Genomic DNA, 122,817 nt, shown 5'->3' on the forward strand with positions numbered 1-122,817 from the left:
TAATGTTTTACACTTCTTTTCTTCTACTTACTTTATATTAGTTTAATTTTCTCTTTTTCTTTTCATCCAGCTGTGAAGTTAGGTTGTTGGTTTGAGATCCTCCTTCTTTTATAATGTAGGCATTCATAGCTATAATTTTTTCTCTGAGCACTGCCTTCACAGCATCCCTTAAGTTTTGGTATGTTGTGTTTTCATTTTCATTCATCTCAAATTATTTCATAACTTCCCTTGTGATTTCTTCTTGGACTCATTGTTTGTTTAAGACTATGTTGTTTAATTTCCATATATTTGTGAACGTTCCAGTTTTCTTTCTGTTATTGATTTCTAGCTCCATTCCACTGTGGTTGGAGAAATATTTTGTATTATTTCAATCTTTTTAAATTTATTGAGACTTGTTTTAGACATAAGATGCCATCTATCTTGGAGAATAATCCATAAGCATTTGAGAAGGACATGTACTTTGCTCCTATTGGATGTACTGTTCTGTATATGCCTAGGGGGTCTACTTCATTTATGCCATTGTTTCATCCTTTGTTCCCTTATTGATCTTCTCTCTATATGTCTATCCATTAATTAAAATGGTTATTGAAGTCTCCAACTATTATTATAGAAATATCAGCTTTGTTAATGTTTGTCCCATATATTTTGTGGCTCTGTGATTAGATACATATATGTTTATAATTATAATGTCTTCTTGGTTTATTGGACTTTTTATTAATATGGTATCCTTCTTTGTCCCTTGTAACAATTTTTTAAAATAAAGTTTATTTTGTCCAATATTAGTATAGCCACTCCAGCTCTCTTTTGGTTACTATTTGCATGGAATATTTTATTCTATCCTTTCACTATTAACCTATTTATATCTTCGGGTCTAAGGAGAGTCTTTTGTAAACAACATATATGTGGATCATGTTTTTTATATCCATTCTGACATCTGTATCTTTTGATACGAGTTTAATCCTTTTACATTCTGAATAATTAATTGTGGCAGCCATTTTGTCTTATGCTTCTTGTAGTCTTATACTTTTTTTGTCCTTGTTTTATTCACCACAGCCTTCAATATGTATAATTGATCTTTTATAATGAAACAGATTGATCCCTTTCTCATTTCTGTATAAACTTTAAATACTTTCTTCATGGTTAGTATGGGATTTTAATTACAATTTAACTCTATCAAATTTTATTTTCTGATGTTTATTCCAAGTTGTGACAGCCTGAAAATATTATGTACCCCAGAAAAGCCATGTTTTAATCCTAATCCAATCTTGAAGAAGGCAGCTGTTTCTTTTAATCCTGATTCAATACTGCAATCTTTGATTAGATTATCACCATGGAGATGTGACACACTCAATTGTGGTGTGACCTTTTGACTAGATGGAGATGTGACTCTGCTCATTCCAGGTGAGTCTTGATTAGTTTAGTAGAGTCATTTTGGAGAAATGACAGAGCCAACAGAAACTTCAGAGCAGAGCTGATACAGATGCTGACACCTGAAGGACAGAGACCTGGATGCTTGGAGATGCTTGGAGCCCAGCAAACATCACCATGAGATGTTAAGTTAGCCAGAACCTGGAGAGAGCCAAAGGAAGCCAACAGATAAAAGCCAGCCCTGGAGAAGCTAAGTGAGGAACACCCACAAGAACAGAAGCTGAAAACAACAGAACCCTGGGGCAAGGGACAAGCAGATACCAGCCACGTGACTTCCCAGCTGACAGAGGTGTTCCTGACCCATTGACCTTCCTTGAATTAAGTTATATTTCCATGGATGCCTTACTTTGGACATTTTTATAGGCTTAGAACTTTTAACTTATTAAATTCCCCATCGTTAAAAGCTGTTCCAGTTCTGGTACATCACATTCCAACATCTTACAAACTAATACTCAGGTATATAGAAATACAACTGACTTTAGTTTATTGATCTTGTATCCAGCAAACTTGCTCAACTCATTTATTGGTTCTATTAGTGTTTTTGCTGAATTATTTTACAATAAACTAGTCAAAATAACAGGTTATGTATCATGAAGACAGACTTTGCTTGGTTTCCAAAGGTTAACAGTGAGGAGCACCTTAGTGCAAAAGACCATGGTAGGTTGACTGAGGTACCCAGAGAAAAATATGTTCTTAATCTTAGTCCATTTCTGTGGGTGTGAGCCCAATTTGATAAACATTTTAAAGATGTTATTTTTAGTTAATGTGTGGCCCAACTGAATGAGGTTGGGCCTTCATCCTAATACTAGATGCTTTATGAAGACAAAGCCAGGTGGAGGAGCAAGATGCTGGAAGTCAGCAGATGCCAGAGGAGGTCATGCAGGTAATCTCCAGGGCACTGTTTAACTAAGGGTGGCTGCCAACATCAGAATCACCAAGGTGTTTATAATGCAGCCTTCCCTGCCCCTGCACCAATCTAGGAATCAGACCCTTAGCTGAAGCTTGGCAACATGTATTTTAAAATAGAGTTTATTTCTTAGATCTGTTTTAGATTCCCAGAAAAATTGAGAAGATAGAATGGAGAGTTCCTTTATCTTCTGCACCCAGTTATCATGTCTCCTTTGGTTCCTCCTGGCTGTGACAATTTTTGTAGAATGTCCCTCAATTGGAACTTTCCTGATGTTTATTCATGGCTAGAGCAGGTTCATAGGTTTGGGGGAGGAAATCAAAGAGTTAAAGTGCCATTCATGATCTCCTGTCAAAGGTACATATTATCAACATGGCTTATCACTGTTGATGTTGACCTTTAATATTTACCTGAGATGGTGTTTGGAAGATTTGGTCCATTGCTTGTAATTTGTTGGCCACTGCCCTAGATAAATCTACAATTCAGTAAGCAAAAAAGTAAATCAAGGTGAAAGGTGAAAGATAACTTAGCAAGGTGAAATACTTATATACTAAAAAAGATAAAACCATACTGAAAGAAATTAAAGATGGCTTAAATAAATGGAAAGACATCCTGTGTTCATGGACTGGAAGGCTTAATATTGTTAAAATGGCAATACTACCCAAATTTGTCTACAGATTCAATGCAGTCCCTATCAAAATTCCAGCAGTCTTTTTGCAGAAATGGAAAAGATGATTCTGTAATTCATATGGGATTGCAACAGTCCCTGAATAATCAGAACAATCTTAAAAAGAACAAAGTTGGAGGACTCACACTCCCTGATGTTAAAAGCTACTATAAAAAGCTACAATAATCAAAACAATGTGACACTGGCATAAGGGTACACACTTAGACCAGTGGAATAGAACTATAGGTCCAGAAATAGATTCATAAATCTATGGTCAACTGACTTGACAGGAGTGCCAAGTACATGCAAAGAGGAAAGAATAATCTTCTCAACAAATGGTGCAGGGAAAACTGGATAACCACATGTAAAAGAATGAAGTTGGACCCTCACCTCACATAATACACAAAAATTTACTCAAGTGGATCAAGGGCCTAAACTTAAGTGCTAAAACTATAAAATGCTTAAAAGATAAAATAGGGGTAATGGATTCTTAGATATGATACCAAAAGCATAAGCAACAGAAGAAAAAATACATAAAATCCATCAAAATAAAAATAAAATAAAAAAATAAAAATAAAAAAATTTTTATTTCATCAAAATAAAAAAATCCTGTGCATCAATTGATATTATTTAAAAAAATGAAATGACAACCTACATAATGGGAGAAAATATTTGGAAACCAAATACCTTATAAAAGTTGAATATCCAGAATATATAAAGAACTAGAACTCAACAAAAAAAGACAAAAATAACCCAATTTAAAAACAGGCAAAGAATTTGAATAGACATTTCTTCGAAGAAGATATACAAATGGTCAACAAGCACTTGAAAAGATATTGAACGTCCTTAGCCATTAGGGAAATATAAATCAAAATCACAATGAGATAACACCTCTCATCCACCAGAATGGCTGTTATTTAAAAGTAATGGTAATAACAAGTGCTGATGAGGATACAGAAAAAAGAGAACCCTCATACATTGTTGATGGGAATAGAAAATGGAAAAATAATTTGGCAGTTCCTCAGAAAATTAATTATAGAATTACCAAATGACTGAGTAATCTCATTTCTAGGGACACCTAAAACAATTGAAAGCAGGGACACAAATAGATATTTGTACACCAATGTTCATAGAAGCATTATTCACAATTGTCAAAAGGTGGAAACAACCCAAATGCCCATCAACAGATGAAAGGGGATAAACAAAATGCAGTGGGTACACACACTGGAATATTACCAAGCCTTAAAAAGGAATGAACTCTTGGTACATGCTAAGGAATGGAGAAACCACGAAGATACCATGTTGAGTTAAATAAGTCAGATACAAAAGGAGAGACATTGTGTAATTCCACCTGTATGAAATTGCTAGAATAGGAAAATTCATAGGGACAGAAAGAAGAGTGCAGGTTACCGGAGGGTGGTGAAGGGGAGAGGAATGGGGAGTTATTGTATAATGGGTAGGGTTTCTGTTTGAAGTGAAAGGAAAGTCCTGGTAATGGATGGTGGTGAGGGTAGCACAGCATTGTGAATGCCATTAATTCCACTGAATGGTATGCTTGGGCATGGTTGAAATGGGAGTTTCTTTATATATATATATGTCCCCACAAGAGCAACTAAGGAGACAATTACAATTAAATGCAATATATGATCCTGGGCTAGATCTGATAATGGAGACAAAAAAAAGTCCCCAATGAACATTATTGGGGCATATGAAATAATTGGGATATAGGTTCTAAGCTTTGTATCAATGTTAACGTTCTTGAACTTGATTACTATACTTAAGGTGGACACATAAGTGAATATCCTTGTTCTCAAGAAATGGGCATGGTAATGTTAAGTGTTCAAGGAGCACAATGTATACAACCTATTCAATGTTACAAGATAGATAGATAGATAGATAGATAGATAGATAGATAGATAGATAGATAGATAGATAGATAGATAGATAGATAGATAGATAAAGAAGGATAGGGCAAATACAGCAAAATGTTTAAAAGTTGGTGAATCTGGATCCCAGGTATGTTGGAGTTCTCTATTTGAGATTTGTATTCTTTTTCAACTGTCCTGTAAGTTTGAAATTATTTCACAATAAAAATTTTTTAAAAAGTCACACTGACCCAAATTACAGAAGATGCTAGGAAATCATACATAGCTGACCTTGGCAATCTGGTGGAAAAGGAAGGGGCATCCAGATGGGGGCCACTCTGCTTTGGCAGGGCCCCTGCTTCTACTCCAGGGTGGCTCGAGTTGTCATATCAGGGATTTAGGCCTCACTCTTAGAAATGACTCAGCATCAGTTCTGGGGGCACGGTGACTCGCTGGGGGTGTCCTGCCCCTGAGGAAACAGCACACCCCTGACCAGTGCCACGGGGATGCTCCTTCTGGGCTTAAAACTGCATTTCCTGGTCTGTGGCCATTTCCCAGTCCACTGACAGAGTCAACAAGAATGACACCCCAAAACCAGACCACAGCCCTCCTGGGGACTCCTTTAAGGGTTTACCTTAGACAGACCTGGGCTGAAATCCCAGACCCATTATTTATTCACCACGCAGTTTGCTTCACATCCCTTAACCCCAGGTTCCTCCATTTATAAAGTGGGCTTTCCTGGAGTGGTTTTGAAGATTAAATAAGACTGTTGGGTGTACTATTTTCCATTCTTATCATTTGTTCAGAAGCCCATTCAGGCCATCAAGATCTTTAAAATAGGGTCCATGCATTATACATGAGGCCTAGCAGATACAGGTGGCTGAAGGATGTACTCACTGAAAAGTAGATTGGCGAATGATGATGTACACATATTTTTGAACACTGCACTGCTACAAAAAGGAATGAAGTTGTGAGGCATGCAATGATGTGAATGAACACGTGGGACATTTGGTGAGGCAAAATAAGCCAGAAACAAAAGAGCAAATATTGTGTGATCTCATTTAGAAAATATTTATAAGAAAACTGGGGCCTAGATTGTAAGCTCTTATAACAGTCATATCTAGTCTAGAGTGGTAATTGTTATTTCTGGATTTTGAGGGGCTGTTTTATATACGTCTAGCCTAGTATTTAGAGATAAGAACAAAGCTGATCAGGTGAGGGTTAAGGTAATTCAGAATACAGGGGTAAGGAAGATATTGCTTATATTGTAGAACTTCATCTACTTTTTGAGACCAAAGGAAGGAAGGCTTATTTTGTCCAGAACCTAAATTTCTGTAGCACATAATCTAACTCAACCTGGCTGGATATATCATTTAAGCAATCCAAACACTGGGAGCCCAGAATAAGAATGAAGGCCTTTAATCCTGTACAGCTTAATGTAATGCCTGGATAAATCCCAGAGTATACGAAGCAGATAATCAAAAAGTATTGGCAAAGACCCTTGAGGGATGGGAGAAAAAATAAGAAACTATTTAACATTACCATCTGGAAACTCCAGATACTGTGCTAAACATTGGGGACACCCAAATCAATAGGCCAAGCCCTTGATCTTGAGGAAGCTCTTGTGAAGCTTATGTATGTAGCGGAGAGGCTTAGCCTACCTATAGGTATGCCTAAAGTCACCTCCAGGGGGCCTTTTTTGTTGCTCAGGTGTGGTCTCTCTCTCTCTCGAAACCCAACTCTACAAGTGAAATCATTGCCCTCCCCTATATGGGACATGACATGCAGGGATGAAAGTCTTCCTGGTGGCATGAGAGATGACTGCCAGTGATGTGTCTGGCCCTGGCACCATGGGAGCAGCGATGCCATCCTGACCAAAAGGATGAAAAGAAGTGTAACAAATAAGGTAACAGTGGCTGAGAGAGTTCAAATAGAGCCAAGAGGCTACTCTGGAGGTCACTCTTACACAGACTTCGATTAGACATCATAACTTTCCAAACCCTAACCAAAACCATTCTGGCCAATCCTAAAGAATATCTAGGGCATTCTATAAGTTTCTACAAAGGTTTCATGCACTAGGGTAATTTTCCAGAAACCTACAACCTCCCAGATGGGTCCCTGGACCAGATAAGCCCTGAAATGCAGAGGGCCCAGCCTCTCCAGACATAAACTAGTTCCATCCCCCTATTATCAACAGCCCTTTCCAACATGAGCAAGTTAGAGTGGGCCTAGCCCAAATATCCCTAAAGAGTGGGAGAAAGATCAAAGGTGATGGTGGAGTCATACAGAGAGGGACAGGTTTAACAAATGAACATGAGTGCTCAATCATTAAATTGATATTTCTTTTAGTCTCCAGTACCTTAGAGCAGCTAGAAATAAAAACCTAAAATTGTGAAATTGTTACCCATATCAAACTCTGAATCTGTTCTACAACTAATTGTTACAATATACTTTGAAATTTATTGCCTTTTTAAAAATATATCATTTTTCACAAAAAAGAGAAAGAAGAGTTTAATAGAGAAGATCAGATTAAACAAATGCATATGACTGCTGAATCAATATATTGATATTTCTTTTGGTCTTAGAGTCTTGGAGAAGCCAGAAGAGAAAAAGAAAAATTGTGGAACTGTAACCCATACCAAACTTTAAAAATCTGTTGTATAATTAATTGCTAAAATGTGTTTGGAATGTATTGCTTTTTTGTATATATGTTACTTTCTTCTAACATTTTGCCTTTTGTATTATATATATCATATCTGATTTTCCTTCTTTCTACACTCTTCTCCATACCTCTCTCTTCTGTCTTTTTGTATCTGACTCTAGTGCTCCCTTTAGTATTTCTTGCAGAGCTGGTCTCTTGGTCACAAATTCTCTCAGTGACTTTTTGTCTGAGAATGTTTTAATTTCTCCCTCATTTTTGAAGGACAATTTTGCTGGATATAGGAGTCTTGGTTGGCAGTTTTTCTCTTTTAGTAATTTAAATAGATCATCCCACTGTCTTCTAGCTTTCATGGTTTCTGCTGAGAAATCTACACATAGTCTTATTGCATTTCCCTTGTATGTGATGGATTGTTTTTCTCTTGCTGCTTTCAAGATCCTCTCTTTCTCTTTGACCTCTGACATTCTAACTAGTAAGTGTCTTGGAGAACGCCTATTTGGGTCTATTCTCTTTGGGGTGCACTGCACTTCTTGGATCTGTAATTTTAGGTCTTTCATAAGAGTTGGGAAATTTTCAGTGATAATTTCTTCCATTAGTTTTTCTCCTCCTTTTCCCTTCTCTTCTCCTTCTGGGACACCCACAACACGTATATTTGTGCAGTTCATATTGTCCTTGAGTTCCCTGATACCCTGTTCAAATTTTTCCATTCTTTTCCCGATAGTTTCTGTTTCTTTTTGGAATTCAGATGTTCCATCCTCCAAATCACTAATTCTATCTTCTGTCTCTTTAAATCTATCATTGTAGGTATCCATTGTTTTTTCCATCTTTTCTACTTTATCCTTCACTTCCATAAGTTCTGTGATTTGTTTTTTCAGTTTTTCTATTTCTTCTTTTTGTTCAGCCCATGTCTTCTTCATGTCCTCCCTCAATTTATCAATTTCATTTTTGAAGAGGTTTTCCATTTCTGTTCATATATTCAGCATTAGTTGTTTCAGCTCCTGTATCTCATTTGAACTATTGGTTTGTTCCTTTGACTGGGCCATATTCTCAATCTTCTGAGCATGGACCGTTATCTTCTGTTGGCGTCTGGGCATTTAGTCAGATTTCCCTGGGTGTCGGACCCAACAAGGTTGTAAGATTTTTCTGTGAAATCTCTGGGTTCTGTTTTTCTTATCCTGCCCAGTAGGTGGCACTCATGGCACACGTTTGTCTCACGGGTTTGGAAGGGGCCCCCCCCGTCACCGTTCTCCGCAGCCTGGGGATTTCCGATCCAATTCTCTCAGTTGGTCCGGGGGGCCGCGCGTGGTGGGGGCGTCAGCCGCTGTGGCTTGAGGGGACCCTGTGGCTCCTTTATTAATTCCCCTATTGGTGTTTGGTTGTACCCAGTCCCTGCCACTGTCGGAAATTCCCTCCTCTCCCTGGAGGGGTGTCGGTCGCCGGCCGCAGCGGCCCGGGGAATTCGCCACCGGACCAGGAAGCCGCCCGCGGGGGAGGGGCATTGGTCGCCGGCCGCAGCGGCCTGGGGAATTCGCCACTGGTCCAGGAAGCCGCCCGCAGGGAAGGGGCATCGGTCACCAGCTGCCGCGGCCTGGGGAATTCGCCGCCGGACCAGGAAGCTGCCCGTGGGGGAGGGCCACCGCGGCTTGGGTAGCCCTCTGATCCGAGACTCATAGCCGGTCCAGGAAGCTGCCCGCACAAGAGGGGTGCCGGCCGCCGTGGCCTGGGAAACTTGCCTCTCCGAGACTCTCAGCTGGCCCGGGAAGGAGGGAGGGAGGAGCTCCGACCGCCACAGCTGCCGCTGCTCGGGGAATCGCGCGCCACTCGGGGATCTCACCGCAGCAGAGTCTCGCAGTCAGACTAGCCAATCCAGACTGGGGTACGCTGTGTGTCCATTCTCCTCTGTGGCCCTGGGAGCTGTTCTGCACTGTTTCTGCTCACCTAGTAGTTGCTCTGGAGGAGGAACTAAGACGCACGTACCTTACTAAGCTGCCATCTTGGCTCTGTTCATATATGTTATGTTTAACAATAAAAAAAATAGGGACCATGTTACCTGTTCTAGTTTGCTAGCTGCCAGAATGCGATATACCAGAAACGGAATGGCTTTTAAAAAAGGGAATTTAATAAGTGCTAGTTTACAGTTCTAAGGCCAAGAAAATGTCCCAATTAAAACAAGTCTATAGAAATGTGCAATCAAAGGTATCCAGGAAAAGACAACTTGGTTCAAGAAGGTCGATGAAGTTCAGGGTCTCTCTCTCACCTGAGAAGGCACATGGGGAACACAGTCACGGTTTTTCTCTCATCTGGAAAGGTTCATGGCGAGCACAGCGACATCTGCAGGCTTTCTCTCCTAGCTGCCTGTTTCATGAAGCTCCCTGGAAGGCATTTTCCTTCCTCATCTCCAAAGTTCTGGCTGATGGACTCTCTGCTTCATGGTGCTGCAGCATTCTCTGCTCTCTCTGAATCTCTCATTCTCCAAAATGTTTCCTCTTTTATAGGACTCCAGTAAATCAACCAAGACCCACCCAAATGGGTGGAGACATGTCATCACCCAATCCAGTTTAACAACCACTCTTGGTTGGGTTACATCTCCAGGGAGATGATCTAATTACAGTTCAAACATACAGTATTGAATAGGGATTATTCTGCCTTTATGAAATGGGATTTTGATTAAAACATCGTTTTTCAAGGGGACATACATCCTTTCAAACTGGCACATTACCAATGAAAATAAAGATGACCCACCCTCCCCCAAACCAGCAACAGCTGTGTCTAGGATGCAGATCACAGGGGCGGGGAGCTCCAGGCCACTTTCAGTTAGGGTGACTCTTAGTTCCCAAGTCACACATTGGTCCCCATTTGCACTGGTGGTATCTGCATCTTCCTCCAAAAATAACAAAGTCCCCCCACATTTTCCATCATCAGTGGTCAGGAGGTGCTCAGATAATACCTATCCATTCCCCATTATATCATGGAGTGGGTATAGAAAACAAATGTTTTTAAAAAAAACAGAGGTACATATATAATAGGTGACAATCTACTTATCATGAGGACATGCTGCCTCATTAGTTGACAGCGATGTGGGAAACTTGACCAGAAGGATGGAAATGGAGATAATTAAAGGGTTGGAGACAAGGCCTTAATAAAGGTCAAAGGCACTTTAGGAAAAGGCTTAGGCTGACCAAAGTCTTGAATGACCTAGAAAATGCACACATGTTCCTTCCACATGCCTACTTAGCCTTAGGAGTTCAGGGGACACAGTCTTGGACTCCCACAATCACAGACTCCCTTTCAGACCCCTTCCACAGAACTTTCCTTCCAAGTGTACACTGTCTACACAGATAACCTTTCGTGCATCCTCAGTGGGCAAGGCCAGGCTCTGGCAGCTATGCATGCACACACCGATGTCCAAGGCCAGTGCTGTGGTGCACTCCCTGGCCTGCAGCTTTCCTGGCCACTGTTCTGCTTCCCCCAGCTTCCATCCAGCTCCTCCATATAAACTCCCTTCCACAAGTATTTACTGAGTGACCATATGGGCCAGCACATGGTGAACATCCAGAGAAAAAGAACTGAATAACATGCTGTTTGCTTTCAAGGAGCTCAGATTCTACAGGGGAATGGGTCTGGGGAAGGGGTCAGCATGTAAAAATCCACAGGCGGAGGTGAGACCACAGAAAATTGAGGGGAGCACAAGGAAATGCAGGGGCAAGGGAGAGAAGGAGGACAGCAGGGGACAGAGAAGAGGAAGAGGAAAGTGAGGGGCAGAGAAGAGAAGGAGCAAAGTGAGAGACAGGGGAGGGGAGGAAAGTAGGGTACAGCAGAGAAAAGAAGGAAAGTGGGGACAGGGGAGAGAAGGAGGAAAGGGGTCACAAGGGGGAGGAGAACAGCAGGGGTGAAGGAAGAGAAGGAAAATGGGAGCAGGAGAGACAAGATCACCTCTACTTGGAGAGATCAGGAAAGAAAGGTTTTAAATAAAGAGGGTCTTGTGATCATCCTAAAGAATGAAAAGGATTTTGCCAGACTGGCAAGGGAGAGAAGGTGAAGAAAGATGGGGAAGGTGAATCAACATGGCCCAGCAGGAGTGTGCAATGCCAGGGCACAAAGAAGGGACCCCGGGGGAGGTGTGGTTGAGGAAATGTAGTTGGAAAGGTGAGCAGGGTAGATGATGAGAATCCTTTTACACCATACAAAGTAATTTGAAATTTATTCAATATTCAATGGTAAGTAACTCAGATAAGATGCTTTTGGTGGCAGGCAACAAGGAAAAACTGACAGTTCCCACTTCACCAACAAGGGAAATGTATTGTGTCACCTACTGGAAGTCCAGAGTTCAGGTTCAAAGTTCAGTGGTCATTTTCATCTCTTCCCTATTCCATCCTCCATCAATTCACTAGGACTTCTGATGATCACAGAATGGCTGCAGTGGCCCCAGGCATCACAGCCACACCCAACATCATGAGACAGAAAATAATGACATCTCTTCTTTGTGTCTCCTTTTAATGACTGTGTTAGTAAAGATTCTCTAGAGAAACAGAATCAACAGGAGAGATCTGTAAATATGAGATTTATAAAATTGTCTCATGCACTGTGGGATTGGAAGAGTCCAAAATCTGTAGGACAGGCTGTGAAGCTGGAAGCTCCTATCAAGGTTTTGGGTAAACTTCAGAAGAGAGGCTTGCTGCACTGAAAGAATCTCTCTCCTTCCTTAAAAGACTTCAACTGATTAGATTACCTCGTTGGTGGGAGACACACCTTAGTTGATCACAGATATAATCAGACACAGATGCAATGAACTGACTGATGATTTAGTACACCAGCCTTCCAGTTATCAACACTCAGACCTGATGAGACAACTGGGCATAATCACTAGGCCAAGTTCATGCCAGAACCTAACCATCACAATGCACCCCTTGTCCACTTGGCAGCTAAACACATCACCTTGAAACATGCCTAATTTCTAAATACAGCAGAACAATATGTTTCACCTAACAATACTCATATGTCCCTTGTACAACCAGAAATGCAATATGTCTCTCCAAAATAGGGTGCAAGTCCTTAGGTAACATTCACTGTTTTTTTTTTATGTATATGTATAGTATAACATATATACTATTGTATAGTATAACATACTAAGCAAAGAAATAAAAAAGTAATAGTTTTCACAGCACTCTTCAGCAAGTAGTTACAGGACAGATCCCAGAGTTTGTCATGGGCTACCGTATAATCCTCTCATATTTTTCCTTTTAACTGCTCCAAAATATAGGAGGCTAGAAGGTTTAAATTTTTTATCATCACAACTGACTTTTTTCCCTTCTTTTCTGTGAAAAATAATATATATACAAAAAGCTATAAATTTCAAAGCACAGTACCACAATTAGTTGTAGAACATATTTCAGAGTTTGATGTGGGTTACAACTCCACAATTTTAGTTTTTACTTCTAGCTGCTCTAAGATACAGGACAGATATCAATTAAATGATTCAGCATTCATATTCATTTGTTAAATCCTATCTTCTCTGTATAACTCCATCATCACATTTGATCTATCCATCCCTCTTTTTAGGGGTGTTTGGGCTATGGCAGTTCTAAATTTTTCATATTAGAAGGGTCTGTCACTAATATGGGGTAGGGAGATGGAATTATCTGATGTTCTGGAGAGGCTGGGCTAAGTTTCAGGGCTTATCTGGTCCAGGGACACATCTGGAGGTTGCAGATTTCTAGAAAGTTACTCTAGTGCATGGAACCCTTGTGGAATCTTATATATTGCCCTAGGTTTTCTTTAGGATTGGCTGGAATGGTTCTAGTTGGAGGTTGCCAGGTTATGATAGGTAGCAAGGACTAAAGCTTGTGTAAGAGCAACCTCCAGAGTAGCCTCTCAACTGTATTTGAATTCTACCACTGGTACTTTATTAGTTACACTTCTTTCCCCTCTTTTGGTCAGGATGGAATTGTTGATCCCATGGTACTGGGTCTGGATTCATCCCTGGCAATCACCCCCCACATTGCTGGGGAGACTTTCACCCCTGAATGTCATGTCCCATGTAGGGAGGGAGGGCAATGATTTAACTTGCAGGGTTGGGCTTAGAGAGACTGAGGCCACTTCTGAGCAACAAAAGAGGTCCTCCAGAAGTAAATCTACCATGCCTATAGGTAGTCTAAGCTTCTCCACTACATACATAAGCTTCGGAAGAGTAATTCTCATGATCGAGGGCATGGCCTATTGATTTGGGTGTCCCTAAAGTTTGACACAGTATCAAGGGATTCCAGGATGGTAAGGTTTAATAGTACCATATTCTTTCTCCCATCCCTCAGGGGACTTTGACAATACTTTTTTATTATTTGCTTAATATACACTAGGATGTATCCAGACATTACAATAATCTATACAGGATTAAAGGACCTCTATCTTATTCTGTGCTTCCTGTATTTCAGTTATTCAAATGAGCTATACAGATAGGCTGAATTAGATTGTGCACTACAGAAAATTTCAGTTCCAGACCAAATAAACCTTTCTTCCATTGGTCTCAAAGAGTATGTGTGTTTCTAAAGTTTAGACACTGTCTTCCTAAACCCTATGTTCTGAATTACTATAACCTCAATCTGTTCAGCTTCATTCTTATCTCTAAATATCAGGTTGTATAAATAAAACAGCCTCTAAACATCCAGAAATAATAGTCACCACTTGGACTTAATGTGTCTGCTCTAAAAGCTTACAATCTAGGCCCATGTTTTCTTATAAGCATTTTCTAAAGGTCACCACACCATTGTTGTTCTTTTGTTTCTGGCTTATTTCGTCTCACCAAATGTCCCACATGTTTGTTCACATCATTACATGCTTCACGACTTTGTTCCTTTTTGTAGCAGCACAGCCTTCTTTAGTAGGTATACACCATCGTTTGCCAACCTACTTCTCCTCAGTGCATCCTTCAGCCATCTGCATTCATTGGACATCATGTAGAGGGCCTGAAGTCCACAGTCCATCAACATTCTCAATTTTAGACAATTTCATTGTTCCCAAGAGAAAGAAAACTAATAAACACACCGTCGTCAAATAGGAAATCTAAACCTACTCTTAACTCTTGTCCCTCCCCCTACCCCATTATTTACCTCTGCTGTTGCTGTGGTAGTGCTGATGGTTTCCTTTTGAACATAGCTCATAGCATGCCATAGCAGTTTTCCCCCTGTAATCCTGGACTTAAGCACTCTTTTTACAAGAATCATATCTTTGAAGTAATTCTTGCAAGAACTAATTCATATTTCTAGTGTAAATCGGTGGGACACATAGGTCTATACAACCCTTTCAATCTTGTTCATCTTCAATATGGTAATTTTACTTATAGACCCACTAGAGAATCACCTTCACTCCTATCTATTCCCTTACATTGGAGTTCAACCTCATTAGCTAGTTGTTCACCCATCTCTAGTGTCTTTGTATCTCTAAGTCCTCTATATCCTGTATTACAAACCTCTGATTATACCTTTACACTGATCATAAAAGTGGAATCATACAGTATCTATCCTTTTGTGTCTGACTAATTACACTCAGCATTATGTCCTAAAGCCTCATCCATCTTGTCATGTGCTTCAGGATGTCATTTTGTTTCACTATTGCATAATATTCCTTTGTGTGTATATACCACATTTTGTTGATCCACTCATCTGTTGATGGGCATTTAGTTTGTTTCCATCTTTTGGTGATTGCGAATAATGCTGCTATGAACATCAGTGTGGAAATGTCTGTTTGTGTCATTGCTTTAAGCTCTTCTGGGTATATACCAAGTAGTGCTATTGCTGGGTCATAGGGTAACTCAATATTTAGTTTCCTAAGGAATAGACAGACAGTCTTCATAGTGGCTGCACCATTATTCATTCTCACCAGCAGTGCTTAAGTGTCCCAATTTCTCCACATTCTCTCCAACATTTATAGTTTTCTGTTTGTTTAATAGCAGCCATTCTTATAGGTGTGAGCTTGTATCTCATTGTGGTCTTGATCTGCATTTCCCTTATCGCCAATGAAATTGAGCATGTCCTCATTTGTTTTTGAGCCATCTGTATTGCTCTTCAGAAAAATGCCTATTCATATCTTTAGCCCATTTTATAATTGGGTTGTTTATGCTTTTGTTGTTGAGGTATATGATTTCTTTGTACATACAGAAAATCATATCTTTGTCTGATATGTGATTTCCAAATATTTTTTCCCACTGAGTTGGCTGCCTATTCACCTTTTTGACAAAGTCTTTTGAGGTGCAGAAGCATTAGATTTTGAGGAGTTCCCATTTATCTATTTTTTCTTTTGTTGCTTGTGCTTTGGTTGTAAAGTTTAGGAAGCTACCTCCTATTAGTCTTGAAGCTACCTTCTGTTAGTCTTATGTTTTCTTCTAGAAGCTTTACGGTGCTAGTTCTTATATTTAGGTGTTTGATCCACTTTGAGTTAATTTTTGCATAGAGTGCAAGATAGGGATCCTCTTTCATTCTTTTGGCTATTGATATCCAGTTCTTCCACACCCAATTATTGAAAAGACTATTTTGTCCCAGTTCAGAGGATTCGGGGGTCTTTTCAAAAATCATTTGATCACAGATTTGGTGATCTATTTCTGCACTCTTGATTTAATTCCATTGGGCAATGCTTCTGTCTTTGTGCCAGTGCAATGCTTTGACCACATTGGCTTTATAATAGGTTTTAAAGTCAGGGAGTGTGAATCCTCCCACTTCGTTCTTTTTGAGGATGCTTTTAGCTATTCAGGGTCTCTTTTCCTTCCAGATGAATTTGGTAATTAGCTTTTCCAAATCTTTAAAATAGGTTGTTGGAATTTTCATTGGTACTGTGTTGAATCTATAGATCAGTTTGGGGAGAATTGACATCCTAACTATATTTAGCCTTCCTATCCATGAGCAGGGAATGTCTTTCCATGTATTTAGATCTCCTTTCACTTATTTATTTTTTTAGCAATGCTATGTAGTTTTCTGTGTACAAGATCTTTACATCCCTGGTTAAGTTCATTGCTAAGTTCTTGATTCTTTTGGCTGCTATTTTGAATGGAATTTCTCTTAACTGATTCCTCAGCTAGGTCATTAATTGTGTATAGAAATGTAACTAATTTTTGCAGATTAGTTTTACATTTCGCACACCTTGCTGAATTTGTTTATTAGCTTAAGTAACTTTCCTGGAGATTTCTCAGGATCTTCCAAGTATAGTATCATATCATCTGCCAATATTGAGCGTTTTACTCTTCCTTTCAAATTTGAATGCCTTTTATTTCTTTGTCCTGCCTGATTGCTCTAACTAGAACTTCTAGCACAGTGTTGAATAGGGTGACTGTGGGTATCCTTGTCTTGTTCCTGATCTTAGGGGGAAAGCTTTCAGTCTCTCTCCATTGACTACGATGCTGGCTATCAGTTTTTCATATATTTCCTTTATCATTTTGTGGTAGTTACCTTTGATTCTTATCTTTTGGAGTGTTTTTTATCAGAAAAGGATGCTGAATTTTGTCAAATGCTTTCTCAGCATCAATCAAGATGATCATGTGATTTTTCCCTTTCGATTTATTACTGTGCTGAATTATATTAATTGACTTGCTTCTGTTGAAGTCATGAGTATTAGTATAGCTACTCCTACTTTCTTTTGGTTACAACTTATGTGGAAGAGACTCATGGCCTTTCTGTTGAGCCATCCTTGCATTCCTGGTATAGACTCCACTTGGTCATGGTGTATAATTGTTTTAATGTGTTGCTGCATTTGCTTTGTTAATATTTTTTTGAGAATTTTTGCATCTATGTTCTATTGGGAGATTGGCCTGCAGTTTTCCTTTCTTATAGCATCTTTACCTGGTTTTGGTATTAAAATGATATTAGTTTCATAAAATGAGTTAGGTAGAGTTCCTTTTTCCTCAGTTTTTGGGAAAGATTTGAGCAGGATTGGTGCTAGTTATTTTTGGAAAGTGTGATAAAATTCCCCTGTGAAGCTATCTGGCCTTGGGCTTTTCTTTGTAGAAACATTTTTGATGATTGATTGAATTGCTTTACTTGTGATTGGTTTGTTGAGATCTTCTATTTCTTCCTGAGCCAGTGTAGCTTTTTTGTTTGCCTCCAGGAATTTGTCCATTTCATCTAAGTTGTCTAGTTTGTTGACAAATAGTTGTTCATAGTATCCTCTTATGTTTTCTTTTGTTTCTTCAGGGCCTGTGGTAATGCACCCCTTCTCATTTCTGATTTTGTTTATTTGCATCCTTTCTCTTCTTTCCTTTGTCAGTCTTGCTAGTAGCCATCAATTTTATTGATTTTCTCAAAGAGCTGACTTTAGGTTTTATTGATTCTTTCTATTGTTCTTTTGTTCTCCCATTCATTTATCTCTGCTTTAATCTTTGTTACTTCTCTTCTTTTATTTGTTTTGGGTTACTTTTCTATTCATTCTTATATCCCTCCAGGTGTGCTGTTAAGTCCTCAATTTTGCTCTTTCTTGTTTCTAACATAGGCATCTAGGTCAATAAATTTCCCTCTCAGCACAGCATTTGCTGCATCCCATAAGTTCTGTAAGTTGTGTTCTCATTTTTCATTCATCTCCAGATAGCTGCTGATTTCTCTAGCAATTTCTTCTGTGACCCACTGGTGTTTAAGAGTGTGTTATTTAATTTCCATATATTTTGAATGTTCTTGCTCTTTGGTGATTATTGAGAGCTAGCTTCATCCCATTGTGACCAGAAAAATGCTTTCAATAATTTCAATGTTTTAAATTTATAAAGACCTGTTTTGTGCCCCCAGCATATTATCGATCCTGGAGAATGTTCCATGAGCACTAGAGAAGAATGTATATCCTTGTGCTTTGGAGTGCAATGACCAATATATGTCTGTTAGGTATCATTCATTTATCACGTTATTTAACTTTTCTATTTCCTTGTTGAGCTTCAGTCTGGTTGTTCTATCTATAGAGGAGAGTATTGTATTGAAGTCTGATACTATTATTGTTGAAACATCTATTGCTCCCTCAGTTTTGTCAATGTTTGTCTCATGTTCTTTGGAGCTCCTTGATTGGGAGCATAAGCATTTATTTTTTTGTTATATCTTCTTGGTGAATTGAGCCTTTAATTAGAATATACTGTCCTACTTTGTCTTTTATGATCCCTTTACATTTAAAGACTATTTTGCTTGATATTAGTATAGCTACTCCTACTTTCTTTCGGTTACAACTTATGTGGAAACTCTTTTTCCATCCTTTCACTTTCAATCTATTTGTATCCTTTTGTCTAAGATGAGTCTCTTGAAAGCAGCATATAGCTGGATTATGTTTCTTAATCCATTATTCCAATCTGTATCTTTTAATTGGTAAGCTTAGTCCATTGCCATTCAAAGTTATTATTGAAAAGGCATTTCTTGATTCCACCATCTTATCTTTTTAATTTTATTAGTCAGATCTATACATTCTTTTCCCTCTTTCTCTTTGTATTCTTTAAATTGCCCTTAGTGATGCTCTTCAATTCTGTACCCTCCTCTAGACCTCCCTCTTCTGCCTTTTGTTTCAGCTGGCAGAACTCCTTTTAGTATTTCTTGTAGGGCCGATCTCTTGTCGACAAATTCTTTCAGGACTTCTTTGAAAACTTTAATCTCTCCCTCAGTTTTGAAGGACAATTTGACTGGGTATAGAATTCTTGGGTGGAAGTCTTTCCCCTTCCGGATCTTGAATATATCATACCACTGCCTTCTCGCCTCCAGGGTGTTAGATGAGTAGTCTGAACTCAGTCTTATTTAGTTTCCCTTGTATGTAGTACATGGTTTTTCTCTTGCCATCTTCAGGATTTTCTGCTTCTCTTCAACATTTGACAGACTGATTAGTATGTACCTTGGGGAAGGTCTATTTGGATTTATTTTGTTTGGAGTCCTTTGGGCTTCTTTGACTTGTATATTTATGTCCTTTAAGAGGGTTGGGAAGTTTTATCTCATTATATCCTCAACTACTCTTCCTAGCTCTTTACTCCTCTCTTTGCCTTCTGGGACACTAATGCTTCTTATATTTGTTCACCTTGTTTTGTTCATCATTTCCCTGAAATCCAATTCAATTTTTTCTATCTTTTTGCCATTTGTGGTTTTGAGTCTTTGAAGTCAGTTTTCCTGTCCTCTATATGGCTTATTCTTTCTTCTGTCTCTCAAAATCTGGCATTGTGTTCCTCTAATATGATTTTTATTTGGTCAGCAGAGTCTTTAATCTCTGTGACAGCTGCTATTTTTCTATTTATTCTTTCAAATTCCTCTTTATGCTCTTCTACTGTCTTCTTGATCTCCTTTATGTCGTTGGCTATCTCACTTATTTTATTAAATAGAGCTGTATGAACATCTATGATTAGTTGTTCCAATGTCTGTGTCTCCTCTAGTGTTTTAATTTGGTCATTAGGCAGGGCTATATCTGTCTGCATTGTGATATGCTTAGTGATCTTCTACTGTCTTTATGGTGTGTAAATATCTTGATTGATTTACTTTGGGAGTTGATTTCTTTCAGTAGTCTAAGGTGAGATGGTTGTACAGCAGGGAATAGGGTGTGGGGTGGGCCACTCAGTGTGGTGATTTGTTTCAGGGCAGGTATAAGTGCAGGTTGGGGATGTTATGCTGATGCTTATGAATGTTGGCACCCAGTGGCTAGGGAGGATGTAGCTGTGTGGGTGCACCAGTCTGGGGGCATAACTTTGGTGTGCTCTAGTCTGAGGCACTGGGCCCTTTATGCACATGCATAGAGCTGTGGCAGCAGGTCAGCATTATGCCTTCATGGATTAGTGCACTAACCTCTGTACCCAGGCTAAACCACCCCACCTGCTCATAGTGTCGCACAGCCTCACCCCATGGCCCCTGAGCACTGCACATCACTTTATGGTACTCCTAGACCCATACATGTGCCCGGGCCCCCAGTCACATCATTCAGGTCTGGGAACCTCAGTTTACAGCAGTCCTCGAACCACACATGCACATTGCCCTCAGCCATGCTTCCCAGCTCTGAGAAAGTGCTAACCTGCACAGCCAGGTCACATCTGCCCCCAATCCATGAAGGTATAACACCAACCTCCTGCCACAGCCGGCAACAGCCTGCAGGAAGAGGGAGGGGGAGGTAGTGCTCAGGAGGGGTGTCTGAGAGGCGGGTTTCCACCCCTTGATTCCTGGACCTATGAATCCTGGCTATGGGAGAAACAGCACCATACAGTGGACACTGATTCAGAGCATACACATCCTTCTAGAGAACATTGCTCCAGCCTGCAAAGTATTGCCACCTAGTTGGCACAGTAATTGGGTCTTCCAAAGACTATTCCAACAGTCTATCAACCAGCTGCCTCTAGATGATAGGGGACATGGTAAAACCAGAGAATTCCATGAGCATGTGCCCATTCCCGCACTTCATTTGCTGTGCGGAATACTATGACAGTGGATAGGGCATTCCGTAAATCCATGGATGGTAGTTTGTGCAGAAGCATTGCATGTAGGTAGTGCAAACCAATATCTGGAATTTATATCTATTCCAGTTAGAACAATTCAGTACCCCTTCCATAATGGAAATGACCATTGTAATGAACCTCCCACCAGGTAGCAAGCTGATCACTTCAGGGAATGGTGCCTTATGGGAGACTGAGTATGGGTCTCTGCTACTGGCAGATTGGGCACTTAGCAGTGGGTGTAGCCAGGTCAGCCTTGGTAGGTGGAAGTCCATGTTGTTGGACTATGCATAACCTCCATCCCTACCATGATGCTCACTTTGTTCATGAGCCCATTGGGCAATTGCAAGAGGGGCAGATGAAAGTGGATGAATTGTATACACAGGACAGGTCATCTTATCCACTTGATTATTAAAACCTTTCTCTCCTAAAGTCAGTGCTTTCAGGGATTCAAGTTCCATGGGTCCTCATTCTGGAAACTTCTGCCTGATGATCTTCCCTGGCTTGAGGTATAGGCTCTGCTTTCCCTATGCTTTGATTGTCGACCTTTTTCCACTTTACAAAAGACAAACAGCCACCACCAAACCTTTGGCACCTGCCGTGGCTCATTGGCCTTGGAGGTAAAAACCTCCAGGGCCAAGGAGCAAAGCTGTAGGTCAAGTGGCTCATTGTATCTAGAGAGGAACTCACATCAGGGCTCCATGCCATATCCATTTATCTTAGATACAGCCTTCAGCAGTGAGATGGTTGTCACAACAAGTGCATTAGCTAATTTATTTGAATTAAAAAATCAAGCCAGGCTTTTGATGAGTGAAGTAAGTTTGAAATGATTTGATTTTATGCTGAGAAGTTACCAACAGGCTTTGCAGTGAAGTTTAGGTGGCAGGCTTTCCTTCAAATTAATGAGAAAAAGATATTTAAATCATATTTATGATAACATCTTTACTCAAAGTATTTTATTAGCAAATGTTCAATAATAAATAATTTTACATCTTGATAAAAAACCTTATTATATTTTCCAGTAGCTGGGAAAGCAAATGACTTTAATGACAGGTAACAAATTCTATTCCAGGTCTGGTGGTTTCCAATTCTTCATTTTCATCAAAACTGAAAGAAGATATAATAGAACGTCAACTGATGGACCCTTACAAATACATTTAGTGAAGGATAACTATGTGATTTTCAACATAGAACTCAAAAGACTTTCAAAGACTTCAGTGATTTTGCTATAAGAAAACTCTTTGTCTTGCTGTCTACTTATTTATATAAACAAGGTCCATTAGCTCTTAAATCCATAAATATAAGAAATAAGAAATATATTGTTGCTGAATCTTGTCTCCATCTAAGAATAAGTAATGGTCATCAACATATATGTAATTTAATTAGCAAAGAATTACATTAATGATCATTTAACTTCATACGTAATGATTTATTATTTATCATTTAATAAACAATCATCATGCTCTTTGATTAATTGTGCACCATTATTAATTCTTATGACAATCTTATTTAGAAGAAAAAAATGAACACTTAGGGGATTATGATCTAAAAAAAATACTCAGTTTCAGGAAGATGGTGGACTAAGACAGGTAAAGTTGACCCCTGCTCCAAAGAACAGCTAGAGAAGGGACAGAAAAAAGACCAGGAGTGTGATTCCAGGGTGCAAGTGACCTGGGAGGGTTTTTACACCACATAGGAAGGCCCTGGCTGAAAAAGCAGAAGAATTGAGATGCAGAGGACCAAAGACCATCCAGTTAGTACAAACAGCCAAACATGCCTTTTTCCAAACCGAAGCCTGGAGCCCTCAGGAGTGCACAGACAGGGAGATGGGGACAAGGAAGTAAGCCAAGCCACTCTGTAAACACGCTACCCTCACGCCCACCACCCCTGCTCCATGACACCCCACACACTTGTGGACCCACTCCAAGGCCCCAGCCACCTGTCATCACCCACTGATGACACATGTCTAACAATATCTGTAACCTGTGCCCCACCCCTACACACTCATGCATCTGTATTACGCCCACCCCGGACCCCTCATTCTGCACAAGAGCACACCTGCACCCCAACCTCCCTGTGCCCTGACTTCTGTGTCCTGTATGCACTCCCTGACATCCACAACCCACACCCTTCACACACCCACATGCCTCCTCCCCATTTACCAGCCCCAGCACATCTGCTCATCGCTCCCATCTGTATCCTGCCACTCCCTACCTCTGTGTCCCCCATGCTGCACCCTGCTCCTGTGCTCCAAACTCTGCCGAGCTGCACCTTGCATGCACAGCCCCCGCACCACACATCCACAACCCTGTGACCCACACCCCATGCTCAAAGGCACCAGTGTAGAGTCCCTGACTCGTGCATCTACCTGCACCACAACCCTTCACCACACTGTTGTGCCACTCCATGTGCCCTGAATCTTGCTCCACAAATACAAAACTTTAGACAACTGAAGGAAATCAACATCCAAATAAACCTATCAAGATATTTATATGCCACAAAGACAACAGAAGATCACTAAACATATGAAGATGCAGACAGATACAGCCCAGTCTAATGACCAAATCAAGACTGCAGACACAGACTTTGGAACAGCTAATCGAAGATGTTCATATAACTACTAAATAAAATCAGTAGGATGGCTAATGATACAAAGGAGATTAGGAAAATGCAAGAAGAATATAAAGAGGAATTTGAAAGAATAAATAGAAAAATAGCAGATATCACAGAGATTAGAGATGCTGTAGTCCAAATTAAAAAATACTAGAGACACACAACAGCAGATTTGAAGAGGTAGAACAAAGAATAAGCCAAGTAGAGGACAGGACAACTGATTTTGAATACACAAAAGAGAAAATGACAAAAAATATGGAAAATCTGAACTGGATCTCAGGGAAATGATAAACAAAACAAAGTGCACAAATATAAGAATCATCAGTGTCCCAGAAGGAAAAGAGAAGAATAAAGGACTAGGAAAATTAGTGAAAATATAATGGGGGAAAACTTCCCAACCTTTATAAAAGACATAAATATGCGAAGCAAAGAAACCCAATGAACTCCAAATAGAATAAATCCAAATAGGCTGACCCTAAGACACATACTAATCAGTCTGCCAAATGTTGAAGAGAAGCAGAAAATCCTGAATGCGACCAGAGTAAAACAATCTGCTGTATACAAAGGAAACCCAATAAGACTGAGTCGGACTACTCTAACTGGCACTATGGAGGCAAGAAGGCAGTGGTATGATATATTTAAGATCCTGAAAGAGAAAGATTTCCAGCTAAGAATTCTGTACCCAGCCAAATTGTCCTTCAAAACTGAGGGAGAGATTAAAATTTTCACAATCAAACAAAGGCTGAGAGAAAATATTAACAAGAGACTGGCTCTACAAGAAATACTAAAGGGAATACTACTATTTAATCCCAGTGGGCAGGAAATAAGTTCAAGGAGAAAGGAAAAGATGCTAAGTCTTTAGCTGTTGAAGAAGAACCTTTTCATTTATTTTTTAAAAGAATGATGGTAGCTATAAAATCACCATTATATTCAGATTCCATTGGATGGAATGAATGATAAACTAGTTGACCTATGGCCCAGCAACACCACTACTCAGTATATACCCAGAAAAGCTGAAAGCAGTGACACAAGCAGACATTTGCACATTGATGTTCATAGCAGCATTATTAACAATTGCTAAAAGATGCAAACAATCAAGTGCCCATCAAAAGACAAGTGGATAAACAAAATGTGTTTATAATATATGATGGAAAATTATGCAGCAGTAAGTTGAAATGAGGTCCTGCAGCATATAACAACATGGATGAAACTTGAGGACATAATGTTGAATGACATAAGCCAGAAATAAAAAGACAGATACTATATGATTTCATTATTATGACCTTGGTAAAGGTAAACTCAGAGGCTTATAATAAAGAATATAGAGGACCTAGAGATACACAGAAGCTATAAATGGGTGTTCAGATAGCTAATGAGGTTGAACTTAAATGTAAGGAAATGGAGTAAAGTGAAGGCAGTTCGTTAATGGGTTTATAAGTAATATTACCATTTTGAAAGTGAGTATGATTGAAAGGGCTTCTATAGAGCCATGTATCCCATTGATTAGCACTACAAAAATAAATAAGTTCTTGCATGAACTATTTCAAAGGCATGAATCCTGTACAAGAATCAATAATAGAGGAGTATAGGGGGAAAACTACTTTTGCATGTTATGGTCTATATTTAACAGGAAGACACCAACAGTACCACAGTAATACCAGAAGTAAGTAACTGGGGGAGAAGTATAAGAGTTAAGGGGGAGGTTTGGACTTTCTATTTGGTGTAGTTGTGTTTATCGGTTATTTTTCTCTTTGAAGAAATGAAAACTGTCTAAAAATGAGAGCATTGATTATTGTAAAACTGTGAGGATAATGTGAAACATGGATTGTTGACTTTGGACATTATGCATGTTACCCAATGGATGGAGGTGGCTGAAGTATACATTGACTGAAAAGTAGAATGGTGAGCCTTGGTATATATATATATGATGGAATACTGTGTGGTTACAGAAAGGAATGAAGTCGTGAGGCATGCAATGAGATGAATGAACCTTGGTGACATTATGTGGTACAATCAGAAACAAAAGAACAAATATTGTATGGTCTCTTAGAAAATACCTACTAAAAAATTGTGGCCTAGATTGTAAGCTCTTACAGCAGACACATTTAGTCCAGAGATGTTAATGCTATTTCTAGAGATGTTGTACTGTAAGTGTATAACCTGATATTTCCCTAGAACTCTGGCTACCTGTGTGGTATCTGAGACTCAGAGTTGGATTTCTGCAGCTCTGAAAATCAGCATTGCTACATAATAACAACTGTTAAGGAAACGGAAAAAGAGATCAGTCTTCGATGATAGATAAGAATGAAGCCAGTCTGGTTGGAACTAAGGTAAATCAGAATACAGGGGCAAAGATGACATTGTCTGTATTTTAGAACTTCACATACTGTATGAGACTAAAGGAAGAGAGGTTTATTTTGCCCAAAGCCTAAATTTTCTGTAGCATATAATCTAATGTAACCTGTCTGGATTGCTCATTTAAACAACCCAAACATGTGGTGCTTAGATTGGGAATGAGGGCTTGTAATTCTGTATAGCTTAATGTAATACCCAGATACATCCCAGAATATGTTGCGCAGTTAATTAAAAGTACTGGCAAAGTCCTTTGAGGTACTGGAGAAAAAATATGGAACTATTAGGTGGTACTACCTGGGAAACCCCTGGTACTGTCTCAAACATTAGGGACTCCCATGTCCTTGATCTTAAGGTTGCTTTTGTGAAGCTTATTCCTGTAATGGAGAAGCTATATCTACTCACGGTTATGCCTAAGAGTTATTTCCAGAAAGCCTCTTTTGTTGTTCAGATGTGGCCTCTCTCTCTCTCTAAGCCCAACTCTGCAAGGAAAATTATTACCCTCTCCGCTACTTGGCACATGACATTAAGGGATGAAAGTCTGTCTTCCTATCAACGTGTGACATGACTCTCAGGGACAAACCTGGCCCTGGCACCATGGGATCAACAATGCCTTCCTGATCAAAAGGGGGAAAAGAAATGTAACAAAATAAGGGATTAGTGTCTGAGAGAGTTCATGTACAATTGAGAGACTATTCTGGAGCTATTTTTATGCAAGCTTTAGCTAGATATTGCTAATTATTGCAGTCTGCCAACCCCCAACCAAAACCATTCCTGTCAACCCTAAAGAATTCCTAGGGCTGTCTCTGAGATTCACATACTAAGACAACTTTCCAGAAACCTACAACCTCCAGATGGGTTCCTAGGCCAGATAAGTCCTGAAATTCAAAGGGACCAGTCTCTCCAAGAACATCAACTAGTTCCATCCCCTTATGTCATATTATCAACACCCCTTTCCAACATGAAAAAGTTAGAGTGGGTAGAGCCACAACACTCTTAAGGCTGGGAGAAGGATCAAAAGAGAAGGAGGAGTATAACAGAGAAGATAATAGGATTTAACAAATGAGTATGACTGCTGAATCATTATACTGATATTTCTTTTAATGTCTAATGTCTTGGAGTAGCTAGAAGGAAAAAACAAAAATTTTGGAACAGTAACCCATACCAAACTCTAAAATCTGTTCTATAACTACTTGTTATAAGTAACTTTGAAACTTATTGCTTTTTTGTACATACGCTATATTTCACAATAAAAATGTTTCTAAAAAGAGTGCTCTAGCAACTTTACATAAAAATGCTAATACCTACAATATGCCTAAAATTACTTGCAATTATTTAAGCTTAAAACAAAACTGTAAATATTAACTTAAAGTGTGTAAGGAGAATCACAGTTTTTCAAAATTCTTCTAGAGACTAATTCAATCTGCTTGACATTTATAAACACTACACCCAACACTTTCTCTTTTTCTTTTTTTTTTTACAAATGAGCCAGCACGTTTTCCAGATAGAACATATGCTGGCTATGAAACAAGTCTCAATAAATTTCAAAGGACTGAAATCATCCTTGGTATTTCTTGTCCATAAAATGTATCAGGAAAAGACATATGGAAAATTCCCAAACATTTGAAAGTTAAGCAACTTATTTAAAAATAACCCATGGGTCAAAGAAATTACAGGAGAAAATAGAAAATATTTAGAAATGAATGAAAATGAAAATGTAATGTTTTGAAATTTGTGGGATGCAATTAAAGTAGTGCTTGGAGGGGACTCCTTGAATGCTTATATTATAAAAGGACAAGGAAGAAATAAAGAGTGCTTAGATCAAAAGTCTAAGTTTACTTCTTAAGAAACTAAAAAAAATAAAACTAAACTAAAAGTAAGTAAAATAAAAGAAATAATAAAGATAAGAGTATAGATCAATAGAAAAAGACAAGTCACAGGGAAAAATCAATGAAAACAAACATCAATCTTTGAAAAGATTAATAAAGTTGATAAATATCTAAAAAGATTGATCATGAAAAAAAGGAGGAAACTCAAATTTCCAAAATTAGGAAGAGGGGACATCAATACATGTCACGCAAACATTAAAAGGTTAAAAATGGGATACTATGTACAGCTGTTTGTCAATAATCTTGACAGCTTAAATAAAATGGAAAAATTTCTTGAAAGACAACTTACCAAAACTGAAAAAAGCAGAAGTAGAAAATCTGGATAGCCCTATCTCTGTTGAAGAAAGTGAAACTGTAATTTTAAATTTTCTATAAAGAAAATTCCAGTCCCAGATGGCTTCACTGGAACATTTTGTCAAACATTTAAGGAAGAAGTAATAATCAATCTTACACAAACTCTCTGAGAAAATAGAGGAGGAAGGAATAGTATACCATTCATTTTATGAGGCCAACATTACCTTGTTACCAAAACCAGAGAAAAATTTCACAAGAAAAGAAAACTACAGACCAATAACTTTGAACACAGATGCAAAATTCCTTAAGAAAATATGAGTATTAGAGTTCAGCTAAATATAATAAAGATAATTCAGCATTACCTAGTAGGGCTTATCATAGGAATAAAAGATTGATTTAACGTTTGAAAGTCAATCAATGTAGTTCACCATATTAATAGAATAAAAGAAAATTCATATGGTCATCTCAATAGATGCAATAAAAGCATTTGAAAATTCAATAATGACAACAACCACAAAAAGCATCTCAACATACTAGAAATACAAAGAAATTCTCTCAGTCTGATAAAAGGCATGCACAAAAAGCCAACAGTTAATATCATACTTAATGATAAAAGACTGATGCTTTCCCCCTGAGGTAATGAACTCTCACTTATACTCAAGAAGATAAATAAATGGCATACAGACTAGAAGAAAGAAGGAAAACTGTTTATTCATGGATAATATGATTGTGTATGTAGAAAATCCTAAAGAATCTACAAAAAAATACTATAACTGATGAGAGGGTTTAGCTAGGTTATTGATGAAAAGTCAATATATAAAATAAATAATACCTTTATAATTAGCAGCAAACAATTGAAAATGAAGTTTTTAGGATTCCATTTTTTAAAAATCATGAAATATTTAAGGAGAAGTTTGACAAAAGATGTGCAAGACTTGCATACCAAACAATATAGAACATTGTTGAAAGAAATTAAAGAAGATCAAAATCAATGGAGAGATATCATGCTCATTGATTGGAAGACTTATTATTGTTAAAATGGCAATTCTCCCTAAATTAATCTTTCCCAAGTGTTTCTAAAATGTATATGGAAATGTAGAAGAATCTAGAATAGCGAAACAATATTGTAAAAGAAGAACAAGGTTGGAGGTCTTCCACTATCTGATTTTAAGACTTCTTATAAAGCCACAGAAATCAAGACAGTGTGGCATTGGCATAAGAAGAGACAAATAGATTAACGGAATAAAATAATCTCACCAATATATGGTCAAGTGATTTTAACAAAGGCATCAAAGCAACCCAATGAGGAAAGGAAAATTTTTTCATCAAATGGTCCCAGAACAACTGGATATCCATAAGGAAAAGAAATGAACATTCACCCCATTTATATCACACACAAAAATAAATTCAAGATGGACATTGAACTAAACATAAAACTTCTGTAACAAAACAGAAAAGAGCTGCACAACCTTGAAGTAAGCAAAGAATTCTTGGGCATAAAAATTACAAATCATTAACAAACAAATTAAACATACTTGATTAAAATGATCAAAAGACACAGCTAAGAAAACGAATAGGAAAACCACAACTGTCATTATGGTTGTAGTTACTATATTGGGCAAAGCATTGTACCAAGAACATAGAATATCTATACTCAAAAGACAAACAAACCAATAAAAAAATGGGCAAAAGGCTTGAACGGAAACTTCAGAAAATGCTATCTACATATGACCCACAAGACATTGAAAATGTGATTCAATCCCATTCATCATCAGGAAAATACAAACTAAAGTTACAAGGTAAAACCAACAACCCTAACTAGACTGGCTAAATTAAAAACACTAACAATGCCAGACGATGGTGAAGAAAGAGCAAGTGGTACACTCCTGTATTGCTGGCTGTTCACACTCTAACTTTTGAGTCATAAAAGGGGCATTTTAAACTTCATCCTCCACTTTGCTTTATTCTGTAATTCTTCCAGGACCACAGAGAGAGGGGATCATGAGCATGACGTACCTCTGCCCAGGTGTCTGTGGTTGAGGTGACTCAGTTCCTCTCCTGCCTGGGTGTGCCTCAAGCATGCCTAGACACAGCAGGAAGCCAGAGCACAGCCACACATCCACAGGTTCCTAGATGGCGAGGAACCTCTCACAGCCCACCCACACCTGCATCTCCTACAGGTCTCTTTTATATGCCCTTCCAGGGGCTTTGCTGATGCATTCCTTCCTCTAGACGGTCCATCCCCAAATCAGAAAGGAGCTCTGTGTCCTATCTTCAAAGACAGAGACCTTTGCTCAGAGCATGGCCAATTCTCCCAAGTCCCAACCCTGCCTTCCAGCACCCACCATCCATTGGTAAGGTGCCACTGTGGAAGCAAAACCACCCTGAGGGCTGATGTGCTGTCAGGGCTCAGAGAAAGATGGCACCGGTTCAGTCAGGGGATGGCTCCCAGAGAGAGCAGGAATTTGGGCAGGATCTAGAAAGATTGATAGTTTTTTTAAATAGACCTTTTGAATTTATTCCCCCGATTACAAAATCATGGCATAATCACTGCATAAACTTATGTTAAAAAAAAATTAAAGGAGGAAATAAAGACCAGCTCTTCTTCAAGTTTTTCAATGCATTTATATATTTTTCTATAACAGATGGGATGAGTCTGTGAATACATATGTGTTATATACATACACACATACATGCACGTATGTGTATATGGTCTGTCTATATACTCATACCAGTACTTCACAATCTTAGTTGGTCATTACAATCATCCCAAATGTTTGTCAAAAGTGCTGATGTCCAGATGCTAGACAAATTGAATAAGAATATTAGGGGCTGGGCCCATGCATTTGTATTTAAAGCACCAGGGAGAATTTAATGTGCAGCTAAGTTTGAGAACCATATCTCTGTACTCTCTGGAGTAAAAATAATGCATTCCATCCATCCCTGGAGTGAAAATGTTGAACCTCCATCTGACAGCAAGAGCAGATGTCAGGAGTTCAGTCTTTTTTCCACTATATGTCTGTTGAGGGCAGGAATAAGATCTGGCTTGGTTGCATTTTGATTGTATGATTTGGTGGTATTTGGATCTATGTTGGAACCTGGCCTTGGTGGCTGTGTCCAAGTGTGCAAGCTGGGTCAAGTCTTCAGCTCCGAGAGGAAAGACAATTGCTAAGGTGTTGTCATTTCCTAGGGTATGAATCCTTGAGGGGGGACCTCTCACATTCCAGAGTCATCTTTGGGGAAGGGGCTTCTAGCCACCCTGACCAGGATGCCCTATAGATGCCTGTCAGGCCAACTTCCAAGCAGTAAGGATTAGTACTGTGGTGGATTAGTCATCTCAGGTACTAAGGTGCCACCCCCAGGGCCTGAGGCAGCCCTGGCAAAGGCAAGATGCTGCAAAGAAGTATATAGGAGGGAACCCCAGTCAGAAAGCTCAGCTATTGGACACGATACCCAGGCTACACATTAGCAGAGCAGGACCCAAAGTAGAGGCTGGATGGTGGAGGCTAAGTTTGAGTTCTAGTTGCTACCATGGATAGCAAGGCAAGGCCTTTGACTTCCTTTTCTGGGGAGAGTTGAGTCCAGGGGATGCTCAGTCTAGGATCCTAGGTCCAAAGTACTGTGGTTCTCAGAAATCTTAGTGACCAGCTCCTTCTGTTCACACGGACAAGCATCCTAAGGAGTGCTGGACCAGGACCTGCCCAGGGCCCCCTCCTCACTGCCCCTAACCACGCTTCCACCCGCTCCTCTTCCTCTTCCATACCTCCCCACCCATCCTCTCACAAAGAACAAGCATTTTCTGTTTTGTCTTGTTTTCGTCACTAACAATCTTTCCCCAAGAACTGCCAGAGTGATTCTTTTTCAGAACAATGACGATCCCTCCTTTCAAGGTGTTATTTTTCCAGAAAAACAAGATCAACTCACCCTTCCTTATGTTTCTGACCTACTCCTAGATGAATCTTCACAATCGGGAGAAGCTGCTTTCATGGGACACCTCTCTGGCAGAGTGTTTTGCCACCTGCAGTGTTGTGGTGTAGTCTTCTTATTGACTGTTGTGATATGATCATATTCTTGTGTCTTTGAAAACATTTCATAGATGAGTATCATTCTCTCACAGGGACACATCACAAAATGTCACCTCTTGTTTGGATTGATTCCAATTTTACATTTCTGTAAATATTCTCTGAACACCCTTGCCATGAATCTTTGGGATAAGTTTGGGGTGCTGATGGGGGTGGGGGTAATACTTCAGTATGTGAAATAAGAACAGAAGAGGAGAGGTGGAAAAAATATTAGAGCAGTTTCAGGGACCCGCGATGAGTAAGAAACCCTTCAGTTCAGAGCGATGTTAAAAGTATTTAACAACTGGTCTGGGTCAGGCCCTGACGGATGAGAGTCAAGGCCAGCTTGGAAGTGGAGCAGGGTTCTGGAAGCCAAGCACTGCTCTTTTGGGTGATAGATTATGGGGAGTTGGAGTCCTGGGGAAGAGCCCAGAACACCCGGGGCAATGGAGGCACTTGGGAAGAAGGGTTAGGAAAGTGGCTATTTACCAATGGATAAGAAAGTATTTTGATATTCTAAATATTTCTACAGACGCAACAGAGCTCCCCTGATGAAACCCAACCCAAACTGGTGGCACTCATGGCACTTCTCCATGCATTTGTGGAGTGCTCTGCAATTTTTAAAAAACTTTTCCCAGTTAACACATCATAACCCTGGTCTTGATGGCAAAGAACAAATAGTCTTTGGCCCTTTTATATAGCATTTGGGGAGAGCAAGACACTGGGGAGAGTTTATAACTTTTTCTATAGACTCAAGGATGTTGTCAGTAAAGCTGAGATAGGACGCTAGGCTACTAATTCTGATTCACTCTGAATGGAGATTTGATGTTTGCTAAGTGGACGTCTCTCATCAGACAATTTCCTGAGGGAATATCTAGACACCATTTTCATAGGGGCTCACAAGATTTCTATGACACACGAGCGAAAATGTTACAAAGATGCTCTGTGGCTCTCTGGAAAGGAGCTTAGAGAAATGAATGTCTTTCACAGGAAAATAAGGAACCAGAAATGTTTTGGAAAAGTTGTACTGACTCACAAAGCTCCTACTTCCCACACCCACCTGTGTAAACACACTCAGCTCCAGAAGAAATTGAAATGAGTTACAATTAGTTTTTGCAAACTATCACTGTTTTGCCCAGCAAACGAGCCTTCACGGTTTCATCTGAGGTGTTTTCCTTTCCTTGCACTTGAGACTGGTGGAGGGTGGAAGACTCCTTGGGGGCTCCAGAGGAGTCTGAGTTCTGGGGACATCCTGGTTCTCAGGGTCATGAGTCCCCTTCTTGCTACAGTCTTAATTCAGGGGAGGGGGGTGTCTCAAGAACATAACTGGTCCATTGAAAATGAAGTGAAATGAGGAACACAATATATTGTTAATATTAGGCATAGGTAATGGGTTTTCTTTTTTTTTAACATGGGCAGGTACCGGGAACCGAACCCGGGTCTCTGGCATGGCAGGTGAGAACTCTGCTACTGAGTCACCATTACCCACCCCAGGCAATGGATTTTTAGAAATCTAATTTAGGATAAATAAATAGTTTGGCTGTGGTGTTTAGGGACCTCATTTGCATGGACACTCACTATCCCCAAAGGTCATTTTCACTTATATGAGATATGCCCACAGTCCCTGGTAGATCAGATGGCATGATGAGTTAATGCCCCCAAAGCAATCCTTCAAAAATCCACCCCAAATTCAACCGTGCTGCTTGAGAAAGATTCCAAAAGCAGTGATAGATACAAAAACTTGTACATTTCAGGTCCCTGTTGTGTACTGTCTTAAGAATAGCCCACTGAAATGACCTCATAAATGTTTCTTTTTAATGCTGTCACCTGAGAGTACAGATATACCTCGTTTTATTGCATTTTGCAGATATTGTATTTTTTTTCTTACAAATTGAAGATTTGTGACAACCTTGCATTAAGCAGGTCTATCAGCACCATCTTTCCAACAGCATGTAATCACTTTTTGTCTCTGTATCAAATTTTGGTAATTCTTGCAGCATTTCAAACTTTCCATTATTATATCTGTTATAGTGATCTGTGTCAGGGTCTTTGATGCTACTATTGCAATTGTTTTGGGGCTTCACAAACCACACCCATATAAGAAGGTGAACTTAATTGATAAACATGTGTGTTCTGATGGCTCCACTGTCTCTTCCTCTCTCTCTTCCTCTCCTCAGGCCTTTCTAGTCACTGAAATACAACAATATTGAAATTAGGCCTATTAATAACCCTAAAATGGCTTCCCATGTTCAAGTGAAAGGAAGAAACGCACATTTCTCATTTCAAATCAAAAGCTAGATATTATTAAGCTTAGTGAGGAAGGCATGTTGAAAGCTGAGTAGGCCAAAAGTTAGGACTCTTGTGCCAAACAGCTAGCCAAGTTGTGAACATGAAGGAAAAGTTCTTGAAGGAAAGGTGATGCTCTAGTGAATGCATGAATGATAAGAAATGGAAACAGCCTTCTGGACAAGAAGGAATAAGCTCTGTCTGGTTAGAAGATCAAACCAGCACAACATTCCTTTAAACCAAAGCCTAATCCAGAGCAAGTCCCTAACTCTTTTCAATTCTATGAAGGCTGATAGAGGTGAGGAAACTGCTGAAGAAAAGTTTGAAGTGGAGGTTGGTTCATGAGGTTTAAGGGAAGAAGCCAACTCCAGAAAATAAAAGTGCAAGGTAAAGCAACAAAAGCTGATGTAGAAGCTGCAACAAGCTATCTACCTTTCTAGAAGATTTAGCTCAGATAATTAGTGAAAATGGCTACACTAACCAATAGATTTTCAGTGTAGAAAAAAGCCTTATCTTGGAAGAAGATGCCATCTAGGACATTCATAGGTAGAGAAGAGAAGTCAGTGTCCGGTTTCACAGCTACGAAGGACAGGCTGATTCTCTCATTAGGGGCTAATTCATCTGGTGACTTTCAGTTGAAGCTAATGCTCATTTACCATTCTGAAAATCCCAGGGCCCTTAAAAATTACACTACATCTACTCTGCCTGTTCTCTATCAATGGAACAACAAAGCCTGGATGACAGCACATCTGTTTACAACATAGCTTACTGAATATTTTAAGCCCACTGGTGAGATTTACTGCTCAAAAATGACTTCTTTCTAAATACTACTGCTCATTGACAATGCACAACCAGATGAATATTGTTTTCATGCCTGTGAACACAACATTCATTCTTCAGCCTATGGATCAAGGAGTCATTTTAATTTTCAAGCCTTATTTAACAAATACATTTTGTAAGGCTATAGCTTCCACAAACAGTGATTCCTTTGATGAATCTTGGCAAAGTAAACTGAAAGCCTTCTGGAAAAGGATTTACTATTATAAATACCATTAAGAAAGTTCAAGATTCATGGGAAGAGGTCCAAGTATCAACATGAACAGCAGTGTGCTGGTTTGAATCTGTGGAGTACCCCAGAAAAGCCAAGTCCTTTAATCCTCATTCAGTATTATTGGGTTGAAACTTTTTGATTATCCATGGAGATGTGACGCACCCAATTGTGAGTGGTAACTTTTTTTTTCACATGTGGTTACTTTTGATTAGATGTTTTCCATGGAGATGTGTCTCTACCCATTCCATGTGAGGTTGCTTCCTGGAGCCCTTTAGGAAGGAACCATTTTGGAAAAAGCTTTAGAGCCACAAGAGCCCACACAGCCAGGGAACTTTGGAGATGAAGAAGGAAAATGCTGACTTCCGGGTCAAGATGGCAGCTTAACAATGTGCGCGTTTTAGTTCGTCCTCCAGAACAACTACTAAATAAGCAGAAACAGTACAGAACAGCTCCTGAGGCCACGTCAGTGACCAGACACACAGTACACCCCAGTCTGGACCAGCTGGACCGGCTGTGAGCACCCCCCGAACTGTGAGTTCCCAAAGCTGCGGCGGCCAGCACCCCTCCCCCACAGGCTGCTTCCCAGAGGGGAAAGGAAAGGACTTTACCAGCAGTAGGGACTGGGCACAATCAAACGCCAATTGTGGAATTAATTAACAAATCCTGACTACTAAAAATAGGCCCCCAGCTTAGGTGAACCTGATCAAAGCAGAGGTTGCTCATTTTTGCCCTGGTGCCAAGGGGGCAGGACTGACAGAAAAAGGGGAGGGGGGAAGAAGGAAACAGAGGTTTTTGTGGCTGTGTATCTACAAAGGCTTGACTGCCTCTGGATACAGCTGCAGGATTTTTCAGGCTGTAACTGCCCCAGGCATAGGCAGAAGTGAGCTCTTTTGGGGGCTTGTCTGGAGCCTGTGCCTTCCCCAGGGGAGGGGTGAAGCCCAACTCAGGTGGAATCCCTCCATCAAGGAATTCAGACACCAGGGCTTGGTAATTCGAAGCCATTAAAACCAGCCTACAACCTCGCCTCTGTCTCCACCACACCACCAGCAGGAAGACTCTGCCAAAGTTAAAGGTACTGCATCATCTTATGCTGGTGGGACCTGCAGTCAGACAAGCACCACACACAGGGAAGGATAAGAAAAACAGAGTCCAGAGACTTCACAGGAAAGTCTTTCAACCTGCTGGGTCTCACCCTCAGGAAAAACCAATGCAGGTGACTCTTTCCTCCTGATATGAGGCCAGTTTGGTTTGGGAAAATCTGGCTGGGGTATATAATATCTAAGTAGACCCTCCTAAGTGTGTGTGTGGGAGAAGGCACCACACAAGCAGGGCAAGAAACAAGAAAACAAGAACTGAAAAATTCTCCTCTGTTAAACAAAACTTAAGCTAAAGGTCCAGATAAAGCTGAACGGAATGTCAAAGAACAGATAGACAACGAATTCATCCAGCAAGAAAACCCTAGATAAAAGAAGTGAAAGCAATCTCCAGAATAAACTAATTAAGGTAATTAAATGCCTAGATGCCAGCAAAAAATAACAAATCACACTAGGAAAATTGGAGATATGGCCCAGTCAAAGGAACAAACCAACAATTCAAATGACATACAGGAGCTGAAACAATTAATTCAGAATGTATGAACAGACATGGAAAACCTCATCAAAAACCAAATCAATGAATTGAGGGAGGATATAAAGAAGGCAAGGAAAGAACAAAAAGAAGAAACTGAAAGTCTGAAAAAAAATCACAGAACTTATAGGAATGAAAGACACAGTAGAAGAGATGAAAAAAACAATGGAAACCTACAATGGTACATTTTGAGAGACAGACATAGGATTTCAAAACTGGAGGACGGAACATCTGAAATCCGACAAGAAACAGAAACTATAGGGAAAAAAAATGGAAAAATATGAGCAGGGACTCAGGGAATTGAAAGACAATATGAAGCACACGAATATACGTGTTGTGGGTGTCCCAGAAGGAGAAGAGAAGGGAAAAGGAGGAGAAAATTTTCACTGAAAACTTCCCAACTCTTATGAGAGACTTAAAATTACAGATCCAAGAAGTGCAGCGTACCCCAAAGAGAATAGATCCAAATAGACATTCTCCAAGACACTTACTAGTCAGAATGTCAGAGGTCAAAGAGAAAGAGAGGATCTTGAAAGCAGCAAGAGAAAAGCAATCCATCACATACAAGGGAAGCCCAATAAGACTATGTGCAGATCTCTCAGCAGAAACCATGGAGGCGAGAAGACAGTGGGATAATATATTTAAGTTATTAAAAGAGAAAAACTGCCAACCAAGAATTCTATATCCAGCAAAACTGTCCTTCAAAAATGAGGGAGAAATTAAAACATTTTCAGACAAAAAATCACTGAGAGAATTTGTGACCAAGAGACCAGCTCTGCAAGAAATACTAAAGGGAACACTAGAGACAGATACGAAGACAGAAGAGAGAGGTGTGGAGAAGAGTGTAGAAAGGAAAACTATGAGTAAAGGTAAAAAGAAGGAAAATTAGGTATGACATATAAAATCCAGAAGGCAAAATAGTAGAAGAAAGTACTATCGAGGCACTAATAACACTGAATGTTAATGGATTAAACTCCCCAGGCAAAAGACATAGTCTGGCAGAATGGATTAAAAAACAGCACCCATCTATATGCTGTCTCTACTCAAAGGACACAAGGCCAAGGACACAAATGGACATTTACACACCAATGTTTATAGCAGCATTATTAACAATTACCAAGAGATGGAAACAGCCAAAATATCCATCAACAGACAGTTGACTAAACAAACTGTGATATTTACATAAGATGGAATATTATGCAGCTGTAAGACAGAAGAAAGTTATGAAGTATGTAACAACATGAATGGACCTTAAGGACATTATACAGAGTGGGATTAGCCAGAAACAAAAGGACAAATATTGTATGGTCTCACTGATATGAACTGACATTAGTGAATAAACTTGGGATATTTCCTTGGTAACAGAGGCCATCAGGAGATAGAAATAGGGTAAGATATTGGGTAATTGGAGCTGAAGGGATACAGATCGTGCAACAGGACTGAATATAAAAACTCAGAAATGGACAGCACAATACTACCTAACTGTAATGTAATTATGTTTAAACACTGAATGAAGCTGCATGATAGAGGGAGGAGGGCTGGGGACTAAAATGAAATCAGAAAGAAAGATAGATGGTAAAGATCGAGATGGTATAATCTAGGAATGCCTAGAGTGTATAATAATAGTGAAATGTACAATGTACAAATTTTAAAAATGTTTTTGCATGAGGAAGAACAAAGGAATGTCATTATTGCAGGGTGCTGAAAATAGATGATAACTAATACTTTAAAATGTCACCTTATGTGTGAGACTAAAGCAAAAAATGTTTATTTGTTACAAAATTTATATTTTGACTAGAGCATTTCCTAATATAACTCATGAAGATAGTTTGATTGAATGTCATAAGTACTTGGAATCTCAGGTAGGACATGAGATTTTATTGGTTTGTCCAGGGTGATGCCCCGATGAATCCCAGAGTGATTTGATCAGTGACTGGAAAAGTATTTGCAAGCCCACTTTGGGGAATGGTGAGAACAGGGAGAAATTCAACTTCCCCAAGTTGAATTCTTGATATTCTCACAAGCAGTGTGGACAACCAAAGCTATAGGCTGGGCCCCCAGTCTTGGGGTTTGTTCATATGAAACTTAACCCCACAAAGGATAGGTCAAGTCTACTTAAAATTTAGGCCTAAGAGTCACCCCCAAGAGATCCTCTTTTGTTGCTTAGATGTGGCCTCTCTCTCCAGCCAACATGACGAGCAGTCTCACCACCCTCCCCCTCTCTGCGTGGGACATGACTCCCAGGGGTGTGGACCTTCCTGGCAACGTGGAACAGAGATCCTGGAATGAGCTGAGACTCAGCATCAAGGGACTGAGAAAAACCCTAGAATGAGCTGAGAATTAACATCAAGGGATTGAGAGAACCTTCTCGACCAAAGGGGGAAGAGTGAAATGAGACTAAGTGTCAATGGCTGAGAGATTCCAAACAGAGTTGAGAGGTTATCCTGGAGGTTATTCTTATGCATTAAGTAGATATCACCTTGTTGTTCAAGATGTAGTGGAGAGGCTGGAGGGAACTGCCTGAAAATGTAGAGCTGTGTTCCAGTAGCCATGTTTCTTGATGATGATTGAAGCAATGATATAGCTTTCACAATGAGACTCTGTGAATGTGAAAACCTTGTGTCTGATGCTCCTTTTAGCTACTATATCAACAGAAGAGTAGAACATATGGAATAAAAATAAATAATAGGGGGAACAAATGTTAAAATAAATTTAGTTTGAAATGCTAGTGGTAAATGAAAGCGAGAAGTAAAGGGTATGGTGCGTATAATCTTTTTTTTCTCTGTTATCATTTTATTTCTTTTTCTAAATCGATGCAAATGTTCTAAGAAATGATGAATATGCAACTATGTGATGATATTAAGAATTGCTGATTGTATATGTAGAATGGAATGATATCTTAATGTTTGGTTTGTTAATTTTTTTTTAATTAATAAAAAATGTTAAAAAGAAAAAAAGAAGGAAAATGCTCCCAGGAAAGCTTCATGAAATATGAAGCCTGGAGAGAAAGCTAGGAGACATCATCATGTATGTCATGTGCCTTTCCATTTGAAAGAGAAACTGTGAACATCATCAGCCTTCTTGAACCAAGGTATCTTTCCCTAGATGCCTTAGATTAGACATTTCTATAGGCTTGCTTTCATTTGGACATTTTCACAGCCTTAGGACATGTAAACTTCCAACTTAACAAATTCCCCTTTTAAAAAGCCATTCTGTTTCTGGTATATCACATTCCAGCAGCTTTCAAACTAGAACAAGCAATTTGGAAGAAGTTGATTGCAATCCTCACGGATGAACTTGAGGGGTTCAAAATTGCAATGAGGAAGTAACTGCAGATGTGGTGAAACTAGCAAGAGAACTAGGATTAGAAGTGAAGTCTGAAGAGGTGACTGAATTGCTGAGATCTCATGATAAAACTTGATGGATGAAGAATTGCTTCTTACAGATGAGGAAAGATTGTGGTTTCTTGAGATGGGATCTATTCCTGGTAAAGGTACTTTAAACTTTATTGAAATGACAACAGAGGATCTAGAATATTATATAAACTTCATTGATAAAGCCTCAGAGTTTGAGAGGATTGACCTCAACCTTGAAAACGTTCTACTAGGGGTAAAGTGCTATCAAACAGCACCGTAAGGTATAGAGAAATCTTTTGTGAAAGGAAGAGTCAACTGATGTAGCAAACCATTTACATCTTATATGGCGGTTAGAAGCTGTATGTACCCCCCAAAAAACCATGTTCATAAATGTAATCCATTCCTGTGTGTGTAAACCCATTTTAAGTAGGATCTTTTGGTGAGGCTACTTCAATTAAGGTGTGACCCACCTCATTCAGGACGGAACTTAATCCTATTACAGGAGTTCTTTATAAAGAGAATGATTACAAAGGGAGAGGGAATATAACAGAAGCAAGAAGCTGAAAGCAATGAAAGAGGAGGGAGCGACCAGTAGACACCGGCCATGCGCCTTACCATGTGGCAGAGAAGTCAAGGATCACTGGCAACCAGTCTTGAAGAAGAAAGCATCGCTTTGATGAAGTCTTGTTTTGGACATTTTCATGGACTCGAAACTGTAAGCTTGTAAGCTAAAAAATTCCCATTGTTTAAGCCAACCTATTTTCATGGTATCTGCTTCCCAGCAGCCTAGGAAACTAAAACATCTTATTTTTAAAAATTACTATAGCCCACCCCAGCCTTTAGCAACCACCACCCTGATCAGTCAGCAGCCATTAACCTCAAGGCAAGACTTTCCTCCAGCAAAAAGATTATGAACTGTCAAAGGCTGAGATGATATTTAGTATTTTTCAGCAATAAACCATTTTAAAATTAAGGTATATACATTATTTGTTAGACATTATGCAATTACACACCTAATAGACTACAGTATAGTGTAAGCATAACTTTTATTTGCCTTGGGAAACAAAAACCTTCTGTGATTCTCTTTTTTTATTTTATTTTTTTATTACTAATTAAAAAAATTAACTAACACAACATTTAGAAATCATTCCATTCTACATATGCAATCAGTAATTCTTAATATCATCACATAGATATATGATCATCATTTCTTAGTACATATGCATCGATTTAGAAAAAGAAATAGCAAGACAACAGAAAAAGAAATAAAATGATAATATAGAGAAAAAATAAAAATAAAAATAAAAAATACAAAAATATATAAGAAAACAAACAAACAAACAAACAAACAAAAAACTATAGCTCAGATGCAGCTTCATTCAGTGTTTTAACATAGTTACATTACAATTAGGTAGTATTGTGCTCTCCATTTTTTTTTTCTTAGAAATCATACCATTCTACATATGCAATCAGTAATTCTTAACTTCATCACATAGATGCATGATCATCGTTTCTTAGTACATTTGCATCGGTTTAGAAGAACTAGCAATATAACCGAAAAAGATATAGAATGTTAATATAGAGAAAAAAAATAAAAGTAATAATAGTAAGAACAAAACAAAATAAAACAAAACAAAACAAAAACCTATAGCTCGGATGCAGCTTCATCAGTGTTTTAACATGATTACTTTACAATTAGGTATTATTGTGCTGTCCATTTTTGAGTTTTTGTATCTAGTCCTATTGCACAGTCTGTATCCCATCAGCTCCAATTACCCATTATCTTACCCTGTTTCTAACTCCTGCTGAACTCTGTTACCAATGACATATTCCAAGTTTATTCTCGAGTGTCAATTCACATCATTGGGACCATACAGTATTTGTCTTTTAGTTTTTGGCTAGACTCACTCAGCATAATGTTCTCAAGGTCCATCCATGTTATTACATGCTTCATAAGTTTATCCTGCCTTAAAGTTGCATAATATTCCATCGTATGTATATACCACAGTTTGTTTAGCCACTCGTCTGTTGATGGACATTTTGGCTGTTTCCATCTCTTTGCAATTGTAAATAATGCTGCTATAAACATTGGAGTGCAAATGTCCGTTTGTGTCTTTGCCCTTAAGTCCTTTGAGTAGATACCCAGCAATGGTATTGCTGGGTCGTATGGCAATTCTATATTCAGCTTTTTGAGGAACCGCCAAACTGCCTTCCACAGTGGTTGCACCATTTGACATTCCCACCAACAGCGGATAAGTGTGCCTCTTTCGCCGAATCCTCTCCAGCACTTGTCATTTTCTGTTTTGTTGATAATGGCCATTCTGGTGGGTGTGAGATGATATCTCATTGTGGTTTTGATTTGCATTTCTCTAATGGCCAGGGACATTGAGCATCTCTTCATGTGCCTCTTGGCCATCCGTATTTCCTCTTCTGAGAGGAGTCTGTTCAAGTCTTTTTCCCATTTTGTAATTGGGTTGGCTGTCTTTTTGTTGTTGAGATGAACAATCTCTTTATAAATTCTGGATACTAGACCTTTATCTGATATATCATTTCCAAATATTGTCTCCCATTGTGAAGGCTGTCTTTCTACTTTCTTGATGAAGTTCTTTGATGCACAAAAGTGTTTACTTTTGAGGAGTTCCCATTTATTTATTTCCTTCTTCAGTGCTCTTGCTTTAGGTTTAAGGTCCATAAAACTGCCTCCAATTGTAAGGTTCATAAGATATCTCCCTACATTTTCCTCTAACTGTTTTATGGTCTTAGACCTAATGTTTAGATCTTTGATCCATTTTGAGTTAACTTTTGTATAGGGTGTGAGAGATGGGTCTTCTTTCCTTCTTTTGCATATGGATATCCAGTTCTCTAGGCACCATTTATTGAAGAGACTGTTCTGTCCCAGGTGAGTTGGCTTGACTGCCTTATCAAAGATCAAATGTCCATAGATGAGAGGGTCTATATGTGAGCACTCTATTCGATTCCATTGGTCGATATATCTATCTTTATGCCAATACCATGCTGTTTTGACCACTGTGGCTTCATAATATGCCTTAAAGTCAGGCAGTGCAAGACCTCCAGCTTCGTTTTTTTTCCTCAAGATGTTTTTAGCAATTCGGGGCACCCTGCCCTTCCAGATAAATTTGCTTATTGGTTTTTCTATTTCTGAAAAATAAGTTGTTGGGATTTTGATTGGTATTGCATTGAATCTGTAAATCAATTTAGGTAGGATTGACATCTTAACTATTTTTAGTCTTCCAATCCATGAACACGGTATGCCCTTCCATCTATTTAGGTCTTCTGTGATTTCCTTTAGCAGTTTTTTGTAGTTTTCTTTATATAGGTTTTTTGTCTCTTTAGTTAAATTTATTCCTAGATATTTTATTCTTTTAGTTGCAATTGTAAATGGGATTCATTTCTTGATTTCCCCCTCAGTTTGTTCATTGCTAGTGTATAGAAATGCTACAGATTTTTGAATGTTGATCTTGTAACCTGCTACTTTGCTGTACTCATTTATTAGCTCCAGTAGTTTTGTTGTGGATTTTTCCGGGTTTTCGACGTATAGTATCATATCGTCTGCAAACAGTGATAGTTTTACTTCTTCCTTTCCAATTTTGATGCCTTGTATTTCTTTTTCTTGTCTAATTGCTCTGGCTAGAACCTCCAACACAATGTTGAATAATAGTGGTGATAGTGGACATCCTTGTCTTGTTCCTGATCTTAGGGGGAAAGTTTTCAATTTTTCCCCATTGAGGATGATATTAGCTGTGGGCTTTTCATATATTCCCTCTATCATTTTAAGGAAGTTCCCTTGTATTCCTATCCTTTGAAGTGTTTTCAACAGGAAAGGATGTTGAATCTTGTCGAATGCCTTCTCTGCATCAATTGAGATGATCATGTGATTTTTCTGCTTTGATTTGTTGATATGGTGTATTACATTAATTGATTTTCTTATGTTGAACCATCCTTGCATACCTGGGATGAATACTACTTGGTCATGATGTATAATTCTTTTAATGTGTTGTTGGATACGATTTGCTAGAATTTTATTGAGGATTTTTGCATCTATATTCATTAGAGAGATTGGCCTGTAGTTTGCTTTTTTTGTAATATCTTTGCCTGGTTTTGGTATAAGGGTGATGTTGGCTTCATAGAATGAATTAGGTAGTTTTCCCTCCGCTTCAATTTTTTTGAAGAGTTTGAGGAGAGTTGGTACTAATTCTTTCTGGAATGTTTGATAGAATTCAGATGTGAAGCCGTCTGGTCCTGGACTTTTCTTTTTAGGAAGCTTTTGAATGACTGATTCAGTTTCTTTACTTGTGATTGGTTTGTTGAGGTCATCTATGTCTTCTTGAGTCAAAGTTGGTTGTTCATGTCTTTCCAGGAACCCGTCCATTTCCTCTAAATTGTTGTATTTATTAGCGTAAAGTTGTTCATAGTATCCTGTTATTACCTCCTTTATTTCTGTGAGGTCAGTAGTTATGTCTCCTCTTCCATTTCTGATCTTATTTATTTGCATCCTCTCTTTTCTTCTTTTTGTCAATCTTGCTAAGGGCCCATCAATCTTATTGATTTTCTCATAGAACCAACTTCTGGTCTTATTGATTTTCTCTATTGTTTTCATGTTTTCAATTTCATTTATTTCTGCTCTAATCTTTGTTATTTCTTTCCTTTTGCTTGCTTTGGGATTAGTTTGCTGTTCTTTCTCCAGTTCTTCCAAATGGATAGTTAATTCCTGAATTTTTGCCTTTTCTTCTTTTCTGATATAGGCATTTAGGGCAATAAATTTCCCTCTTAGCACTGCCTTTGCTGCGTCCCATAAATTTTGATATGTTGTGTTTTCATTTTCATTCGCCTCGAGGTATTTGCTAATTTCTCTAGCAATTTCTTCTTTGACCCACTTGTTGTTTAGGAGTGTGTTGTTCAGCCTCCACATATTTGTGAATTTTCTGGCACTCTGCCTATTATTGATTTCCAACTTCATTCCTTTATGATCTGAGAAAGTGTTGTGTATGATTTCAATCTTTTTAAATTTGTTAAGACTTGCTTTGTGACCCAGCATATGGTCTATCTTTGAGAATGATCCATGAGCACTTGAGAAAAAGGTGTATCCTGCTGTTGTGGGATGTAATGTCCTATAAATGTCTGTTAAGTCTAGCTCATTTATAGTAATGTTCAGATTCTCTATTTCTTTATTGATCCTCTGTCTAGATGTTCTGTCCATTGATGAGAGTGGTGAATTGAAGTCTTCAACTATTATGGTATATGAGTCTATTTCCCTTTTCAGTGTTTGCAGTGTATTCCTCACGTATTTTGGGGCATTCTGGTTCGGTGTGTAAATATTTATGATTGTTATGTCTTCTTGTTTAATTGTTCCTTTTATTATTATATAGTGTCCTTCTTTGTCTCTATTAACTGCTTTACATTTGAAGTCTAATTTGTTGGATATTAGTATAGCCACTCCTACTCTTTTCTGGTTGTTATTTGCATGAAATATCTTTTCCCAACCTTTCACTTTCAACCTATGTTTATCTTTGGGTCTAAGATGTGTTTCCTGTAGACAGCATATAGAAGGATCCTGTTTTTTAATCCATTCTGCCATTCTATGTCTTTTGGTTGGGGAATTCAGTCCATTGACATTTAGTGTTATTACTGTTTGGATAATATTTTCCTCTAACATTTTGCCTTTTGTATTATATATATCATATCTGATTTTCCTTCTTTCTACACTCTTCTCCATACCTCTCTCTTCTGTCTTTTTGTATCTGCCTCTAGTGCTCCCTTTAGTATTTCTTGCAGAGCTGGTCTCTTGGTCACAAATTCTCTCAGTGACTTTTTGTCTGAGAATGTTTTAATTTCTCCCTCATTTTTGAAGGATAATTTTGCTGGATATAGGAGTCTTGGTTGGCAGTTTTTCTCTTTTAGTAATTTAAATATATCATCCCACTGTCTTCTAGCTTCCATGGTTTCTGCTGAGAAATCTACACATAGTCTTATTGGGTTTCCCTTGTATGTGATGGATTGTTTTTCTCTTGCTGCTTTCAAGATCCTCTCTTTCTCTTTGACCTCTGACATTCTAACTAGTAAGTGTCTTGGAGAACGCCTATTTGGGTCTAATCTCTTTGGGGTGCACTGCACTTCTTGGATCTGTAATTTTAGGTCTTTCATAAGAGTTGGGAAATTTTCAGTGATAATTTCTTCCATTAGTTTTTCTCCTCCTTTTCCCTTCTCTTCTCCTTCTGGGACACCCACAACACGTATATTTGTGCGGTTCATATTGTCCTTGAGTTCCCTGATAACCTGTTCAAATTTTTCCATTCTTTTCCCGATAGTTTCTGTTTCTTTTTGGAATTCAGATGTTCCATCCTCCAAATCACTAATTCTATCTTCTGTCTCTTTAAATCTATCATTGTAGGTATCCATTGTTTTCTCCATCTTTTCTACTTTATCCTTCACTTCCATAAGTTCTGTGATTTGTTTTTTCAGTTTTTCTATTTCTTCTTTATGTTCAGCCCATGTCCTCTTCATGTCCTCCCTCAATTTATCAATTTCATTTTTGAAGAGGTTATCCATTTCTGTTCGTATGTTCAGCATTAGTTGTCTCAGCTCTTGTATCTCATTTGAACTATTGGTTTGTTCCTTTGACTGGGCCATATTCTCAATCTTCTGAGCATGGACAGTTATCTTCTGCTGCTGGCGTCTGGGCATTTAGTCAGATTTCCCTGGGCGTCGGACCCAACAAGGTTGTAAGATTTTTCTGTGAAATCTCTGGGTTCTGTTTTCTTCTCCTGTCCAGTAGGTGGCGCTCATGACACACGTTTGTCTGCGGGTCCCACCAGTAAAAGGTGCTGTGGGTCCTTTAACTTTGGAAAACTCTCGCCGTCTGGGAGGTTCGCTAGCCGAAGCGGCTTGGGGTCCGAACGCGGGGAGGGTCGCTGGCCGCCGCAGCCCGGGAAAGCTCCCGTCCAAATTTCCTAGTTGGCCCGGGTCGCCAAGTGTGGCGGGAGGGCACCAGCCGCAGCGGCCCGCCCGGGAGAGTGCACGTTCCCGGGGAGTCCCAGGTTTGGAAGGCCCACCCCCCCGTCGCCGTTCTCTGCGACCTGGAGATTTCCGATCTAATTCTCTCAGTTGGTCCGGGGGGCCATGCGTGGTGTGGGTGCCAGCCGCCCCGGTTTGAGGGGACCACCTGTCCAATTCTCCCAGCCGGCCCGGGAAGGGGGAAGGGAGTGACTCCGTCTGCTTGCCTCCCCGCCCGGTGAAGCCCGCGCCCCTTGGCGATCTCACCAGAGCAGGTTCTCTCAGCCAGCCTGCCGTTCCAGGATGGGGTACGCTGTCTTTTTTATCTCTGTCGTGGCTTTGGGAGCTGTTCTGTATCGTTTCTACTCCCCTAGTAGCTGTCCTGGAAGAGAAACTAAGATCCGCGCGTCTTACTAAGCCGCCATCTTCTCCGGAAGTGTGTGATTCTCTTTATTGGGATATTTGCTTTAATGTGGTGGTCTGGAACTGAGCCTGCACTATCTCTGAGATATGCCTGCACCTCATTGATTAGGTCAATACCTGTAGGAACAGGAGGAAACTTCCCCTTAAAGATGCTTCATAGGACTGAAGGAGAAAGGTGGGTAATAAATATTTAAAATATGATGTGAGGGTTCCTCAAAAGAGTTAAACATAGCATTACCATGTGACCAAGAAAAGAAATTCTACTCCTAGGTGAAACTGACAGAAATGAAATCATGCCCACACAAATACCAGTACATGACTGTTCATAGCAGCACTGTTCATAATAGCCCAAAAGGAGAAAGAATGCAAATGTTTATCAACTGTTAAATAGATAAATAAAGATGTGGTATATCAATACAATGGAACATTATTTATCAAAAAGAAAGAATGAAGTACTGGTACATGCTTCAGTATGGATAAACTTTGGAAACATGATCTACATGATACAATATCACCGTATATTTTTTCACTTGTGTGAACTATCCAAAATAGGCAAATCCATTGAGACTGAAGGTAGGTTAGTGGTTGCCTAGTGCTTTGGGTGTTGGGAACAGATAAGGAGTGACTACCAATTGGTATGGCCTTTCTTTATTTCAATATGTTTCTTTTTTTGAGGTAATGAAAATGTTCTGAAGTTAATGTGGTGATGTCTATATGACTTTGTGACTATGCTCAAAATCACTGAATTGCTCTTTAAATGGGTATGTGAATTGTATCTCAATAAAACAGTTACAAAAATGTTGTGTGTCTGTGTGTTACAAAACATTGTGAGACTAGCTTCAGGACACTCATCTTTGGAGGGGGGAGAGATTCAGGAAAGCTTCAAAGACAGGTAATGGCAGAGATGAGTCTTGATGGCCAAGTGCTTTCAAAGCCCAATTAATGGAAGGTATTGTTCCAGGTACAGAGGCACAAGGCCCTTTTAAGGAAATGTAGGTAGTGCAGCAATCCTACTGCACAGGAGTGTATCGAGGGGCTGAACAAAGCAGGGTGTAGTTCATGGTAAGGAGACTAGTCTTTGTCTCTGGGAGGCAGTATAGAATGATGGTATAGCAAAGACCCCAGGACCAGGCTTGGATGCCCAGGTTCAATCCCAGCTCCGGGCTGAGCCAGCTGCGTGGCCTTGGTATGTCATCTTACCTCTCTTTGCCATATAGAGTAATGTAAGCATTGGAGTGAAGGTGTCTGAGATTTGAGTATCTGCTAAATGGGCCCAGCCTGCTGTGAGCATTGCATTAGGGTTTATTTTCTCACAATATGACAATGATCATGTTGAATGATGGGAAGCAGGGAGGTGACAGGAGGGCTTTTCTTTGAGGTCCTCACAGTGATGCAGAGGATGGAGGGGGGATTAGGTGAAAGCAGTGAACCTTGTGGAAGGCTGTAGCAACAGCTCAGGTGAGAGGCAATGGAAAAGACAGGTGCAGCAGGAATGGAGAGAACAGAGAATTTTAAAAGATTTAAGAAATTGACTCTATGGACTTGATGACTAATTAGACTGGGATGTGAAGAGTTGAGAGGCGAGCATCTCAGAAAGCTTCTGGGTGGACAGATGGTGAGATCATCCACTGAGGTGGAGAAAATAGAAAGGAGAGGGAGCTGGAAGGACACATCATTGGACCAATCAAGGATACTGTACTTGGGTTCAAACTGGATCTTTGACATGAGATTCAGTCTTCTTTCCATTTATCCACAGCCATTAGAATGGCTCCTCTATCTTGATGGGGTGTAGCTTGTTCATGAAGGAGCCCCAAGTCTGGAGGAGGCCACTTTAGGAGCATCAGCAGGTTGTACAGGGGAGGGGATGCTGAGGTGGAAGAGTGTGGGAAATGGAGGAGCCAACAGATTTAGAAGGAAAGTTCTCAAGGCACTAAGAGATTATACCTGGAAACCAGCTAGGTAGCCATTAGATGTCTAGGCCACCAACTTAGATATGTAAGAAATGTAAATTTATTTTTCTAGAATGGAGCTTAATTCCCATATCCAACCTCCATTCTTCCATTCAGAAAATTATGGATCTCCTGCTATTGTTTCGTAGTCTGGGTTTGAGAGAGGCACATAAGGTTTGAGATTCTTATTTAAAGCCTTTCTGCAATGGAGAGTGGGATGTACAGGGTCCAACATGGGATGGGAGATACATGACAGAAGTTGGACAGTCTTATCCAAAGCTGATTAGCCAGTTCTAGCACAGTTGCCTGGCATCATGTAGGTGTTCAATAAATTTTATTGAGCTGAGAAAGGCAGCAAGTGGAATTAGGGTATTGAGGGCATTTCCAGTGTTTCTCACACCGAGGAGCTCCATCAAAATCACTCTGTCCCATGTCCCTCCCTTTTCTCAGGTGACACCCCGTCAATCTGGTGGGTTGATCCTTGCTGATATATCCTTAGGCTTCTCACTCTTCCTGGTCAACCTCACAGGACCCCTACCTGTCAAATGCCAGTGGGGCCAGTGGGGTAGAGGTGGGCAGGAGGTCCTAGAGAGGCTTCCAGGTAGCACAAGATGGGTAGAGGCATTAGCCATGCACTCCCCTACTGTAAAACCAAACCATCTATTTTGTTTACTCTGCCTCGGTCATTTTTCTGCCATTAACATTCTTTTCCTGGCCAATGGTCCAAGTGCATGTGGAATATTGACATGCAGTTCTTATGAAAGGTAAGTTTCAGGTGTGTATGGGAGTGCCCTAGTCCCAGTGGTGATCACCATCAGAAAAATTCTAAATAATGTCAAAAATTCAATTCCTCAGCCCGTAACAGAGACATGACAATGGTTCATAATAAGTTACGGCACCAGAAACACATCTTCAAAGGGCATATGCTCCAAGGACCCCGTAAAGCTCTGATCTCACTAGCAGAGCTCCCGTTTCCAGGAACACATTTCCTCTCCTACAGAGTAGACATTTTTATTTTGCTTTAGAGAAGAGTGATTAGCTATGTTGTCTTTCAAATTGGGGGCCCTCTTGCCCCTCGTCAGTGGAAGATGGATTGGCCATCCTTCTTAATGTCTTCAAAAGGCTTCAGGGTCTCTGGATCTGAGGTCCAAGCTTTGTTTGAAAGTGGGCATCAGCTGGGGGAAACTATGACTAGGATAGGGGTGGGGCATTGCACTTACTGGCAGAGTGGCCCATGTGCTTCTGAAACATGCCCTTGGCTGGGCAGTCTCAGGGGCAGTTCTTTGGGCACAGACCTGGAAAAGGCCATGCTGAAACCATTCAGGCTGTGGGCCCTGACTAAGGGCTCTGCTTCTGTGGAGCTTTGCCAGGTGCCAAAACATCTCCTGTGCCCCAGCCAATGGAGCCGGAGCCCTCCCACTTCCCCCAGTGCCATTCTGGCCTCCTGCTGCTCTCTTTCCTTCCTCCCTCCAGCTCTCCTGGCCTGTCTAATGAGAAGTAGCAGCATCTGGGTCTAGAGAGTTCTTGTACCCCTGTCGTCCTGGAGTGAGTCTCAGCCTCCACAAAGATGATATGGAGGCAGACCCTGCTCCTGCCCTGTTTCTCGGCTGCCGCGCTCCTGTGTCGTGAGTATGGGGAGGGCAAAGGAATGGACTAGCCTTTGATGAGTCTTGCTCAGGTGGTCCAGGTAGGAAAAAGGTTTCACTGCTGAGGCAGCAGTACCTGAGATGTGATGCGATGTGATGTGTGTGTGTAAAACACAACACAGGAGAAAGTAGTTTCCCTGGTGGGGAAATTGGCTCTGGGGCTCACATGTGAGGACTGAGGACCCCATCTTGGGGTGAGGGTCACTGGGTGGGCCTCACCTTGTGCTCTTGTCTTGCAGTGCTGCAGGAGGGAGCTGGCATGTCGGTGGGCCTCAGGCAGGAGGCTGGAGAAGACAGCCGGGATGGTGAGTGCAGGGCAGGGGGTGAGAGCAGGGGGAGCCAGCTGCCCCCATGTCCCCTGCTCACTCTCACTGGCCCATCTCTGGTTTCAGCTGTGAAGCAGATTTTCATGCAGGAATCAGAGGCCTCTAATTTCCTCAAGAAGCGTGGCAAGAGATCCCCCAAATCCCAAGACGAGGCCAAGGGTAAGAATGCTGGGCAGTGCAGGGCTTTGCCTCCCGCTGCTGACCTTCTGGCTCCTCTCTCTGTCAGTTGGCCAGGCTGAGGGGATCATTGACTGACACTCCAAATTGGAAATTGTATCCCCTTTCTTTGACCAGAGGTCACAACTTTGATTTAATATGTCATTAGGGTGAGGAACAGAGCCAGACTGCATGATTAGAAGATGCATCCCAATTTCACAAAGCTAAACTATCAGGGGAGGTGGGGAGTACATTCTCACCTGATAGGAGCAAGGCATTTCTGTGCATGCTTTTTGGGTTTTGCCACAGGGTCCTTTTGCATGCAAGAGCAATGTCAGTGGATGCAGGAGGGAAGAGCAAGTGGGACAGGGGTGGTGGGTTTTGGTGACACAGTGGTCTTGGTCAGCAGCTTCCTCTCCCTGGGCCCCCAGCTGACTTATTTCTAAGTCCCTGTGAGAGTTGTATTCATGCAAATGTGTTGAAAGCCTTCACTTTGCATGCCCCAGCTCTGTGAACCACTCTTGGAAAGCCCATCTCTTTCTTGATCTTCCATTTGGGTTTTCCTCCCCCTAACTAGAGTCCTCCAAGGACGCTGAACCCTGCCTGTCCTGTGGCTGTAGTTTGATTCACTCTTGTGCGGGTGGATGCATAAAGTCTTTGTGTCCCTTTGGCACACTCAGCTCAGTGACTTTTACATGGCAGATGCTCAGTATAAACAACGGGACTGTTTATACATGATGGGGAAAGACAGAGATGAGATGCTTAGAGATGAAGTTCCTTTTTCTGTCTTAATCGGATAAGTTTCACCATACTAGGAAAATCTCCCAACTCATACAATTTTGGATTAAAAATTAAGTTGGCACCTGTGGGAAACACTGGAATGGTCTGTTGGAGATGGGTAGTTCTTGATGGAATCTGGAAACAGCTTCTGGCCGACTTCCAGGGAAACGTGGGTACTTATTTAAGACAGTTGAATATCTTCTATCCACTTAGGGTGACAGAACAATGAGGTGCCAGATCAAGCGTGAGTTTCCTCCCCTCAGACAGAGCTAGGAGGGTGAGGCAACTCCCAGGTGGTGGCAGGAGGCCCTGGACAGCCTGGTGATACCTGGGGCTGCCCATGGGCCCTTTTGAATGGGCAGGAAAACAGGCCCAGTTAGCTCTCAGGTTGGGTCAAGAGCATGGGGTAAACTTGAATTTGGTACCAGGAGACAGGAACCTGGCACTTCTAGGCTTCTGGGTGGAGGTTCTCTTAGGGAGAAACGAGTCTCTGAAATGCATGCTTTTGATGAGAGGCATGAAGCAGATAGAATGCAGAATATGAAAATGCCATCTTGGCCTAAGAATTAAATTGTTCCTGTTCCTTGCTGAGTTAATTTGTGGCATCTCCAAAGAGCCAGCTTGGGAAGACTGTTACTTTCCTGGAGTCCCTCAGACTGGGAATGTTTCTTTGGATTAGAAGTGTCTCATCAAACATCCACCTCCTGGACCCTGAGCCTCCCAGCCCACTAGCAGCTTTCCTGTACCTGCAGCAGCATCCTGCCTATGGCCTGTTGTAGGGGGATGCATACCAGTGGGTGTGCGGGGTGTACATATGGGTGTTTGTAAGGGGCAAGCTGATAGGTGAGGGGGTGCACACAGATGGGTGGGAGGTATGAGTGGGGATAGGGGGAGAGCACAGGGTGTGTAAGGGGCCATACGTAAGGGAGGCGCATAGATGGTACTGCCCAGCAGGTAGGGGCCTAGGCCCTTGACAGGTGGCTGCACCCCTCTGAGCCTGAATCCTCCTAAAAAGGCATGGACATGGGTATGTGAGGCTGGGAAGGGGGTGGGTGGGGGTCCCAGTCCCTTCTGCCCGACTCGCTTCCTGATGTTCAGTGGGCAAAGGTGGGCTGCAAGGCCACAAGGAACTGACGGCACTAACATGCACACACAGACAACTTGAGTTTTAATCTGATAATATCTAGACTTCCGATGATTTTAAAGCAAGCACCTGATTTCCCAGAAGGGTTTGAGATAGCTTTGTTATTGCTTCCTGCAAGGAGGGGTGGGAGCAGGGCCAATGGCTTTCCTTGGCCTTTCTGCATCCCCCATTGGACCCCACTTCTTTCTACAGTTGGAGGTGGGGGACAGCCACAGTCCCTCAGCCTCCTCCCCTTGGGCATGAGAGACATTGCCCTTTGAGAGAGTAGGGGCTTCTGAGGTGCCAACTCTGCCTGCCCCTTCTGCCCCTCCCAACACAGCTTTCCTGCCCTTGTGGGTGTTCTAGTTTGCCAGCTGCCGGAATGCAATATACCAGAAATGGAACAGCTCTTAAAAAGGGGAATTTAATAAGTTGCTAGTTTACAGTTTTAAGGCTGTGGAAATGCCCAAATTAAAGCAAGTCTATAGAAATGTCTGATCTAAGACATCCAGGGAAAGATACCTTGGTTCAAGAAGGCCGATGAAGTTCAGCTGGAAAGGCACATGGCGAACATGGCAACGTCTTCTAGCTTCCTCTCCAAGCCTCTTGCTTCAAGAAGTGCCCCCAGGGGCATTCTCCCTTCATCTCCAAAGATCATTGGCTGGTGGACTCTGTAGTTCTCCTGTATCTGCTGCTCTCGTCATTCTCTAGCTTTCTCGAAAATGCTTCCTCTTTTAAGGATTCCAGTAACGTAATGAAGACCCACCTGGAATGGGTGGAGTCACATCTCCCTCTGGTCCAAGGTTTGTACCCACAATTGAGTGAGTCGCATCTCCATGCAGATAACCTAATCAAGTTTCCAACCTATAGTACTGAATAGGGATTAGAAGAAACGGTTGCTCCCACAAGATTGATTAGGATTAAAACATGGCTTTTCTAGGGTACACAAATCCTTTCAAACTAGCACAGTGGGGTTTTCCACTAGAAGCTTATGTTTAAAGAACTACCTTGAAAGCAGAGAGCATTAGGTAATTTCCCCCAGATAAACAAAGCCCTCATATTAAGCTGGAGGCAAAAATGGACAAGCTTGGAAACGAATTTATTTTACCTCTAAACATTTCCGATCTGAAGAGATCTTCCAGGCTGGAGCAGAGCAGTGTGTGGGATGTGAGAAGTTGGATGCTAGGTCAGGGGTCCCTCCAAGGCTCAGATGCTGTTGGTGAACATGCCCTCATTGTGCCCTTAGAGTCCTCACAGTCATAATGCTTGCAACCTGTTTTTAATCTTCCTCCTTTACGCCTCTGAACGACATGGGCTGACTCTTCCTTCCTTGCCTTTTATTCCCCCCTCCTGGAATCCTGAGTGCTCAGGAAGGCCCCAGGGACCTGAAGGTGTTGATTCATGCGAAGGTGGCCTTGAGTTGGATTCTTCCCTCACGGAATTATTTTCTGACCATCGGATTTCCACTTTGAAATTGGCCAAGGATACCTTGATACATCCTTAACTTTATGACTGAGCTAAAACACTTCACATTTTGGGGCCTCAGTTTTTTTTTTTTTTTTTTTTTTTGTCGTTGTTGTTGCTTTTTTTGACATGGGCAGGAACCGGGAAATGAACCTGGGTCTCCGGCATGACAGGTGAGAACTCTGCCACTGAGCCATGTTGCCCAGGTCCTCAGTTTTCTTATATGTAACATGAAGTGGTTGCATCAACAATCTCCTTCAAGCGTAAGAGTCCATCAGGAGTGAAGCCCTTCCATGAAGCCCCACCCTTAAAACCCCCTCTAGGTCAAGCTGCCAAGGTGCAATGAGAGGTTTCCCTCAGATTTGTGAACTTCCCTCTTTCTCAGGGGCAACTCTTGCACTTTCCTCCTTTACAGCGGAGGACAGGCAGAAGCTGTGGGCTGATGAGCTGCAGAGAGAGTACTATGAGGAACAAAGGAATGAGTTTGAGAACTTCACGGAGGAGCAGAACGATGGTAAGAGCCCAGTACCTCTTCAGGTAAAGGGGAGGCTTCGTGGAAAACTCATGTGATTTGCCTCCATTTCTCCCCAAGTTGTAATTGGGGTAGAGGGAGATAAGGGAGGATCTGGTTTCAATTCATATCCGTGGAACCAAGAAAAGAAGAAGAATAAAGGAAGTCCAAAGAGCTATTTGGAGAAGGTAAGGAAGAGGATACCTCTTTGCCATTGACTTCAGGTCTGCAGATTTGGGGGGCTGTATGCTAGAAATGCACTTCCTGCCCTCTTCCTACTTAGGGACCTTGCAGGGATCTATGTTGTATCTCATCCCCTACCCTAATGGTTAGGAGGATTTTAACTCACTTTCAAGTTCCTTGGATCCACTTGGCGTGACAGTTCTAGGAACTGCTTCCTATTGGAAACACATGGCTTCATTTACTATATTCACTATCATTAGCATCTTTTCTGGCAGAACCAAGGAAACTGAACTCAGGAAGAACAGGTCTTGTTGTCTTGCCTTGCGCCCTCCCCACCCCATCGCCAATGTCCATAGCCGATACTGGCTCACCCATGGTACTGGTACCGGACGTCTGTACCTGAGACCCTTACCTAATCTGCTTTTAGTGTCCATTTGGCTTCATCAACACATAAAGAGGAGAAAAAGCTGAGGACACCCAATGTCTCTCCTGGGCCATGACTCCCTTCACCTCCTTCTCTGCCCTTTGAGGAGGTACCGCCACTCCTCCGTCCCAGTGAGGAAATACTGACCACACCATGGCCTCAGCACAGGAATGGAAAGTGGATGTGTATTCGGTGGGGGAAATAGAGGGCAGCTCTGTATTTGAACACAGGAGGAAAGTTGACTTAGCTTCAATGAAGGGACCCCCCAGTGTCCCCCACAGTGGAAATTCATACAAGCCTTTGAATGTGGGTCAGAATGATTTTATTTGTTTTTGTCTTTCTCCAAACTTCAAGGTTGAAATGCCCCTTAGCAAAACCACTTGACAGCTCCTGGGTGCACAAGGGTGCAGTTTCCAAAGCAAGTGACTTTTGTAAGAGGAAGCTCAAAATGTCAGTTCTGCAGTCACCAGCCTCTGGCTTCTTAGCATTGGTGGAGATGGGAGGGATCACTCCCCAAGGTACCTCTTAGAGAAAGGAGAGGTCTGTGGTTTGGAGGGCTGCAGGGAATGTCTACAGCTCTGCAGGCTTGTGCTGGCTTTGGGTCCTTGCAAATCAAACTTGCCTGAGAGCATACTGGAGGCGCTCAGGCTGTTGTAAGCCATGGGCAAATACCTCTGTGGGACATCTGCTTTCTCACTGGACAGCTTGGTAAAAGGAATTTCAAAAATGAGAACGTTGCTTCCACATACTAAGAATGTCATTTTATTCTGTGCATGTTTAAATGTGTCAGGTCCAAATTTCTAGTGCCTGGGTGGAAAATATTCAATTTTCCCTTTCATGATGAATTAGGATGCTGGTTCTTAGACCTGGCTTCTAAGAGTGGTGGCTAAATGCCCTGCACGCAGACAGGAGATGGAGCAGACCACAGAGCAGGCCCCAGGCTGGTGGGGATGATAGTAACAGCAGCTGCTGTTGGCAGTTGAGCATTTTCTGAACCATCAAATGCTTATAAGCAACCTCTGGGCTAGGCCTTATAATCTCCAATGTACAGTTTCAAAAACTGAGGCTTAGGAAGGATAAGCAAATTACCCAAATTGACATTGCTAATAAGAACAGCCCTATGATGTACTAAGGGATGTTTGTCACCAAAGCACAAGTTCTTGCAAATTGAGGAACAGCAAGTGCCTAGAGGTCTTGGGGGTCCTCTCAGATCCAGGAATTGGCCGAGGAGGATGGATGGGTAAAGAGGGTAAAATGGGTCACCCAAAGGGGCTCTTTCCAGAGGCTGATGTAAAGGAGGGAGGCAAAAAGGTGTGGAGCAGGTCTAGTCTGCCTGCGGTACATTTTGAAAAGGGTAAAACTGTGTTCAGTTTCCCCCATCTGTTGCTTCTGCACCAGATCGATGACTGCCAAACATGGGGCAGGATTGTCTGAAGACTTCAGCCTGGACCATGCTCATGAGCATCCTTCTCTGAGCCCCCAGCACGCCCATTCTATCAGGACCCTGGCTCCCGCCATTCTGACCTGACGTCACCCATTCTAAGAATAACAGAGTGGTTTGATGTTCTATCTTGCTCCGGCCTACCTGCTCCATAAAAGGGAATTGGATTCCCAAGGGAGGAATTTGAAATAGGGGGTCAGGAGAGCCATTTCTGGACAAGAGTGACCTTCCCAAGGGCCTGCAAATCCCGCTTCAAAGGCCCATGCATGGCACTGGTCCCGGCCTGATCAGAGGGCTGTGGAGGAATTTTGAACCTCACCCCCGCTCTGCCATGGTTCCTGTCATATTTCCACTCAAAATCACCAGCTTCACAATGCAAAAATGCCTTTGATTCTGCCTCAGAAAGCTCCAGGACAGTTTGCTGTCTTTCCAAGTCCTATGTAGTGGTTCAGGCTGCTTCCACCCCAGAGCCAGGAACCTGGGTCAGGTGCAAGGCTGGCCGTGTGATGTCTGGCTTGACAAGAGTGCCTGGCCACACGGAGTCCATGAGAGAAACCCCCACTGTCTGGGCCTGGGGTAAAGCCAGGGAGGCCTTCTTTTTTTTCCCAAGTGAAATAGCTGAAGAAGAAGTTGGTATGACCTGGGAAGAAAAGTCAATTTCCATGTCAAAATCATACTCTTAAAATTGGTAAGAGCTGCTAGTCTACCCAGTCTGTAAAGAGCCAAAGGCTAATGCCCACAACGTCAGCCTGGCCTGGCTTTGGGAGCTCCAAGCTATCTTTAGGCTACCAGATACCAATGGGGATTTTCAGCACCAAGGGTAGTGCCAACTTCTAAGTTATACAAGGAAGGGGGCATATCCAGGGGTAAGGGGCCCTTCCTGTCAAGGTGAGTCTTGGTCAAGCACCACAGGTGCTAGTCCACTAGGGACCAGCATAGAGACATCCTTTTTCTCCACAGCCCACAGCCACAAGGCCGTCCTGTTGGCCCAATAAAGGTGCCAGTTTCAAAAGCACCAAAATCAGATTCACTGCCTTTTGGTGAAGTCTGCAATTGGGGAAACAAAAGCAAAGAAGATACTTTGGATTTTCATGTCTTGCTATCCTCCCAACAGTTTCCACGAATGCCTTTTGAATGGCACAGGCCTAGTGATGGCTGCCGGAACTCTGATGACGTAACAGAGGGCTACGTGTCTTCTATTTGCAACAGACACCTAGGGCTACCTTTACTCAAAAGCATTCTTTGTAAACAGGTCTGGCCAAAGGGAACTTCTCAGTCATTAAAAAATTTCTTCCATTCTTTTTAGCCTCTGGTTACCATGGAAAATTTCAAGCATATGGAAAAGTATATAGTATAACAAATCCCCATATAACCATCACCCAGGATCAATCATTACCAAGGTTACATCGCATTGTTAAAACCCATCCCTTTCTCCAGTAAATTTTCAAAACATAATTTTAAAATTTAGAAAGTATAGGTCAGTAGGGTGTAAAAAATGATCCACATCCCATTCCTTCAAGTTGACAAGTGAGTATTTCCTTCTGTGACTTGTTTTTTTTGTGTCCAGTTCACAGTGTCTTTATTGCTCAGTCAATTTTATCTTTCAGCCAGTGATTGCACAAGGCTCTTTTTCCCTTGCTGATCATCAGGGAAGGCTGAGCTTGAATGCAGCTCTGGTCCCAGCTCCCTTGGCCCCAGTTGTGACCTTTTACCTTATTGCTGAATCCATACAAGGCTTTTGGACTCAATGCTTTCTGGGTCCCTACCAGTGCTGACCCCTTGAGGTCACTCTAAAGTCTGAGGTCATAGTGGACCCAAGTGCACAAGGTCAGGTCACTACTGGACAGATGGTTTGGGCTAGGGGCTGCTAGGCACATGTGACTTTCCTCAGACCAGAACTCACCCTGTCCTAATGTCCTGGCTTCGTCTCCCTTCCCTAGAGCAGAAAGAGCGTAGCCGGGAGGCCACTGAGCAGTGGCGGCAGTGGCATCACGATGGCCTGTACCCGTCCTACCTCTATAACCGCCATCACATCTGACCTTGCCTCCGCCAGAAAGCTAACCCAGAAGACCCAGCTTGAAGTGCACACACCCACCCCAAGTTTCAAGACCTGTGCCCACACAAGCAGGCCCTTTAACAGGGTCTTAGCTGCAGCCTGCCAGTGTTACCAGCCCTGGATTAAAATGCTCTGGCTTTTGTTTCTTTGTAGATGATTTTCTGAGGTAAGCAAATGCCCTGGGGACCCTCTAGTGTCAAATGCATAGTGGCTCCCCTTGCTTAGCCCATTTCCTCAAGTATGACTCTTGTCTGATAGAACAACATAAAGAGAAAAAATTACATGCTTGTTTCCTGCTCACAAATAAAATGCTGAATCAACAATGTGTACAGTCTTCTCAACTCGCAAACTGAACAGGGTCTCTGCTCTCCCTTGAGTGCCATTGCTGCTCTTGCTAGTGGGGTATTTGAACAAAACAAACAGCATTGTTTCTTCAAAGAGCTGTTGCTCCCCTTCCACAAATCCATGTCAGGAATAGTCGCATGAATGAAAGGAAAATGCTAGTGAAACTGTTTTGATCTCCAGGAGGGCTCGCTGAGCTCAGGTGCTGCCTTCCCACTCTGAACAGAGCCTTAAGGTTCAGCTGGGAGTTCATACTCTCATCATCCAGAGGCCAGTGTCACAGCACGGCCAGGTGTACCCAACACAACAAAGCAGATGGCAGTTAGTTTTGGTGTCACAGTGCCTTTCCTCCCCTCCCTGTTCTCCCTCCGACCTGCCCCAGCCTCCCAGCCTTCCTCTCAGCTGACCTGCAGAGATCCTGCAGTGGGAGGGCAGAAAAGTCAAGGACCATGTGAGCAGTCACCTTTACTAGACATGAGAAGATCTGGGGGATTCCAGATGATAAGAGTCCACTCTTAGCTGCCCACAAATCCACTCTGGAGCGCTGGGCTTCCCCAGAGATGTGGGTCCCTGGCCACTAGTCCAGCCACTTCCGAGGCTGGGATTCCAGGGCAGAACAATATGATTTTCCCTATTTGGGGCAAACCTGAGGGGTTTCCTTGAGGAAAAGACAACTCAATTGTAAAATACTGCACCAGAGAACCCTGCAATGAGTGCATGCGTTTTCAAGGAATTTTTAAAGGCTAGGAGACTTTAAAAACATTTTAGTGACTCAGCCTATTCTAAACCATCTCAAACATAGTCAGCACTGAATTTTCTCACACAAACTCCAAGCAGGAGTGGAAGTGGCTTTGGGAAGGTCTCAGGCACACCAGGCAAACTCTAGATTATGTGTTCCTACCTAGGCAGGTAGGGCAGAAGGCCCATTTTCTTCTATAAAGCTCTGGGCTTCATAATCTGGAGTCTTGGGCTTGGGGCATATGCTGAGACCCCTCACCACAAAAGCAAAGCAATGTCTCATGATACTCTGCTACATGTCACCTAAAGAGCTAAGTGTCAGTAGCTGGACGCAGGAATTCTTTTTTTTTTTTTTTTTTAACATGGGCAGGCACTGGGAATCGAACCCGGGTCCTCTGGCATGGCAGGCAAGCATCCTTGCCTCCTTGCCTGCTGGCCACCGCGGCCCGCCAGGAATTCTTTTGATGATGCCGTTTTGGGGATGACTGAGATACTTACTCTAAAGTTACATTATTGACTCATATCTTAGTTACCTGCAGGTGTCTAAGCTGGTTCAGAGAAGAATGCAACTAAAAAGAAACCAGGAGAGTAATGAGCAGTTTCCTTAGGCTTAGAAAATATGCACAAAGTATTCTATGGAAAATCGCATTTCAGTATTTAACATACTTTACATTCTAGTCATTCTTACCATTTTTTCTTAAAGACACTTTCACTGCAATATTATTTTAGTTACAATATGTGCTCATTGTAGAAAATTCAAGCATTATAGAAATCTATTACAAAAAAGGAGTCTTCTCTTTTTAGGCCTCTACAATTCTAACCCAAGGCAGCCAGTCAGTGCTTTGGTATGTGTTCCCCCATGTTTTTCTGTTTACACACACACACATGCACATACCCTCTATACACAAGCACTCTTCATTCTTTATGAAAACAAAGTAATATGTAATTGTATAATCCAAGTAGCCCCCTTCTTGTAGGCAACCCTGAGCTGGCACAACAAAGAACCAGGGGATGCTGGAAGTTGGCTCCAAAGGCATCTTATTTCTAACAGGGTCATTTACCTCAGCCAAGTAGCTCCATGATTTTATTGCTACCTAGACATGCCCTGCTACCCTTTTCCTAGCATTATGTAGCTGAGCCCGTTTGGGGACCCTTTCGTGGCAGGTCTGTGGCAGCCCTGGCCTGCTTAGGTGCACCGCTCTGGGGGGACCCGTCTGGACCCCAAGTCTCCCTCAGTAAGCTTATTTACATTCACGCCACCTGGCACTGGTGGTATGTGAGGTGTGTCCGCCTGTCACCGAGGTGTTAGTTTACTTACCCACTCCTCCCTTATTAGACATGAGGGTTATTTCACATTATTTGTTATGACAAACAATGTGGTAATGAATGGATATTATTATGCACTTGTACTAGTATTTCAGCAAGATAGATTTTGGAGCATGAAATACTGGGTCATAGCTTATAAACACTTTAAAGTAGATAAACCAAAATATTTCTCTTTAGAGAGATTACAGGTTCACTATCACTGCTCATCTTTACCAATCCCTTCTCCAACCAAGCAATTTGAGAACATTAGCAGGAAAATTCTGGGATGGGGACCCCTGAAAGGCAGTAAATCTCATCCTCGGCTCTTATTCTCCAAACCAGACTTAATCCAACAATGCTTAGTGCACATCCTGTCTGCATGAGGGGAACACTTTCCCTGCCCTCTTCCCATCTTCAGGCCTGTCTAAACAGAGGCTGATGGGAAGCCCACTGCTCTCCACTGGCCTCCCTGGAGTTGAAGGATCATGCAACTTTAAATCAGAATGTTGTTACAGAAGAAACGGGAATAAAATATTAACTTTGTAGGTGCCCCAATGTCTCATTACTAGCTTTATTTATTACCTGATAAGACAGAAATTATTTGGGAGGAACGAGTATTTCAAAGTTCTGAAGCATAAACTTGACAGGGAGGAATGGTGCAGTGTTGGGTGCCCTCCATCTCCCCGACCTGGATCTAAAAATTAGGTTGGCTTTTTTTTTTTTTAAATATTTTATTGTAAACAACAACAAACATACAAACATTCTTGACATACTAGCATTCTATACATGGTGTACAATCAGTGGCTCACAATATCATCACATAGTTGTGTATTCATCACCATGATCATTTTTTTTAACATTTGCATCCCTCCAGCAAAAGAAATAAGAAAAAAACTTATACATGCTATACTTCTTACCCCTCCCACTCACTGACCATTAGTATTTCAATCTACTCTACTTCAATCCTTGTTTCCCCTATCAGCTGATCAGATCAGAAAAGTTTCCTCTCTGAATCCCCGGTAGGAGACTCAGGCACAGATCCAATCTGCCAGGCTCCCACTCCAAAGCGTCAGAACCTTAGCAAGCATGCAAGGTCTGCCAGTTCAAGGGGATTTGGGGGTAATCCTCAGGTCTCTTCCCTTGGGGTGGGGCTCCTCAGAGCACCTACCCCCATACACTGATCAGACATTTCTTGCTAACAGCCATGTAGGAACAACACAGGTCTATCCTCAGTTCCATTACCCAATGAGGCAAGTGGTGAGCCAGCATTTGGGGGTGGGAGTTGGGCAGCAGTGAGCCAGGACTGCTGGTGAGGTTGTAGTCCCGGATGGCCAGGAGTTGGGTGCCACACCAGGTCCCGAGGGTCAGATCCAGTCTCTAACCCTATAGGTTGCTAAATTCTGCTTTTGAGATTTTAATTTCTCCATGCCCAGTGGTGCAAAAGAAAAATGGTAAAGCCCTGCTCTCTTGCTCAGCCAGGAGGCACAATCTGATGTGTACAAGCAAGGCCCAACCACATGCAAAGGCCTCCCGCTAAGGAAGTCACTACCTGTCAGGATCAGTGGAGGCAGGAGGGGCTGAAGCACAGCCAGAACCACAAGTCCTGCCCTGTCCGCAGGAAGGATGCAGGGCCACACGGATGTCAAAAACAAGGTTTGCATGAGTGGCCAGTTAAAAAGCACAACCAGACAAAACATCCTGCCCTGGCTCCTCAATGGCCAGGCTTGGCGTGTTGGCCGAGATAAAGCACCCTGGCAGAAATCGGCCAGTAAGGATTTCTTTGCCCCATCCTATGCCCATCTCCAACAAGGGATCCATTATGCCCCAGGGCTTTCAAAGTGCATCCACAATTCCTTCACTAAAAGTCCATGGCAGGGAGAAGCACACCCAAGGTAACATGGTCAAGACTCTGGGCAGATACCTTATCTAGGAAATGAGAAGGGAGGGATCGGATTTTTAGAGACCAGCTTTGTTATTCTTTCACCCTTCTGTTCTTTTACTGCTATGCCCTACTACTGTAGGGACTCCAGGTAAGTGGTTGAAAAGCAAACCTGTCAAAGGATAAATTGGTAGAAACTGATTTCTTAACTCATCAGTTTTGCATACACTGGCATTTTATTTTTTGTGCTCCAAGGGAGATTTTGCAACTTTTTACCATGTGCCTTTATTTTTTATTGGATTTACTGAAGAGGAGGTAGTAGTTTTTGTGACCCCAGAATGATTTTAAAAACTTAGGTGCTTTTAAAAATCATTTTCATTTGCTTGGGTGATTTTATTTCTAATTCATTTTCAATCAATTGCTCTTTTTTGTCAAGGTTTTCATAATTTAAAAATTTCATCTTGAAGTCTTAAAGGATTTGTCCCCAAACAAACTGGTTAAATAGGAATGTTCTAGCTCAGTTCTGAGGCTGTGAAAACGTCCAAATCAAGGCATCATCAAAGCGAATCCTGGGCTCTGAGGACTGGCTTCCAGCAATCCTTAGCTCCTCTGCCACATGGCAAGGCACATGGCGGGTCTACTGGTCTCTCCCTTCTCTCCCTGGTTTTGTTGCTTCCAGCTTCTGGCTTCTCCGTCTGTTGCTTTCTTTCTCAGCTTCTGTCTGTGCCCTTCTCTCTCAGCTTTTTTTCTCTATTTCATCTCCTTACAAGGGACTCCAGTAAAAGGATTAAGAACCACTTTGGGCATCAAAATGTCCCACCCACAATAGATTTGCACCCACAGGAATGGATTAGCTTTAAGAACATCTTTTCTGGGGTACATAACAGCTTCAAACCATCACATGTACTTTTCACATTATTTTTATTTTATTAAATACGTTTTGAATAGGCAATGCGTCCTATTCAAAATGTTTAAAATTTTAAAAGGACAGAAGGAATACACTGGGAAATAAGTCCCTCTTCTGTATTCCCAAGGAAACCATATTTCCATACCTCGAGTTCCTTCAAGTGATGATAGTCTGTGTGCATTGACATGTGAAATTAACCATCACAATTATTATATATAGAGAGAAGCCTAAGGAATCAATAGAAAAGTTGTTAAACTAATAAGTGAGTTTAGCAGTGTCTAAGTCAATAGACAGAAATTATTCTACATACTAGAAAGTGAGAATTGGAAATTAAAATGGGAAAAATACCATTTATGGTATCATCAAAATATGAAACATTTAGGAATAAATGCAAGTATAAAATATGCAGAAACCCTAGTATACTAAAAACTATAAAACACTATTAAGAACTAAAGAAGACCTAAATAAATGGAAGGACACCATATACATGGATAGGCATTCTTAATATTGGTAAGATGTCAATTTTCCCCAAATTGACATACAGATTGAATGCAATCCTAATCAAAATCTCGGCAGGTTTTTTTTTTTGGTAGAAATTGATCATCTGATTCTAAAATTTATGTTAAAATGCGAAGGATGTAGATCTGTCAGGATAAATTTTAAAACGAACCAAGTTGGAAGACTAACATTACCTGAGTTCAAGAATTATTATACAGCTGCAGTTATTAAGACAGTGTGGTACTAGCATAAGGATTGACATACAGATTAATAAAACAGTCAAATTAAAAAGTGCTCACAAATGTAGAACAAATGGAATACTCATACATTATTAGTAGATGTGATTTTCAACACAGGACCCAAAGTAATCCAGTGCAGGAAGTTGTAATCTTTCCACCAAGGGATGCTGTCACAACAGATTATGCACATGGAAAACAGTGAATTGCAATCCTTAACTAATACATTATAAAAACAAATTAACTTGTAAATGGAAGGTAGCAGAATAGGATAAGTTGAGTTCACCTTGCTCCAAAGAACAGCTAGAGAAGGGAGAAAAAAGACCAGGAAGGCACCACATAGGTAGCCTTAGTTGAAAAAACAGAAGAACTGAGAGATAGTGAACAGGAGACAGTACAAACAACCTAGCACATCCATTTCCAGATGCAGGCCAGGAGCAGTTAGGAGTTCAAGGACAGGGAGATGGGGACAAGGAAGTAAGCCAAACCACATTCTTTGAAGGCACTACCCTCGTGCGCCACCCCGCCCCCAGTGATACCCCCCACCTGAAACTCGTCACCCACCCACCCCTACCACATTCTAAGCACCCCCACACATCCCTGCCCCAGGCATGTGCACAAAGCTGTCCCAGCACGGCATACATCTCCCTCGCAAGCACCAAGTTTCGCCCTGCCCCTCCGGAGACCCGAGAAATCGCGGCTAGCCCCTCGATCTCCATCTCCCCCTCCCTGCCCCCTGCAGGCAGTCACCTGTGCATCTGGACTGCAGAAGCTCACCTTCATAACGGGCCACATCTATAACCAGCCCATACAGTCGCTCAACCCCGCCCAACCGCCTGCGCTTTGCACATCTGGATATCAGCATCTGGCTCCCGACCTGTGTGCACACATGCGCACCCACTCAAGCCACACCCGATCAGCTCTGGGCAGGCACTGACCTGCGCATCCGGGCCACACCTGCCCCTAGCCCACACTGGCACAATTCCATCCCGCTGCCCCTGAACTCTGCGCCTATGCACCCCAGGGCCCCGCCCCTCAAATCCACGCAGTGGCAAAGCCACATCTTCCCTGCCAGGCACCCATGTATGCACGCACGGACCTCTTGACCCCTGACCTTTCACCCCCTGTCCCGTACACCTGCACACCTTTGCCTGGCTCCATAGCACAACTGTCCTTCTCCCAGACATGGTAGGTGCTCTCAGAGGGCACATTTGTGCTACTTAGCCTCTGCACTGCACAACGGGCACCCCTACCCAACCCCATCCCTAAACCTATGGACCCACGCCAGGGCCCCACCCTCATCACTCACCCCTGACACACGTCCCAAACTTCCGTGACCTGTGCTCCACGCCTACAAGCTCCTGCATACACACTCTGGCCCTCCTGGATTCCTCCCACTGCGAAGGACACACCCATGCTCCAACTTCCCTATGCTCTGACTTCTGTGCCTAGTATCCCAGACCCTGACAGCCACAACCCACGCACTTCATGCACCCACTTGCATCATGCCCAGATACTAGCCCTAGGACACCTGCTCAGACCCCCATCCACCTCCTGCTGCGCCCTACCTCTGAGTCCCCCACGCCGCAATCTGCTCCTGCACTCAAGGCCTGCCTGAACTGCACCTGACCCCAGGGCCCCTGCACCGCATGTCCACAACCCCATGACCCACACCCCATGCTCACAGGCACCAGCGTAATGTCTCCAACCCATGCATATATCTGCATTGCAAACTGTCACTACACTATTACACCTCCCCCCACACCCAGCATCCTGCTTAATACCTGTTCCAAAAATACAAAGATTTAGACTACTGAAGGCAATTAACATCCAAAGTATCCTTATCAAGATATTCACATGCTGTGAGGACAACAGAAGATCACTAACCATGTGAAGATGCAAACAGCTACAGTCCAGTATAATGACCAAATTACAACATTAGAGGAGATACAGATTTTGGAACAACTAATCAAAGTCATATAACTTTACTAAGTAAAATCAGTGGGATGGCTAATAACATAGGAAGATAAAGAATACACTAGAGGACTTCTGGGAAGATAATTGAAGAGTAACTCGAGATTAACGCTGCTCCACAGAAAAGTTAGAGGAAAGACAGGAGGGTGACTGAGGCGGCGATTTGGGAGTGTGGCTGACCTGGGAGAGCCTTCTGCACCACACAGGGCAGCCCTGGTTTCAGAGGCCAAGGAACTGAGAGGCAAAGGGCTGGAGCCTGGCATGGAGGTGTAGAGCCCATGGGAGTGCACAGATGGGAGCCGGGGACTAGGAAGTAATACAGGCCATGTTCATTGGGCATGCTTCCCTCACCAGCGCAGCCCCATGAACGGCAATCACCCTACACCCCACATACCCGAACCCCGTCAACTGCTCCCATTCTCCACGCTACAGGCACCCCGACCCCACCAGCCCCCAGTGAACATACCTGGCCCACACCTCCACCTCAAGTGCAGCCCATCCACCTCTCTTGCACCCCTCCCGAGCACTACCTCCCCTTTCCTGTTCCCTGCAGGCTGTTGCCAGTGCATAAAGGCTTCAGGTGTTAACCTCCATACCTAGGCTACCCCTGCCCCTCTGTCCATAGTGTCCCACAGCCTCACCCTGCCCCACCTGAGTTCTGTGCATCAGTTTACAGCACTCCTAGACCCATGCATATACATGGGCCCCCAATCATGTCATTCAGCCCTGGGAATTACACTTTACAGCAGTCCTAGAACCGCTCATATGCACAGCCCTCAGCCTCACATCCCAGCACTGAGAAAGTGATGACCTGCGCAGCTGGGTCACATCTGCCCCTAATCCACAAAGGTAAAATGTCAACCTGCTGCCACACCTCTACACATATGCACAAAGGGCACAGTGCCTTAGACCAGCGCACATCAGGGTTACAACCCCCAGACTGGTGCACCTGCACAGCTACATCCTCCCTGGCCATTGGGCACCCACGTTCATGAGCATCAGCTTAACATCCCCAACCTGTGCCTATACCTGCCCTGCAATAAATCACTTGACTGAGTGCCCCACCTTGCACCCTGCTTCCTGCTCTACAACCATCCCACAAACACAAGGCCTTAGACTACTGAAAGAAATCAACTTCCCAAGTAAATCAATCAAGATATTTACACAAAGACAGCAGAAGATCACGAAGCATATCACAATGCAGACAGATATAACCCTGCCTAATGACCAAATTAGAACACCAGAGGAGACAGACATTGGAACTACTAATCAAAGATGTTCATACAATTCTACTTAATAAAATAAGTGGGATAGCAAATGACATAAAGGAGATAAAGAAGATAGGAGAAAGCATAAAGAGGATTTTAAAAGAATAAATAGAAAAATAGCAGTTATCACAGAGATTAAGAACTCTGTTGACCAAATAAAAAATAAGAGGCACATAACACCAGATTTGAAGAGACAGAAGGAAGAATAAGTGATAGAGAGGACAGGATAACTGACTTTGAAGACTCAAAACAGCAAATGGCAAAAAAGACGGAAAAAATTGAATTGGATCTCAGGGAAATGATAGACAAAACAAAGTGCACAAATATAAGAATCACTGGTGTCCCAGAAGGAGAAGAGTGGAGTAAAGGGCTAGAAAGAGTAGTTGAGGATATAATGGGGGAAAACTTCCCAACCCTCATAAAGGACATATACAAGTCAAAGAAGCCCAAAGAACTCCAAACAGGATTCAAACAGGCCTTCCCAAGGCACATACTAACCAGTCTGTTAAATGTTGAAGAGAAGCAGAAAATTCTGAAAGTTGCAAGAAAAACAATCTACTACATACAAGGAAAACCAAATAAGACTGAGTTCAGACTACTCAGCAAGCACCATGGAGGTGAGAAGTCCTGAAAGAATTTGTCAACAAGAGACCAGCCCTACAAGAAATACTAAAAGGAGTTCTGCCAGCTGAAAAAAAAAAGACAAGAGAGGGAAGTCTGGAGGAGGGCACAGAATTGAAGAGTACCACTAAGGGTAATTTAAAGAATTCAAAGAGAAAGGGGGGAAAGAATATACAAATCTGACAAATAAAATTTAAAAATTAAGATGGTGGAATCAAGAAATGCCTTTTCAGTAATAACTCTGAATGTCAATGGAATAAATTTACCAATTAAAATTGACAGAATGGATTAAGAAACATAATCCAGCTATATACTGCTTACAAGAGACTCATCTTAGAAACAAGGATACAAATAGATTGAAAGTGAAAAGATGGAAAAAGATTTTCCATGGAAGTTGTAACCAAAGAAAGCAGGAGTAGCTATACTAATATCAGACAAAATAGACTTTAAATGTAATGACATCATAAGAGAAAAAGAAGGACACTACATACTAATTAATGGGTCAATTCACCAAGAAGATATAACAATTATAAATGTTTATGCTCCCAATAAAACAGCTCCAAAGTACACAGGACAGAGATGGCAAAACTGAAAGGAGTGGTAGATGTTTCAACAATAACAGTAGGAGGCTTCAATATACCACTCTCCTCTACAGACAGAACAATCAGACAGAAGATCAACAAATTGGAAATAGAGAAGTTAAATAACTTAATAAATGAATTAGACCTAACAGACATATATAGGTCAATGCACCCCAAAGTACAGGGATATATATTCTTCTCTAGTGCTCACAGAACATTCTCCAGGAAAGATCATATGCTGGGCACAAAACAGGTCTTTATAAATTTAAAAACACTGAAATTATTCAAAGCACCTTCTCTGATCACAATGGGATGAAGCTGGATCTCAATAATCACCAAGGAACAAAAATATTCACAATATATGGAGATTAAATAACCAGTGAGTTGAAAAGAAATTGCAAGAGAAATCAGTAGCTATCTGGAGATGAATGAAAATGAGAATACAAGTTATCAGAACCTATGGGATACAGCAAAGTGTGCGTTGAGAGGGAAATTTATTGACCTAAATGCCTATATTAAAAAATAAGAAAGAACAAAAATTGAGGATTTAACAGCATACCTGGAAGACCTTGAGAAAGAATAGCAAACTAACCCCAAAGCAAATAAAAGAAGAAAAACAACAAAGATTAAAGCAGAGATAAATGAATGGGAGAACAAAAGAACAACAGAAAGAATAATAAAACCAAAAGTTGGTTCTTTGAGGAAAATCAATAAATTTGATGGGTCACTAGCAAGACTGACAAAGAAAAGAGAGAGGATGCAAATAAACAAAATCAGAAATGAGAAGGGGTGTGTTACCACAGACCCTGAAGAAATAAAAGAAAACATAAGAGGATACTATGAACAACTATTTGCCAATAAACTAGACAACTTAGATGAAATGGCCAAGTTCCTGGAGACACACAACAAGCTATACTGACTTAGGAAGAAATAGAAGATCTCAATAAACCCATCACAAGTAAAGAGATTCAATCAGTCATCAAAAATTTTACTACAAAGAAAAGCCCAGGACCTGATGGCTTCACAGGGGAATTTTATCAAACATTTCAAAAAGAACGAACACTAATCCTACTCAAACTTTTCTAAAAAATTGAGGAAAAAGGAACTTCTCCTAACTCATTTTATGAAGCTAGTATCATTTTAATACCAAAACCAGGTAAAGATGCTAGGAAAATTACAGGCCAATCTCCCTAAAGAACACAGAGGCAAAAATTCTCAATAAAATATGAGCAATTGAATCCAACATCATATTAAAAGAACTATACACCATCACCAAGTGGGGTTTATACCAGGAATGCAAGGATGGTTCAACACAAGAAAATCAATTAATGTGATACAGCACATCAACAAATCGAAAAGGAAAAATCACATGATCATCTCGATTGATGCTGAAAAAGCATTCAACAAAATTCAGCATGCTTTTCCAATAAAAACACTCCAAAAGACAGGAATCAAAGGTAACTACTTCAATATGATAAAGGGAATATATGAAAAACCAATAGCCAGCATCGTACTCAATGGAGAGAGACTTAAACCTTTCCCCCTAAGATCAGGAACAAGGCAAGGATGTCCACTGTCACCACTATTACACTGTGGTAGAAGTTCTAGCTAGAACAATCAGGCAGGACAAAGAAATAAAAGTCATCCAAATTGGAAAGGAAGAAGTAAAACTCTCATTATTTGCAGATGATACGATACTATACTTGGAAGATCTTGAGAAATCTACAACAAAGTTACTTGAGCTAATAAACAAATTCAGCAAGGTGGCGGGATATAAAATTAACCTGCAAAAGTCAGTAACATTTCTATACACAAGCATTGAGCTAGCTGAGGAGTCAGTTAAGAAAAAAATTCCATTCAGAATAGCAAGTAAAAGAATCAAGTACTTAGGAAAGAACTTAACTAGGGATGTAAAGGACTTGTACACAGAAAGCCACCTAACATTGCTAAAAGAAATCAAAGAATATCTAAATAGGTGGAAAGACATTCTCTGCTCATGGATAGGAAGGTTAAATGTAGTTAAGATGTCAATTCTACCCAAGTTGATCTACAGATTCAATGCAGTACCAATCAAAATTCCATCAACTTACTTTAAAGACTTGGAAAAGCTAGTTACCAAATTCACCTGGAAGGGAAAACAGCCCTGAATAGCTAAAAGTATCCTAAAAAAGATTGAAGTGGGAGGATTAACAGTTCCCTATTTAAAAACCTATTATGAAGCCACAGTGGTCAAACAGCATGGAACAAAGACAAATGTATTGACCAATGGAATAGAATTGATAGCACTGAAATAGTCAACCAAATCTATGGTAAACTGATGTTCGACAAGGCCACCAAATGTACTGAAATGCGACAAAACTGACTTTTCAATAAATTGGCCTGGGACAACTGGATATCAATAGTCAGAAGAATGAAAGGAGACCCCTACCTCACACCCTATATAAAAATTAACTGAAATTGGATCAAACAGTTAAACATAAGAACCAGTCCCATAAAGTTCCTAGAAGAAAATGTAGGGAAACATCTTCAAGAACTAGTAATAGGAGGTAGCTTCCTAAACTTTACACCAAAAGCACAAGCAGCAATAGAAAAATAAATAAGAACGGCTCAAAATCAAATGCTTTTATGAAACTAACCCCCACAAAGGATAGGTCAAGCCTACTTAAAATTAGGCCTAAGAGTCACCTCCAAGAGGATCTCTTTTGTTGCCCAGGTGTGGCCTCTCTCCAGCCAACACAAGCAAACTCATTGCTCCTGTCTACGTGGGACATGACTCCCAGGGGTGTGGACCTTCCTGGCAACGTAGGACAGAAATCCTAGAATGAGCTGAGACTCAGCATCAAGGGATTGAGAAAACCTTCTCAACCAAAAAGGGGAAGAACAAAATGAGACAAAATAAAGTGTCAATGGCTGAGAGATTCCAAACTGAGTTGAGAGGTTATCTTGGAGATTATTCTTACGCATTAAATAGATATCACCTTGTTAGTCAAGATGTAATAGAGAGGCTTGAGGGAACTGCCTGAAAATGTAGAGCTGTGTTCAAGTAGCCATGTTTCTTGATGCTGATTGCATGATAGAGCTTTCACGATGTGACTGTGTGATTGTAAAAACCTCGTGTCTGATGCTCCTTTTATCTACCTTGTCAACAGATGAGTAAAACATATGGAATAAAAATAAATAATAGGGGAAACAAATGTCAAAATAAATTTAGATTGAAATGCTAGTGATCAATGAAATGGAGGGGTAAGGGGTATGGTATGTACGAATTTTTTTCTGTTGTCTTTTTATTTCTTTTTCTGAATTGATGCAAATGTTCTAATGATCATGATGATAAACATGCAACTATGTGATGATATTGTGAATTATTATATATGTAGAAAGGAATGATCATAAGTTAAGAACATTTGCATTTGTTGTTATATATTTTTTAAAAATTAATTAAAAAAATCAAATGCTTTTGCGACTCAAAAGTCTTTGTCAAAAAGGTGAAAAGGCAGCCAACTCAATGGGAGAAAATATTTGGGAATTACACATCAATAAGGTTGATATCTTGTATACATAAAGAAAGCATACAACTCAACAACAAAAGAACAAACAACCCAATTATAAAGTGGGTTAAAGATATGAATAGGCATTTCTCTGAAGAGCAAATACAGATGGCTAAAGAGCATACGAAGAAATGCACATTCTCATTAGCTATTAGGGAAATGTAGATCAAGACTACAATGAGATATCACCTTATACCTACGAGAATGGCTGCTATTAAACAAACAGGAAACTACAAATGTTGGAGAGGATGTTGAGAAATTGGGACACTTATGCATTGCTGGTGGGAATGTACAATGGTACAGTTGCTATGGAAGACAGTACGACAGTTCCTCAGAAAACTAAATATTGAATTGTCCTATGATCTGGTAATATCACTACACGGTATATACCCAGAAGAGCTGAAAGCAGGGGCACAAACAGATTTGCACATGGATGTTCATACCAGTATTCACAATCACTAAAAGATGGAAACAATCCAAGTGCCCATCAAGAGACAAGTGGATTAACAAAACGTGGTATATTCATACAATGGACTATTATGCAGCAGTAGGATGAAATGACCTCCTGAACCACATGACAAGATGGATAAACCTTGAGGACATAATGTTGAGTGAAATAAGCCAGAAAACAAAAGGTCAGATACTGCATATTTCACTTTTATGACCACAGTGAAGGTAAAATCAAAGGCTTATAATACAGAATATAGGGATCTAGAGATACACAGAAGCTTGAGTTGGGTGAATAGATTGCTAATGAAGTTGAACTTAATTGTAAGGGAATAGACAGAAGTGAAGGCAGTTCACTAGTGGGTCTATAAGTAATATTACCATTTTGAAAGTGAACATGATTGAAAGGGTGGTATAGACTCATGTGCCGCATCTGTTAACACTACAAATATAAATGAGTTCTTAAATGAACCACTACAAAGGTATGAATCTTGTACAAAGAGTGTATAATTACATGGTATAGAGGGAAAAATGATATTGCATGCTCTGGGCTGTTCAATGGGAAAACATCAACAGTTCTGCGGCTGTTGTCCCGGGGTACATTATGTGCTGGGGGTACATTATGGAGGGAGAGTCAAGAGTTAGGGCAAAATTTTGATTTTCTATTTGGTGAGGGTGTGTTTATTGGTTATCATTCTCTTGGGAACAATGAAATTATCTAAAATTGAGAGTGCTGATGAACTATTGACTTTGTACATTATACGTGAGGCCCAGTAGATGGAGGTGGCTGAAAGATGCACTGTCTGAGAAGTAATTTGGCAAACAATGGTGTAAACATATGATTGAACACAGGGCTGCTACAAAAAGGAAAGAATGTGAGTGAAACTGTGGGACATTAAGTGAGGCAAAATAAGCCAGAAACAAAAGAGCAAATATTGTATCATCTCATTTAGAAAATACTTACAAGAAAATTGGGGCCTAGATTGTAAACTCTTATAGCAGTCACATTTAGTCCAGAGTAGTAATTGTGATTTCTGGATTCTGAGGGACTATTTTGTGTATGTATAACCTGGTATTTAGAGATAAGAATGAAGCCAATTGGGTCAGGATTAAGGTAATTCAGAATACAGGGGTAAAGAAGACATTTCCTGTATTTCAGAACTTCACCTACTCTTTGAGACCAAAAAAAGAAAGTTTTATTATGTCCAGAACCTAAATTTTCTGTAGCACATAATCTAACTCAACCTGGCTGGATAGATCATTTAAACAATCCAAACACCGGGAGCCCAGAATAAGAATGAGAGCCTTTAATCCTGTACAGTTTAACGTAATGCCTGGATATATCCCAGAGTATATTAAGCAGATAATCAAAAAGTATTGGCAAAGTCCCTTGAAGGATGGGAGAAAAATTACGGAACTATTAACTTTACCACAAGGGAAATCCCAGATACTGTGCCAAACATCAGGGACACCCAATTAATAGGCCAAGCTCTTGATTGTGAGGCTTGCTCTTGTGAAGCTTATGTTTGTGGTGGAGAAGCTTAGCCTACCTATAGGTATGCCAAAGAGTCACCTCAGGAGGACCTCTTTTATTGCTCAAAAGCGGCCCCTCTCTCTCTAAGCCCAATTCTGCAAGTGAAACCATTGCCCTCCCCACTGCATGGGACAGAACATCCAGGGATGAGCTTGGGCCTGGTACCATGGGATCAACAATGCTTTCCTGACAAAAAAGGGAAAAAAAGTATAACAAATAAGGTATCAGTGGCAGAGAGTTTAAATAGAGTCAAAAGGCTACAATGGAGGTCACTCTTATGGAAGCTTCAGTTAGACATTGCTACCTATCATGATTTGCCACCCCCAATCAAAACCATTCTTGCCAATCCTAATGAATATCTAGGGCATTATATAAGATTCCATAAAGGTACCATACACAAGGGTAACTCTTCAAAACCTACAAACTCCAGATGGTTCCCTGGACCAGTTAAGTCCTGAAATGCAGAGGGGTCAGCCCTTGTAGAACATCAACTAGTTCCATGCCCCTCATCCCATATTATTGACAGCTCCTTCCAACACGAAAAAATTAGAATGGGCATAGCCCAAATGCGCTGCTTTGAAAGGATGTATGTCCCCTTGAAAAGCCAAGTTTTAATCTAAATCCCATTTCATAAAGGCAGAATAATCCCTATTCAATACTATATGTTTGAAACTAATCAGATTATCTCCCTGGAGATGTGATTTAATCAAGACTGGTTGTTAAACTGGATTAGGTGATGACATGTCTCCACCCATTTGGGTGGGTCTTGATAAGTTTCTGGAGTCCTATAAGAGAGGAAACATTTTGGAGAATGAAAGAGATTCAGAGAGAGCCAGAGAAGAACGACATAGCCACGAGGAGTAGAGAGCCCACAAGCCAGTGATCTTTGGCGATGAAGAAGGAACGTGCCTCCTGGGAAGCTTCATGAAACAGGAAGCCAGGAGAAGCTAGCAGATGAGGCCATGTTCACCATGCGCCCTTCCAGATGAGAGAGGAACCCTGTGTTCACCATGTGCCTTACCAGATGAGAGAGAAACTCTGACTCTGTTTGCCATGTGCCCTTCCACTTGAGAGAAACCCTGAACTTCATTGGCCTTCTTGAACCAAGGTATCTTTTCCCTGGATGCCTTTGATTGGACATTTCTTTTTTTTTTTTTTTTTTTTTTTTTTGAGGGAGGAAGGGAAGGAAAGACAGAGAGAAGGAAGGAAGGATGGAAGGAAGGAAGGGAGGAAGAAAGGGAAACATCTTTAAACATTTTCTTGTTTTATTGTATTTTGTTTTTTTTTTTTTTTTGTTACATGGGCTGGGGCCGGGAATCGAACCGAGGTCCTCCGGCATAGCAGGCAAGCACTTTGCCCGCTGAGCCACCGCGGCCCGCCCTGGACATTTCTATAGACTTGTTTTAATTGGGACATTTTCTCAGCCTTAGAACTGTAAACTAGCAACTCATTAAATTCCCCCTTTTAAAAGCCATTCTGTTTCTGTTATATTGCATTCCAGCAGCTAGCAAACTAGAACACCAAATATCCTAAAGAACGGGAGAAATATCAAAGGTGATGGTGGAGTTATATAGAGAAGGTCAGGTTTATTAATACTGAATCATTATACTGATATTTCTTTTAGTCTCCAATACCTTAGAGCAGCTAGAAATAAAAACCTAAAACTGTGGAATTGTAACCCATACCAAACTCTGGAAATCTGTTATACAACTAATTGTTGCGATGTACTTTGAAATTTATTGCTTTGATGTAAATATGTTATTTAAAGAGGAGGAGTATAACAGAGAAGATAGGATTTAACAAATGAGTATGACAACCGAATCATTATATTAATATTTCTTTTGGTCTCCAATGTCTTGCAGCAGCTAGAAGAAAAAGCAAAAAATCGTGGGACTGTAACCCATACCAAACTTTAAAATCTGTTCTATAACTACTTGTTAAAATACACTTGAAAATTTATTGCTTTTTTGTACATATGTTATATTTCACAATAAAAAAACCAAATTAACTTGCAAATGGATCATACACCTACAAGTAATAGCTAAAATTACATGAAAATTCTAGAAGAATACCTAAGAGAAAATCTTTGTGACCTTGAGGCAAGCAAAGACTTTCTTAACTAGGATACAAAGAAAATGGACTCTCAGAGAAAAAAATGATGGATTGCACTGAAATGATTTGTGATCTGCTGTGTGCAGGACCTAAGAGGGCTCTTCCATTTTGATCTGGACAGTCCAGCAAGCAGCCTGGATATGCTGGTGGCCACTTCTGCTTTTCAAAATTCCTGCAGGTTTTTTGCAAAGTTAAGCCAACTGATTTATCTTTCTTTGTGCTACTGTATTATTTTAAGATATATTGCCATTTCTTTCCTCCATATTGGCAAATATAGAAAAGACTTTCAGTTTTGACCTTTCTATCCTTCTCAAGAGTTGTACTGCTTCCAAATTCCCAGAGGATCTGAGAGGCTTATCTTACTTGTAGTGTAGATACTCTGATGGGGCAATCAGTGACACATGTAGGCAAACAGCATTAGCTAGATTTAAAAAAATAAATTTTGCCCGATGTATTTACCAATTATAAATTTCAAGTTTACTTTTACCATTGTCAACTTGTACAAAGAAACCCAATTAATAAGTCCCCTCCTGTCAATTTTGTGATATATCAACCTGATGCTTTTAATGTCTTAAGTTTTCTTTGGGGAATATTCTACACCAGTCATTCAGAAGTTCCTTATTTGCTGTCCTTGATCAGTTATTAGTTCTTTTGTGGTTTGGAAAAGGAAAATATATTTTATTAAAAAAAAAAAAACTCTTAAAAGGTGATTAAAAAAACAAATAAAAAACAAACAAACAAAAAAGAAACAACAAAAACCTACTGTGAAGATTACAACATTCAGATCAACCAGGTTCTCCACACATGACATATCCACTTTTAATTTGCTAATTTAGATCACTATGCATCTACCTTGTTCTAATGGCCCTACCTTTCTAGTGACATGTTAAGAAATAACATGTTGAATTTGTATGAAAATATCCCATTCACATTAATAAGATGATAGGGTTAAATGACTGATCTCATGCATTGATCTCACTGGTGAATAATACATATTTTTTTTCTTCCTTTTTTTTTTCTCATGGGCAGGCACCGGGAATCGAACCCGGGTCCTTGGGCACGGCAGGCAAGCACTCTTACCTGCTGAGCCACCGTGGCCCGCCCATGAATCATATTTTTGATGAAAACAAGTAAGCTTCCCCCCACACTCACCCGAGTTGAGTACCTCATATTCTAAGAAAGCACACACATAAACACAACTCAAATGCCCCCAAGATCCAGTGCAACTAAAAGGCAACTGAATTAAATTTTTAAATAATTTAATAACTGGAGATCAAATTTTAAAAAGGCATCCAGATTCAGCTAATCACCAACCTACACAAGAGTATCACACTATTTATATACAGTGTAAAGCAAGTACAGATGGGACAAACTCCCTCTATTTAAACAAGAATGCATTTCTCACCTTGGGAGGGGATCATTCAAAGAGCAGCCTGGCTCAAGTTCTAGGTACCTACTCAGCTGTGACCTACTTCAAAAGAGCTCTGTTTTAAGTTTATATGACCAATAAATCTACTGTAAATAAGTCATTTGGAATATTAGGGTTTGCAAGTGCTTTTTGGCTCTTAGTAAGATTTAAAAAAAAAGGGTGGGCCTTGGTGGCTCAGCTGGCAGTTTTCTCACCTGCCATGCTGGAGATTCGGGTTCAATTCCCAGTGCCTGCCCATGCAAAAAAAGAAAATAATAATAATAATTAAACACTTTATACTTTTTATTAGTAAAAAATTAAAAAACAAAACACCTTCTGGGAAGTAAACCACTACTAAAAATATGGTTATCCAGATATAACCTTAGAGGGAAAGACACGGTCAGCCACAGCACCTTTTACCCAGAGAAAGCAGTTTTATGAAATTCAAGTACACACATTTTATTCCTGGCTCTATAAAACTTTAACCAATCATCACTGCTATAAATGTGCTATTCCTAACATAATACCATCTTGAGGGGAAACCTAATCTATTTCTAGCAGAGTTTAAATCTCAAAACAACAATCCTACCAATCTACCAATCTTTAAGCAGTACAAGCCCTTTCTTGAGTCAAGTGATATTTGAAAATTAGGTTGCCCAGGCAGAGGAATCTCCTAAAAAAATTTTTGGTGATAACTGGCATGGGGTTTGACTTATAATTCCTCATATATATATAATATGGTATCTCTGCAAATCCCAAACTCCAAGAGATTCTGTTTTTATGGGCCATTTCTGTTTTTCAGTTATGCTTCACAGTTTCAATGCAAAATTTTGTACTCATTTTGGTTAGACTCTCAAAGTTTCTTTAAAACGAATACGAATAAAGCCATAATTAAAACTGATGAGACTTTAAGTATTTCCATTACAGAGTTTTACCATATTGTAAGAGTAAACAGCCCAATATAATAATATAAAAAATTGAAATGCAAAGTGGTTCAGTGACTTCAAAAGCAAATGTGAGAGAACAGTAGAACAGAAAGGAGGAACCTGACTTTTAATATCAGTACATCAAGGTCATGTGGAGGACAATGACCATAATTATTTAAAGGGGAAAAAATTACATTATTTATAGAAGTTGAGCACTGCAAGATCATTTCAAAATCATTTAATCTAATGTTCCTAATTTTACAGATAAGGAAGAAACCCAGAAAAGCAACTTAATTGGAGTGAAAGTCAAGCTAAATTATTTCTTTTGCCTCTGGGTGTCCATGTAAACACTAGGCACTTAGCCTGATAAAGAAACATCACAACATATCCTAATCCTGAAATACAGATACAAAGCTCTCAATTTACCTTTCAGTTGGTGGGCAAAAAATATTTGCGTTAATGTTCTAAACCAGAATCAGGGGAAACAGGATAGATAATGATATACTGATTTTCTATTTAAATATCATGTCAATTTGGTGTTGCCAAACCAACAAAATAGAGGAACGTTAAGTAGGCAATGCTTCTTTGTTTCCATCATATCAATCAGAAATATGGGCAGCGCAGAGCTAATTCTCTGCTTTTCCAAGAGATAAAGTAGGTGGTGGGAACATGGCTGCATTTAGGGTTACTTCAGGCTATTGAGAAATTTGGCATGCTCCTCTCCTCTTGGTAACAGGGTTTCTCCTCCTATCTTTGGGCCTGTTTTTTCCTAGAAAAATGAAAATATTTTAATGAGAAATGACTCAACATTATTTTCATGGGTCATAAAATTAGTCACTTTTCAAACTACAAACATACCTTTAACATTCCGTCCCGTTCCCATTTGAAGAGGCCACAATTACTGAAATGGAAAAGATGGGTTTATGAGCAGGTAAGGCACAGGTCAGCACACATAGACAGCACTGCTCACTCCACTGAGGGAAGAGGAGCCCCTTCCAAGGGAGCTGACCCTTTGATACAGTGCATGACGGAGGAGACTTAAAGAAAGGCTATGCTTTCTTAGGGCTGCATTTGCTGGACAGGTCAGGAAAGCTTTGGGGAGCTGTGGAAGCAGCTTTTGGCATCCCTCATGATCCCCTCCCCAATGAGCTTGGAGTCAGTGTGCACCCCCTTTATGCATCCCTGGCCTCGTCCTGGCTAGGAAAGACTAACTTGGCAAAGTCCCCTCCACGTGCCCCTCCTCTCAGCTCTCCAATGTGCCTCTCCTTTCAGAACTTGCCCTCCAGGTAAAAGCAGCTTGAGACAACAAAAGCAGAGTAAGAAACTATACAGGTAGACATTCTGGAGCAAAGGCTTGCCTGTTTTATCATCCAGGAGAGAGAGAGAGGTCTGCCTCCTGGGAAACAGAGGGGCAATTAAACTGTTGCAAACAGGGAAACTCCAAAACAACTGCACAAGCCAAAAAGCCAGGGAGGACCTGCACTGTATTTGTCTTGGTCAGACCTATAAAAGTTGGGAGAAGGATCAAGGGAGGAGAAATTATAACAGAGAAAATAGGATTTAACATATGAGTATGACTGCTGAATCACTATATTGCTATTTTCTGTAGCCTCTAGCATTTTGGAGCAGCTAGGAAGAAAAATCTGAAATAGGGAAGTAGTAACCCATACCAAACTCTGAAATTTGTCCTGCAACTACTTGTTGAAATATACTTTGAAAATTATTGCTTTTTCTTTGTATATATGTTATATTTCATGCAAAAACATTAAAAAAAAACTGTAAGAACTAGAAAAAGGCAGGCAAACTAAACCCAAAATGAGCAGAAGGAAATAACAAAGATCAGAGTAGATATAAATGAAATAGGGAAAAACAACAACAAAACAATAGAGAGAATCAACAAAGTCAAAAGTTGGTTCTTTCAAAAAATCAATAATATTGACAAACTTTTGGTTAGTCTGATGAAGAAAATGAGAGGACACAAATAATGAAAATCAGAAATGAAAAGGGGGATATTACTACCAATCCTGCTGAAATAAAAAGGACTGTAAGAGGATATTATGAATAACTGTAAGCCAATAAATTCGATAACCCAGATGAAATCAACAATTCTTAGAAACACCCAAACTACCCACCACTGACTCAAGAAGAAATAGAAAATCTCAACAAATCAATTACTAGTAAAGAGACTGAATCATTAATCAAAAACCTCCCAAACAAAGAGACATCCAGGACCAGATGCCTTCACTGGTGAATTTTAACAAACATTCCAAGATTTAACACCAATCTTGTTCAAACTCTTGTATAATAGAGAAGAGGAGGGAATATCTCTTATTTCATTCTATGAGGCCAGCAACATTCTAATACCAACATAAAGATACCACTAGAAAAGAAAATAACAGACCAATATACCTTATGGATATAGAAGGAAAAATTCTCAACTAAATATTAGCAAACTGAATTCAATATCACATTAAAAGAATTCTACATCATACTCTAGTTTCTCTTCAGATCATATAAATCTTTTGCCTTTCACTAAAGATTTCCGTGGAGAGAAACAAGCATGAGTTCTTAACCAATTTTTTGAGGCTCTGTCTTTACAGAGCTTATTAAAGTGTGTTGTAATAAAAGACTTTCAAAGTGAAAAAAAAAAATTCTACATCATGGTCAAGTGGGATTTTTCCCAGGTCCGTAAGGGTAAGTCAACATAAGAAAATCATTTAGTAATACACACATCAACAGAATAAAGGAAAGAAACCACATGATCATCTCATTTGATATAGAAAAGGCATTTGATAAACTCCATCATTCTGCACTACTTCTTGATAAAAACACTCAGAAAAACTAGGAATAAAAAGAAACATCCTTAACATGATAAACAGCATTCATAAAAAGCTTGTGACTAACATCATACTCAATGGTGAAATACTGAAGGCTTTTCTAAGATCAGGAAAAAGACAGGAAGGATGCCCACTGTCACTAACTCAGTGCTAACAAATATAATTATAGTTACTGAATCATTATATAAATGCTTTCTAACTTTCTGATACATTGTGATGTAGTCAGAAGCAATGATCTGTAACTGTTGTAACTCATTGAATTGAAACCCAGATGACTTGTTTCTTTGATGATATGCTATATTTTATAACTGCATAATCTTTACCCTGTAACTGGGTGGTAACAAGATAATTCATAACTAGAGCAGCATGTATTCCCTTATCTTGTTTTGCAACCTTGAAGTCTGATACTCTGGTACACAAACTCTCAATGTTTATTAATGAAGTATTATGAGTCAGCCCAGAACTAACCAAGCAGTTCTAATCAGAGTTGGACTGTGCCTGACATGCGCAATAGCCTAATCTTAAACTTCAGATGAGCTAAGCATGTAATCAATATGTGCATGCTCAGAGATTAGACTATTTCTAATCTGCCAGCCTTTGCTTGAATGCCATCAAACACTGAAAGTCTTTCCAGTTTGGGGAGACAGGTTTGAGGAACTGTCCTCGGGTCTTCATGAGACTAGGAAAATCCTGGTGTCACTTTATTGACTCTGATGCACATCGGGCTAGGGACTCACTTTTGAGTCACAATATCGCCACCGCTATTCAACATTATACAGAAGTTCTAGCCAGACCAATTAGAAGAGAAAGAGAAATAAAAGGTATTCAAATTGGAAAAGAAGAAGTAAAACTTTTCCTGTTTGCAGATGACATGATCCCTTATATAGACAACCCAGAAAAATCCACAATGAAGCTACTAGAACTAATAAACAAATTTATCAAAGTGGTGGGATAAAAAATCAACATGGAAAAGTCAGTGATGTTTCTATACACTAGTAATGAACAATACAATGAAGGAAATCAAGAAAACAATTCCATTTGCTATAGTAATTAAAAGAATCCAACATCTTGCAATAAATTTAATTAAAGATGTAAAGGACCGATACACAGAAAAACAATAAAACCTAGCTGAAAGAAATCAAGACCTGAATAAATAGAAGGATAGTCTATGTTTGTGAATTGGAAGACAAAATATTGCCAAGATGTTTATCCTACCTAAAATGATTTACAGATTCAATGAAATCCCAATCAAAATCTCATAGCCTTCTTCACAGAAATAGAAAAGCCAACTGTCTCTTCAACAAATGGTGCTGGAAAAATGGATTTCCATATTCAAAATAATGAAGGTGGACCACTACCCTACTTCATATAAAAAAACATAAGAACCAAAATTATAAAGCTCCTAGGAGACAAAGGGAAACATCCTAAGGACCTTGTGTTAGGCAATGGTTTCTTAAACTTACACCAAAAGATGGAGCAACAAAAGATAAAACAGATAAATGGAATTTCATCAAACTTAAGAACTTTTGGGCATCAGGGGACAGTATCAAAAAGAAGAAAATACAACTTAGGGTGGGAGAAAATATTTGGAAACCACATATCTGATAAGGAATTAATATCCGGAATGTATAAAGAAACCCTGTAACTCAACAAGACAAAGATAACTTGATTAAAAAGCAGGCAAAAGACATGAATAGGTATTTCTCCAAAGATATATAAGTGGCCAATAAGCACATGAAAAGATGCTCAAAATCATTAGCCATTAGGGGAGAATAAAATGAGATACCATTTCATGCGTACTGGAATGGCTACTATTGAAAAAAACAAAATAGTAAGTGTTGGAGAAGATGTGGAGAAATAGGAACACTTTTTCTTTGTTGGAAGGAAAGTAAAATGGTGCAGTTGCTGCGGAAAACTGTTTGGCAGTTTCTCAGAAAGTTAAGTACAAAATTACCAAATGACCTGGAAATTGCACTTTTAGGTACATAACACACAGAACTGAAAGCAGGGACTTGAATACCTATATTTGCATACTGATGTTCACAGCAACAGTATTCACAAATGCCAAAACAGAGAAGCAACCCACGTGTCCATCAGCAAATGAGTGAATAACCAAAATGTGATACATGCATGTAATAGGCTATTATTTCGCTATAAAAATGAATGACTTTCTGATGCATGCAACAATATGGATGAACCACGAAGGCATCATGTTGAGGGAAATAAGCCAGACAAAAAAGGACAGATATTGTATGATCACGCTGAATATGAATATGAATTAGAATGAGGAAATTCTGAGTCCGTGACTAGAATTCAGGTTGCAGAGACCAAGGCAGGGGTAGAGAATGGGGAGATGATGCCTAATTGGTACAGAGTTCCTATCTGGGGTGTTGGAAAATTTTGGTAATGGATGGTGGTGATGGTAGCACAACGCCACTGAATTGCATATTTGAAGTAGTTAAAATGGGAAAATTTAGGTGTAATGTTACCAGAATGAAACACTTAAAAACCTATAAAACTGTAAAACATAAACAATAAGCCCTAATGTAAACTATGGACTACATCTAATAATATAATTATAATGATATTGCTTCATCCATTGTAACAAAGTATCACACTAACACAAAGTGTTACTAATAAGTAAAATCGCACATTAGGGACAAGTATATGGGAAACTTTGTACTTTCTACATGATTGTTCTGTAAACCTACAAGTTCTCTAATTAAAAAAAAACAATTTTTTTCCAATTCTAAACAAATGCTTGCATACAAAACAATACATTTTATAAGAAAACACAGATCACACCACTCCATATGAGAATGGCTGACAATGGTGATGGGAACAAGAAAGGGGATGAAAAGGAATACATAAGTAAGATGCAGAGGGCCTGGGATGGGCCAGTGATGACAATATATCTCACACGGAGGGGTAGCTCCCGAACCCTAACAGCAGAGGGGGTTATTAACACTGAGTTCTGGGGAAATGCCACCCTCTCCTGGGGTCTAACACTGCAACTCCACCCCTGGAACTGAAGTGCCCCCAGAATAAAAACACAGACAGAAGACCCTTAAAACACACATCCAAATATTAAAAACGTTAATGAACAAATGATTACTTAGAGTGGAATAAAAAAAAATCACATATCCTAGTTCCCAACAAATGCATGTGTTCACCAACCCACATTTTCCACGCTTCATTTAATTATCCAGCAAACATTTCCTGAGGGCCTGTTATAGGCTGGGCACTATAAGTCCTGGGAATATAACAGGGAAAAAAGCAGGGCCCTTCCTTCAAGGAGCTTCCAGCTAACATTCCTAGCCTTGAGGACATCTAGGAGTTTCAAGAAGGCTCAGGAAGAAGGCTGGAGTCCAAGAAAATACCTGTCCACTGTCCCATGGAGCAGTCCCACAGGGAAGTTGGAAAGAGTCAAAGAACCCTGATGGGCCCAACAACCCGAGGTGAATATCCTACCTGCAGTGCTTTTTGGGGAGCCTGTCGAGGGAGATACTTCTGTTCCCACAAGGACACTTGAAAAACCTCTTGCTGGCATCATGCCAGTGGTAGTCATGTTGCTCAGCCATGCAGGTCTCCAAGGGCTTGAAGTGGGTATAGGCACACTGCAAGAACCAAGAGGGCCCGCGGCCATGAGGAACTTGGAAGGGCAAGCTGGTCAGCGAGGGACTTCGCTCACTTGTGATTACTTGGGCACCTGCATGTGCAGCTTAACACCTTCTCCTCTAGCAAAGAGACCCTTGCAATTTCTTGACCTTGCCTCACACTTTTTCTTATGCTTGCCCCAAGTTCAGGTCAGGCTAGAAATATAATAATCATCAGTGGCCCCAAGACAACAGTACGGGCAGAAGAAAAATAGTGTAAACCTCTAAATAGCTGACGTTAGTCTGCCCTATATTCACCGTAGACTGCTGATTACTACATACTGAGGCTTGGAACCTATTTAGGAAGGCAGGTCAATAAGTTTTTCTTTTCTCTTACAAGATTATAGAAGGGAACAAGCTTATTCTTAGTCCTATTCCGTAAACAAAACAGGACAGAGATATTAAGTAATTCCCTTTTAACTCTGGTCCTCAAAAGAACTAAAGAGAATAAGAAATGGAGGGAAAAGGTTAAAACAGGTGACAGGGCAGCACAAGGTAACTTCTGGTAATTATCTTGAGTCTAGGTAAATAATTCTTAAACTTCGGCAACACCAAAGGATCCAAGCCATATCCTCAGGTTTCACAGGCTGCTGTTTTCAGCCTTGATTAAATAATAATGGTGGGAGCCATTTTCAACTGCAGAAAATGGCTCCCACCCCAAGATTCTCACTGTCCTGCAGAATCTCAGCACTAATAGCAAACACAGGGCCTGTGGGTAAGAGCTGTCTCCTTTGCTTACTGTCCTGCACGTCACAACCCGACATTTCACTTCTCGGATGCTTTTCATCTTTTCTTCCATTTGCTCTTTTATCACCAATGGCTCAAAATAACGTTCCTGCAGCTCAGCCTCAGCCTGCAATGACAAGGCATACAGGAGACTTGCACCAAATCCAATATATACTCAGGCAGCAATTCAGTAATAATCAAAACAGAACTGGTAATCGACAAATGGTTAATGGCGCTAATGGATACAGGGTCTCTTTATGGGGTGATGAAAATGTTCTAAAATTTATTGTGGTGATGGTTACACTGATCTGCAAATATACTGAAAACCATTGAATTGTGCATTCAAATAGGTGAACTGTATGGTACATGAATAATATCCCACTAAAGCTATTATCAAAAAAAAGAAACAGAACTGAAAAGCTATGTTTAATTTTATGAAGACATTTGATAAGACCTAAATGAACTGCAAAGCAAAAGCTGGTAATAAGTGGAGATAAGCCCTTAATATACCAAAAAGCATCTGAAAGCACTGGTAATTTGAAAACACTACATGCTAGTTAGAAATAGCAACATTATTAACAGTGCCATAACAAGTCAAATGCCTACCAGGAGGTGAGCATTTCCACAGATACGAAACCTGGGAGGGGTTTGATGGCTCTCTCGTAGTGACTGCCCAGTCTATTAAACACTATTCTCTAGATCAAGCATTTAACATGGAGAAATTCTTGGTTGTTTGGAATAAGGAGGGCAAAGAGGCATTTACAACAGAATGTTACAGCTAGTTACTGCAGCTACACAAAGTAAAGGGCTCAGGTCCCCTGGTGGCTCCAAGGGGCAGGAGCCCAGTCCTACAGCCTCTCAGGTTCCAGCAGCTCTCTGGATGGAATCTCAAGAGTAGTAGAGATAACATAAATTGTCTCATCAGTCATACGTCAATCAAAAGAAGAGCAGATAACTGAAAGCAGTGGTGTTAAGAGGGGCAGCACTGCCTCTACAGAGACATTTTGAAAAAGTTTGGGAGCATTTTTGTTATCCCCAATGGGATGCACTACTGGCAGGGATTGGGGATGCTACAACTTCTGCAATGCAGTACCCCATGTAACAAAGAATGTTCCTTGTCCTGCATGGCTTCTGAACGTCCTACAGGACTTTCATGCAGATGAAAACACTTGACTGTAGGGACTTCAGACCCCAACTGCTTTATGTACAATTTTATAATATCTATGCATGGTTTAATAGACATTGAATATTCCAGGAGTGCAACTAGGCAACCACAGGGTATACTGAAGGATTACACTTTGGTTTGTTGGGAAGTTTCCCAGGATTATTGTTTTAAAAAAACTACATTATCAAAGAAACATGTCCAGGGTATTTAAGTCGCCAAAACTCACACCTGTATCAGTCTATGTTTCTAGTATCTCATTTACACTTATAAATGCAAGCCACTGATCACTTCATTATTTCTTCTAGTGTGGTTATGTCTGAGTGTTTACATATCAAAATACATGTTTTTTATTATAAATATTTCCCTTTTTTCTTTTTCATATTACAGTTAGGACATTATACTGATATTTCTGAAATTATTAGAGTAGGTAATTTACCTTTTCCATGAATTTTGCTTCAGGACCATAAGGGAGCACTACAAAATACTTGTTATTAAAAGGGGGCACTGGGACTGACAGGATAAATGACTGCTGTATACATCTGTTATCCTTTGGGCTCTTACCTCCTTCAGGATTCCTGTGTGCTTAGATTTTGCTTTCAGAATTTTCTGAAACTCCTCAGATTCCATGTAGGCAAGTTGCTCTCTCCTTTTTTTCTTGGCAGGTTCCAGTTCATCCTCAGCTAAAGCAGAAAGAAAAATATTAGCTGTTAACAAAGGAATGTGAGAAAGCCAGTGTGGCTTGCTGACACTCCTTCCCTGAACCCTTTCTGTCTGCTTCCCATGTTCTTCAAACTTCATTTACCTCAGTTAGTATTGGCAGAGGAAAGCTCTGGAGAAAAAGTGAGCTCAAGTGGAATCTGGCAGGAGGTGGTGTTGGTGGGAGGGCAGCTGGCAGATTTGACCACTTGATTAGAATCTCATTTTCATCTTAAATAAGGAGTCAATTCTAATGATAGATAATAACAAAAAAATCCCCTTTACAAATTGATTTTAAATGACACTGCCGGGGGTGCATGGGTAGTTCAGTGGTAGAATTCTGGCCTGCCATGTGGGAGACCTGGGTTCAATTCCTGGCCAATGCGCTTAAAAAAGTCCAACCAATGGTACTGCAATAATGGGATATTCACATTGAAAAAGAATGAAATATGACCTGTACTGCACAGCATCATAAAAAATTTTAAAAATGACATTGCTAACTTCAGAGTTTTAAAAATAAAAGTAGGCCCCAAGTTGAATTCTTGATATTCTCACAAGCAGTGTGGACAATCAAAGCTATAGGCTGAGCCCCCCGTCTTGGGGTTTGTTCATTTGAAACTTAACCTCACACAGGATAGGTCAAGTCTACTTAAAATTTAGGCCTAAGAGTCACCCCCAAGAGAGTCTCTTTTGTTGCTTGGATGTGGCCTCTCTCTCCAGCCAACACAACAAGCAGTCTCACTACCCCACCCCTCTCTATGTGGGACATGACTCCCAGGGGTGTGGACCTTCCTGGCAACATAGGACAGAAATCCTAGAATGAGCTGAGACTCAGCATCAAGGGATTGAGGAAAAACCATAGAATGAGCTGAGACTTAGCATCAAGGGATTGAGAAAACCTTCTCGACCAAAAGGGGGAAGAGGGAAATGAGATAAAGTGTCAATGGCTGAGAGATTCCAAACAGAGTTGAGAGGTTATCCTGGAGGTTATTCTTATGCATTAAGTAGATATCACCTTGTTACTCAAGATGTAATGCAGAGGCTGGAGGGAACTTCCTGAAAATGTAGAGCTGTGTTCCAGTAGCCATGTTTCTTGAGGATGATTGAATAATGATACAGTTGTCACAATGTTACTGTGTGACTGTGAAAACCTTGTGTCTGATGCTCCTTTTATCTATCTTGTCAACAAAGGAGTAGAACATATGGAATAAAAATAAATAATAGGGGGAACAAATGCTAAAATAAATTTAGTTTGAAATGCTAGTGATCAATGAAAGCGAGGGGTAAGGGGTATGGTAGGTATAATCGTTTTTTTTCTTTCTTTCTTTCCTGTGTTCGTTTTATTTCTTTTTCTGAATTAATGTAAATATTCTAAGAAATGATGAATATGCAACTAAGTGATGATATTGTGAATTACTGATTATGTATGTTAATGTTTTATTTTGTTTCTTGATTTTTTAATTAATAAATTAAAAAAAATAAAAGTAGGGCAATCTAAAACAAACCGATTTTACTTCTTTCAAGGACAGACTTCTTCCATGTCTTTATATTAATATATAGATACAAAGATCCAATGGACAACCCTTTCCCCAAGTGTTCAAATTGTGCACAATTTCATTCCAGTTTATTATGGTTATACAAGTGAATCAGTTCCAGATCACAGAAACTGTATTGAGGTACTCTAGGTGGAGGTGAAATAAAGTAAAATAACTTCTGATATCAGGGACACTGGCCATGGTTTAAAGCATTCCCTTTATAGATATTTTTCTTTCCCATAGCTGACTTGGAAATTTGCAGTACCTTGAGGAGTAAACGTGTTGTTCTTTTCTACCCGGTCCTTCACTTCCAGGACATCCTGAGGGTCCACTTGCTTCCTTTTAACGCTGTTTGGGTCTGTCTTCATAAGAATTTGGCCTTTGGTTTTTAATTTCATTAAAGCAGCTAACTAGAAAGAGGAGTAAAGAGGGAAAAGAAAAACCTAAGGATAAAATGGGCACGTAGGACCCTGTACGCCCTCCAGTTATTAACCAGGGAATTCTGCTCTTTATGAATATAAACTAGCAAAGTATGTCTTCATATTACTTAGCATCAGTGACACAATTATTAAAATTTCAAGAGCATGAGAGAGAGCTCTATATGTTAATGAATGAAGTCTCAGAGTATTTACCTGTGAACAGTCTGACCTCAGCTGGGCTGTCAATCTCAGACCAACTAGAGGCAGACTAGGGGAGCATTTTAGACTTTTCTGTCCAGACCCATGAGAATACCTCCATGGCCTCTAGCCCTCTAGAAGGATTACATAACTATTTTGGAAATTCATTTTGCAATCAGACAAAATTAGGTTAGAGTTCTAGCTCTGCCACTTATTAGCTTTTAACCTTAGGCAACTCATTTCACTTTTTAGCCTCACTTTCCCCATTTGTAAAATGCAAATGACAGCATGACCTATCTTTTAAGATTGTAGTTGGGTGGATTTAACCAGGTACAGTAAATAGCATGTATCTGCATGTCACAGGAATGGGGTCATATGAACAGATACTTGCAATGATTGTTACCAATTATCACTATTCTTATAGGTAAGGCCTTGGCTTATTGCTGTCCTTTTACCCTTAATTTGGCTACGACAACTGACCAGAAAAAAGAGAAGAGAGGCTCACATGAGATGGATCAACACCTCTGGGAGTCAAGTCCCACGTGTTGGGGGAGGGCAGTGAGTTTACCCACTGAGTTGGCTAGAGGGCTGGGCAAGTGGGGAAGTCCCTCCACCCCCACTTCAACCAGAGCAATTTAGCTTTTCTCTCTCTACAGATTGGGCTTCTGCATTACATTTATTTTCTTTTTTCCTTTTTTGGGTGCGTGGTCTAGGAATCAAACCTGGGTGTCCCAAATGAAAGGTTGCATTCTATCACTGCACCACCCGTGCACCCTAAAATTTATTTTCTTTAAATTTTAAATTATTCTTTTATTAATTTTTATTTATAAATACTCTATACTCATTAAGCAAAAACTTCCCCTTCCCCACTCTCCCCATTCCCTGGTAACTAATAATCTAATTTGTGCCTCTGCAAACTAATATTTCATTTAAAGGAGTCTAGTGTTAAACCAGTTTAAAAACCATTAGTTTAGTTTTATCTCGACAATTCCAATAACTTGTTTCTATTGGCAGTGCCTCCGGATATAAAACAAACCGTTCTTCTAAGTTATTTCCTTCAGCCTGACAAGGAGCAGTGTTGAGATAATGGCTAACTCTCTTGGATTACATAAATGGTATTAGTTTGACACTATTATCATTTAAAATTCCTTTAACTCTAAGTATCATGATCAATAAATAACAGCATCTGTCTTTCCTGGTAATAAGTATAGAAAGCTTGAAACTCCAGCAGTCTTACAGAATGGAAATTCAAATGTTAGAGTTAGTAAATGCTGGTTACCTTTTTGGCTTCTGCCAAAGCACTCAGTTTTGGTCGTGGTGGAGGTGATTCATCAAAAAAGAGAACATCATCTCCTTCAGAGTAGCCTCGGCCAAGCTTGGGTATCTGCGTGGCTGGGGTTCTGGCCAGCCTGGGGAATTCGGCACCTACCGATGGGGACTGAAAAGGAGGCTGTCGAGAGGAAGACGGCACAGCTGGGCTCTTGACTTGACTTGAGCTTTGGAGAAATCTTTGAAGAAATATGCAGGAAACAAAATATGCAAACAAGCCTTTATGACATGAAAATGAAAAATGTGTCTTCAGAACTTAAGTGGACTGGGAGACCACAGACAGGTCAGCAGCCAACAGCAAGTTAGTTACACAATTGCCTTGCTTGGTTAATCACATTGGTGAACAATATTAAGTTCACTAATTCTTCTGTTAATTGACATTTCACTGAGTGAGCTGGAACTGCTTTCTCAGTTCAGAATTAGGCTTTTCATCAGGTGGCTCTCCAGTGGTATCTTCTATGGGACACAGACCTGAAGATGAGCCACAGACTATAACCTCCCAGCCTCATCATTAGCTTGTGGAGCTTTAGGGACTCACTTAACTTCCTATATTTTATTTTCCCTTTCCTAGTGAGAAGAGATAACACACGAGACACAATTTGGAAGAAAATTTGCATGGTGCTTCTTTTATAAGCAGCTTTAAGGGCTATCAAAAAGCAACAACAAACCTTAAGGACCATCTAGTTCAATCCTTCATGTCAGACTGAGAAATGGAGGCCCCAGACCACATGGCTCACAGGATAGACCAGGCAGGTGCAGCAGGACCAGGACCAGGAAGCCTGAGGCTAGTGTGCTTTACACCACCACATGCCCATTCTTTTATGCTCTAGGCTGAGTTGGCAAATTTGCCTATTAAAGTCTGCCAGAGATATGTTGCTAGACAGCAAAATTTCAAACTGTAATGATTTTAGTCCACAACACTCTCTAATACCACAAGATTCAGAGACTCACCTCCCCTGGGGGCACATGACGAATGCCAACATTCGTCAGCACCTGTTCACAATGACCTGCCTGAGATCACTGACTTCCCTCATGGAACAATGGCCAATATCAGGGACAGCATAATGGTTAGACACTCGAGAAGTGAATTAAAAATAGGCTCTGCCACTTACTGGCTCTCTGACCTTCAGTTTCATTATTCACAAAACAAGGACAACAAACAAAACTGTGCCTCAGGCACAGTAAGGATGTATTCACGCAGTGGTGGCACTGTGCTTATTATGTGACAGGAACCTGTAAACATCAGCTCTTGTTACTACTCAGAAAACCTGAATTCAAGAATCTTAGAGATTCCTCCTCTCACATTCATTTCCACTTGATTTTTCTTCTACAATGACTCTTACTTTGTCATTTACCTGAACAACGTGATAATCTACTTTTGGCTCTGTTCTGGAATTAAAAACCTAATTGTGGCAAAACCAAAAAATGTGAGTCAAACAGGTCAGCACAAGCTTCCCCCTTTCACAAGCCTGCTTCCTATTTTACTCCTTTTCCTCAATTTCCTTAGTGTAAGTTTCTAAAAATTGAACCACTGGTCCCAAGCCTCACTAGCACAAGTTAGAAATATATTGTCTATGCTGGAAATCATCTAAGAAGCTATTAGATTATATTAAAATTTAAAAATTTTCAAAGTTAAAAATGCAGCTAATCAAAATCTGAAGTCATGCTTTTGAAACTCCTGAAGATATTCTGATTCCTGGGATGTGTTATCCAAACATGAAATATTATTATATCTGCTACTCTTACTGTTTCTGTATTTCTTCCGATTTCTTTCTCCTCATCTCCAACATCTGTTGCTTCTGTTGCTTCAAGAGGGCCGATGCTGAGACAGACTTGATAGCAGGCTTAGGGCTCCCCAAGACCCCTAAAACACAAGCCCACAGACTTCTTTCAGTTCCTGGTGAGGCCAAGGGATGTCACTACTATACACTACAGAAGGAGCGAGCTGACATACCTGCTGTCTTGTCTTTGGCTAAATGGTGTTTTAGGTTTCTGGCTCCAAATGTAGGCAAGTCCATCAATCCTCGGAACTCTTCAGAACAAGACAAGGTCTTTGGTGGTATTCCTATCACATATGAACATCAGCCTCAGATTTGAAATTCAAAGACAGCTTGATGCCATATCATTTATCTTCTCATGTTTTAAACTCTATGTTTATAATTTAGTCATTTGTAAATGAAGTAGATGGAATGCCAAGAGGGAAAGGAACCCTCAACTTCAAACATCAGCTTAGTGAGACCATAAGGGCAATACATCTTATTTCCAGGTACGAGTCTAAAGCTAAGCATTTAGTATCTGTTGGGTCATTTAATACAAGATTTCTGGAATATGTACTATGGGAAAGAAGTTAAGCTAGGTCCTGACCACCGTTTAGGAAAAAAGCCATGAGCACACTGTGGAGGTACATTCTTCAATCTAGACCTGTTTTAACCCAAGACAGTTGTTAGGTTTGACCTAATACTACTGATTCTACCACTGGACATTAGAGTTAGACCCAGATAATGTTAAGAAATAATTAACGAACAAACATACTAAGCTAAGGCACAGCTAAGATTACTTATGCTATTTTTTCTTAATATGCTGCAACCAGGCTTGAGTCCCTTAATTTAGGCCACACTACTCAGTAAGAATAGGTGATGAGTAGATATCTGTAATTCAGAATGTGAGTTGCAACCATTGCCAATACTAAAGACTACATGTTTAAGCTGGAGAAGTGAAGTTACCGAGTTTTTGTTGTGTTTCCTGGATAATTCGGTTTGTGCCTTTAACAACCAGATTTGTCAGAGTGGTTTGAATCTTCTTCTTAGGAGCAATAGCGGCTGCTCTGAAATGACAAGAATGGACCCCCCAACCCCAAGGAAAGTCACTGTGTGTCAGTGCCACGGTGAAGCTGAAAAGGCTCAGAAAGATTCAGTTCCAATACAACACACTGTCTGAGTTTCTCCAAGTTGGGGTCCCACCCAGGGCCCCACCAGAGGCCCTGGAGGCTGGAGTCCTATGGCATTGTGGTTTATATGCTGTGCCACAAATGGAAAGTAGCAGACAAAATCACAGAAACTTAAATATGCCTGTAGTCGTCTGGAGCAGAAATTTGGTAATAGAAATACAAAATATGCCAAAACTTTGATAAAGCAACTAGGAATTTATCTGAAATAATTCAATACTATGCAAAAATTTAGGATATTTACTTCAGTTTTTCTTATAATGTTGAAAGCTGGAAATCACCCTAATGTTATCTATAGGGAACAGTGTAAAGTACCACAGAAAGAGAAAAAGAATATTATGTAGCCACTAAAAATAACATTACAGATGATTATTGGACAAGGAAAAGATAAATTTTTTTATGTGAAAAGAAAGGCCACATAAAATATAGGTATGGTATAATCTCATTTTATATTACCAAAAGTTTTACCAATGGGGGGGGAACATCCTAGAAGCAATATGTATCAAGGAATTCACAGTTATATAGGTGGTAGGATTATGGATGGTATTTATTTTCTTCTTTTGGCTGATTTGCATATTCTATTTTTCCCATAATGTATATGCATTGTTTTTTAGAGTTGGGAAAAATAGATGCTATTTTAAATTTTAAAAATGGGCTTGATGGGGCTGGCCACAGCGGCTCAGCAGGCAGAGTTCTCATCTTCCATGCTAGAGACCCAGGTTCGATTCCCGATGCCTGCCCACACAAAGAAAAAGAGGGCTTGATGTTACAAAATAGACAGGAAGTGAGTTCTCTTGCCCAATTCCTGTTGGTCTTGGAACAAAATCTATACTTTGTTCTTGGACCAACCGTGACCGCCTTGTGTCAAGTCCTCACCACTCCACTCGTATTCAGATGTGCGTTCTAAACATGGGCGCAGGCCCTCCTCCTCTGGCCTGCTGCAGGGGTCTGTGAAGAGCCTGAGGCCCCCAAAGGAGAGGCCAGATGTGTGCCCAAGAGATCTGCATCATACTCAAATGAATCTGGAAGGAAATTAATTAAAGGATGCTAACATTTAAGATCAACCTACTTTTAATGGTCATTTTCTACTCAACTCTAAGGCACATATTCATGTTAGAAGTGAGAGGGAGTTCGTCATCTATGAAAAGAACCTCCGGATGGAATTTCCTTCCCTCTGTGCACTCTCCTTTCTACCTGGGATAAAAGAGGTACTTATCTACCCTGTTACACAGTGAGCTAAGATAGATAAAACCTGCACAAGTAGTCTATGACAGTTACAGAAAAGAACAGTCATTGGATTTATTTTTATAAGAAGACAAGTTAAATACTTGTCTCAAAAGAAGTTGCGGGAATGTCTTACACCGATGCTGCATAGGATGCAGACGACATGCCTCCATAGTAAAAGCCATCTCGGCACAGCCGTTCCTTCAGGCTGGGTCCTCTGTGGGCAAACTTCTTTGGAATCCGGCCTCCAGAGAAGGTGGATTGTAAGTCAGCTCGCTTGGCACTGAGCTTCCTGTACTGAGCTTGCACATGGTACTGGCAGTATTCACAGTCATTCTGCAAGAAGGAAGGCTAGTTGTGTCAATATATGGACTCCAGGCAGGCAAGAATATGTGCTTCCATTCTCCCTACCTCATGGAGTACAGTTCTACAGGCAGAGCTCTCCCTGCTTATTACAAAGACCACCCCTAAAGTGAAGATTCAAGCATTCACTAAGGGGAGAAAAAGAAGGTCTTTCCTTAGACCTTTTAAAGCACTACTCTGATGAAGAAAAAGGTAGACACAATTCCTTTCCTTTGTTCTCTTTTTAATGGGGAAATAAAGCCATCTTCTAGCATGGTTCGTCTAGCTGTTTCTCAGGTTGACTCTTGGACACAACACAGCTGTGCTCCATTGGGTGAAGCCCTAGGTATGGTGACAGTTGGTTTTTAATGATCTCACTCTTATCTACAGATCTGTCAAGAACTTCACTCTGAGACTTCTTTTCCAATTATCTCTCTTCTTTGTATTTCCTGTTCATCAGTTTATCCATTAGGCAAGTATTAGGGAAACAAAGAGATGTAACCAAAACCTGTTATCACTGTACTCCTTTCAAAGAGCTCTAAGAAGATGCCACTTCACCCACTAGAATGACTGTACTTTTTTGTTTGACATGCGCAGGCTCTGGGAACCAAACCTGGGTCTCTGGTATGACAGGTGAGAATTCTAACATTGAGCTACCCTTGCACTGCCGATGACTATAATTTAAAACAAATAAACAAATACCCAGACAATAACAAGCGTTAATAAGGGTATAAAAAACTGGAACCTCACCCTTTGGGAGGATGCTTTGGAAATGGTGCAGAGCTTTAGCAAACAGTTTGGCCAGATCCTCAAAATGTTAAACAGAGTATTAACCATATGACCCAGCAATTTCACTCCAAGGTATATACTCAAGGGGATTGAAAACATACATTCACACAAAATCTCATATACAAATACTCATATCAGCATTATTCATAGCAGGCCAAATGATGTGGAAACAATCCAAATGTCCATCAACTGATGAACAGATAAACAAAATGTGGCATATCCATATAATGGAATTTTATTCAACCTAAAAAGGAATGAAGCTCTGATACATGCCACCACATGGATGAACTTTGGAAACATTGTGGTAAATCAAAGAAGCCAGACACAAAAGACCATAAGTCCACTGTATGACTGTTATATGAAATGTCCAGAACAGACAAATTCATAGAGCTAGAAGGTAGTGGTTGCCAGGAACTGGGGGGAAAAGGGGAATTGGAAGTGACTGCTAATAGGTACAGACTCTTTTTCAGGGCCATGAAAATGTTCTGTGTATATACTAAAAATTCCTTCAAATGCATATTTTATAAGATTGAGCTATATGGTATATGAATTATATCCTAAAAAGGTATTTTTTTTTTAAAAAAAAAAGAACTCTAAGAAAATACTAATGGAGTTAAAATATTGGCTAAAGTAAATTTTTCAGTGTATTTCATCACTAGTATTCAATCTCTTTCACTAGAAAGAACTGAGGACAAATGAAAATTCTATCTTTCTGACTACCTCTTAGTCAGTTGGCAATAAAAAATTTATTCCAAAGATTAAATCCCCATAATCTCTAAAAATTATATTCAATTTTCTTATTTTGACTCTTCTTGTTAAGTAGGAGATTTAGTCCCAAACTGGAAATAAACAGCTAAATCACCCACAATTTATTCTAAATAGCTCTTTTTTTTAGTGGTAGAAACCATCCTAACAAGGCCAAAACCAACCAAGTTAACTATCTGTGTACATGGTTCTCCATTCTTCTTCTTTGCTTTACAGGTTCCCAGGTCAAGAGCTTCACCCATAATTAAGATCTTTTGCGGATGATCAATAGATAAGCACACCTGTAAAAGAGAAGAGGTGTAGCAGAGTTACGGCCCTTTAGTAGCAGCAATGGGTATGAAAATAGTTAGTGAGGAATTTGAAATCAGTGGTATATAAAACAAAGTTTAGAATGGGAGTGTGGAAAACACATTTCATTCTCTATCCACAGCATCCATTCTTCCCTTCTTTGCTATCAGAATCCTGATTTTCTTTGGGCTGGTGAAGTGCTCAGCTTCAGGTAATGGATCCTGTTCCTTATTTTCCCAGCATTCCTTGCAGCCAGTCATGGCCATGTCACTAAGTTCTGGCCAATGAGACCTCAGGGGAGTTGGCAGGGAAGCTACCTGGAAAAGCTTTTGCTCTCCTGATGACAGGAGAGGAGGCAAGCCCAACCTTCCTTTTCATTTACTGCCCTGAAATGACAAGTGATGGCTATAGCTTCAAGGTCATCTTTACCAAGAGGGAAAGACCAATAGACTTACAGAGACTTTGGCCCTGATACTCTTTACTGCCTCATAGAGATCTTCTACTGTGTAAAAAACACAACCCACTTGAACTCATTGTAGTGAGGTCTTTCTGTTACTTGTAGCCAAACAGATTCCTAACCAACAGACAGACCTTCACTGCCATTCTCTGGTGAAAGTAAGGAACAAAATGCAATCATTTGTCCCTCACGCCTCCTGATAATAATAATAGTTTATCTAAAATAGCATCCCTTGTTGGGCCCGGGTAGCGAAACTGTCTTGCTATTCACATTGTGTTTACATTTGGAATTTACTAAAGAATGAAGGGGTAGTACCCAAATTCCAATACTGCTGGAGAAGAGGAAAATTCACTTTGATTCTAAATTACAGGTTTGGTTTTACTAATTAATGTACTCTAATTTCTTGATGCCACCATGGAAATTCATGGAAAAAGGATCTAAAGAAATCTGAGTATAAGATTTCAAAAAACTGCTGGAAACATGGAACTGATTTTAAAAGATGTAACAAAATAAGTTGTTACAAAATACTATAGACTAGGTCAAATTTCAGAACATCACTGGGTGGGGGGTGAAACAAACAGAAAACCAGACTGATGGAGACATAACAATATAAAAACATGACTTTACCTGGAGGAAGACTGATACACGTATTTTTGATAAAACTTGGCTAAGTTGTAAGAACAACAACAAGAACAAAAAGCAGCAGAATCTTACCTCCTCTGAACCATCCTTGGGTTTCATGGGGTTAGCATTGAGCAATCCAATGACTGTACCTTGCTCAGTCTTCCAGAGATCTTTGTGCACTTCTCCAAACAGAAACAATGACACATAGCGTGTCAGGTCACGAAGATCATTCAGTCGCCAGATGCTGAATGTTTTCCCCTAGGACAAATATTCTTATTTCAATAACTTTTTTTTAACATGGGCAGGCACTGGAAAGTGAACCCAGGTCTCCAGCATGGCAGGTGAGAACTCTGCCTGTGAGGCACCATGGCCCTCAATACTTTTTGAGCAATAGGTTACAATGTCTTCATTTATGGCTCAAGTGTTCCATTATGGAAAAATTTAGAAATATATTCCACACTGAATATATAAACACCAGAAAGTCTATTATTATAAGTCAATCCTTTCTCTAGATCAGTGCTACCCTTCCCATTTCATCCCATTTTAGAGATGAAAGTAAAGTGAAGCAAGCCAGCAGTAAGCTTGTTACCAGACTCAAAGTCTCAGGTCTGAGGAGAATTAGACCTTTATAGAAGAGCACTTTCTAATGAGATACACACATACACATACACACATACACACATACACTGTTAAAAGGAAAAGAGGAAGCAATGGAACTACAACTTAACAATTTACTGATATAAGTAGATATCAGGTAAACAATTTAATAAGCCTATTATTTATCACTAGCTAAATTATATTATTAATATTAAAGCAAAGAAATTTAAGATCTATGCTACTAAATCTTTGTTTAACTTAGAAGAAAAACAAAAACACCATTTAAAGAAAACTGGTTGAGTTTAACTATAAAATTTCAAAGTATTATTAAATATCTGAAGAAATGCAACTCAAAATGCAGGCCACTTATAATAAAAACAATTTCCATTTATAGAGATTTTTAAAGAACAAAATAATTTGAAAAATATTTGAATCACGCTCTTTCACAGAGGCATCCTAAAGTGTGTTCGCTTAGAGGTGATGGCAAGCTATTACCAGACCCTGAGTGTTAAAATTATTCTCCCAAGGACTTGTACACTGTCTTTCTCGGAAGAGTTCAGATAACATTTCACATCTCTTATTTCCATATCATTATAGTCACTTGTGAAGTAATTAAGAATCTAATCAAATGAAAATCAGACTTGTTCACATTTACCTCAACAATATTAAGGACCCAGTAATCTAAAGCTCAACCACTGTTGTTGGATCTCACAAAAAGCTAAGGTTAGCCAAAGTTTAAGTCAGAGAACTCAGTATTATGCATAATGACTCACAGTGCCATCAAAGCCATATTCTTCATTTTATAGATAAGCAAATGGACTTAACAAAAATTAAGGGTCAAGCTGATGTTATATAACCTGAGGTTATATAACTGGTTAAAGGGAAACTCAGTCTTAGAACCTTGCCAGGTTATGAAAACCTTTTCATTCTAAGCCATAGCCAGCCAGGATTTATAAATCTTTTATATCTCTTGTAATATTCATCAAGTTAAATAAACCATACATTCCCACACAGGCCAGCTCATTCAGAACTTCTGCAGTGAAGTTTTCCAAAGGATGTGTGAGTACGGTTGTTTGGTTACCTCCCTCTCTCCTTCACAGAAGGGATTACAGGGTTCAGGGTCAATCAGTTGCATCACCAAAAGCAATGGCAAGAGAAATGCAATAAGAATGATGTGGACAATGAAAAGCCTAAGAAACCTGTGCAAAGAAATGTTCTCTAAATAGGGCATTCTTTACATAGAACCGCCCTAGACAAGTGGCAACTTTGGAACTTAGTATTTATTTCAAAATGAAATATGGACAGGTTCAGTGCTGTCAACTAGCAACACAGTCCCCCATGTTAGTCTGTAGTGAAGCAGCTAAGACATCAATAAAATGGCTTACACTGTTGGAACTCTGTGGAGTGACTTTCTTCATTATAACCCCAAATGTCACCCAGTCTATTTCTTCCAGGTTCTCACTTGCTATTTTTTCCTTGATTTGAGATAGTCTGATCAGTTTTCGGCCAATCATTTTCTTGTTCATTTCTGTGGAGGACACTCGAGGCCGCCTAGGTCAAGAAACCAGCAATTAGATTATTATTGTAAGAAATAAAAGATTATCTGCACTGTACTAGATGGTACGGGAGAAATATTATGGGGCAGAATCCTCTACTGTACCTGCACGGAGGGGGCTTAGCAAGTATGTGGAAAAGGCACATACTTTTATGGCTGACAGACAGAAATAATTTTTAAAGGGAGGTTTGCTTTAAAAACTTGAAGCTTATATAGAAAATAAGAAAGACTACAAAGTTCTTTAAGTTCTTATAAATTATAATATACTACTTATATACTAGTTAATATTCTTTTGAAAATCCTCATTTTTTTACTCTACTGTAAAACCATAAATTGGTATTTAAAAATCAGATATTTGGGCGGGCCATGGTGGCTCAGCAGGTAAGAATGCTTGCCTGCCAAACCCGAGGACCCGGGTTCGATTCCCGGTGCCTGCCCATGTTAAAAAAAAAAAAAAATCAGATATTTAAATTTCATCATTTCTACAAGAATTTCACAGGATCTACTACTATTCTATTAACAGAATATTTTAAGCAAACATAATAAAGGTTCTGTCTCTAGTTTCATTAATATATTCTTGTTCTTAATAACTTCTAAAAATTGGTGAATTTGCAAATTTTTTTTCTCTAGCAGAATATTAATATATTAATATATGTCCCATGTCTGGTTATAGTACATATTCAAGGACAAGAGAAAACCGTCAAAATACAATTGCTTCAGGAATAGAAAGTCCATAAGCTAAGTCTGAACAATGAAGAATACGGGGAGGCAAAGCGCAGACATAAGTGTAGAAAATCTCTTTGCCTGATTCCTGTGACTGAATACCTTACATTCAGGTATTTCTAAAGATTATTTCCTTTGGAATATCTTAAAGGCCTGAGGTTCAGGCATAACAACTATAAAGTCATTCAAAATAATTCTGCAATCCCCTAAATTTGTAGGCTACTTAGATTCTTCAGCTGAGTGGTTTAAACTCTTCTTACCTCCACTGAGTTCACATGTACAACCAACTCCCATCAGTACTATCTTTCATTAGCATGGGGAATTTCAAGTAGGGGATGTTTGGGGCAGGCAGCATCTTCTCAGGAGCTGGGCATGCTTAAAGAAGAAAAAGAACCTGCAACCCCCTCCTGAGAGCCATAGCTTTACCTGCTGTGTCCTATCCCTCAGAATCTGTCTCATATATAATCAAGGTATCGAGCACTTCTTGTGTTTCAGAGTACTGAATCTTCACAACATATTTCCACCTCTGCATGTCAGCAACTACCTGCTGGTCCCCTGCTGAATAATGTATCATTTAGGAGCTTAGCAGCTTATTTGTTGGGTGATGTTTGGATTGGCAAGGTTTAGGCATTCTAGACGGGTGGCACTTGGCTATGCAGATGGACTGTCCTGAAAGCAATCTAGTCTCTGGGTAAGGACTACTAGTCTGCCAGGGGCTTAAAGAGAAGTAATAACGGAGCTGCAATGGAGTAGTATTACAGCATTGGAGATTTAAAAATCCAGGGTGTAAATATGGCCTTTAGATTTAAAAATCCCGGGTGTGAATATGGCCTTTAGCTGAACCAACTCCAAGATTTATTCCTGCTTTAACTGAATACCTTGATTTTCCACATAATATATGCAAAGAATATAAATTTGGCTTAAAAAGATTGTTAGGAACGAAAAAAAAATACAGTTGATTTTCTTAACAATAATGATAAAATATTATTACCCTGGTTAAACTGCATACTTTTATGTATTTAAAGATAGGCTATATCACTGTTTCTGTCAATTTATTATTAAATATACAGTCTGTTATTTGTCCACTTCCTTTTTATGGATATATATTTTGTTCACAGAGAAACAATGGATGTCTTCCTTATGTATTTTATAGGCAACTTTCAAAGTCAATTTTAGTCCTGCAGCTGGACTTATTGCCAAGTTTTGTCAAATACAAAAGCTTTTGGGGTGTACAGATCTGTTGAACATTTGCATTATTTCTAAAAGACCCAGTCTTCCGAAAAGAAGACGTGTCATCTAGTGGTGTGCACGAAAGGATGAGAGTAGTTACTATAGTTACCCACCTGAGCCTCAGGCCAGAGAAGGCTTCCACAGAGACCGCCTGAGCCGCTGGCCCAGAACTCTCTGGGGTCCCTGTGCTACGGTCTCCAGTCACCCTATTAGGTTTGTTTGCAGGAGTAGTTCGGAGAGGTTGGGTGAGTACACTTGCCATCCTTGAAGATGAGATTTTGGGCTCTAGAAAATTCATATACAAATTAGGTGGAAAGAAAATCATTCTCATAACATGATGTGTTTTTATAGAATCGTTTCTCATTTTTTAACCAACGCATGCAATAACCAAATTTTGAGAAAAGAGAGTCCATAAACCTCTGCAGTGTGGTCTGAAAGTACTTTGTGATAATGAAAATATTTTCTATCTGCCCTGTCCAATATGGTAGCCACTAACCACATGTGGCCACTGAGCACTTAAAATGTGAGTTGGGCTTCTGAGAAAATGAATTTTTAATTTAAGTTTTAAATAGCTATATGTGGCTAGTGGTTATTGTATGACAGTGCAGTTCTAAAACATTATTAGTTATTCTTTGCAATGACTTTCATTAAGTATTCACCATATACAGAACACTGTGGTAGATTCCATAGGGAGAAAAAGGAATGAATTTTTATACAGATTTGTGCACAAATCAAATTCAACCTGAAAAAAAGCCAAAAAACCAGCTCCATTTTCTTTTCTCCATTCTTTCTTGTTTCATTTCATTTTACTTCTTTCCATTCCATTTTACTGAGGGAAAAGGGAGAGCGTTCTACTGACTATTGCATATTTTAGAAGCATTTGATCCCTCTAGAGATCAGAAAGCTTGGATATTTTCCTCAATAAATTATCACTTTCATTTTTATAAAAGACTGTGTTGTTTACCCTCCAAGTGACTTTGGATAACTGCTCCGAAGCTAACAGCCAAGATAATCCTAGAATTTTAAATCTGCAAACCACACCCATGCCATAGCCTTCAAAACCAAACTTCATGCACCACGTCATGAAGTACCCTAGCTATGGTAAAGGTTCTAAGGGGCTTAAGCAATTCATAAGTGGCTATACTGAATATACAATTTCTTGCAAATAAAATATGAATACTCAGAGACTGTAGCTGTTTTTACTGTTCTACACATGTCAGTCAATGCTGTTCAAAGGGGCCTTTTTGAAGACTGTAATCTCTACATCATTTTGTTTCAGGTCTTCAAATGAAGTTCCCCTGGGAAAACTGAGGCATACAACAAAACCAATACTTATAAATCTTTTGTTTTTAACTTGTATGTATATCTGTTTGTACTGAAATAAGATTTTGAGTATCATTCTATATTCCTGGTAAAGAACTCTTTTCTAAAGAATGGACCTTTTAGTTTAATACAGCCTAGTTTCTAATAAAATTCAACCACATCTTAGGAAATCTCTGTCTGCAGATGGAATCTCTAGACCCCAGTATGAGAATTCAATCCAATGACTAAACTCACTACAGTCCAAATAAAACTATAGGACTATAGAGTTAAAAAAAAGTTCAACCCATTAGCAATTCAACCTATTCAATAAATATCCAACTGTACCTACAGATTTTCTAAGCACCTTGAGATACAGGAATACAGTATACAATATAGGACATGGCTCCTGTTCCTACGAAATTCATCTTTGTTGATGGGGAGCTGTTATAGAAAGATCCCACCCCACCCACCAAACACACAAAGACAGTAAAGTACCAACATGTATTTTCAAAAAGAAGCAGAACAATGAGGAATCACTGAAGCCTGGAGTGCCCCACCTGTAGGTGAATGCTTTGGGGTCCGAGCCACCCTCTTGGTTTTTGGTAAAGTAGGGACATCAAGCTCTGCAGAGAAGCATGTAGACTCCCGAATTCTCTGAACATTTTTCTCCTTCAGAGGGGAACGTGGAGGCTTATCTACTTGATTAAAAGTAAAGGAAGTCAGTAAAGCCCCAGAAAGAGACTGAGGTGGTGTGCCAGGTATTGGATGCAGAAGCAGTATTAATATAATTTCTTAATAACAGAAATTCTATTCTCATAACCACAGTCTTATTACCTCGAGATTTATGCAGAAGGGCTGGACTTGCAGGCTGTTTTATTGTTGCCATTTTTAGCTGTTCTTGTAAGGACTTCATTTGCTCTTGCAACTTCCTTAATTCATCTAACCAAGAAAAATACATTGATTTAAGAAACGGGCCAGAGGAAATGTTATACATACATAATGGAAATGCTGGAAATACTTTTGGTACCTCCCCACTTCCCCTAATCTTGAGCTCCACAATATAATGACACAAAATTCATCATTAATATTTGCACTTCCAAGTAGTCCCTTATTGAAATAAACTTTTAATTACTGGAATCAAGCCTCTAATACCTATGCTAGGTATGAATTTGAACTACTGACAAATATTATAGATACACATTTACATTTAGGAGTCAGAAATTGTTACATTTCCTAAATTGAGTATCACACCTAATATAATAAATGCTGGTTTCTGTATCAGAACAGCCAACCAATGAATTTTACAACTTAAAAATATAAATAAGAAGATGCCAGAAAGAAGGAAAGGACCCTTTTCTAAGCTGCTGTTCAGGTGCGGTCTCCTGCTCAAAGAGAGATCATAGTAGCTTTGTAGTTTTATCTTTGGCTCCACATGCACATAAATCCCAAGATAACTCTATGCTGTAATAGCATGAAAAGTATGAAAAGCCAGTCTGTAGAGGCTCAATTTGAGCAGACTGATCCTGATAAAATTTGAGGCCTCTGCTTGCTGAAATGCTGGCCATAATTGTTGGATCTGCCATCTTATACAATTTTTCACAAAGTCATTTATCTCCCTCTTGAATCAGCAGCCATTTTCATGAAAACTGACCAATGGGTAGTCTTCTGCTAGTTTATCATAAGAAATTAGGGAAGGTAAGTATCCTTTTAGGGCACCTTGTAACTCTTGATTAGTTTTCTCTTGACTGGGGGCAGGAGCAGGAGGAACTCTGTTTTTAGTTGATTGCAAAGTAGAAACTTCTTCATCTGTCAAGTCCCCCAGATCTCCAAAGAGAATATCCAAATTTTCCTTTTGGTCTTCAGTTGTTTCTACTTCTCCATCATCAGCCTCTTCTGTGTAAGACTCACCATCTCCGTCAGCATCAAAGAGCTCATCAAATTCATCACTTTTACCATTTTCCTGGGTCAAGAAGTTATCTTCTTCTGAATTGCACCTCAAGGTGGACTCATTCTCCTCAAGCAGTGCAGTCAGCAGAGACAAATCATCTTCCTCCCCTGGGGAAAAAAAAGGAAGACAGAAATTCAGCCTACCTGAGAAAAACAAATGAAAGCACTGCTTATTAAAAATACTAGCAAGGCAAGTAAAACGTTAAGCTTGCCCTTTAAAATGGTTCTCAAAATTATTCTACAGACCCACCATTTTGCCTGATTAATCTATTGCTCTCCTTGTTTCTAGATTTCTTCTCCCCATGTGCTTCTTAAAGATCAAGAGGTTAAGGAAAAGGGGCCAGCAGCCACTCAGTGATTTCTGTGGGCCTGGCATTGGGCTACCTCTTTTGACCTGTGTAACCTCAATTAATGAGACAATTTCCTGCCTACAGCTTCCATGACATTAAACCAACAAAGGAATAAATGAAAAACACACACTACATATATATTTGAGCCCTAGATGTATACATTTCCTTGTGCTATAATTTTTTGAGAATATATATAGATATTTTAAACAAATAAAAGTATAAATAATATAAAAAGTATCCATATCCCATTACCCAGAATTAATCTGTTATGTTTGTTTCTGGCCTCTTATAATAAGTTAAATAATACTTAACAGATAAGCTAAAGTCTAACATGCCAAGTTTCACCTCAACACCGTACCATTGCCTCCACTCCCCACTGCAACTGTTAACATAATTTTTGGTATAGTATTTCAGTCCACTTTTCAAAGTTTTACATAAATACATATATATTCATAGTCAATACCTAGTATTATAGTTTTAAAAAAATACTTACATAAATTATTTCACTTTATGTAAAACTCTGCATCCTGTTTTCACTCAACATTGCTTGTAAGAATAGTCCAAATCAAAACATACACAGTTCTAGTTCATTTCCATTCTATATAAACAGGCTATTTCCAACTTTTTCCCATTATGCTGCAATCATGCACGTGCCTTTCTGCACATATGTGAAGAATTTCTTGGGCATATACATCAGAAGTGGAATTGTTGGATTTTGGGTATGTACATTTTCCAACTTTACTAAATATTCCTCAATTGTTCTCAAAGTGGTTGTAATGAAAATCCCACTATTGTTGTAAGCAAGTACCATTTCTCCCTACCACCTCACCAATATCTGATGCGCCACTTAAATATTTTGACAGTCTGATGGATGGTTTAAAAAAGCATAGCAGAGTTTTGATTTGCTTCCTGGATTACCCGTGAGGTTCAGGATTGTTACGTTTATTGGCCAGTCGAAGTTTTTCTTTGCTTATTTAAAAAATTCTATTTGGGCATAATTCCTTTGTAAAATCAAAGACACTTAAAGCAAAAGTGTTAAGGATTATCTGATCCATTCCCTTCATTTTAAAGATAGGGGCTGAAGTTTGGAGAGGGTAAGGGACTGCTCAGGATCAAATGGTGAAACAACATCAGTAGAAGAGCCTGGCTGAGCACGGAGTTCTCTAGACCAGCAAACCAATGTCTTCTCCACCATCTACATTCCCTTACCAGAGGGAAAAGAAGCAACAGTCAAACTTAAGGCCCAGAATCTGAGGAAAGTGGCTAAGGCTGAGAATCAAATGCTGTGTAAGGATTACTTTGAACTGCAAAATCAATCAGACTCCTAGACTCCAATGTGTGATAGAAGAGAACAGGCAACCCCAGCTTGCTGTGCTCCAGGTGAAACTGCTCATCCTTGCATGGGAGCCCCCGTTCCTGGCTGTCTAAGGGAGCACACTCCTGGAGACAGTCTTGGCCCACAACATGGTGAAAGAAGCAGCGGATGAAAAATGTTGCCTAGTGGCCCTATACTCTTCACCTTGAACCATATTCCTCCATGAAAAGTACCAGAGCTAATCCCTGGTTTACCTTGGTCCCTATTTACCTCAGCCACTATCAAAAATCACCTGTCTCCTCTGTACTATGCTGACCCATTTTCCTGCCTCCTTCCTCCCAAACCCCTACAATCTGCTCTCTGAAACCCAGGATCTATGACCAGCAAGTTTCCCTACTGCCTCAGTGGCTCTTACCACAGAAACCTGACTAAGCCTGCAACCCTCCTTAGTGGAAGTTATTTAATTGCCTGTATCTCACATGGCAATGTCTAGAATGGTGCTTAGTGTAACCTAGATACACAGTAAATATCTGTTGATCAACTTCAGGACCCTGATTCTTCTTTGCAATTGACAGCATCAGAACTGACCATCAAGAGGCCCTCCTGGTTGCTGCTGACTCCTGATTCCCAGTCTTCCTCTCCATCTCTACTGCTATCGCTGTTCTTAGCAACTTCCAACATCCATAAGTATAATCCAATCTGGACTCCATTTTCTGACCTCCTTACTGTCAACGATCTTGTCCTCTCCCCCACCTTAGCCACCCCTCCTACAGTCTCTCCTTGTCATCACAGTGAAGATCTTCTGACATCTTGATTCAAGCTACTTCTGAGATCCTGATTCAAGCATCTCACACTCTGATCCCCACCTTCTATTCTTCTGGCCCACTCACTCTTCCCACCTAGCATTTCTTTAACTTTATTAAGATGCCCAACTCACTGACCTTTCCACAGTGTTTTTACTATTCACCACTCCCTACCCCTCAGGTCCAGACTTTGGAAACCAGGCTTCATTGTTATAATAACTGCCTTCTAAAGATTCAATGCCCCCTGTTTCTCTCCAGTGCCCTCATGTTCTCTGACATTTTTAACCCTGATTAAATATAAAAAACCATTTCCTCCATGGCTGTGCCCCAGCTGGAGAACATTACTGGAGAAAGACATGCTACCATGCCGATCGGCTTAACTCTAATTTATGCCTACTTATTACAAATAGGCATTCAACACTGCCAGAAAATCTCCATACTTCCCTAATACATTTGCTTTTCCTTATCCTTCACACCGCTTCTCCTCAAACCTATTACTGCTCCTCCCTCTTTACTCTTAGCTAATGATTCTTTTATATATATATATTTTAAAAGCAATCAGCAGGGGCATCTTCATCTTTCACCACCAGATCTGAACACACTCTCAGCTTTCCTTCCTGACAATGGATGGAGTGTCTTTAGTTTCTATTGTCAATTTCTCCATTTATACCCTGGATCCCATTCCTTTTAACTTCTCAAGAATGCCACCCTACAATGACCGCTACCTCTCCTTCTACATCACCAACTTTCCTCTCTCTATCAGAGCGTTCCCAGCAACATACAAAGGCATTCTAGTGTAGTCTGCCTTACCAACTGCTTAATATTTTCTTGTTTGTTACTATTTTGCTCCTCCTATTAAAAATATAAGCTGGAACCGAGTTCAGTAGTGTATTCCTAGTGCCATTACGCTTTCTGATTTTGTCTATGCTGGACCAAATTGTGAAGTGATGGAAACCCAACTCGATTTTCTTATTAGACACAGATTTCTGAGAGAACAGGGATCCATCCGCCACTTATTTGCATGTCCATCTCATAGTAAAAAGTTATACTGTGTATTACATACACTGCTGTATAGGCAATTTGGTGATTTTAGGAAACAGGAAACTACAACTATCATATCCCACAGGGTAATGAATTTTACACATATTATGGTGTGATGCATTTCAACATTAGATTTTACTTTTTTTTTTTTAAAGGGTAAAGCATAATAACCAAGAGCAATAATATCTGTAACGCAGTTGTAGACAATGAGCTCAATTATGCAACCAGAAAAAATACTGCATTTCATTAGCTAGCTCTCTTCATTGCCAGCATAATCTTTGTACTGTTCCAGGCTAAACTCTGTTAAATAGAGCTACATCTCTTCACTAGGTAAATGTTTTGCACACATCCATGCAGAACAAACACAACCAGGAAGGGCTGTAAGAATTTAAATCAGTGCTAAATGAAAACCACTTGGACAGATTTCAATATCGAATGTGAATCCTGAAGTCAAACTTGCCTGGGTTCAAATCCCTGCTCTGACAGTTTGATCTGCTAGTTCCTGAACAGCTCTGTTTTCCTGTGTATAAAATAGGTTGCTGGGAGGATTACACCCCCTTTTAAGTGCTCAGTATAGTCTGGCTATATGAAAGATGGTCACTGTTGCCAGAAAAAGAGATCTTACCTGATTAAAACAGCATTCAGTAACTGAAGCTAGGGCTCTTCTGAACAGAGACAAGACTTGGAGGGTAAAGGAACTATTTCTACTATTTTGCAAGTAGAATAAACAAATGCATGGAGGAAAGAGTAGTTGTCCACCAAGCAAAGGGAATTTGAGAGAACTGTGAGGCCTTACCATCCATGCTGTCAAGAGAACAGATGAAACAGGGAGCTTCAGAGGAAGATCCGGTGCCCAGGCAGTGAGCTGTGCAGAATCTTTGCTGTGTGAAATCAACATTGGAAAAATCACCCTCAACTCTTTTTCCCTCACAACCCATATCTAATCCATCAACCAACGTGTGGGCTCTAACTTCAGAATTTATTCAGCATCTGACCATTTCTCACCCCTGTCCCTGAAGGTGAGCAATTCCTTTTTACTTGTCTTTAAAAAACAGTTGCGGAAACTTGGTTGAGGCACAGAGTAGTTTATATGATACTAGATTACGTGGATGAGATGTTGTGAGCTCTTCTACTGTTTATTGTAACACACTCGATGTCTAAATTACCCATGGCAGCCTTGTTTAGTCTACTCAGCTGCAGCCTTAGTCACATCAGGATTCTTACTCAGCACCATTAGAAAAGTGCAGAGGGAAATAGTTGACGTTGCAAATTAAGATGCATTCATATCATTCTGTGTATTTCCCACTTTCTTTTTAAAACTGCAGATAAAAAATTTAAATTTTTCTAGGCTTCTATGTAACTTATATGTGTTGTATGATATATGTGACTTTGGTTAAGTCCAATGTCAAGGTATTAATTCTGGTGCTTTCGTTTTATTTATTCAACAGTCATTTTCATGGGTCCCTTCATGTGTCCCACACTGTGTTATTTACTGTAAATTTGCCAGATTGTAATCTTGAGGATTAGGAACAGACTGTCTTATTCTTTTCTATTGCCCCCACCAAGCCTCCTCGTCCCCATAAAAAAAAGGCCATGTGTATTCTTCCTCACCTTCTCACCCCAGGACTACCCAACAAGTACTATGAGCTCAATCTCCAAATACTGCCCAAACCTTCCACTTCACTTGGACTCCACCACCAAATCCTGCTTCAAGCCACCATGTCTTTTGCCTAGACCACATTAGCTTCCTCTATTAATCTTTTTGTTCCCTTGCAAGCTATTCTACATACAACAGCAATCTTTTCTTTGCATAGTAATCATATAAGCACATAAATCAGATTACACTTTTCCTTCAATTAAAACTCTTTAATGATTTCCCATCTGCCCTTGGAATAAAACTGATAAAGCCTGGGAGGCAATGGATCATCTCTCTCTTGCTTACTTCTACCTCCTCCTCTGCTCTACTAGTCCACCTCACTCCTTTCGAGCCCCCACCACATCTCCACACTCCAATCAGACTAACAGGCTTCCAACTTCTGGAACACACTGAGCCGTTCAGGCCTCAGGCTCTTTGGTAAGCTGTGCCCTAGCCCCTCAACCTTCAGTCTCAGTTTTCCTTTCAACTCTTAAGACTTTCCTGTCTTTGATATCCCCCACCTCACCGTTTCCATTACTTTGCCGACGACCCACTATTGTGTACTTATTATCTGTTAGCACTGTAGCCTCTTAAGCTTCGTGAGGACAAGAGAACACGCGTGGAGAGCTCTGAACTTGGTATACGCTCTGTAACTATTGGCTGAATCCACAGGCATGCACTTGGCAAGCATTTTAAAAGGCCACTCTTTAAAAAAAAGACTCATTAAATAGAGCGGCGATCCGACTGCTGGCACCTCAGTAACACCCTTCAGAAATAACATTTTCCGGCGCCTGCGTGGCCGCTACCCTGCTAGAGCTCCGCGGCAGGCCCGCCTCCAGTGCGGCCCCTGTCCCCGGCTGGCGCAGCCCAATACCGCGCTCTTCCTGTTGTTCTCCTGATCGCTTCGGGCCCCCCGCCCCTACGCTGCTAAGAGCGTCCCTGAAATCGCCCACAGACACGCGTGGCGGCCCCTTCCTTTCCGCCCGAGAGCCCTCCACACCTCGGGAATCCGCGTTCCTTACCTGGCTCCAGCCCTCCTTCCCTTTTCCCCGCCAAACCCGCCAAAACTCCAACTTGACCCCACCCCCACCCATTACGTCATACGCACGCCGGTCTGGGGCCCTCATTGATTGGCTACGTCAGAGCTCCGGGAACGAGAGAAATACTGCCCTTGCTTCAAGCAATCTGATTGGCCCATGTGAACGGCGCCCTCTTTGTAGGGAGCCAGGAGACTTCCGGTTTTTTTCAGTGTGTTAGCGGGCCGGGCGCCGGGAGGTGGGAATGCAGCTGTACAGGCCCTCCATGGGGTATCCGACCACAGTTCCTCTCTCGGTCCGGCGACTGACCGTGAGACCGAGTCCCTCCTGGACCTCGGTTTCCCTTTCTGTGACGCAGAGAAGCCTGGGTATTTACACTTAACCCGCGGGGCACGTATGGAAACTTTTCCCCTGACCTCTCCTGCTTTTGAAATCGCACAAAAGTCTGAACGAGCCGGTTGACTGTTCGGCTTAGCTTTGTCAATGCAGATGCTTAGGCTCAAAAACAGGCCAAAATCGGGCCCGGTTTTAGAGAAGTAATATCTGTTAAGGCTCCCGCCTTATCAATAGAGCGAAGCGCTGGATGCCAGTTTGATACAGGAGAAACTGCTCCACTCTGGTGTCAGGGCTGAGAATACCTTATCAGGAGAACATGTTTTTCACAGATTTTTTTTTTTTAGTTAAAATTCATATCTCTTTATTTAAATCTTAAAAATAGTGTTTGTACATAATACTAAGAACAGTTTCTAAATGTTGGAAATACATTTAGCTTGTACGTAATTTCAAAGAATTCAAAGCAGAAAAGTTTTGATGGACCAAATAACCATTTTAGGTCTTTCTTTCCCCCATCACATTCAGGCTCTGCATTCCCGCATTAATAAGACATCTCATCCAAGATGTTATGTCATTCCATTATATCTACCATTATTTTCAGAACAATTAGAATCTGCTTTAAGATGACAAGAAAATGAAAAGTCAGGATAACTTCTGTATTGGTTTTTCTGTGTCCTAATGGAGCCGTAATGCTCTCTATGAGTTCGGCCCTATTAGTTGAGCCTATTATATTTATCCAGTAATAGGCGCGATACCACTTTTGAGAAGTAGTCATGAAAAATTCACAGTAAGGGAGGGAAATAGTCATCAGACTGAAGAAAGGAGTATCAATGCACCACCACATCTAGTTGTAAGGGTTCACCATAGATTTATTCTTAGCTGTTCAAATCAGTGTTCTGAAATTATTTTCTTCCCCTTGCCTTCTAGGTCCTCTTTGTAGCCAATTCCACTCAGGAAGTAGGAAACAGTATCAGTGTAAGCTCTCAAACCTCCCTTGAGTGAGGGAGCAAACAAAAACCATTAGAATTGGTACAGTGGTACATGTGGGAATGGAGAAGTGGAGGTGATTTTGAGAATCAGGAGAATAGACTCAGGATTCATTCAATGTGAAGACACAAGGAAAAGGAAGAGAGAGAAAGACTGAGAAAGGTATAGATGACTCAGGTTTCTGCTGTGTGCAATTGGGTAGATTTTGAGGCAATGCATGAAGTAGGGAACACTGGAGGTTGGTGGGGAAACAAACATCTGAGGTAAATAAGAGCCAAAGAAGGAAGCCAAGCAGGAGCAACCACGGTGGTCCAGAGCGCAGGACCACTCTAGGCAGTAGCTACCCTATCCTTCACCACCACCCCTAGGGTGAGGACTCCCACAGCTCAGGGGTGGATCCATCTAGATCTCAGGAAACCCCTTATAGACAAAGATCTAGGTCCTAGGCTCCCTTTGTCCTCATAATTTTTACTCTAATGAGCATGATTTGATTGTCCTTCCAATGGTGGGACCCTAGGTCTAACAGGTGGTCAAAGGGCAGCTATTTGGTGGTGGTTGTGGGCAGGGAGTTAAGGGAGTTTGGAGAGCAGGCTAGGGGGTCCCCAAACCTGGGAGAGGCCCTAAGTTCAGTGCAAAACTAAGCCCGGGTGGGAAGAGAAGCAGAACTTGCAGGGGCTGAAGCCTACTTCTCCAGCTGCCGTGTTTCAGTGTGAAACTCCAAGAAGATTGGTAATATCTGGGCTTCTGTTTGTATTCTTGCCCAAGGTTTTCCCAATGTAAGGGGTGGGCACAGGCTGTCAAGGAAGGAGGGTTTAAAGGAGGAAGTGGTGAATGCCCACTCTCTAGACCAGAGGTTTTCAAAGTCAGAGCCCTAGACCAGCAGCATCAGTGCCACTTGGAACTTGTTAAACATTAAATTCTAGGGCCCCATCCCAGACCTATTGATTCAGAAAACCTGGAGGTGAAGCCCAGCAGCCTTTGGCATTATTTTCAACTTTCTATAGCAGTCATTCTTAAACTTTCCCATCCATCAGAATCACCTGGAGGGTTTTTAAAAGTGCATCAGAAAACAAGAGGGAGATAGTAGAGTGGAAAAGGTTAAATTTATCTCAAGCCTCCTGCCCCCAAACCACCAGTGGCCCTATTGCTAAGCACTCCTCTTCATTCAGCCTGAGTTCCTCATCCCCCCCCACCCCCATATCCAATTATCCAGTCTAACCTATTGGCATCTCATATCTTCAAATGCTTTTTCTTCTCTACAGCCTGTTAGGATACTCTGTAAGCTCTTCTCTAGTTTACCAACTTGTCTGTTTCCAATCTTATCCAAGATGAGATTGTAAGTGGTTGCTGCATGACATAGGCTTTCCCTGATTACAATTCCTGTAAATTCCAAACTTCTTGCCATTCAAGATCTTTACTTACAGATTTGACTGCTGCCTACTTTTCCCCTAAACTCAACTCTCGTCACTTCCCATTGGGTCAGTCTTTCTTCCGGCCGTACAGATCTTTTTCACGTTCCTCAGAAATCCCAGGCTCTGGCATGTTCCAGAGCTTTTGTACATGCGGTATCCTGTTTCCAACCACTTGTTGACTCCTACTCACTCACCCAACTAGCCTCCGTGTAGGTATCAACTTCTTTTTGAAGCTCTTCAGGGCCCCTGGGCTTCAGGACTTACTTGATGCTTCCTAGAATTCTGGACTGGCCTCACCATAGAATTTACCATAGTGTACCTCGCAATTGTTTATGTTTTCTGCTGCTTTCCACTATAATGTGAGCATGTTGGGGGTGGGGGGAGCCCTGTCTGGTTCATATTCGTATCACTTCTTCCTTCCTCTCTCTTGCCACTGGTGCCCAGCACACAATATTTATTGAAAGAAAAAATTGAATAGTTTTTGCACCTTAGTAAGTCGCTTAGCCTCTCTGAGCTTGCTTTCTTCACTAGTAAAGTGTTCATAATAACAAAGCCTGGTTTACAGTCTTCCAGTACATCTTTATACATCCATTATCAGCCACAATTGCTTACTGCCTTATAGATAGGTGTTGGAATACAAAAACATGGTCCATCCAAATTCTAGGAACTTAGTCCAATTTGGAAGATAGGACATACATATAAAAGATAAAGAACATCAGGTAGTCAAAGAGCACCACTTTTGCTGGAGAGGAGGGAACATAGAGGGAAGAGGAAGAAACTATTTGTGTGGAGGACGATGAATATACCAGGTCAAGAACTTTGTTTTGTAAACAGCAAAGAGACCATGTTTGAGCAGGTTGGGGAGGAAGGTAGATGTGTGGAGGGAAGGTGTGCCTAAGCACCCAGGCTTTGGAGTTAAGACTGCATGAGGGTTTTTTTTTTTTTTTTAATTCTATTAAAGTTTCCAAAATTTATACTTACTCTCTACCCACAAAGCAACAACTCCCTTTTGCTCCCCTTCCCCCAGTTCCCGGTAACCTCTAATCTACTTTATGTCTCTACATATTTGCAATCCTAGGTATTTCATATAACTGAAATCATACAATATATTATCCTTATCTGTCTTGTTCATTTCACTCAGTGTAATTTTTTTTGCATGGGCAGGCACCAGGAATCAAACTCGGTTCTCTGGCACAGCAGGCGAGAATTGTACCACTGAGCCACCATTGCCCGCCCAACTCAGTGTAACATTTTCAAGGTTCATCCATGTTGTAATATGTCTCAGAATTTCATTCCTTGTTATGGCTGTGTGTATGTACCATATTTTGTTTATCCATTCATTGTTGATGGACACGGGTTGTTTCCATATTCTGCCTACTGTTATGAACACTGGTGTAAAATCTATGTCCCTTTCCTCACTCTTTTTGGATACATATCTAAGAGTGGAATTACCAGGTCATATGGTCATTTTATATTTAACTTTCTGAGGAGTCACCATACTGCTTCACAGTGGCTATACCATTTCACATTCCCACCAGTGCACAAGGAGTCCAATTTCTCAGCATTCTAGCCAACACTTACTTCCATGAAAAAAAAAATAACAGCCACCCTTGTAGCAGTGAAGTAGCATCTTATTATGGCTTTGATTTGCATTTCCCTAATAGTTAATGATACCAAACATCTTTCCACTTGCATATTGGCCATTTGTATATTTTCTTTGGAAAAATGATCAAACCGTTTACACATTTTTTTTAATTGGGTTGTTTGTTATTAAGTTGTAGAAGTTATATATTTGGGATAGTAAGCTTTTATCAGATATATGATTTGTAAATGTTTTCTCCCATTCTGTATGCTATTTTTTCACTCCCTTTTTCTTTTATTTTGTTGCTCATGCTTTGGTGTCATATTAAAAAATTCATTTCCAAATCCAAGGGCATGCAGATTTGCTTCTATGATACGTTCCAAGAGTTTTATGGTTTTAGCTGGTTTAAGTCCTAGATCTATGTAGAGTTAAATTCTGTAAATGGTGTGGGTTCGGAGTCCAACTTCTTTTGTTTGCAAGTGGAAATCCCATTTTCCCATCACCATTTACTGAAAACATTATTCTTCTCCACTGAATGTCAAAAATTCAAAATCATTGAATCGTCAAAAATCAGTCATAGATACGTGGGGTTTATTTCTGAATTTTCAATCCTATTCCATCCATCTATATGTCCACCCTTATGCCAGTATGTACTATTTTGATTACTTTCACTTTGTAGTAAGTTTTGAAATCCTCCAATGTTGTTTTTCCTTTTCAAAACTGTTTTGGCTATTTGGAGCCTCTTGCTATTCCATATGAATTTGAGGATCAGCTTCTCCATTTCTGCAAAAGGAACCACTGGAATTTTGATGGTATTTCACTGACTCTGTAGATCACTTTGGGTAGTACTGAGATCTTACCAATGTTAAGTCTTCCAATCTATGAACACAGGATGTCTTGTCATTTATTTAGGTCATCTTTGATTTCTTTCAGCATTGTTTTGTAGTTTTCAGTGTATGAGTCATTCATGTTGAACCATTCTTGCATTTCTGAGATTACTCTTATTTGGTCATGTATATAATCCTTTTAATAATGCTGTTGGATTCAGTTTGCTAATATTTTGTTGAAGATTTTTGCTTCTAAGAGTTTTAACTGCCACCTACTACCTGTGCAACCTTGAGTAAATTACTTAACCTCTTTCTCAGTGCCTCAACTTCCTCACCTGCCAAACAGGGACAATCATAGTAATTTTATGGGGAATTGTAAAAATTAAGTTAGGAGTGGTACAACAGTGGCTCAGTGGAAGAATCCTCACCTGCCATGCTGGAGACCTGGGTTTGATTCCCAGAGTCTGCCCATGCCAATTTCATTTCAAATTTCAAATAAAAATTTGAAAATGTACATTCTGTCCAGCACATGTGAGCATTAAATGTGTATTAACTAATAGCCCTGTTACTTTATAAGGCATTTAGATTGAGCTAAAAAAAATCTAAAAAATGGGTGCTTAAGAACTGAATATATAAGAAACTGAGCCAGAGAAACTAGTTAGAAGATAAAGCTAGTCCCAGACTGAGAATTGAAGGAAAGGGACAAATGGAAAACATATTATGAAGGAAAACCTACGTGCTTTGGTAAATGATTGTACAAAAGGGGGTGGGGGGTGATGGGAGACTGGCAGAATTACAGAAAAAGGCTGGAAGTTTAAAGGAGTAGCTTATTTTGGAGGGTAGAGTGTGAGTTCGGTCAGTGATGACGGTGCAGAAAACTTAAAAGTGGAGATTTGAGCAGGTGCCTTTAGATTTGTGACCAAAGCAGAGGCACATATCAGGGCTTCAAATGTAAGTTTGGGGTGCAAGTTCAGTGAATGTAACTGAATTCTCTAAAGTAGAGATTAAAGAAGCAGGTATCTTTGAGCATGTTCACCTGATTAGTGTACCAGATGATTAAACTAATTATTTCATCCTTAGGCTCAGGAGGAGGCAATGCTATTCAAAATCAGACCTTCTTTTGGGAATCAACTTGGGGTTTCCACAGTCCCCTCCCCTTCCTTTTCCTTACGGACACCTGTTTATATCTGTGTTTCACATTTTACATATTCAATAGTGCAGGCCTGTTTAGAGCTTATCCCAAGACTTGGATTTGTCTAACCGACTGGACAAAGATCCTTTGCTTAGAAAAATGCTAGTCTTTTTCAGAGGCAACCTTAAGAGATGAAATGGCCCTTCTGAGAAAAAAGAAAATTCATCCTGCTTAATTTTCATAACAGAATATTGTCTTTGCTGCTCAACTAGCATCTACTGCTCTTTGGACCCAACCTAGAGATTAAGCAACAGGGCATGTTTTTCCATCTAGTTACCACAAGTGAAGTTTTGCAAAGGAAGCCAATAAAAGGCCTTGGTAGTTTTCATTAACTCATAAGAATGTTCAACACATGTCATCCTTGGTTTTGCTGGGTTAATAACTACAGTATATATTTATATATGTGAAATAACTCCTCATCAATTATAGCTCCATTATTTAAAGGACAAAATTGCTACATTTCTCAGTTCACTAAGCATTCCTAATCAATACTTTTTATATTGTACTTCACATTTTGCAATTTTTTTAAAGAGTCTTTTATTTATTTATTATTTAATTTTCTTACATGGGCAGGCACCAGGAATCAAACCTGGGTCTCCAGCATGGCAGGCAAGGACTCTGCCACTGAGCCACCGCAGCCCGCCCAGAATATATTTATTTAATAGTGTATATATATATATATATATATATATATATATATTTTTTTTTTTAACATGGGCAGGCACCGGGAATCGAACCCAGGTCCTCTGGCATGGCAGGCAAGCATTCTTGCCTGCTGAGCCACCATGGCCCGCCCTCACATTTTGCAATTTTTTTACTTTATCAGGAAAAGTAACAAATTACTCAGTAATGATTAACATTTTCATAGCAAGAGTACATGTTATTTCAATAATCTGAAAAATGATAAACTATGTAAATCAAGGGATGCCAAAGAAGATGCTAAAATCAATTCATACTTTTTATTTGCCTTTCACACCAAAGGCATTTTGGTACCTTTTCATTGTTCCAGTAAAACATCTGAATATTGTTCCATATTCGTGATTCCTATTACACTCAAATGGTGTAACTACCTGTCATGTCAGCTTTCCCCCACTGAATTAATGATGGCACAATACATTTAGTATTTTCTCAAAAACAATCCCAACTTAGTGTCATTTTAAGTCAAATGGAAGTGCAAGCCAACTTTCACACCCATCTTCAGTTTATGATGCACATGGTGCATTTTAGGTGTGTTCATATAATCTTGTAGTTCAAAGTTATTTATTTATTTATTTTTAAACATGGGCAGGCACCGGAAATCGAACCCGGGTCCTCTGGCATGGCAGGCAAGCATTCTGCCTGCTGAGCCATCGTGGCCCGCCCTCAAAGTTATTTTTAAATATGACATTTTAAGACTTGCTATTATAAAATTGTTTAGCTGTGAAATTTTCATTGGCTTATTCATATTCCTTCTCTTTTCCAACTTTCTAATCTCTTCATTTAATCAGACTTCAAGAATACAATGCAGGGCGGGCCACGGTGGCTCAGTGGCAGAGTTCTTGCCTGCCATGCCAGAGACCCGGTTGGATTCCCGATGCCTGCCCATACCAAAAAAAAAAAGAGAATACAATGCAGCAGGTCCCAGAAGAGGGGCCAAGATTTCCATGTAATATAGTTAACCTGTGCCATGGAAAAAGCCTCTGAGGAGAAATCATGCTAACTTAATTAGATAAGAGATGCAGAGACTTTACAGGCTGATCATCAAGCTGTCTGATTTCTCAAAACAGTAGCTTTAATTTAAACTGATGGTATGTACATGCCTTCATTTGCAATTCTTCCAATTATCAAGCAAACTCAGTTTGATCAGGTTAAAGATGCCCATTCAGGCTATTATTTCAGAGTCTGTATTTGTTTAATATTTTTACTTTAATAGAGTAAAAAGATATTTCCAATAACTTGGTGTGGAAACACTTGGTTTCCTTCTGTGTTTAGGATATTAATTAAAATCTATGTTCTCCTGTATAAAATGATAGGGAAAAAATTTAAACCAGAAACCATAAAAAAGAAAAAGCAAAATTGCCACGTTATTTCAGAAATGTCTTTAACAAACATTCTCTTTTGAATGGGTAGGTGGATGGGGGATCTTCTTACTGAAATTACTTAATTGAAATTACTGTTGAATTTGTGCAGTGTGCTCTCCTGACATGAAGACATCTGAATAGAAATAGTGATGACAAACCTGATTTTATATATATTTTATATATATATAAAATCAGGTTTGTCTAAGAGAGATTCTTATAATAAATTCAAATAAAGGAGACCTTTTAATCTGCTCTTCAATGCTTTTAGAATGTAGATGCAAAAGGACATTATTAATTTTTATGCCTGGCCCAGTATTTGCTAGCGCCAGCAAACTGCAGGTTTACAACATATGGCAAATAACCTATCTATTTACCTCCTTAGCAAGAAAACTTCCAACTCAAACAGAATGTATGATATCTAGAAAAGGGATTTTGCACATAGTCATGGAATTAAACCAAACAGATCTGGGTACGTGTGAAATTTATATTAAGCTAAATGAACTTAATATAGAAAATGCATTCTAAGATATTAGTCATATCATATATAAACCATGTAAAAGTTTCATAAGCAACATTTTATTTTTACATTAATTTGTGTGTGTGTGTACGTATGTGTATAAT

The 122,817-nt window shown here is 40.2% G+C and overlaps 2 protein-coding genes and 1 non-coding gene across 5 annotated transcripts; 2 read left to right on the plus strand and 1 right to left on the minus strand.

Moving 5' to 3' along the window:
- Positions 1 to 51,406: 51,406 nt before the first annotated feature.
- On the plus strand, positions 51,407 to 60,257 carry UCMA (upper zone of growth plate and cartilage matrix associated). 2 transcript variants are annotated; one of them, XM_077167873.1, is made up of 5 exons: positions 51,407 to 51,464; positions 51,725 to 51,790; positions 51,878 to 51,970; positions 55,750 to 55,848; positions 59,834 to 60,257. In XM_077167873.1, the coding sequence occupies exons 1-5, from the start codon at positions 51,407 to 51,409 to the stop codon at positions 59,929 to 59,931; spliced, it is 414 nt and encodes a 137-aa protein (XP_077023988.1). In that variant the 3' UTR covers positions 59,932 to 60,257. The 2 variants fall into 2 exon arrangements, with proteins under 2 accessions (XP_077023988.1, XP_077023989.1); XM_077167874.1 differs by lacking the exon at positions 51,878 to 51,970.
- Positions 60,258 to 79,632: 19,375 nt separating this feature from the next.
- MCM10 (minichromosome maintenance 10 replication initiation factor) lies at positions 79,633 to 113,844 on the minus strand. Of its 2 annotated transcripts, none has more exons than XM_077169402.1 (20): positions 113,789 to 113,844; positions 111,927 to 112,011; positions 107,391 to 107,729; positions 106,509 to 106,613; positions 106,232 to 106,369; positions 104,486 to 104,657; positions 102,250 to 102,415; positions 100,358 to 100,525; positions 99,063 to 99,179; positions 97,139 to 97,338; positions 95,558 to 95,658; positions 94,789 to 94,899; positions 94,581 to 94,698; positions 92,785 to 93,013; positions 91,154 to 91,298; positions 89,219 to 89,337; positions 87,506 to 87,619; positions 86,582 to 86,727; positions 81,132 to 81,174; positions 79,633 to 81,042 (listed from the first exon to the last, which is right to left on the minus strand). In XM_077169402.1, exons 2-20 carry the CDS (start codon positions 111,931 to 111,933, stop codon positions 80,959 to 80,961), a joined length of 2,622 nt encoding a protein of 873 aa, XP_077025517.1. In that variant the 5' UTR covers positions 111,934 to 112,011; positions 113,789 to 113,844; the 3' UTR covers positions 79,633 to 80,958. The 2 variants fall into 2 exon arrangements, with proteins under 2 accessions (XP_077025517.1, XP_077025516.1); XM_077169401.1 differs by having other exon boundaries at positions 106,232 to 106,372.
- Positions 82,762 to 82,877, plus strand: LOC143643092 (U5 spliceosomal RNA). The gene has a single exon (XR_013156129.1). It is a non-coding gene; the product is annotated as a U5 spliceosomal RNA (small nuclear RNA).
- Positions 113,845 to 122,817: the final 8,973 nt, after the last annotated feature.

This window comes from Tamandua tetradactyla, chromosome 7, assembly GCF_023851605.1.
Source record: "Tamandua tetradactyla isolate mTamTet1 chromosome 7, mTamTet1.pri, whole genome shotgun sequence".
Lineage (NCBI taxonomy): Eukaryota > Metazoa > Chordata > Mammalia > Pilosa > Myrmecophagidae > Tamandua > Tamandua tetradactyla.

Excerpts from the sequence above, each read along its gene's own strand:
- UCMA (XM_077167873.1), top strand. The coding sequence starts at position 51,407 with ATGATATGGAGGCAGACCCTGCTCCTGCCCTGTTTCTCGGCTGCCGCG. Across the intron at positions 51,465-51,724 it reads GGCTGCCGCGCTCCTGTGTC|TGCTGCAGGAGGGAGCTGGC; the intron begins GTGAGTATGGGG and ends CTTGTCTTGCAG. Across the intron at positions 51,791-51,877 it reads TGGAGAAGACAGCCGGGATG|CTGTGAAGCAGATTTTCATG; the intron begins GTGAGTGCAGGG and ends CTCTGGTTTCAG.
- MCM10 (XM_077169401.1), bottom strand. Across the intron at positions 106,614-107,390 it reads AACTAATCAAGAGTTACAAG|ATGAATTAAGGAAGTTGCAA; the intron begins GTGCCCTAAAAG and ends TTTCTTGGTTAG. Across the intron at positions 95,659-97,138 it reads GCATCCTATGCAGCATCGGT|AGCAGCCGCTATTGCTCCTA; the intron begins GTAAGACATTCC and ends TTGTCATTTCAG.